At 38.0% G+C, this 138491-nt stretch overlaps 13 protein-coding genes across 28 annotated transcripts in view; 6 read left to right on the forward strand and 7 right to left on the reverse strand.

Annotated features, from left to right (window-relative positions):
* The window catches only part of LOC137953455 (cyclin-D3-1-like), a 1822-nt gene extending 569 nt beyond the window's left edge, over positions 1-1253 (forward strand). Inside the window, exons 1-4 of the mRNA XM_068800874.1 lie at positions 1-114; positions 235-436; positions 551-681; positions 775-1253. The exon at positions 1-114 is cut by the window's left edge and continues 569 nt beyond it. Coding sequence (XP_068656975.1) covers positions 1-114; positions 235-436; positions 551-681; positions 775-1014 — 687 coding nt within the window. The 3' untranslated portion in view covers positions 1015-1253. The remainder of the gene's footprint in view (positions 115-234; positions 437-550; positions 682-774) is intronic.
* An 11642-nt stretch (positions 1254-12895) lies between these two features.
* Positions 12896-14967, reverse strand: LOC137953096 (probable isoaspartyl peptidase/L-asparaginase 2). The gene is made up of 4 exons (XM_068800316.1): positions 14747-14967; positions 14111-14344; positions 13726-13812; positions 12896-13470 (listed from the first exon to the last, which is right to left on the reverse strand). Exons 1-4 carry the CDS (start codon positions 14906-14908, stop codon positions 12985-12987), a joined length of 969 nt encoding a protein of 322 aa, XP_068656417.1. The 5' UTR covers positions 14909-14967; the 3' UTR covers positions 12896-12984.
* Positions 14968-17970: 3003 nt separating this feature from the next.
* LOC137953282 (cyclase-like protein 3) lies at positions 17971-23651 on the reverse strand. The gene is made up of 7 exons (XM_068800606.1): positions 23196-23651; positions 22675-22719; positions 21816-21888; positions 21346-21443; positions 19687-19757; positions 18310-18445; positions 17971-18230 (listed from the first exon to the last, which is right to left on the reverse strand). The coding sequence occupies exons 1-6, from the start codon at positions 23599-23601 to the stop codon at positions 18320-18322; spliced, it is 819 nt and encodes a 272-aa protein (XP_068656707.1). The 5' UTR covers positions 23602-23651; the 3' UTR covers positions 17971-18230; positions 18310-18319.
* A 4244-nt stretch (positions 23652-27895) lies between these two features.
* Positions 27896-33946, forward strand: LOC137953621 (mitotic checkpoint serine/threonine-protein kinase BUB1). 4 transcript variants are annotated; one of them, XM_068801063.1, is made up of 14 exons: positions 27896-28038; positions 28163-28310; positions 28422-28579; positions 28706-28796; positions 29504-29614; positions 29693-29780; positions 30112-30215; positions 30283-30354; positions 30456-30545; positions 30630-30787; positions 32842-32896; positions 33019-33153; positions 33239-33360; positions 33478-33946. In XM_068801063.1, exons 1-14 carry the CDS (start codon positions 27998-28000, stop codon positions 33668-33670), a joined length of 1566 nt encoding a protein of 521 aa, XP_068657164.1. In that variant the 5' UTR covers positions 27896-27997; the 3' UTR covers positions 33671-33946. The 4 variants fall into 4 exon arrangements, with proteins under 4 accessions (XP_068657164.1, XP_068657163.1, XP_068657165.1 ...); XM_068801062.1 differs by having other exon boundaries at positions 28422-28569; positions 28684-28796; XM_068801064.1 differs by having other exon boundaries at positions 28422-28569; positions 28684-28796; positions 33308-33360.
* A 114-nt stretch (positions 33947-34060) lies between these two features.
* Positions 34061-44330, reverse strand: LOC137952766 (eukaryotic translation initiation factor 4G-like). 3 transcript variants are annotated; one of them, XM_068799831.1, is made up of 11 exons: positions 44196-44330; positions 43126-43373; positions 42848-42984; positions 42594-42731; positions 42270-42337; positions 41259-41315; positions 38643-39965; positions 35238-38467; positions 34939-35136; positions 34496-34849; positions 34061-34265 (listed from the first exon to the last, which is right to left on the reverse strand). In XM_068799831.1, the coding sequence occupies exons 2-10, from the start codon at positions 43299-43301 to the stop codon at positions 34519-34521; spliced, it is 5658 nt and encodes a 1885-aa protein (XP_068655932.1). In that variant the 5' UTR covers positions 43302-43373; positions 44196-44330; the 3' UTR covers positions 34061-34265; positions 34496-34518. The 3 variants fall into 3 exon arrangements, with proteins under 3 accessions (XP_068655932.1, XP_068655930.1, XP_068655931.1); XM_068799829.1 differs by lacking the exon at positions 34061-34265 and having other exon boundaries at positions 34384-34849; XM_068799830.1 differs by lacking the exons at positions 34061-34265; positions 44196-44330 and adding an exon at positions 43939-43954 and having other exon boundaries at positions 34384-34849.
* A 136-nt stretch (positions 44331-44466) lies between these two features.
* On the forward strand, positions 44467-59019 carry LOC137953331 (putative DEAD-box ATP-dependent RNA helicase 29). Of its 2 annotated transcripts, XM_068800685.1 has the most exons (12): positions 44467-44627; positions 45293-45688; positions 46353-47514; positions 47625-47682; positions 48245-48349; positions 48580-48625; positions 50660-50736; positions 50862-50914; positions 51777-51858; positions 51989-52045; positions 58432-58564; positions 58641-59019. In XM_068800685.1, exons 1-12 carry the CDS (start codon positions 44615-44617, stop codon positions 58865-58867), a joined length of 2409 nt encoding a protein of 802 aa, XP_068656786.1. In that variant the 5' UTR covers positions 44467-44614; the 3' UTR covers positions 58868-59019. The 2 variants fall into 2 exon arrangements, with proteins under 2 accessions (XP_068656786.1, XP_068656787.1); XM_068800686.1 differs by lacking the exons at positions 51777-51858; positions 51989-52045.
* Positions 59020-59732: 713 nt separating this feature from the next.
* Positions 59733-69217, reverse strand: LOC137952765 (eukaryotic translation initiation factor 4G-like). Of its 3 annotated transcripts, none has more exons than XM_068799826.1 (10): positions 68989-69217; positions 68611-68812; positions 68284-68420; positions 67974-68117; positions 67617-67693; positions 67312-67368; positions 64283-65530; positions 60885-64120; positions 60589-60786; positions 59733-60511 (listed from the first exon to the last, which is right to left on the reverse strand). In XM_068799826.1, the coding sequence occupies exons 2-10, from the start codon at positions 68784-68786 to the stop codon at positions 60181-60183; spliced, it is 5604 nt and encodes a 1867-aa protein (XP_068655927.1). In that variant the 5' UTR covers positions 68787-68812; positions 68989-69217; the 3' UTR covers positions 59733-60180. The 3 variants fall into 3 exon arrangements, with proteins under 3 accessions (XP_068655927.1, XP_068655928.1, XP_068655929.1); XM_068799827.1 differs by having other exon boundaries at positions 68611-68815; XM_068799828.1 differs by lacking the exon at positions 67312-67368.
* Positions 69218-70689: 1472 nt separating this feature from the next.
* LOC137953419 (microtubule-associated protein RP/EB family member 1C-like) lies at positions 70690-73285 on the reverse strand. 2 transcript variants are annotated; one of them, XM_068800820.1, is made up of 7 exons: positions 73134-73285; positions 72865-73020; positions 72639-72745; positions 71759-71993; positions 71564-71677; positions 71332-71475; positions 70690-71012 (listed from the first exon to the last, which is right to left on the reverse strand). In XM_068800820.1, exons 1-7 carry the CDS (start codon positions 73239-73241, stop codon positions 71004-71006), a joined length of 873 nt encoding a protein of 290 aa, XP_068656921.1. In that variant the 5' UTR covers positions 73242-73285; the 3' UTR covers positions 70690-71003. The 2 variants fall into 2 exon arrangements, with proteins under 2 accessions (XP_068656921.1, XP_068656920.1); XM_068800819.1 differs by having other exon boundaries at positions 71149-71475.
* A 1079-nt stretch (positions 73286-74364) lies between these two features.
* Positions 74365-89341, forward strand: LOC137954037 (sodium/proton antiporter 1). Of its 3 annotated transcripts, XM_068801623.1 has the most exons (11): positions 74365-74533; positions 74657-74785; positions 76261-76437; positions 76587-76715; positions 77270-77446; positions 78535-78641; positions 80608-80728; positions 87257-87318; positions 87420-87722; positions 88380-88674; positions 88771-89341. In XM_068801623.1, the coding sequence occupies exons 1-11, from the start codon at positions 74531-74533 to the stop codon at positions 88891-88893; spliced, it is 1626 nt and encodes a 541-aa protein (XP_068657724.1). In that variant the 5' UTR covers positions 74365-74530; the 3' UTR covers positions 88894-89341. The 3 variants fall into 3 exon arrangements, with proteins under 3 accessions (XP_068657724.1, XP_068657722.1, XP_068657723.1); XM_068801621.1 differs by having other exon boundaries at positions 74365-74785; XM_068801622.1 differs by lacking the exon at positions 87257-87318 and having other exon boundaries at positions 74365-74785; positions 87436-87722.
* Positions 89342-89622: 281 nt separating this feature from the next.
* Positions 89623-93343, reverse strand: LOC137954036 (D-3-phosphoglycerate dehydrogenase 3, chloroplastic-like). The gene is made up of 5 exons (XM_068801620.1): positions 92775-93343; positions 91408-91784; positions 91183-91293; positions 90967-91062; positions 89623-90477 (listed from the first exon to the last, which is right to left on the reverse strand). The coding sequence occupies exons 1-5, from the start codon at positions 93292-93294 to the stop codon at positions 89806-89808; spliced, it is 1776 nt and encodes a 591-aa protein (XP_068657721.1). The 5' UTR covers positions 93295-93343; the 3' UTR covers positions 89623-89805.
* LOC137954038 (probable carbohydrate esterase At4g34215) lies at positions 93325-94747 on the reverse strand. Of its 2 annotated transcripts, XM_068801625.1 has the most exons (3): positions 94089-94747; positions 93839-93988; positions 93325-93420 (listed from the first exon to the last, which is right to left on the reverse strand). In XM_068801625.1, exons 1-3 carry the CDS (start codon positions 94668-94670, stop codon positions 93394-93396), a joined length of 759 nt encoding a protein of 252 aa, XP_068657726.1. In that variant the 5' UTR covers positions 94671-94747; the 3' UTR covers positions 93325-93393. The 2 variants fall into 2 exon arrangements, with proteins under 2 accessions (XP_068657726.1, XP_068657725.1); XM_068801624.1 differs by lacking the exon at positions 93325-93420 and having other exon boundaries at positions 93743-93988.
* Positions 94748-101732: 6985 nt separating this feature from the next.
* Positions 101733-121236, forward strand: LOC137953748 (probable cadmium/zinc-transporting ATPase HMA1, chloroplastic). Of its 3 annotated transcripts, none has more exons than XM_068801244.1 (13): positions 101733-102421; positions 105290-105440; positions 105530-105714; positions 106194-106340; positions 108677-108872; positions 112448-112560; positions 113030-113268; positions 113824-113929; positions 115749-115913; positions 116114-116330; positions 118249-118436; positions 119848-119934; positions 120864-121236. In XM_068801244.1, exons 1-13 carry the CDS (start codon positions 101900-101902, stop codon positions 121041-121043), a joined length of 2496 nt encoding a protein of 831 aa, XP_068657345.1. In that variant the 5' UTR covers positions 101733-101899; the 3' UTR covers positions 121044-121236. The 3 variants fall into 3 exon arrangements, with proteins under 3 accessions (XP_068657345.1, XP_068657346.1, XP_068657347.1); XM_068801245.1 differs by having other exon boundaries at positions 105290-105401; XM_068801246.1 differs by lacking the exon at positions 119848-119934.
* A 2361-nt stretch (positions 121237-123597) lies between these two features.
* The window catches only part of LOC137952782 (phenylalanine--tRNA ligase alpha subunit, cytoplasmic), a 16975-nt gene continuing 2081 nt past the window's right edge, over positions 123598-138491 (forward strand). The window contains exons 1-13 of one of the 2 annotated variants that reach the window (XM_068799848.1): positions 123598-123732; positions 125298-125479; positions 126067-126189; positions 127873-127965; positions 128191-128247; positions 128638-128693; positions 128790-128882; positions 129460-129550; positions 136473-136522; positions 136643-136681; positions 137433-137509; positions 137723-137807; positions 137896-137992. In XM_068799848.1, coding sequence (XP_068655949.1) covers positions 125333-125479; positions 126067-126189; positions 127873-127965; positions 128191-128247; positions 128638-128693; positions 128790-128882; positions 129460-129550; positions 136473-136522; positions 136643-136681; positions 137433-137509; positions 137723-137807; positions 137896-137992 — 1008 coding nt within the window. In that variant the 5' untranslated portion in view covers positions 123598-123732; positions 125298-125332. The remainder of the gene's footprint in view (positions 123733-125297; positions 125480-126066; positions 126190-127872; positions 127966-128190; positions 128248-128637; positions 128694-128789; positions 128883-129459; positions 129551-136472; positions 136523-136642; positions 136682-137432; positions 137510-137722; positions 137808-137895; positions 137993-138491) is intronic. The other variant, XM_068799849.1, reaches the window with a different exon arrangement.

The raw sequence follows: 138491 nt of genomic DNA on the forward strand, positions 1-138491 counted from the left end.
AGTCTCCATTTTCAGAGGGATAAGCCATGGATGACCCAGCTCGCTGCTGTGGCTTGTCTCTCATTGGCTGCCAAGGTCGAGGAGACCCAGGTCCCGCTGCTCCTCGATTTGCAAGTAAGTTGATGGGAAAACAGTGAAAACAGAGTGATAAGACGATAAAAGATTGATTCATGATGCTGATTTATTGGAATGAGAAATTTATTTTGGTTTTCTGTTTTGGGGTGGGATGTTCAGGTGGAAGAGACGAAATATGTGTTTGAGGCAAAGACGATTCAGAGGATGGAGCTTTTGGTTCTGTCGACTCTCAACTGGAAGATGAATCCGGTGACACCGTTATCCTTCATTGAGCATATCATCAGGAGGCTTGGATTAAAGTCCCATGTCCACTGGGACTTTTTCAGGAGATGCGAGCGTCTACTCCTCTCTGTTATCGCTGGTACATTTACTTCTCTCTGTATTAAATTCATATACGATCTAAACATCAAAGTAGATCATACCCAGCATTTCTTTACCCTCCATTAATCACTTCCGTTCTGTCCATTTGTTACAGATTCGAGATTCGTCTCCTATCTTCCGTCCGTTGTTGCTGCGGCAGCAATGCTGCACGTAATCAATGAACTGGAGCCATGGAACCCTTTTGAATACGAAAACCAACTCATGGCGGTGCTCAAAATCACGAAGGTTAGAAGTACTTGCTATCGTTTTTATCTTGCTCGTCTACGATTTATTCGTCTTTACATATTCTGATAAAATCTTGTTCTTGTTTTTCAACAGGACAGAGTGGGCGGTTGCCTTCAGCTCATCCATGAACTAACTTCATCAGGAGGGCGAAAACGCAAACATCTGTCCAACGGAGTCATCCTGGATTTCGTCTCCGACAGTTTTAACGATTCGTGGCCATCGGCGGCGCCCTCTTCTCCGGGTCCAGTCTTCAAGAAAAGCCGATCCGATCACGAACAACTGCGATTGGCTTCCCTCAATCGCTTATTCGTCGATGTTATCAGCAGTCCCTGAAGTTCAAAAAACCTATCTGATTCTCTTTTCTTTCTCATGGGTCATGTACTCATCTCTCTCAGTTATGAATCTTCCTCTCGATCTCTTCTCCTAGACTTTGTCATATATATATTTTGAATATAAGAAAATTGCCCTCCATCTCTACTTTTCTCTCCGTGAAACCAGAAGTTCAGTCGAAACAAGAACCAGAGGAAAAAAGAAAAGGTGAGATGGGTGGCAGTTTACGTATTTAAGATGAAGCAACTTTCACTGTTCCATTTATTTCCAGTTGAATCAGTCTTTTTTCTTCAAAGCCTTATCAAGATTTCTCAGATGGATGGCAGCAGAAGCTGTGCTCTAAGTTCTCCTCGTATTTATGTATGTATGCATGCATGCATGCAAGGAACATGGATCTGCTTCTGTCTCTGTTCTCAATTGAACCATCGAGTAAAGAATCTAGAGAAGAAAAGAGGGGGAAGAAAATTCATGGGATTTGTTTGCATGTGAAGGCAAGAACAAGTTGTCGGCCACTGGTGCCTGGTTTATTTGGACTTTGCTGAGTTTGACCTCGTTCACTGCGCCCCCATCAGTGGCCAACTCATAAACCCTGATAATCTTTTTTCTCTAAAACCCAAATACCCAGAACGAAAAAGAAAAAAAAAATTACTTTCAACATACAGTATTCAACATCCGTAAAGACTAGAATCCTCCTGATAATGACATCCATGATTTTCAACTCATTCAGTACAGTATCCTTCCTTACTATCTTATTCAATCCTTCGTCTTTCTGTTTTTTACAGTCTCCTCTGAGATTCATAACCAATTTCCCTCGTTAAAACCTCCATTGATTGAAGAGATGTGGGTTTTTCTCGGAATTAATTTGTTTATCGGAATCAATGAGCTCTTATTTAAGAGATTAAATGTGAATATACCTGTTTGGATTTCGATGTTTGAAAAAAAAGCGGGGATGTTTTGTTTAGAAAGTAGAGGTTCAGAGAAGAAACACTGGCCGACAATTCGGGTGGTGGCGTTTTCGTAAATATGAGGCGTGGTTGATCTCTCTGACGTGGAGTCAATGGAAGCCTTTAATTTCACGCAACCTACTGATTTTTAAAAAGGCGTCGTACCGTATCGGGCTTCGCTCCCCGCGACTTTTCCTTTTCAAGATGAAATTACACTCGCTACCCCTCTCTCGTTCCCTGCTTTTTCCCTACGTAGGGGCATTTTAGTCTGAACAATCCCATCTGAGCCGGACTTACGACTGTCAACTTTGGTGTCCAGCAAGACAAAAGAGAACGGGTCCATTCCAGGGCGGTCCAACCCGGCCCACGAAAGTCTCGCGAGAGAAACAAAAGATGACGATTTATGAAAAAGCGGCACAAGGGTTTTTCAACGCTGGGCCCCGCATGAGCGAGATCTCGGTGGACCCACTTAATTATTGAGGAAGATAGGTTTTGACTCGGTCAATCTCTTCTTCACAAAATTGCGTTTTCTTTTTGTTCTTCTTATAGCTGTAAAGCGAATTGCAATGGAGTCCAGAGACAAGAAAAGGGACCAAGGCTCCTGCGACTTCCCAAATTCCCATTTCTTTAAGCGCTCGATTGGTTTTTAATCCCTTGTTGATTAATTAACCGAGCCCAGTCACTGTTCCTCTCTTCTCGCTCTCTCTCTCTCTCTCTCCTCTCTGCACCAACTGCATCCTGGCTTTGTCGCCTCCGCGCGGGAAAGGTACAGTAGAGGTCTGATATAACCGGACGCATAGCATCTATAGGAGAGATCATTCTAAATATTGGGTACCCAATCTATTCAAACCCATTTTTTTTATTTATATAGTTTCATCAGTGGTGGAGGTTACTTGTAGGTGATTGGTCCAGTATAAGGTACAGTTTGGACCACCTTTAATGGCGGCAAGAATAGGAGGATGGAGCAGAGGGGAGAGAGGGTCCCATGGATGATTAGCCAACACAAACCCATTTGGGATTTCGCACAAGCTAGTGTTTTCTTGTCATCTTTACCAAGGGTGGGGCAATCCAGCGAGGATAATCTCAGACTCATCTGAAAGGTCCGTGTCCATGGGTTTCTGTCACGGAGAGATGTTGGGTGCATTTACTCTGTCGCTGCTGAGTTCTCTACCCTCTTCACCTTCGTATTACTGGGTGACTTGGTGATGTTGTCTTCCATTTAATGAAGTTTGTTCTGTGCGTTTGTATTTATTGTCGTTTGGGGCATTTGGTTGGGGATTGAGATCCATTTATATGTTAGCTTCGTAAATGAAAGGGAAATATCAGCCCCATGGCTTCTTTTTATGTTTTCAATAATCAGATATTGGGAAGGTCCTCTTCCCCTCACTTTTTAGCATAGGGGCGGGAGGGCTACCCTGCAAGGGAGGGAAGAATAAAGCCTCTAGGGTGTGTGATAGTAGCCTCTCTACCTTCACTTTTAAGCATAGGGAGGGGAGGCCTACCCTACAAGGGAGGGAAGAATAAAGCCCCAAGGGTGTGATAGGTAACCTCTACCCTCTCTTTTTATGTATAGAGGGAGGAATATGACCTTAAAAAGTGTTTGATATATTGTATTAGAAGCTCCTTATAATATTATATTTTAAAAAAAATTCAAAATTCTGTACATGCTCTACTACTTTCCACATGAACAAAAAAACTCCAAAAATACTTCAATTTATTTTTATTTAATTTTTTAATTTAAAATATTTTAAACGTCTTACATGAAGCACAGATGAATTACCTGCGCATTACTCCGTTCATTCGATTAAGCCATTAGTGGTGAATAAAGCGTCTCTTCATTTGAATCATGACAGGTAATCTTCTCGGCCAAAAATTGACGAATCGTGTTTCATACCTATTTTGCAAATTATTCACATGTAGCGATCGCGCGGGACGCATCTGTCCATCCCTCGACGAAATTTTTTTCCTCATTTTGCTCTATTCTTCCTCTCTCGACCTTCCTCTCGAAAAAAAATTCTCGCACTCTCTTCTCCCTTCCCCCTTTTTCGTCTGCTTCTCTCCCTCTCGGTTTTCTCTCGGTTTTTCTCCCTTCTCGACCTTCCTCCCCCAATTTTTTTTTCCCTTTATCTTCTCCTTCTTGGCCTCCGTCTCAGAGCCGCCATCGCATAGCATGGGAGGCCAAGCCTCTGTCGCAGAGTCTCTCGACCTCCCTCTCTTATCCCTCTCGACGTACCATCGGAGCACCACCTAAGGGTAGCATCAAGCCGAGCCAAGCTCGAACCTCCCTAAGTTCCAGCAGCGCTTCGAGTCGAACCTCATCTCGAGCCCACCAAGTTCGAGTTGAGCTTCGAGCCGAACTCGAGCCTCAACATACATTTAAAACTTTTCAAAAAATATATATCAAATAAAATATATATAAAATTATGCATACATTTTACATAAAATTGGGCATGACCTCTACGTAAAATTGGGCATAACCTATATATATATAATACATGTATAAGATTGGGCATAACCTCTACTTAAAATTAAGCATAATCTATATATATAATACCTGTATAAAATTTGACATGACCTCTATTCAAAATTGGGCATAATCAACATACATAATACCTGCATAAATACTCCATAAAATTATTTATACATTCCATAAACACTCCAAGAAATTATTTATACACTCCATAATATAGTCTAAATACTCCATACACTGCATAATATTATAAATAAATTTCATACAATAATCAAACGCAACAAAATTAAATGAAATATAACTATCAATTTACAATCACCTAAATAAAAACTATAAATCCATTATAAATTTAAAAACTATAGTTATTTCTCTTCATGCTAGAAAATAATATACGTCCTTGCTTGAGCAAAATCTCCACCTGTGAAAAAAACAAAAAAATAAAATTAGTTATTGTCACATAAAAAAATACTCTTCCACTACTAGTTACTTAATGTAGTTAAAAATATTAAAATTACCACGATGAGAAAAACATGAAAAATCATGTAGCTGGTAGCATTATCTATGCACTCTTCTTCTCAGGTTGTAATCATAAAAACAAATTTTAATAAATAAAACTAAAAAATATACTAAAAACTATCGTAATAAATAATTAATCAAAGAAATTCACCTTTTGATTTTTCTTTATACCTTGAAGAGTCTGAACCTAATCACTGCCACAAATCAAAGTTTGAAATATATTTGGTACCAAGGAAGAGTCTATTACTCTACCACCAGCACTAAATAATGACTCTGAAGCTACAGTGGATATGAGAATTATAAGGGGGGTTAGTTAACAAACTTAAAATTTGAAGTTCATCTTCATCTTCTGCTTCAAATTCATTTAATTCCTCTACATGAAATTCAATTTCAAACTTGGTGTTAGTGTGGACGAGTTCCTATACATTAGAAAATAGTTTCCACTGTTAGTGCCCCAAAATAAGAAAAATATAAAAAAAAAGAAAATGAGTAACTTATAATAGTATACTTAATTAAAACATAATATTTAAACCACAAATTAGGTAAAACAAATATTATTACAACACAAACAAGTAATTTAATGTATAATTAAAATAAATTAATATATTAATTAATTAAATTAGATAGTATATTATTTAATGATTGCAGTTTATTATACATTAATATAATAATTACGTGAACCAATTAATTGTGTACATGATTAATTATAAAAAATAAAAAAATAAACAGGAAAATTTGATCAAATGCTAACTTTAACACACTATATTTTTACGTATTATTGCATTGTCTAGATGAAAAACAGGCTGGGAAAAGGATTTGCAAGTTTTTTTTTTTTTTTTCATAAAAATCACACATGCGAAACTCGCATGTGTGAACTACACGTGCGAGTTCGCACGCTGTGCGGGACGAAGCGTCGAGGGGGGAAAATAATCTCCCCCCCCCCCCCCCCCCCCCTCAATTTAGGTATCCGAACTTTAGGTATCCAGGAGTTCTGTGCCATTCTGGCAAGAGCGGTGGCAGGCTGATTTGACGGTGGCAGCAAGCAGTGATAGGGGGGTGACGACGACGGGAGAGGGTCCAGAGTAGCCGCTTTAGTTGGGGTACGACAAGGCGAGGGCAACGATGAGAGGCAGAGAAGGCGATGAGCGGGGAGAAGGATTAGGTGCGGCGGCGGCAGAAGGGGCACCGGCGGCGAGAGGGAGAAGGGAGATGAAGGCCGAGAGAGGGAATTTCAGAGGAAGAAGAGAGAAGGGAAGGAGGAGAAGAAGAGAGAGAGGACATGAGAGAGACCAAAAAAAAAATTTAGGAGAGAGAATGCGAGACTCCCGAAAATTTGCCCCATTTAACGAGTCGGCTCGTTAACCTAAACAACCCATTTTTGAGTTCGAGTTCGGCTCGAGCTCGATATATAACGAGCCGCTCGCGAGCCGGCTCGGTTCGAAGCCACCCCTAGCGCCACCTTCATCACCATTGCCTGTTGGCCCGTCGTTGTCTCCCACCATTATCGGCACTGTGAGGAATACGATGTTGGTTTAATTTTTCCTAAGTTAGGAAAAATTAAACCAACGTTATAACTTCATTATATTTATTTTGTAAAATAATTCATATTTTTTTATTTATAAAATATTTATTTTTATTTATACAATATATTCATTTTTTAATTACTGTATTAAATTAGTGATTTAATAGTCGTAATTAAAATATTATTAAATTAAATATTTGATAAATTATTTTGGTTTAATTATCCCATTGCTATAATTAATTAAAACAATGGTTTTAAATTTTTTGGCAATACGTTATTAATTAATAATACGTAAAAATACATATTATGTTATTGATAAAATAATTTATTTTGCGTTTTCCTCGTTTGGGGGTTAGTCAACTTCACTCAAGATATGAACTTCAGCCGCATTACTCAGTTCATGTCCTAAGGTCGTTAGGGGAGAGTCAGACTTCAAGTTATATACATGACTAACATGACTCAAGTGATCATGTCCAAAGCGTAAACGACGGAAAGTGCTTTCCACCCAATTTTAGTATTCATGTACATGAAACGAGCGCGCCCCTCTTTCTGCCGCACACCCTCTCATGCCAATCTGCTCATTTCGTTCCTGCACCTCCTCCCTCGTCTCCCTAAACCCCAAGCTCTCTGCTCCCTCTCTTGTCTCCACCGTCCCTCTTTGGTCTCCCTCTCTATGGCCTCTCCCTCTCGATCTCCGTCGCAGAGTATGGGACGTCAAGAGGCTCTGGGACGGAAGTCGAAGGGAGTCGGCCATCTTCCCTCTCCTCTCGCTCTCGACCTCCGTCGCAGAGCACAAGAGGCCGAGCATTTGTTGTAAAGCCTCTCAGCCTCCCAGCTTCTCTTCTCCCTCTTGGCGTACCATCGGAGTACTGTCGTCGCCGTTAAGGGTGGCTTCGAACCAAGCCGGCTCGCAAGCCGCTCGAGTTCGGCTCGGTTCGAAATGTTATATTTCGAGCTCGAGCCGAGCTCGAACTCAGGGATGGGCTCGTTTACATTAACGAGTCGAGCTCGAGTAGAGCCCGGTTCGGCTCGTCGGCTCGCGAGCCGACTCGTTAATATAACGAGCGATTCGGAGATCGGGGATCAGGAGACCTCTTCGATTCGGGAAATTTCCTTGCGAAACCCATACCTCCGTCTGCCATTTCCATGCCGTTTCAGCGTGATTTCTTGCGGAAATCGCTATCCGTCGGCAGGTATTCAGGGGAAATGGGAGATTTGGTCTTCAAATCCCTCGTTCTCCCTCTCCCTCTTCGATTCCTCAATTTATTCCTTTACGATTTCTGTCTTCCTTCCTCAAAGATTTCTTTCTCTTCTTCCTCTTCGATTTCTTCATCCAAGCTTTTCCTCGCCGACGAGACGAAATCGACGGTCCGACGGAAGGAGGTAAGATTTTTATTTAATCTTTCTGTTTTTTTTTTTGTCGCCGAGCTAACCTAAAAAATCTCTAACTCTCTCTTCGTTTCTCAGCTTCGTTTCTCAGCAGTGCTCCTTCATTATTGGAAAGTTTTTTTGGATATCCGAATGGCATACTCTGTTTCTGTAAGCAAACTCAGCTCTGTTATTTTTTTTTCCCGATATTTCCAACTGACAGTTCAAAGTACACTCGGGAAGAAATCATTGTAAGAAAACTGGTATGAATTTTATTTCATGATTTTGAGTGTTGATACTGTTTGATTTTTTGAAACGGTGAGTTCTTGATTTAAGGGTAGAATGTAAGAAGATCATTTTATACAGATTGTATAAGGTTGACCTATTTTATTCTCTTAATTTTTTTTTTTTGCTTGAGTGTGCCCTCAATTGCATTCTAGCTGGCTGAGAGCCAGGAAACTTCATACTGAGCTAACATTCAAGAAGGAAAGGAAGGGTGGGGGAGAAAAATCCCCCACCTTGTCATTTGTTGTGTTTTTGTATATCTCAGAATGACTTACTAAGCTCAATTGCTATAATGTTTGGAAAATAGTTGGTTGGTTGTCAATGATTTTTTTGCTCAAATTCCATTGTTCTTCATAAATGAAGTTATTATTCTAGACTTTCAAATATTTTTATGTTGTGGGATCTTGTTTCTTTTTTGCCTTCTTATTTTTAGGTGTCTGGCCTCTTATAAAATTTTGTAAGTTTATCATATATTTCAACAATCAACAGCAATGGTATTCAAATTGTTACTTGATATATCTTAGCAATGGAATTTTATTTCATGATTTTGAGTGTTAATAACATATTCTGTTCAATAATACTCTATTATAGTTAATGGAATTAGGAGCTTTCTTAATTGCATCCAACTTCTCTTTATTATAAAAAAGAATAAAAAAGTTAGTTTTTGTCCTTCTTTCTTAATTCTCATTGAACTTATATCTACTGCTGTTCTTGGTATAGTGGGGTACTGAGGTTGAATTTCATTTTTTTTTCATTTTTATCATTAATTTCTTGGTATTAAGGTTGAATTTCATCAGAATATTAGAAGAGAATGTTGGTGTGCTTATTTCCTTATCTTAGAAGTTTTTAAATTTATATATAAAAAAAAGGATCGGTATATATGACTGGAAACTATTGGGTGCAGGGCTACTGGCTCAAAGAGACCCCGCTGCATTGAAAGACAAGGGTCGTTCTCGATTGTCACAATGTCACGTACCTTCCTCTAAGAATAAACAAGTATCTTAAATTATGTGTAAGATCTTTGTTGTTCAAATAACTTTCTTTTCTTTATGTTTTTAATTTGTAATTTTTTTTTATGTAGAAGTAAGAATGTCAACACCTCCTCAATTGACATCAATAATTAGCACTAGTTCTAGTGTAACTATAAATAGTGACTCAACTCCACTAGAGTCACTACCCTCTGTCATAGAAGTGGGCCCAGATGAAATTACCATAAATGAGGATGAAGGATATTCTACTCATACTTCAAAAAGACAAAAAAAGTCTCATGTGTGGTTGGAATTCAAAGAAGTATCACTTAATGGTACAAAAAAGGCTCAATGTGTTCATTGTAAAATCAATTTGAGTGTTATTAGTAGTGGAGTGACCACACATATGAATCAACATTTGAAACGTTGCACTAGTAGAAAAGTGGCAATGAGAAAACAAAAAACCTTAAACTTTCAACCAGTGGGAGCGGGGTCTAATGTTGATCAGAGTCCATCTGGACTTCCTTTTATGGATTTTGGAGGAAATTATGATCAAGCTACAATGAGAGTACTCATTGCTCATTGGATTCTTATGCATGAGCATCCATTCATGATAGTAGAAGAGGAGGTATTTAATTTTGTAATGAAGATGGCAAATATGAATTATGAGAAAATATCCCGAAAGACTATTAAGGAGTGTATGGAGGTGTATGAGGCAGAGAAAAAGAAATTTAAAATTTTGTTAAAAGAGATTAACAAGATAAGTTTTACCACGGATCTTTGGAAGTCTTAAAATCAAAAAATTGAATACATGGTTATTACTGGGCATTTTATTGACAGTAATTGGAAGCTACAAAAACGAGTCTTGAGTTTTGTGCATGTTCCTCCTCCTCGTCGTGGCGTTGATATAGCAGATGCTATTTACAAGTGTTTGAAAGAGTGGGAGATTGAAAATAAAGTTTTTAGTATTTCAGTTGATAATGCTGCATATAATGATGTTTGTATCAGAGTTTTGAAACAAGATTTTTCAAGGAAAAAAAATTTGGTGTGTGGTGGAAAGTTGTTTCATGTACGTTGTTGTGCTCATATTTTGAACTTATTAGTCCAAGATGGTCTTGTTCAGATTAAAGATATCATTGATAATGTGCGTGAAAGTGTCAAATTCATAAATCTGTTTGAGGCTAGACTTCGCACTTTTTCTGAAATTGTACAACAATTAGAACTTGGTGAAAAGAGGTTGGTTATTGATTGTCCAACTCGTTGGAACTCTACTTATGACATGTTATCTTCTGCATTAAAATTCAAAGATGCATTCTCTAGATTTAAAGTTAGAGAACCAACATATGATTGTTTGCCAAGTTTTGATGAATAGGAAAAAAATTGACATGGTGTGTGAGATTTTAAAAGTTTTTAATGCAGTTACTAATATAATTTCTAGGAGTGACTACCCTACTTCTAATTTGTATCTTAGTGAGGTATATAGGGTAAAAGAAGTTCTGGATTTTCATTCTACAAATGAAAATGTTTTCATTAGGACAATGGTTAGTAGAATGAAAGAGAAATTTGAGAACTATTGGGGTAAATACAATTTATTGATGGTTGTTGTTTCAGTTTTGGATCCAAGGGTCAAATTAAAGTTGATCGAAATGTGTTTTCCAATGATATATTATATGGAGGAAACTACAATGAATATAAATTTAGTTCGACGCACCTTATATGAGATCTATGATGAATTTGTATCATTATATAATGTGGATATTAGAAATGAAGAGATTGTTTCAAGTACTAGTAGCTCTATGGGTGTTTCCACAAGTCGTAGGCCTTCATCAAGTTCAAGTTGGTCAAAGTTGATGAGTTATATGAAACAAAAGGATGTAGTTAATTTACCAAGGTCAGAATTGGAAATTTATCTTGAAGAAGGTGTATATAGTTGTAAGGAAACTTCACAATATGATTTTGATGTTTTAGAATAGTGGAAAGTGAATCATATGAAATTTCGAGTATTATCTAAGATGACAGCAGACATCCTTGTAATTCCCATATCCACAGTAGCTTCAAAGTCTACATTTAGTGCTGGTGGTAGAGTAATAGACTCATATCGTTCTTCCTTGGCACCAAGTACAGTTCAAGCTTTGATTTGTGGCAGTGATTGGATTCGGGTTTTTCACGGTGTAAAGAAAAATCAAAAGGTGAATTTCTTTGATCAATTCTTTATTATGATATTTTTTAGTATATTTTTTAGTTTTATTTATTAAAATTTTGTTTTATGATTACAGCCTGAGAAGAAGAGTGTAGAGATAATGCTACCAGCTACATGATTTTTCATGTTTCTCTCATCATGGTAATTTTAATATTTTTAACGACATTAAGTAACTAGTAATGGAAGAGTATTTTTTTATCTGACAATAACTAATTTTATTTTTTTGTTTTTGTCGTAGGTGGAGATTTTGCTCATGCAGGGATGTATATTATTTTCTAGCATTAAGAGAAACAATTATAGTTTGTAATTTTATAATGAATTTATAGTTTTTATTTGGGTAATTGTAAATTGATAGTGATATTTTATTTAATTTTGTTGTGTTTTATTATTGTATGAAGTTTATTTATAATATTATGCAGTGTATGAAGTGTTTAGACTATTTTATGGAGTGTTTATGGAATGTATAGATAATTTTATGGAGTGTTTATGGAGTATTTATGGAGTGTTTATGCAGGTATTATGTATATTGATTATGTCCAATTTTAAGTAGAGGTCATGCCGAATTTTATACAGGTATTATATACATAGATTATACTCGATTTTAAGAAGAAGTTATGCCTCAATCTTATACATGTATTATATATAGGTTATGCTTAATTTTTTGTAGAGGTCATGTCCAATTTTATGTAAAATGTATGTATAATTTTATATATAATTAATTTGATATATTTTTTTGAAAATTTTTAAATGTATGTTGAGGCTTGAGTTTGGCTCGAACTCGGTTAAGATTTTTGGGCTCGAGCTCGATAACAATTTTAGGCTCGAGACGAGGCTCGGCTCGAAGCTCGGCTCGAAATATTTAAATCAAGATCGGCTCGAACATAGGCAGGTTCGGGCTCGGATCGGCTCGATGCCACCCCTAGTCGTCGTTGCCCGCTAACTTACCACTGAGGAAGACGACGATTGTTTAAACTATCATAATAAAAATCACTAATTTATATTTTTTATTTATAAAATAATTATTTGATAAATTATTATTAATTAATAATACATAAAATATATTATGTGCAAATATATAGTGTATTAAAATTATGATTAGATCAAATTTTTCTCTTAAATCATTCATTTTTTTGTTAAAGTATATCATTTGATATTAATAAATTAATAACTAAACGTATTACTTTCGTTTTTTTATTTATAATGTTATTTATTTATTACTTGTAATTAATCATATGTATATTTCATTGGCTCATGTAATTACCATATTAATATATAATAAAATATCTACTTCAATTAATAAATATATTAATATATTTAATTACATATTAAATCACTTATTTGTAATAATAATAATTATTTTACCTAATTTGGGGTACAATCGGAAGGCGATTATGAGTGGACATGCCGACCTAGTTGTCGTTTGAAATTACAGTGGGCCGGCGGTCAGAGAGCATATAGGAAGGCGGTTATGAGTGGACATGCCGACCAAACTGAATCCTACGTGTGCAGTTGGACCAGCCGACTCTCTTTTGCTGCTCCAACCCATATTTAGTAAATAGCTAAAAATGAACAATATAGATTGAATTTGAAGCAAATGAAATAATTAACAAATAAATAAAAAGTCGTGCTTTTCCATTTCTCTCGTTATTCAGTTTAAGAGTGAAGGAAGCGGAGCACCGAGTAACAAACGAGAAGATGACCTACTCCCAGATACCGACTTCCATGAATCCGTCCTCCGTCGCGCATCCCCTGAACATCCCAGTCGTGTTGAACCCGTATCCGACTTCCCCGTTGCTGGAGACGGCGATGAGACCCGCCATTCCCTCGTCCAGCCTCTCCTTTATCACGTAATCGATCGCCTTCTGCAGCCTCAATCCCTTGTACTCCATCACCGCCGCCACCTCCCTCGCTAGCGTGGACCGTATGATCGCCTCCCCCTCCCCCGTGCACGACACCGCGCAGACCTCACACGCGTACGTGCCGGACCCGATCAGCGGCGAGTCCCCGATCCGGCCGTTCATCTTGTTCATCAACCCGCCCGTGGAGGTCGCCGCCGCGCACCGCCCTTCCTTGTCCACCACCACGCACCCCACCGTCTCCGGCGCGTAGATGGAGATGGGCAGCCCGTTCATGACCATGGAGCCCGCTCCCGCGCTGCATGTGTCGGCTGGGACTCTGTAATCGAACTGCATTCACAAAACTACCCTCGCATTAACAAAATAAAATATACTTGATTCGAGAGGATTCCCTAACCACAGGCGGAAAGGAGGAGGAGGAAAAGACAAAAAGGACACGAGAATCTTAATTGAGAGTCAGAGAGAGACAGGAGTCCAACAATGCTGGAGAAGTGGGGCCCAGGCTGAACCGCGCTAATCGCTTCCAGAAATAGTAAAATACGGCAATGGAACCAACCAAGGAAATACGTGGAGAGAAATTCGTACCAAGATTGTTTTGGCTTCTTTGGCCAGCTTCAGCATGCCCACGTTTTCCTCGGTAATAAAGTAACTGTTCTCCACCAACTCCATCTCCTGCATCCATCCAGGCCCACGTCATCAGTTCACTCGCTGTTTTTTCTGCTTTTAAAAACGTTTAAAAAAATTCTACTTTCACAAACAGTGGCATTCTGGTAAAATTGAAAGTTAGTTATGCCTGACAGGTGGCGAACCACACGGCGCACCATTCGCAGGCGTGGGTCCGGCGGCCTAAAAACAGAACCGGCACTCTTCATTACGTGAGAGGCCACAATCCAGGTGGGGACCAAAGTATACAAAATCGACGGCCACGAAGTGACAGACGGAAAGGAATTGGTAGGATGTACGATGTTACCTGCTGGCGGGCGAACTCCTCGGCGCCGTCGAAGCCGAGGTAGGAGTGGGGGGACTTCTCCATGACGAGCCGTGCAAGGGAAACCGGGTTCTTGACGGTGGATATGCCGGAAACCGCCCCGCATCTCCGTTTAGGCCCGTCCATGATGCTGGCCTCCATCTCCACCGTTCCTCTCTCCGTCAGTGCGGAGCCGCGGCCGGAGTTGAAAATCGGATCCGTCTCCAATTCCCTTACCTGAAAAACAAACGAAAAACATCACTCTTCAAATCAACACGCCACATTGAGCAGAGCTTTTTAATCGAGCTCAATCGAAACCGATCTGGTTTGCTAAACCGTCCATATTCGCTGCATGCAGATACATTTGCATGGCGGAAGAAATTTCAGTCTTTAAAGAAGACAAAAAGTACAGACGCGACGCTTTAGAATAATTGTCGGTTATCGATACAGATCTGTACTGTATTCATTAAAAAGAATATACTTTTGCTAGTATTAAAATAGGAGCGTGTAATAAAAAAAAATGCCGGAGACATAATAGAACGATTCGATTTGACGGAGACTGAAATTAAGAAAAAACAGTTGAGATTAGGTGCGAACAGAGTTAAACAAAACACTGAGAGGCAAGGAAGAGAAGCGTACAACAAGTTCAACGACATCAAGCGCAGAGAGGTTGGCTTGGAGGGCAGAGACGCCGATATTGAGGCAACGAGTGAGCAGTTTCTTGGCATCTTCTTGCCTTTGAAATGGCAGGTTAGGATCAACGCCGGCACCACCATGAACAGCAATGGCCCAACCACCCATGTCTTTCTCGCTCGCTCGCTCCTCCCCTTCTAATTCTCTGTGATAAGGCCTCTTGGTGGTGAAACCGTCTCTAGAGAGTTCAAGATTTATAGAGCGAGAACGGACTCGAGACGGGAAATTGTGTTGGATTTGATTACTCCTTGGAATCCTCAGGCCACTTGGCTTTCGAAGTTTGCGACGTTGTCCCCACGGAATCCGCGGAATCCGTTTGTCGACCTGGATCCTCTTCAAATGACCGAATGCTCCCCATTCTTGTCCCAAATTTACCGAAATCTCCTACCTCAATCTTTAAAGAAAAGAACCTTTGATGTTAAATCCAGATAAAGGGTAATAATGTCAATCTGTAAAGTTTACGATGAGAGTGTGACAGTCATCGGCGGTTTTCGCGGATGAAGGAAGAGATTAAAAATAAAAAAACTAACCGTACAGAAAGCAGATACTATTCCGCTCTTGGAAAGATTCCACCAGAATCTTAGACCCAGGGACCCTGCGCGAATTGAAAGGACACATACCCGTGGGCTCCACTCCTACCGCCTCCATAACTCCCGTATCGAACCCGACCGGGAATAATTCTGTCCAAAAACTCTAGACCGAACCAGTCAGACACACGCTCTAAGTGGGGCTCACCCGGAGTAGACCAATCAGGTCACGAGAAAAAGACTCCAGCCGCCCACGCGCGCTTCAGGGGAGCGAGGGCGAGGACTGACATTAAGCGACAGGTAAGCCAAAGGCGATCGTCTTCGTGGCAGGAGAGCGGCTCGATAAGCCCGCCAGTTGTTTTTGATTAAATCAGCTAATCAGCGCCACGTGGGGGATGGGCATTGAATCCAGTCCTCGTCGACGTGACCGCGCACATCCACATCCGGGTCCGTGATCGTGGGAGACTCCCGCCTTCAACTTTCAGAACTTTATTTAAATATTCATATTAATTAAATTTTATTTTTTTAATTAGACCGGGCCATTTGGCTCTTTATGTTTATATAGAATTTAGAGTCAGCCAGACTCTTATTGCTTCTTACTTCTATTTTTTTAAATTTGAAATTATTTAATTCATGATTTATTTGTTTAATTTAAAAATAGATAAATAACTAGTATAAGTACTATTATATCAAATTTATCTTTAATTATTAAATCAATTTTTTTTTCAATTTTATCGATAGTGAAAGAATCGGAAACATGTTATACATCGAATGTATCACCATATATGTCTGTCTCATCTGTATTTTGTACCGATAAATAACCAATATGAGTCCAATATGTCTAGGCCATGAGAGATGTGGTTAGAGAAAAGGCACATAGCTTGCTCCATTGTATGAAAACTTTGAACATGGACTTATGGATTATTCTTGTGTAAGATCATTTTGATTAGGATTGAATTGACACTATGAATTCGATTTGTGACAAGTCACCTAACTTTTGGCGTCTAATCTTTGGAGACTGACCATTTTATTCAAAGAAAATTTTCATGTAATTGTCACAATTAGAAAAAGAAAGAACCAAATCTAATTGAACCCTTGTCAATTCTATCTGCCGACTTGGGTCAATTCTATCTCCCTACTCTTTCTAACTCATCTTATTTAAGATAATTTATGAAAAGAAAACTTGTGCTTTGAGTATTTGAAATTTCGGTTATTCAATCTTTTTAATAGTCAAGACGCCCAAATTAGCGTATGATTAATGCCAAAATCGTGGTGCTATCGTTTTATAGAGTTTCTTAATCGTATAGCTATGGCATTGTTGACTACGTCTCTCGTTGTTGATTGAATTGAACCACGATTTTCTATTGAATTAAACTAATTTAGATCTGAATTTTTACAAAGTAAGAGTGGTCGTAAAGCTTATATGCTTGGGCCATGGAAGGAGAGACCAGCCACTTTTTCCCTTTATTTTCTGTCGAAAGTAGACCTGGCTTTCCATCGATTCTGCTTCAACCTTAAACTGATTGAACAGGCCACGAAAAGATAGGAAAAAGCTGGTTTGATGGTCGCTTCAGACTTCAAATCGTTCTTTTCCAGCTCTGCGGCGGAGAACACAGGTGGGGGGGACCGTGGAAGGGGCAAAGGTGAAGGCTTAAGGGTGGGCGTGATTATGTCAGGTGTGATGTTGGAGAAGGAAGCCTGATGTCAACTTCTTCATGCATGGCGCTTGATTTTCAAATGAAGCAGACGATTGAACGGGGGTTCATCTGCACCCAATGCCTTGTCCTGGTCAAATATAAGAAGAAAACTCAGTTAAGAGCTGTAGACATAAAAATTTGATCACTTTATAAAATGAGAAATTGATTTCCGTGGATTTCTCCCATCTGGGTTTGTAACTCACGTCGGTAGAAAGAAACCTGATAGTCCCACATCGACCAAGAGAAAAACAACTTATTGCTTTATATCTCTCGTCTAGGAGGAAAGTGTCGCCGAGTTCATCTGCGCGAACTTGTAACCCGAGTGGGGGCAATGAGGTGGTGTGGATAGATCGTTTGGTGGGTAGGGTTTGGACCAAATCGAATACTGTGACTCGTCCGTTCCAAACCGCATAGTTGAACCTTGTTGTCCGGACGAAGGTCTGGGTGACTCCGTTCTTAAACCGGAGGGCACAGCGTGAGGCTGGATTAACAGAGCAGCGATAACCTCCAGCTGTCGGTAGTTGGGAGGATAACGAGTTGACTCGGCTTGGTCTAGTATCTCCCTGTTCATCGGACTCACCTAAACCGCCACCTTTTTATCCTTTTCCCCCGACGGCAAAGTGAAGAACAGGATTCCAGACCATATATTAAGATGGTCTTTCTTCCTCGGAGTATTTTGGGTTGTCATTACAGGGACAAAAGTGCTCATTGGATCTGTCAATGAACCTTTTGCTGGGTTTTTCCTTTCCCCGACTGCTTTAGTTTTAGTCATCATTTCACTCCTGTTCGGATCTTGTTTCTAGTTTTTGCTTTGCTCTCCATGAGAAGAAGATTTTGGAATCGCAGAATGTTACTGTTTTTTTTGTTTTTAGATGACGAATGGTCTATAAATGAGACAGAAATTGCAAAGAGCAATAAAGAAGGTAACATTTGGCTCTTCTTTCGCTTGCTTCTATTTCAATTTTCTTTATTAATACTATTGCGATTATATTGTACTTCTAGGGAAGGAAACTTGTACAAGAAATAGTTTAGTCTACGGCTGAAGAGGATTACAAACATTGATTTGGGTATAAACCGGCATCATATCTAAAGACTAGACAATCCTCCAGAAATTACCACAACACTTGCAGAAACTTCATCTCGATCAAGACTTTGGACCAGAAACTACTAGTTTGTGTACCCATATATCTGCCATCCTGAAAATAACTGCATTTGAAGCAAATCAAGAATGGGAGGTGATACAAAATTCAAACTTTTCTAACATTAAGAAGTCTCTGAAACTTACTCTAGGGTTCTCATTTGATAAGGATGCATCTAATTGGTGACCCTTCAGCTCCGAGTAACCTAAGAGGCAAGCAATGCAAAGAGTATATTCCTGGCTTTATGTTATCCAGTTTGAGAGCTTCGACCAAGATGATCTCCTGTGGAAATTGAGATTTTATTGTTATTTGCAGAAATTGTATGACAACTTTGATGAGGCAATCATAAGTTCTAGGACTTCTAGAAGCCAGAAAATCTCATCGTTTATATTTTATGAAGGCAAGCAATACCAGATTATTTCATTAGATAGAACAAAGGTATCTTGGAGGAATCAGTAAAAGGGTGATTGAAAAAATTGGAGAAACTCAAAAGAAAAATCCAAATGTAATAGTTAATTGCACTGAAAGGGTACTAATCAGAAATTATGACCATCATAACTGCAGAAAGGTGTCTCAGGATGGTGCTTAAGACAGTAATTTAACATTAGATCCCAAGATAATTCTGGAGGATATTTCTGGGAATCCAGACAGATTGCAAATATTATAAGAAAAAAAACAACAAATGATCATGAAGCCAATTTCATTCTGAACCATAATGGAAAGAATAACGATGCAGAGATAAAATGCTTAGATAATTTCAGTCCGTAGTGATTTTCATTTGACTTAAGACGTGCAAGTCCAAGGAGATTGCAATAGTTATATAATGAGGACAATTGGTGCTCCCCTGTTTCTTCCCCTCCTTGGAGACACTGGCCTATTTATCATTGTGTTTTGGACATTGTTGCCAACCTTTCTTGTACTTGATCACATATTCCCCGTTCCACTAATTCTTTGGCCCATGGGCTTGCTAAACATAAAACCTCCCTTCCCGCAATGGTTGTAACGGGAGGCCCCCTTAGTTTGTAAAATTTTCTCTGTTAATATATTATCACTTCTATCAAAAATAAAAAATAAAGAGGACAATTATGAATAGGAACAGAAATATATACACCCTTTTTATTTGGTTAGCATAATCAAAGAAGGTGAGAACTTTTTTGCTGGCTTCATCAGTGTTCTACCAATAAATTCCTGGTGTAACCACAATTAGAGTTGGAAAATTCTTCCACTGCAGGGAAAACGTTAGAATCTTAAAGTGCAGTGGAAAAAAACATCTGCAAGAGTTATATTACTGATTACTCAAACCTCCTTTAGAATTTCAGTCCCATAAGAACCTCCAGATTGACCTCAGACAGATTCAAAAAATTGAGTTTAGTATGTCAAAAACATTAAAAAAAATTGCGAGGAAACACTAAAAGAATGGTAAGTTCTAGTATAACAATATATGCATATCCTTTCATATTTTGAGTAACAAAATAATAATATCCTAAGTTGTGAAAAGATATTTATAAAGAAAGGCTTCTTACCCTATTCTTCAGAAAAACCAGATGTGCAGGAATCAAATCATCATATGCGGCAACTGATAAGTAATCAACTCCTGCAAATGCCATGACAGAAGACATTGCAATATGGTGCATGGTTAATTAGCAAAGCAAATTAAGCAGAAGATATCATGTATAAGATAAAATAACAAAAAGAAGAATGTTTAGATAAACAACTTCCCCATTGTGAGGACACATGTTATCCAGATATATTTTGTAGTAGTTCCTGTTTGTGCAACTTCTAGTACAGATCCATTTTTTTATAAAGTTTTGTACCCATTCTTCCATGGCTTTTCTTCTGATGCAAATTCTAATTCTACTTTATTTTTAACAAGCTGCTGCATAGCCATCTGGTCAATGTGGTGACCGAAGAAATTGCAACTGTTCCATGACCATGTCAGAATGCAATGCTTATCTTAGGTACACATGGACAATGAATTCCACAAGCTGGACTTCTATGGTATCCACAAGGGAATTCAGACCCTGACAGGAAGGCAGTCAAAAGGAGGAGAAAAAAAAAAGGAATCCTATTCAGGTTCATTAGAATCCACCCACCCACTTCACAAAGGCTGAGTTGAAGACTCCTCTTAGTGGCACAAGAATTTACAAAAAAATTGTCCCAGGACCTCTGATTTTGAAGGTCCTCAGCTATAAGTCATGAGTTAAGCTAAAGTTCTTCATTCTGGTGGAAATTAGAACCTGAATAGATCTATCCTTCTAGACTGATGCCAGAATCCCACCTCAGCAAATTCCATTTCAAAGTCACTAGCAAGAAGTAGAGCTACCCTACAATATCTGGTCATGAATAACTTCCCCACGTTTGTAATATTTTCAGTGGTTTTTATTTCAAAAAAAAATATTTGCAGTGGTTTTTATTTCAAAAAAATATTTGCAGTGGTTTTCTGCTTCCCTACGATATTTCATCAAGCAAAAGAACAAGGATAATAACACTAACAAAAAGAAGGAAGAAAAGAAGACATTGCATGGGGCTTCCCCCACATAAAAATATATTTATCTTACTGTATTCAACCTCATTCACTTGCACTAGTCACAGCAAGTATTTATATAAAATAATCAGAGCTGAAAAATCTAAGCTCTTTTATTGACTGAACCAATGGAATTATTAGATATGCAGATTTTTCAAGAAATGCTGGACATAAAAGACTTCTTATGTCTGTAACGGTATTTGATGAGATGCAGAAAACTGAAGCTCAATAAGGATTTGAGACTTTTATAATCAAATAATATTGTGCAGGAGAAATTAGAGTTAATTTTCTCCATTACTCAAAAAAAAATGATCCACTATTAATATGGAGGTGTTGGAGGTAAGACTCTGACTTGACCCGGCAGTGTAAGATTCTCAATTCAGTAGTCACCATGGTCACTAGAAACTCTAATGGGTTAAGATATCTGTTTAGGAAAAACTTTGTAAATTACAAGAAAGCATGTCTGGAGAACATATTTGGAATCTATACTGAAACTAATTAAAGAAGTTCCTAAAATTTTGTTACTTCATTTGTGAGGAATTCTGCAGTCACTTATTTCAGATCAACAAAATAATTCATACATTGCTAAATGGGGATTATAACAGATGATTTCTCATCTAATAAATGGAACCTCACAAGGTCACAATAAGCAACTTACCGACAAGCTTGACATCCGTGTTATCTACCAGCCATTGAGCACCATCTTTCATAAACCCAACATAGCTTGTATCAAATTCTCTTTTCCACATAAGCTTTCTGAAGGAAAAAGAACAAAGAACTTATTCTCTTTGCATGTTTATTCTGCACAAGCCACACACCAAAACCCCTGTGGGATTTGAACCCAAATACCTTGTGTGCTTGTAGAGCCAATGGCTCAATCCACAACTTATACTCACAACCCTCCCAAACAAACTTAGACCAGAAATGAAACCATATTCTGTGCTTATCAATAATCCATATTGACATTTAACAGCTTCAAGAATGCGTTTTAATATTGAAGACAAACACCATGCAGAAAAAAAATGAATCTCTATACAAGATACAGAATTCAGGAGTCCCAAAAAAAAAAAAAAAAAATCATTTAGTGAGTAAATTTTTAGTTCTCAGAAATTATCCAACAAGTTATACCTGTCTGTATTTAACGTTCTGAATAGAACCCTCCGTATTCCTTTGGGGATATTTAGAGACTTCATAACTTCAGCTGCACGAATTTAACATACTAAATGTTAAGAATATAAGCAAGAGAAAAGAGAAAAACAATTTAAATAAAATTATATTTGTATTGGGCTTCATTTCCAACAAACCCCCTGTTCCCTTCCCGCCCCCACTGCAACTGATTATTGTTATTAGATTGAAAGTAATAACTATAACTATGTCACTTGCCAGGAGAAAACCCTGAAGTTCTTAAATCTGTGACGTTGGTTGTGTAGGTTTTCTTTTTCTGTAAACCCATCTTTCAGCAATGCAACACCATGTCCCTGAGGTCTTTCTGACTGTAATTATAGTGGCAGTCTCTTAAAACTGTCTTGGAGAATCTCATCTCTTTTGCTGACTTTTTTCCTCTTTATATCTTGAGTTCAGGAGTACAATTTTGTAACAAGTATAACTCCAACTGTGGGCACTAGCTGTGTATTTGAACAATTTTTAGATAGTTGTATGTTGAAAACCATTAGGATGACGACTTCTGAAGCACAGAACCTAGCTTTTGAAATTTTCAGTTATAATAGAGGAGCATGTATTGCATTGAGAATAACTAACAGCAACCAACTGTTGCCCTAGGTTTTTCACTTTGGTTCAGCTGTGTCTTAGTCATTGTAATTGGCCAAGTTTTGCCTTATTGAATCACTGTACCTAGGACCATTTTCCTCTGAGTATGGGAGAGATAGAGAATACCTATTACCAGGGTTACCTGCATCGAATTTCCGATATGTATTCAAGATCTCAAGTCATACAAATGAAAGAAAAACAGAGAAAAGTTAGAACTTACCGGTTATGTTCTTATCTTTTGGAACATCCACAAGGAGTGCAGCACCTATTAAGATCAACTAGGTTCAGTAATTAATATTCAGAACACTGAATCAACAGAAAACACAGTACGGTTTGTCCGAGAGAAAAGCACATCTTCCTCTGACACGAATAAGGAGAATCCACAGATAGGGCTACCAGAAGACTGATCTGGCAAACCTATCACCGTTTTCTTATGAGATGATTAGATGATTAGCACCGCATGATTAAACAGTAAAGATCGACTCGATGAGATGAACTGCCCAGAGGCCAGATGAACGAATCATGTTCGATGCCTGAGTTAACAATCAAAAGTGATAAAAGACGAGATGGCAACGATAAATACAAGAAGTAATGGAGCACGGAGAAACAAATCTTCAAGAATCAAATTAAGGGGTGCACGACTTTTTGCTTTAGCTTTTTCAAGTAGAATGAATTAAAGAAAACTGAACGGAGTTTAAAATGAAATAAGAAAAAAAAATGAAGAACAAGCAATTGAAATACCATTCAGGACTTCGAGGTCTAGAGTATCAACATCGAAGCCAGCTTCAAAATAATGCTGGAAGACATGTCCAGGAGAGTCAACGTGCGTGCCAGTGTGTGTAGGCATCTTGAATTCGGAATTGTTGGCAAGGGAACCGTTTTTCATGCTTTGGGGAAGCCAGAGGAACTGGCCGAGACCGTCGGAAGAGCCCCATGTGGGCATGTCCTCTGTGTATCGGTGGGTGATGTCAAGAATCCTCCCACCATCATACTCCTCCCGCCTGACTACAACAGCATCGCTACTGACAGAGACGTCGCAGGAGGCGGCGAAGTCGGCATAGGCTGACGGGTAAGATTCGGAAGCTAGAGCAGACGGAAAGAGGTTATAATGGAGGAGGGAAAGAGCTAGGATGAATGACATCTTCATTTTTGCGACGGAAGTCTGAAATATTGGTGCCGCTTTGAGTCGTATATAGGTCTAACGTCTTCCTCAAAACGCTCGTCGAGGATGGAACTGGACTATATACCCTCTGAATAACTACTTACTGTTACGATACGATTTTAAAAAAGAAGAAATACCATTGTTGATTCCGTCAATCAGCTGTAATTCTAGTCTTGAACTTAACTAGGATTAAGAGCTCTTCTGAAACAAATTTCTTATATTACACTTCATTTTACTTTTATAATAAACAAAGATATCATTGTTTTATCATTCATAAATTGAAATTTTTTATATGTAAGAAGGATATATACCATCTTAAATGTCGATTTTTCAAATGCTAATCCTTATCTGCAGAAAAAATTTAAAATATCCATTTTTACTGTTTTGCGTTGGGATGCTGGTGAGGTACTTGTAAACTTGTCAAATTTCAGAGCCTTCCGATAGATGAGAAAAACCAGACAAACATTTCCAAAGAGAGAGCTCGTGATCAATTTCATAACACAAGAATCAGCCCAACAATCTGAAAAGAAAGAGATACCATATGATCTGCTCCAGTTTATTTATCTGCTTATATCAATTAGCAGATGCGGAGCAGTGAGATAATTACTTCTTGTTGCTCGAGTGCAGCTCGTCAAAGTAATCCTTGGGATTACTCTCGAAGGCGGCTCTATCAATACTTGCACCTCCTCCTCCCGGGGCCTTCATCGTTCCGCCGGAACCACTATCTCCCCCACCACCCGCTTTCCCTCCGTCTCCCTTTCCACGTTCCATTTCTTAGTCGATCACTTGTGTCCGAGACAGAAAGATGTATGGAAGGATTCCATTACAACGCTAGCTCTCTATTTATAGAGGTGAAATGGAAGCCCCTGGTATCGTAGTCTCGATCGTTTGGTGATGAATATAACCACCATTAATTCTTCTTTTCAATTTACCGATATTGCATTACTGTTCTTTGTTTCTAGCTGAATTACTGGGAATGGCAAAACTCTAATTAATGTACACTTTCTATTCAAAGCCCTTTACGATTTTGAGCGGGGTTTGAGGCTGGGAGGCCAGAAATAAAAGCAGTTCGTAGACTCAAGAAAGGAAAAATTTTCTTTCTCGTGATCACGCTTCAGTCATTCATGGCTTTCGTTTGAATCATGGAAGTCCTGACTGTAATACATCGTGGACTGCTGAATCAGGTATATTTGTTATTCATTCTTTAATAGAATTTATGGTACGAGGAACAAACTAATTTGCTTGATCGAAGGAAAGGTGAATAATCCTCAGGCGTTTTAACAGTCACTGAATGTGGAAGAAAATGGAGAACATTTTATCATGTATTCATTTTATTTTATTTTATTCTAATATTTTCATTTTGAATGATAAAAAAACATGAATTTATTATACATATTTGTAGGTAGCATGTCTTAAATTTTTAAATAAAATAGTCCTCAAATTAGGCTACGTAATTAAAATTTTATTTTGTTGTGATTTATTTAATCTTTTTGTTTATGAGAATAAAGGGAGAGTGAAAACTCAAGTTTGGATTTGAAAAAAAATTGAACATCTAAAATGGAAATGCATAAATGCAGAGAGATATAATTCCAAAAAGTATTTATAACAAGCATGGGTCTGAGGGAACCTTCGGCACAAATTGATGGTTCACGTGAAGAGATTGAGGATAAGCTTGCCTAAACCAATTGTAAACTTGTAAAGACCAACTTGCATTAATTGAGGGAAAAAAGTGTTTATGAAGAAATTGAAGAAGGAGACGAAGACGAACTCTTCAAATTTTCATTTTGTTGTACCCCCCCCCCCCCCCCTAAGAAAGCTTTAAGGTAGTCTTTTAACAATGACAAATTTGTCAGAAAAGAAAAAAGAAAAAGATAACGATTTACATGTTTGTGGTGAACTTGTAGTTGATGAATGATTCAACCTTTATAAAATTACTTTGAAAGTGAATTGAGTTACCTAGGTATTTTACTTTCACTAGTCAAAATGCTTTAGGGGGGGTTAGTGCCCCAAATGGATTCTTGAAGATCAAGTTCATGTCCAACATGAAGATCATGTCAGTCATGTACATGAAGATCATCTTCGCACTTGGTGTTAGTGGTGACGACTTCATGTGCACTGGAAAACAGTTTCCAGTGTTAGTGCCCCAACATGAGAAAAACGTAAAAAATAAGAGAATCTTTAAACCTTTACAGTACACTTAATTACAACATAATCCTTAAACCCCAAATTAGGTAAAACAACCATTATTACTACACGAATAAGTTATTTAATGTATAATTAAATATATTAATATATTTATTAATTGAATTAGATATTTTATTGTGTATTAATATGGTAATTATATGAGCCAATGAAATACGTATATGATTAATTACAAATAATAAATAAATAACGTTATAAATAAAAAAACGAAAGTAATACGTTAAGTTATTAATTTATTAATAACATATGATATACTTTAACGTAAAAATGAATATTTTAAGAGAAAAAATTGATCTAATCATAACTTTAACACACAATATATTTGTACATAATATATTTTATGTATTATTAATTAATAATATATTATCGCAAAATTTAAAACCATTGGTTTAATTAACTATAGCAATCGGATAATTATGCCAAAATAATTTATCAATATTTATTTTAACAATATTTTAATTATAAATATTAAATCACTATTTTAATATAGTAATTGTAAAATCAAAATAATTATTTTATAAATAAAAATTATAAATTAATGATTTTTTTATGAAGATAGTTTAATTTTTCCTAACTTAGGAAAAATTAAACATCTTCGTCTTCCTTTGCAGTGAGCCAGCGGGCAACAGCGATGGCGACGGGGACGGGCTAGGCAAAGGCGACGGCCAGCGATGGCGGCAGGCAATGCCGACAGAGGCGGCGCTCCGACGGTACGCCGAGAGGGAGAAGAGAGGGAGGCCGAGAAGCTCTGCAACAGAGCTCGACCTCCCGTGCTCTGCGGGAATGAGAGAGGGCTACGGGAATGGAGACGAGAGAGGGTTGCGGGAATGGAGACGAGAGAGAGAGCAGAAAATGAGAGAGAGCTGCGGGAATGCAATGGTAGAGAGATGTGCGGCAGAGAGAGCCCCGAAAGACAGCCCCGTGTGAGAGTCATGTAGATGATTCTCAAAATCGGGCGGAAAGCGCGTTCCGTCGTTTACTCTTGGGACATGAACTCCTGATTCATGTATATTCATGTACATGACATGAATTTCGGCGCCCCTAACGACACCAGGACATGAACTGCGTAATGCGCATGAAGATCATGTCCTGAGTCATGTGCACTAACCCCCCCTTAGTGCGTGTTTTTCACGGGCAGGTGAAAGTGAATTACCTAGGTAATTTACTTTTCACTCATTCTTAAGAAAAACAAGTAAAAGTTAAATCCTGTCTTGACCTTGTGATTTCACTTTCACTCGTCACTATCTCGGCATGCTTTCTCTCGCCATGTTCCTTTTCACCCCGCGCCCTCTCCCTCTTTGTACATTTCATTGTATATACTAATACAAAAAAATAATTCACTTTCACTTTCACTTTTTACTGTACTTTAAAAAATACATTAACCCTCCATAAGGAATATAAAAAAATAATGATGATAATCATTAGTTCAATTGATTAGTTGGTGAATACAATGTTTCATTATTACAATAAAAGCTATCATATAATAAACATAAAACCTATGATTCTAGATTGAATGAAAGATGATTTCATTTAAAATAACCTTTATATTTGATTTTTTTATTTAATAAATAGGTAAAAAGATAATTAACATATATAATAATATAGAATAAGAATAAATCATTTTATAGATTTATCAAAATGAACTAATAAAATAGTATAATAGGTAATCCGTAATCTAGTAAATTGTTACCAGTTTTTCGATTCATCTAGTTGACTTTAGACTGAGGCGAGTCAGGTTTGATTTTAAATTGGGTGAGTTGACTCGGCTCTTCTTTTCCACGAATGCCGAATCAGAGCTGACTTTAAACTGGTTGAGTCGTCTCGCAAGGAGTGACTTGGCTCTGATATTCGGACCGAATCCGTACTCACTCGGTTTGAGTCAAATCACCGGATCGCTCGATTTCTTAGCCTTTATACAATAACGCTGGCTACCTGCGTAAGTTGAATCACGACTGTCTATTCCTATATACGACCGACGGCCTTGATTCGCCTCAGCAGACGCCGACTGCATTTTTCCGTTTCCCTCTTTCGGTCGTTCCCCCCTGCATTCAAAAATTCAAATTACGAATATCACATCTCTCTGCTCTTCCATGGACAATCGAAGAAGCCTAGAGAAACAGTCGAGAGTCTGAAACTGGATCTGGCAGCTCAATTCTGATCGACAAAGTGAAAGTGCAGAATGGTGGAGGCCGCAGACGATCCCCTGTACCCTTGGTTATGGTGCTTTTCTCTCTCTCTCTCACTCACACACACACACACACACACACACAAGTCATGAATGACGGATTTACTCGGCTTACTAAATGTCGGAACTTCCTTTTTTTGTTTTTTTTGCGAATGTTAGTACTATCATGAGTGCCTACGACGATTACAGAAAGAACCCTGGCAACGGCACTCACCTGGAGACGCTGCTGGAACGGTGCGTCAACTTCTTTCAAAATGATGATCGATACAAAAATGACATTCGATTCCTGAAGATTTGGATAATTCATGTAATTTTCATGGAGCCTAGTCAATGGTTTCGACATTTCTTATTTGTTTCTTCCAGTGAAAACTGTTTCGGCGCTTACTTTCCTGATTCGTTAGATCTTGCCTTTTTGCAGGCTGACATGATTCAAGACTTCGATAAAGTTTTTAAATTAATCGAGGGAAAAAAGATGTTCCTCTGTCATTCCCTACTTTACGAGAGCTATGCCATCTATTTAGAGGCCAAGGGCAGTTTGCTTGAAGCACATCGGATTTACCAGCTAGGTATAACAAGGTTATTTCTTGTCTCTGTCTCTTTACTGGTACCAGTGGTTTCATCTCATTTTCATGTCTTTGGTTCTGTCCAACAGTATGCTTCTGTTTGTCCATTCTAAATAGTCTTGGGGCTATCGTTGAACAGAAAAGCTGAGCCTCTTGAAACATTGAAGAAGATGCACGCGTTGTTTCTAGCCAGATTGACACGGATCACGAAAATTTGCTCAAAACACGAGGTAGATATGCAGAAACTTGACTCTATTTTATACTTCATAGCAAGGTAGCATGATCATAATTGATCACAATGAGAAATTGAAAAATGAATGAAATGAGAAATGCGAAATTGATGTAACAGAATAGTAATAATGAGAAACTGAACCGTAAAAGTTCATGTTGAACACTTGAGATCCTCTTATGAAACACTAATGAAACTAAATAGGGAACTTGCAGGACAAAAAAAGTGTAAATCTTTAAGAAGCACCTACATAAACAGAGAGGGAAATACTGGGGACAGTTGTGACCTTCTAAAAAATGTTTACCTTCAGGGAAATAATAAAGAATTTGTTTCATAGAAAACTATAATAAAAAATGATAGAGTTAAAATGCTGTCTAACAAGTGTTGACCTTTTAAAAATGCTACGAACTCAAATAACTCCAAATGAACTAGTACATTCCCTCCATTATTTTTTCAACAACCTGAGTTGGATGGGATTGTTATTGCTAAGTTTTTATGTTGCCCTTGTCAAAGCTAGCTTTCAAAATCAATTTGTTACTAAAGGCGAACGTCCCCATTCAAAAGATTCACATAGGTCTTCCAATGGACATCACAGAGGATTATTTACCACTTACTTTATAATTAGTAACTCGATTTCATATTAAGATAGAGGTGCTTGAGATCACATTACTTCTCTCTGCATAAAATGCAAGTTGTATATATTTGCAGATTGATATCGATGAGTCTGTTGAGCATGCAGACAGTCTGACAAGACCGTGGTCAGCCTCTGTCATCAAAGATCTATTGGAAAAGATAAAACCACGACTCCTGAAGTACAAAGTGAGATATGGCCAATTTTTTGTTTTTCATTCACTTTCTTCTACTTCGTTTCTTGACTATTATGTACATATATTCCAGGGATACCATGCAACAAACAAAGCCTATATTGGAAAAGTACCCTTGCCTTCTTTGAAAAATGTTTCCAGGAATAAGGTCATTGAGTTAGGTGAGATTTTTGCTTTTATAACAACATTTTTACACAATTTTTTTTCTCAATTCCTCTTTGTTTGTGCTGTATCTAATCCTTCCCTCTCCCTCCATCTGTCTCTTTGAATTCACATACATTCTCATATCCTTCACGTCCCCCCTTTCGTGAAGTTTGTTCAACTTCAACTTTCTAGTCAATTGGACAAATGCCAAATTACAGTCACTTTACAAACTGTCTTCTTTAATATACTCCTGCCTCCTACTATTTGAAAAAAGTGCTGACTTAAGGTATTTTCTTTAGGGTAAATTTTCTTATTGTAATTGTTTTTTTTGTGTCATGATATCTGCAGGTGGCAAGAAGTACCAGATCATAGGTTGCTCTGGTACAGGTGCGTATGCTCAAGTATTCAAAGCTTATGTTGACAGGGATCCTGGTGATGTTGTTGCTTTGAAGGTAAAAGCAGTTCCATTTTCACCTTACTTTCTTAGAAATACTGGTTTTAATGAAGCTACTCTAATAGATACAAAGGCCTGCTTTCCCTTGGGAGTTCTACATGTATCGCCAACTTGATCAGCGCATCTCAGATGTGGAGGTATAATGTGCACATGACTTTTTGCATTTTGCAGTTTGTGTTTAAATATAGAGAGAAGTTTCTATATTTTGCTCACTCTTTGTTTCTGTACTTAAATTTAGAGAGCCAGCTTTGGATTTGCTCATAGAGCACATGTGTATTCTGATTGTAGCGTAATAGTTAGCGACTACTTGGCTCATGGAACCCTTCAGGTATATTCATCATATTCAGATGTCTTACTCAAATTGCAAATGATGTTGCAATTTTGCCCCTCTTCACTAATGCTCCTTTTGCAGGATGCCATAAACTGTTATGTGGTGACTGGCCAAAGCATGGAAGAAGTGCTATGCATGTATTATACTACTGAGATGCTGCGTATGTTGGAGAATTTGCACAGTGTAGAAATCATACATGGTGATTTCAAACCTGATAATCTGCTTGTTCGCTACTCTAGGTAATCTCGACTTTACTATATTTAACAGTTGGTACCAAATTCTAGTGATAAACCATTCTTCGAAAACAAGGTGCTAGTAGGAATAGTCCCACATAGATAAGTTTTAAGAGGAGTTATATGGTTATGAGTTTGCAAAATGATCTCCGAGCTTAGACTAGTCATTTTGAGATAGTTCTGGACTTAACTTTAAAATGGCAGCAGAACAGGACATTTATGGCCTATGTGGCTCAATTTGTGCTCCATTGAGTTTGTATCCCATCTGTTTTGTTTACCTCTCAAATGTGTTGTGTGTAAGCTTGGACGCATGGGAGATTGTTAGTTGGAATAGTACCACATATATAATTTTTAAGAAAATTTATCATTTTATAAAGTAGAACCATGGGCCTCTTAAATAGCTAGTCATTTTGGATTGAAACTGAGCTCAATTTTGACCATGTTAAAGTTAAGTCTAAATCTATCCCAAAATGATTAGTGGAAGTTAGGAGCCTCTTTTCCAACTAGTAAGCACATAATTTTTCTTAACTATTTCCACTTATTCTCTCTCTCATGTCTAGGCCGGTGCTAGACGTGAACAACACAAAGGGAGTACAAACTAAACAGGGCATAAATTGGGCCCAACATAAAGACATTTTGCTTTGACACCTTATTAAGATTGAGCCCTGGTTCCATTTAAAACGACAGTCATTTTGGAGGCCTATTGATCAATCTTATAAACAATAACCTTTTCTTAATACTTATATATGTGGGACTATTCTCACTAAAAATAGAATGGAAGTAATTAACTATATAAATGTGGCCATATGTGGAGTATTCCCATTGTAGCAAAAGACAACAGCTAGTAGGCATAATTTGAGCCATCCATTCACGAGAAGTTTCATTTTTTATAGATGTCAAATTTGGTCTGTTTAAGCCAAAATGATTAGTAAAAGTTAGGAGGTCTTTCCCAACTAAGCACATAAACTTTCTAAGCCCAAACCAATGTCAGACTATTTTCCCTATAGGACTCTCATTCTCTGATATCTAGCATAAGCACATATAATGCCTTAGAATAGTGAGACTTTTTAATCACTAACAGTCCCCTTCTTCTCTAGGCCTAAATAGACATATGAATGCAGATGTCCTATTAAACAAAGGCATACATGTCTTGATTCACTTGAACACCATGTTAAAGTTTGGTCTGTGTTTGCTAAATCAACTATCCAGAGTAGGAGGTATCTTCCCAACTTAGGCATAGGAAGCGCAAACCAAAGTGGCACAATTTTGTTACAGTTTTAGAGTCCCATGTGGTACTTTCTACTACTGCAAAATAACAGAAAGAGGAGAGATCGATTGAGTGTGAGAGAGGAAGGAGAAGAAAGAGAATTTGTCGAGAGAGAGCAAGAGAGAAGAGGAAGACCAGTGAATGAAAAAGAAGGCATTATTGAGGGTAAAGCAGTACATAAATAGATAAATACAGAAATTGAAATAAAAGCTAAGTGTGACAAAACTACTTATAAACTAAACACTCCAAAAATCTCATATGCCAACTTCTCTTACTCTTTAGACAATTAGTTAGAAGGCACATGTGCAGCCCACAAAATCGTGGGATTTTTTGCAATCCATTAGTAGATGTGCTGATTAGAGCAATAACTAGAGTCAAACTTAACACATTATGGATTATCGATACTGAAAATTAGATATGTGACCCTCTAAAAAGTCTACCTTTACTCGTTCTATCTACCTATATTTTCATTTTTTGATGTTTCTATTATAATGGGTTTATGCCCTATTACCCCTAGGCCTAGTGAGGTTTGAATTTTTGACCTCAAAATAGAACTCCGCCACCCCACCATGAATTAAATGCTGTTACTTAGTAGTACTGCATCTATACTATTTCATGAAAATACTCGATCAAAGTTTCAAACCCATTTAGGAAATACCTGTGACAGTTTGACAACAATTTTAACTCCCTGATTTTCGATATTTAAATGAGTGCTTTTGGAATTGTTAGTGTCTAGGACTCTATTTTATGCTTAAGATTCATTACTTTCAAGATGACTATGCTTCTTTTACAGTGACGAACTGACAGAGGATGGGTTTCTGGAACGAGCTGGACCTTGGTCTCATCAGGTTTTGTCATTCATATTCACCTCACTTGCATAATGTATCACCATTTTTATCAACAGATTATTGTTGTTGAGAAACAATAATAATGTTCTTCCTCAATTTGAGTTTTCACGTTACCATCACAGGGACTTTGCCTTGTTGACTGGGGAAGAGGTATAGACCTTAGACTTTTTCCAGACGGTACAAAATTCAAAGGAGACTGTCGTACTTCAGGCTTCCGCTGTGTTGAAATGCAAGAAAATAGACCATGGTCATTTCAAGTCAGTCTTCTATGCTTCCCTAGTCTGAAATTTGCATCAATGAATAGTAGATTTTCATTATATCTCATTAGACTTTTGTGACCAGGCCGACACTTATGGCCTCTGTGTTATTGTGCACATGATGTTGCACGGTTCATATATGACCATCGAGAAGAAAGCACAACCTGATGGAAGCTGTGTATATAAGCCCAGATCTTCTCTTAAAAGGTAAAATAGATTTTTCTTATATAATGCAGACCATTCAAAATCATCTATTTGCTGTGTTAAATCCTTTTAAAATGGTATTCTTTCTTCTGTGTTTTTGTATTTTTTCGACAATTATAGGTATTGGAACATAGATTTGTGGAACGCTCTTTTTATGAAGCTACTCAACATAGGTTCGATTGAGAATGACACTAGTGTATTACAGAGTCTGAGGGAATCCTTTGAGAACTATTTCTGTGGAACTCCAGCATTGATAAAGAAACTAAAGCAGTTATTGGTGAAACAGCGAGCGTCATTATGTTCCGCCAGATGAAAACATTCACCTTTATTTGTAATTTTAATACTTGTTTTTGCTGTACTATTATTGGCCATCTCGGCCATCCACTGTAGTTAATAAATTTCTCATTACAAAAAAGGAAATTGAAGGTTCAGCTTTGATACGAGGGTCATGTTGAAAAATCTGCTTGATTAAATTATGCATTATTGAGAAAGGGATTATGCAAAATATTAACAGAAACAATCCTACCCGCCATTGATGGCATCTGAACAGGATATGTGGGGATTGGCATTTCTTTTTTCATTTTCTTTAACATGTTTGATGCCATGTCTTACCATTTAGAAACAGTGACAACTCTACGAGCATTTTCCATCAATGAGTTTCAAGTAATTTTGAACAAGAAAAAGAAACGAAAGCTCGGGATTGTCTTACCATTTTAATTACAATAGGTATGAGGATTGTATACAAAAATTACCTTTTCAATAATCTTTACGTCTCTCAGTCCCAATCTGAATCAGACGGAAAGATTATCCAGAACACATAAGAGCACCCAATTGCTGTAAACGATAAGTTTCTCTCAAAAGTCAAGCAATGGAATGGTTTTCGAAAGGGATTATAACCCACTAATAAACTGCAAAAAAAACAGAAATGATATGTTAGTACTCTGAATTAGACTGGTTTTCCTAACTCCTTGCAAGGATGCCCGTGGCCATGGAAAGCTACCAAAACTGCTCTAACTGAGACATGTAAACAAAAGGGATGCAATATATTATCAATATATAAGATACTCGAACGTAATAACACTGGAGAAGATTGCTGTAACAAAAAGCAATAGCCGAAAGACTAAACATGCTTTCTTACCCAATACAATGCACCCTCTCCGTCTAAATAAATGCATCTAATTTACATGCTTTTAGGGGATCTGGTGGTCGAAAATCTTCCAGCCGCAGATTGGAACCTGCCCAAATATCCATCAAGCCAGGATCCCTTCTCTCATGTTGTATTATCTCAAGAAGGCTAGCAAGAACATCTGCTGCAAGACCACTTTGAAGAAGGCTTCCTGGCTCCTCACCTCCTTCATGTATTAATCTTCCAATTTCTGTAAGTGGAACCACATTTTCTAAGACCACTTCACCAAGGATGCGGCCAAGGTATTCTGCTGCCTTCGGGGAGTCAGTCACTGTGTCTTCCAAATTAGAGAGAACTGACTCAAAACTGACAAAACATAGAGTGGAACAAATGAGAACAAATGCAAGCTCTCAATGTGAAACAGTAAATCACATAAAAATGTTAATGTCAGTTACCCTTTCATAAGCTGTGCTTGACTCAGCAAGCTATCTCGAGATTTACAGAGATTAACGAGAAGCTTCGCTAAAAGATCTCTATCAGTGTCATTCTTCCTGTCAAAAGAATCTGTTACCCATAGCATGACCATGCTAGGGTAAAATCGTGGCGATTTCAAGTCCTTCATGCATAAACGGACTTCTTCCTCATTCCTGGCACTGAGAATCGGAATACAAACACTTGTTAGCATTATTTTAAAATAAAATATAAAAAAATAATACTGACAGTGTATAACATAACAAAGGAAGGAATTAGGTACCTATAGAATTCTCTAATAGTTGCAATTGACATATCTTGCAACTTATCTACAGAAATTTCGGATTCCAAGGTAGTTTGAGCCCCAGAAAGAGGCTCTTGCACATTACCCATAGCAGGTGAACTATACCTATCAAAGGCATGATCTGAACTCCTCAACCCCCTGTTCCCAAAAGATAAATTTCTATCATGAGAAGTTGACTGATCAAATGCCAATGGGTTCATAAACCTGTCAGGAGAAAATCTCAGCATGGGTTCTTCCCGGCGAACTGATGTTGAAGCATAACCATTTGGACCTGATCCCATCCTTCTGCGATCCCCAGTGCCAGGAGAAAGCTCAGGAGAAGCAATATTGGACGTAATTGGTTGCTGTCCGCGTGTAGACATCCGTCTTCCAAGGCCACCTTGAGGACCAAGAGTTAAAGAGTCACCATCCATGGGCCTTTGAGGCAATGGAACTGAGAGTGTCCTTTCAAAAGGAGGCTTTTCCTCCAAACGGACATCCTGTGCCCCATGTCCACGCAATTGACTTGAAAATCCACGCCCACTATTCTGCTGGGACCCTGGAGAAGGAAATTGGTTGGATCCTCGAGGACCATAATCCATAGGTGGCTGGCCTCTCCGTGCCGATGACCCCATGCTAGGCCCACGAGACAGCCTACTTGTTTGTAATTGGCGTTCTTGGGCAGCATCCCTATGAACTTCCTCAATCTTTTTTGGCCCTTCAACTTTCCGCCGCAGGTGCCATTTATTATTCCTCAACTCAATAGCATCTTTCAGCATAAATCTCACCCTCAATGATAGCAATTGATTGGTCGACAGCTGGGACATCATTTCAAAATAGGCATCCATATGTTCTTTAGCTTTGGGATGATCTATCATCTCACCAATAGTAGTCATCAACTTACAGAGGGCCTCCACATCTTCTTCGTCGGGATTTTGATATTGACCAAGCAACTTCTTAATGCATGAATGCATAATTCTCTCAGTCAACATTGTCTTCTTGTATAGCTCACCAATTAACCGGATATTCCCTAGCATCCTTCTCCTTGCTTGGACTTTCTTTACCTCTCTTTCCTCTTCAGACTGTTTAATCTCTCCCTCTTCCTCAATTCTGTTAGCTTCAGCCTGCTCTCTCTCTCCACGCTCAAATTCCTCCTGACACTTATTCAAAAGCACTCTTTTGAAAGTGATCTTCTCATTATCCTCATTAAAATCAGGTAACTCACCAGCAAGATGGAAACAGAAGTCAGCATACATCTCACAGAAAGTAGGCTCCATTAAAGCTTTATCAAAAATCTGTGAGATGACGCCAGTTAGAGTCACAGCACTATCAATATTGACCGCTTTCACCTGCTCAAAAAGTTTGTCAAAATTCTGTGGTGTAAGCTTATTAAGAATGGCTTTCAGCCGTCTTTGCTTTGCCTCTTCCTCATCAGACACTTTACCAACTTCATACTTCTTTTCTGCTTTGTGCTTCACCTGCAAAGGAGTTAGAGGAGAAGGCATCAAGCCCTTCTGAAACCCAGTAGAACGCTGCCACCAATCAGCATCAGGGCTATTCCGATGCATCCCTCCCTGAGGGGTCAACATTAGTCCTGAAAGTATACCACCAACATATTGACCAGTTGGTTGTCCACGTGGGTTCCTCAAGACCCCATTGTTAACACCTTGTCCAGGTCTGAAGTTTATAGCAGCCCCATGAGTTCCAGGGGATTTGCTCCATTTATCATCATCTGCAATACCTCCACGTCTGTCAACTCGAGATCCTCCACTGGATCGATCAACAATTCTCCCTGAACTAGGATACGAATCTCGGTCAACAAGATGAGACCCACTCACTGGTCCATTCATTAGGCCAACTGCTACAACAGATCCAATATCAAAACCTGCTGGAAGTTCCACACAGTGCTTTGAAATTGTCAAGAGAAAATCTCGAGAATACTTCTTTTTGCCCATCATCCCACTTCCATATTCATCAAGATGCTTCCTAGCACCCAGAGCATGCTCTTCGTTTTCTGAACCTTTGAGTTCCGGTGCAGAGATTGCTGCATCTTCCCAGTCATCGAGTTCATCCTTATTCTGTCCATCTTCCTCACCAAGGATGGGATCCTTCTCAACATTATCATCTGGAAACACCTTATCAGATTCATTGGCGGGTGAATACTCTACGGTTTCTTGGGTAACGGCACTGTTTTGGTGTGATTTCTCCTCTGGACCCTTAAATGCATTGTAAAGATCGAATGTAGTCCCAGCAGCATCAGCTTTCATAAGGAATTCCCTTCTCTTTTTCTTCTTTACTATGGTGACTTTAGATCTGTTGTGCTCCAAAGCTGCCTGATCCTTAGTTCCTGGAGCAGAGAAAGATCTTGGTCCAGCTAGAGTGCTTTTCATTTCAGATGAAACAGGAGGTGGACCACACTGTTCTGCTATGGCATTTTCTTGATCTGGAATTCCTTTTTCATGTACTACCTTAATAACAGCTCCCAAAGAAGTGCTATCAATTTTGTTTTCATGAGCATCTATAGATGAAAGACTAGCAGTTTCATTGTCGGCAATACTTGATGACGTTGGTGTAGACATAACTAAATTATCAAATGTTCTGCTTACTTTGGAACTAAAGTCCACAGACTCAACAACCTTATCACTCTGCTCAGTTTCTTTGATGCTCGACTCATCAGGAACTTCCATTTTGTTGTAATTTTCAATTGGCAGAACCCCAGCTTGTGGTGCAGGTTCTGGTTGTTTTGCATTTTCAAGATATTCAGAAACAGTTGAAGTACTATAAATATCTTTATTAGGGGCACCAGCCAAATTTTCGCATGCATCCATCACAAGACCAGAAGGATTTGATGGTTCACAGGTATCTCCCTCCCCAACCTGGACTTCATTGGTCTCAATTTCGGATGCACAACTGCAAGGGTGTAAATCTTGTGATGTTTCCACAGCTGCGTCAATATTACCACCAGAGGTTTCTGTTCTATAAAGTGTTGGATTAATTTCAGCATTAATCTGCCCTACTTCAGAAGATATGGTATCTTCTGAAGCAAGAGAGCAGGTGCAAGACTCAGCAGTGGATGATTCAACAATCACCAAAGGGCTTTCCACATTCTCATCACTTCTAGAAGTTGCCTTAGAGTGTACATCTGTAATGGTGTTGATACCTTTATCGTCTTCTGAAACCTTCAATGAAGATGATTTCAAACTTTCTCCAGATTCGGGGAGGTCTGCCAGCTACAACACAATAATACAACACCACATTTGTAGTTGTAAAAAATAATAAAAACTCCTCGATTTGCTAAAAAGAAAAAAATACATGCTAATATATCACAAAAAGGTAAATCGAATAAAATTTCATATCACTAGAATCTTAAGTTCTGCATTACACATTATGCACAACATGCTCTACCTGATGCTCCAGCATTAAGTGTTTGGGATCGTTTCTGCTTGTCTTTTTCCGTTGATCCTTTAGGGACTCCGACCTTCTCAGATGTTCTTTTCTTCTGCCTTCCATGTTAGCCTCACTACATGCAGACCCATCAACAAGTCTTAACTGTTGTGTGGATTTTTCTGGATCTAACTCATTGTCCCTTGACTGCTGAGAAAGATTGGGTTCCACCAGTTTATGCTGTGGTTTAAGCAATTCACCCTTGCTAGGAGGTGCACTAATAGTCACGGATGAGGTCACGGTCACCTTATCTGAAAATGAGCCTACAACTGGCTTCATCGCCACCTGCACTGAAGCTGCTGGGGCAGAACCTGATGGTTGGTCACTTTGCAGTTTTGCCGGTTCTGAATTCCCATGCCCCAGAGGCCCAGACCTACTTAAAGGTATGGAATTGAGAGTAGATGCATTCATAAAAGATACTGTCTGTCCACCCTGGCCCACAGGATATGTATATCTTGATGCTGTTGTACTGGGAGTCATCTGAGTGCTTGTCATAGGAAGTGAAGGGGGAGTTTGAAAGAAGATAGGAGAAGAATTATAATTAGGTTGCATAGAACCATAAAAATTTATTTGAGGAGAAGGAGAAAAAGATGGGATTGGCTGAGACTGCGGTGGAACACTTGAGTGAAGCCTTGCCCCGGAAGATCCACTTTCTGAATACGAGTCTGCCCTCTTGTCAAGCCTCAGCTCCTCATGAGTCTCTGGATGCGTTATCTTCACAGTAGTTTTGCGGGTACCAGCAAATTTCCCAGGTTGTTGGGTAGAGAACTGTGTTGACATTGCCATTCCCAAGTTGCTAAGCTGTTGGCCCAGGTGACTGCTCATTTGAGGTGGAAAACCAAGACCTTGGGCCTGGTGCATCATTCCTTGGGTTTGTAGAGGGTGAGATGGGAGACCTGGGACAAAAACTGGTGCTTGAACTTGACTAGTATTTCCAACAGATAATGGCATTGGCATTTGAAGTGAACTGGCTGTCACTCCTGTCACTCCATGATGGTGGACCTGTCCAGTGGGCCCACCAAATTGTACTGCAACTTGCTGTTGTTGGTATGGCATTGCCATGGACATACCAGGAATAGGATGTACAGATGTCTTTTGACTTGTTGGGGCAGAAGGAATATTTCCTGGAATTTGTACATGTGCATCTTTCTTTGCCTGGTCTAGTGGATGAGACTCAGTAGGAGTAGATCGGTTAATGCTGTCCCGATTATTCCTCAGTGGTTGCTGCTTAGGTGTAGCAGGGATTGGTACTGCAGGCCCAGTTCTCAAGGAATCATGTCGAGCCTGCAAAGGAACACAGTTTTCAACATTCATCAAAAGAGTACTATCTAAGTATTACAATCATACATACACACTCAAGACAGCAGATGATAGGTGTAATTACTTGTGGGAAAAGAAGCAGATAACCAGAACAAAGTAAAGCTGAATTCAGAAAAATTATTACTCCCACAAAGTTTAAAATCTTATTTTTATTAGTGCCAGCGCATAACCAAGAAACATATGCAGAGAATAGAACAGGAAAAAGGGTCTAGAAAAAGGACATAAATTTCAATATTTTCTTTTCCTTCAAGAAAATGGGCATTTCATCTTAATATTAAAATATTAAAATTGCTAAATTGAGAAATACAGCATTAGTAATTCACCATTTTTTTTAAATACTTATTCAAAATAAGTATGCATCTTCAAAATAAATAAATAAATAAATAAATAAAAGGCATGCATCATCCGACAAGTTCAGAAGGAAAGTTTAATCATCCCAACCTAACAATTTTTAGAACATTCTGCAGTTATCTCAGCCCAAGAGAGGATAAGTTGACATACTTTTGCACTTGGGGGAACAAGTTATCTGTAAACTTGGATATTGGCTTTCTCTGTGAGAAGAGATTAAAAATTCAGAAGAAAGTTCAATCATCCCAACCTAAAAACTGAACAATTTTTAGAATATTCTGCAGTTATCTCAGTCCATTCTACACTTGAGGATAAGTTGACATACTTTTTGTACTTAAGAGAACAAGTTATCTGTACACTTGATATTGGTTTTCCCTGTAAGAAGAGGTTGATATTCTAAGAAATACCCCATTGACCAGTTTTTTCATATTGGTTAGCCAATTAAAAAATTGAGATGCAAAAAAACTAAGAGAATCTTGACAATCTGCTGTTTGTTTGTCCCTTACAACAAAGCTTGTCATCCATAAAACTTTATATTTTTTAATGTACAATAAATTCTTATAGTTACAAGTTTCTGAGGTAGTTTTGCTTCATATGTTTCAAGCTTATCATGCATGCAGTTATCCGTGACACCATGGCAGTAAGCAGCAAATGGTCATCTCGATGATACTTTGGTCCTTGTTGGTGGAACAAGCTTGTAGCATCCTAAACCTAATTAACATCACTCTATAAATGCCACAGAATGAGAATAGTGTTTACACAGCAGAACAGGCTTGGTAACTGCAGTAAGGAGAAAGAATTGTCAAAGTAAAAATTATTTACAAACAAGTGAGACATTAGATTTCACAAATGAGAGAGTGTGTGTATGAGAGAGAGAGAGAGAGAGAGAGAGAGAGAGAGAGAGAGAACCTGATCACGCTTCTGCTCAACCAGATTAGGCGGGGCAGAGCTAGTCCGGGCAGGTATCTACAATAAATAGAGCATCAAACCTCATCATAGCAAATAAATAAATATGCAAATGTAACAGTGGATCAGCCATGATCAACCGTTGCTAAGAAACCAGAACACTGTAAAAAAACCGAAATTAAATGTAAAAGAAGTAAAATTTAGATGCACAGTCAAACTCTTGTAAGGAAAAGGATTCCAACAGGACAGTAGTAAGAGACCACATAGCACACTCGCATAGGAATCTCTGGCTTCCTATGCACCTAAGATTCAAATGTAACAGACGCATTGTTTGTGTTCCCTGCCCCATCATACAGGATCCCTCCATCAGTACATATAAGCAAGAGGTGCTTAGGGAACTTGGAAAGTGAGCCCCACTCCTAGTCTATATCAAAGGGAAGTGAGAAGTGAATAAGGGAGCCCATTGATTGACTAAAACTGCTATTAATAATATTGAGAACTTTGAACCTTAGTTATAGGCTGGCTTCAGAATAAGGCTACCCCAACCTGGGAACAAACCTTCTTTCTTGAAATACTAGATATTTGTTCCTCCCTTGATGTATCTTTCAGGCACACTCTAAGATCTGCTAACATTGTAACTGATTCACTAGCTAAGGTTGGTGTATCTCGCCATTTTATAATGTCTAGAGGTCCCTTTCCCCTTGGACCTAAGGGTTTGAGGGTCTCCTATCCCTCCCTCTTTGTAAGTCTCTATTATTTCATGTTAAAGTACCATAAGTTTCTTTTTTTACAACTAATAACAATAACAATTATAATAATAGTGAATTGGGCCTTTGGCTTAATAGCTCCATTAAAGATGCGATTTGGGGGGGGGGTTGCCTTTGAAGGTGATATAATGTATCCTTTCCTTTTTTTGCGGTTGTATCATTCCCTTTCTCCTCAACCAAATCATAAGCCAAAAGAGAAAAAAGAAAGGACAGGAGAACTTCAGGGAAAGTTATTGCTAAAGCATACCTGCATTCCATTTACAAAACCAGGACTTATAGTTCCAAACTGAAGAGGAAACCCCTTAGGTTCATCTCCTGGGAAATGTGATAGGAATATTATCAGTACAAGAAGTTCAAAAACCAAAAAAAAGACAACAATAATAACAACAGAAGAAATTAGGTAATAAAGATTCCAACCATGCTGATACCAGATCAGGGACATGAAACAAAAGACAATGATATTAGCAAACAGGAGTAGTCGGTCAAAAAAAGTGGTTCACATACATAATGTGACTGCTCAACCAAACTAATAAGAGAAGCTAAAAGTAGACAAAAGAGAAATTATAATTACCTTTAGATGGTGTCTTACGAAACTGTGAATCATTTAGTCCAGATGTTGCCTGAGCTGCTGTGGCCCTTGGATGCGGCTGGGAACTTTTGAAAGCTGGTGTGCCAATCAGCTTGTCTGCACCAGACGCAGGTTCATGTCCTAGGAACATCCAAAAAAATTAATCAAAATACCTTTGCCAAAATTAAATAAAAAGAACAAACAAATTCTTGTTTAAAAAGCAAAAATGCATTTTTTTTTCAATACCACAATCTTACCCTGCAACGAGGATTGGATATAGAACCCATTTTGCATGGTATCGGTGACAGATGTGACAGTGTTCCGGTCAGTCTTTGTACCAGGCGGGGGCACCTTAAACAGTGCTCCTTGTCCATTGTTACCCGACTTCTTCAAACTGGAAAAATGATAAAACAATATGAGTATGCAAACAATACCAATAGAAGGGGGTAAAAAACCTTTCTCTAAATCTTGATATTCTCCAGATAATAATAACAAATAAATAAAATCAAAGGAAGAAATTTTTTAAAACTAGTACCTTCGATTGGAAGAAAAAGATGAAGAAGAGGAACCAGAAGTTGGAGGGGCGGTTGTGGCACCGCCGCCCTTCCCACCAGCACCAGAGAAACTCCTTTGGTAGGAAGAGTTACTTGGTCGGCTGTGTTTTCTCAACTGTGCGTCACTCCTCTCTGTCCAAAACTGATTGAGGGACATATATTCAAATCCTCGTTAACAGAGCAAAGAGAAGAAGCTTCTCAAGCACTTCTCAGTGTGTTTCATTACCACCTGTCACACCACAGGGCAGTTGAGTCCCTCGAGAAACTAGGAGAAAAACTCACACTACACTCAAAATAAGTATATATATTCTTCGAATTATTTACAGTCAGATATTGTATGTTGATGCACAGAAAAAAAGAAGAAGAAGCAAGATTCAGTGAAACAAGTCATTCAATGATTAATTTAAACAAACAAAAAGTTCACTGAGCTTTGACAAAACCTAGACACTTAACAACCCCAAATATAACTCCAATGTGTAGTAAGTCATTGATTGGAAACTTTCACTAACTCCGTATCCAGAAATCTTTCAGCTTCAATATCCAGAAGTCATGCTTCACTCATGGTCTAAACTCGAGTGAACTTTAAGGTAGGGGGGGGGCGGGAAACAGCAAAATGGCCACATGAGAAGGGCCCTGGTCCTTGCAAAATACACTAACCACGACCAAAGATGGAAAACTTAATAATGGCATGAAGTGCACCCAGCTGCACTTGGCTTCTCCCGTTAGGATATCTAATACTATCCATTCCTAACCCTAACAAAACTATTCAAAACATAAACCACCTTCAGTCCAACCTCAGGCTAAAGGCTTGCTCATTCTCCAGTAAAATCTAGACAATCAAGCGACAACGCATCTGAATTTCGGTTAAGATCTCGGCTCCGATTCAAGGAGACAGTAGCGTCCAGAAATAGACAAATCATAAACATACAAAGAACGGATATAACGAGGCTCAGAATCTAACTCCAACGAGCGTACTTGCCCGATGTTAGGGTTTGAGATGGCACTAAATCTGAATAATAGAGATAAAAACAACTAAGAGCCGTAGAAGTACCAGTAATTGCGAGGTAGTGAAGAATTCCCACGATAGAAGAGCCCATGAAACAAAATAAAAATCGGAGCTTTTGTTCGATTAGGATATCTCAAGTCCCACTTTCGCAACGCAGTGATCTCCCACGGAGTTAGGAACGTCCCTTCTCTTTTATGGGACGAGAAAGCCCTTACAATTTTCGTTTTATTTCTATAGTAGAAGCTCGCACTCTTTTTAAGCCAACAGGGTACGCGAACCGGTTCGTTTACTTAAACGAGTCGGGAGTCGGGAGTCGGGACGTAAGGACGCCGAAGGCTCGAAACCTTTCCTCTCCACTCCAGTCGGGACGAAACCTTCCCTCTCTACTCCAGTCGGGACGAAACCTCTCCCATCTCCAGTCGCACGTCGGGTCGAGCTTTTACTGATCAACACGCAGAGATCTTATGGGCTTTCCTGGTACGTACTCATTTTTCTATTTTTTTGGTAATTTTATCTTTCGTTGGGAACTGGAGGTCGGGGAAGAATGAGAGGTTCGAGCTGTTTTGCTGACGGAAAAACCTGAGAGGTTGGGGAAATTGATGTTTGGGAAAAGTTGAATGATTACTCAAAAGGCGTGGAGAAATTTGTCTTCGTAATCTGGGATGGATTCAGGAAGTTTCAGTGAGTTTTGCTTGCTTCTGTTTGAGATTTCCCTACAAAAATACAGGATCAGAGAAGAACTGGCAGGTTTGAATTTTGAGTTCTTCAGAGGTTGGACGAGACTTAACCTGGTCGAGTGTCGTCGATATAAGACTAAGTGAGACACCGGAGATTCGGATCAGTTAACTAGCCAAGGGAGTTTGGCTCAGAAAAATTTGATATGATTTTCTCTGAGTACACCGATTCAGCAGCGCCTCCCTCCCGTTTTATCTGTTTCATGCCGAGCCACGACCACAATGGTGGCTGGCCACGATCACATCTTTTCACATATGTGCATAATCCTTAATGTTCTTATTTGTTGTAATGATTTTTTTTTTTTTTTGTTTTCTTGTTGTTTCTTGAACTTTTTATTTACCTATTGATTTACTCCTTTTTCCTTAAAAAATTTATATGCTCATTGCTCACTCATTTTTCTTCATTAGTAAGAGGAAAACCTTTGATGGCGGCTGGAATAAAAAATATGGTGGTAAGCTCCAAAGGAGACCTGAAAAGGAAAGAGAAAGAGAAGAAGAAATCAAAATCTGGAGGCTTTGAGTCTATGAATCTCAGCCCTATTGTCTTCAGAGGCATCAAGCGCAAGGGCTACATAGTGCCTACACCAATCCAGCGGAAAACAATGCCTCTCATACTTGCAAGTGCAGATGTTGTTGCTATGGCTCGCACGGGTTCTGGGAAGACTGCCGCCTTTCTGATTCCTATGCTTGAGCGTTTGAAGCAGCATATACCACAGGGGGGTGTGAGGGCTCTCATTCTCTCCCCCACTAGAGATTTGGCACTTCAGACACTCAAATTCACTAAAGAACTGGGGCGATTCACAGGTTTGTTTTGTGGTTTTTTTTCTTTCGAATCTCGATTGTCCCCCCTCCCCTATAGCGAGACTTGAAACTGAGCCCAAGGCTCAATCCACGTTCCAGAAATTGGTTTGATTCTACTTTTCATTTCAAAAATGGTTTCCTCATGTCTAATATATACAAGCGTTTTTTGCTCCAAGTGGCATGCTATCTTAGACCATATTCAACTTTTTCTAAACTCTTACACTGCATTTTACTGAATTCCTCGAATGTTTGTCGAGCTAATTGTAGCTTTTGCATTTGACAAAAAAATGAGGAATATAGAAATTTGTTGAATAAAGTTGAATAGAAGAGGTGTCCAACATTTGGGTCTGTGAAATGTTTAGAAAATGTCTGCTAACAATGCTACTTGGATGGATGTCCAACTTGAGTGAACTAATGGAGGTCATGCTATCTTGAAAGTTGCAGAGAGCACTTGGTATATGATACTCGTTTTGCTCTTGTGAAAATAATTTGTGCCTTTCTGAATTATTGTATTCCAACAATCATAAGGTTGCCTTTTGTCAGAGCTAAAAGATAACTAGTTGTTGATGCTTTCGTACTCTATTGAGGAGAACGTGTGGGCTTCTTTTCTATAAATAATGCTCAGAAATGTTTCATTGTGTATTTTTTTTTTAAATTATATCTGCAGATCTTCGGACTAGCCTACTAGTCGGTGGTGACAGCATGGAGAGTCAGTTTGAAGAATTAGCTCAAAATCCTGACATTATAATTGCAACTCCTGGTCGGCTCATGCACCACTTGGCTGAAATTGAAGAGATGTCACTTCGCACAGTGGAATATATGGTATTTGATGAAGCAGATTGTCTTTTTGGTATGGGTTTTGCTGAACAGTTGCACAAAATCCTCTCTCAGTTGAGTGAGACCAGGCAAACCCTGCTTTTTAGTGCAACTTTACCAAGTGCTCTTGCTGAGTTTGCCAAGGCAGGACTGCGAGATCCACAACTTGTACGCCTTGATTTAGAGACTCGAATCAGCCCTGACCTTAAGCTGACCTTTTTCACCCTACGTCAAGAGGAAAAGAATGCAGCATTACTGTATTTAATCAGGGAACGTATTAGTTCAGATCAACAAACCCTAATATTTGTTTCAACCAAGCATCATGTTGAGTTTCTAAACACTTTGTTTCGAGAAGAGGGTCTTGAGCCTTCTGTTTGTTATGGTGACATGGACCAGGATGCTAGAAAAATTCACATATCTAAATTTAGAGCAAGAAAGTCCATGTTACTAATTGTAACAGATGTGGCTGCAAGAGGCATTGACATACCCTTACTTGATAATGTTGTGAACTGGGATTTCCCTCCTAAACCCAAAATTTTTGTCCATAGAGTGGGACGGGCAGCTCGAGCAGGGCGAACGGGTGCAGCTTATTCATTTCTTACAACAGAGGATATGCCTTACCTGTTGGATCTGCACCTCTTCCTATCCAAGCCTGTTCGACCCGCTCCTAGAGAGAACGAAGTTCTACAAGATATGAATACTGTTTTATCAAAACTGGAGCTATCCATGGAGAACGGGGAGACGATTTATGGTAGATTTCCGCAAAACATCTTAGACCTTGTTTTGGATAGACTTCGTGAAGTTATTGATGGGAGTTCAGACTTAATTTCTCTCCAAAAGTCATGTGCTAATGCATTTCGCATGTACTCGAAGACAAGGCCGCCTCCTTCAAGAGAATCTATTAGAAGAGTGAAAGACTTACCTCCTGAAGGATTGCACCCTATTTTTGTAAATGAGCTAGGGTCCACTGAGTTAACTGCATTGGCTTTCTCTCAGCGTTTGAAGGCTTTTAGGTATTGCGTTGTGTTTTTCTTTTTCAGTCTTAATTGATTGTTGTAAGAGAAGATTAGCTGCTGCTTCAGTTATTGATAAGCTTTCTGTATACTTGTAAAATATGTGCTAGACCGAAGCAAACAATTTTGGAGGCAGAAGGGGAGGCTGCTAAATCAAAACATTTGCAAGTAAGTCTTTCAATATGCTGCTAAATAAAATTGTTCATTGATTGGATGGAAGTATTCTTATATTATGATTATTATTTCATAATCTATACTGTTTCTATTCTCCTTGCAGTATGTGGTTGATAATGTGTTAAATGTACTGGTAAACAGGCCTTTTTGCCTTTTTAGAAATTTAGGGCGTTCTAACTATAAAACTAATAAATGCAACCCTGTGTCTTTTTTCCCTGTTATGGGCTTGTGGAAATGGTCTATCCATGCAATACAATACTTTTTCGAATTTAGAAATTTGTGGTACGTATGTTGCACTGGTGCAGTGACCATAGTTTTCTCTCACTTCTGTGAGGTGTCTTTTGTACTATTCTTCAATCGATATATTCCCATTATCATTTTCAATAAAAAAAAAGTCCCATCGTGATTTTTTTAAAAACATGCTTGTTGTTACCTAAGTATGAATCAAATAAGTAAGCTGATGATGATATTTTTTAAGTTGTGTTATTTGTGAAATAAACTCCTTTTGCATCCCCTTTCTATATTCTGTTCTTGTTAAAAGTCTTTTATATCCCAGGGTCCATCTAGTCAGTGGGTTGATGTCATGAAGAAGAAAAGAGCTGTCCATGAAGATGTAATCAACATGGTGCATCAACGAAAATCTCACGATCAGGGGGCAAAGGTAACTAAATTTTCTAAATATTTATTCATGGTTCGGAGCTGGTGCTCTTTTCAAGTTGTTGCAACAATGAGGATATATGTTTGTCACTAAATATAGTTATTATTAGGTTTTGACTGTCCAAACACCTTGTTTTATGCAAGTTAAAGAATATGAAGAAGTGAGCCACCCATTAAGAAGTCCTCTTCTCCCCCTTGATCTTATTAAATAAACTTAGTTCCTTTTCAATGCAGGAATTTGAGAAAGAAGGCATTTCTCAGACAGAGAAAAAAAGAAAAGGTTTATTTCATTCTCTTGTTAACTTTGTATTCTCTTTGATCTGGCTATGTTGACTGATTGACTGCTTTTTTCTTACCAACTAATTGAAAACAATGCATTCAGACTTCAGAGCTTATTGGGCTGAGCTTGTCTTTAACAAGATTTACTTTGAGAGAGCAAGGAAATACCAAGTTATTGCATGCAATTGACTCTTTATGCTCTAGTTGAAGCTTTTGATGCTGGTATAAGCGCAAACCTAAAATGTACTACCTATTACCGTTTAAATAATGTTATATGTTGTTCTGTCCGTGACAAAATTTATCTGACAGAAAGCTTGCAAAATTTGAACCATTCCCTGTTGATTGTTACTGTGTTTTGTCTTTCTTGAGCTTCTTTCTTCTTGAAGAATGAGCTTGTGGTTCGTCTATGAGAACAGATTACTCAATGTGGTATGCTTAGAACACATCCTTATCATTGTTCGTTTCTATGAAAAGTAGTATTCATGAGATTTGGTGTGGTTGTCTGCATTCAACTTTTCACTTGAATGGAAATTTATTGAGCATCGTTTTTTGGTCCTAGTAATCCTAAAATATGGTCTGGAGATAGTCTGAGGTAATATTTTCATAGAAAATGTGTATTACATACTGGGTAATTTATTGTATAATGTAGCTAGAGTTTGAGAATCATTTGTTTATTTTTCAGAAGTCTGATTCTAGCTTGGTTTTCTGTGCCTATGCAAAAGAGAATAGAAAAAGACTTAGTGATTCATTTTGTTTTTTAAAACTTATGAGTTTATTGAGCAAAGAAGAACAAAACTATGAGGGAGTGATCTTGTTACAATTAGAGATTGCAGGGAAGATCCATTTTTAACAAGCAAGTCAGCCACAAAATTGGCTGATTTCAGTACATGAGTCCAAACACAAGAAACAAGGAAAAAGATATCCTTAATGTCGTAGAAAGTGGCCCAATGCCACCAAGGGGGCTCAAAGAAGGAGGAAGAACACCAACTCATCACCATGTTGGAGTTGCCTTCAACGATGAGGGGGTTAGATAAGTGATCCTGGAAGATGATGTGAACTTGGAGGAGGGCCATGAGCTCAGTAGAGGTGGAGTCTGATGCTCAGTAGAGGTGGAGTCTGATACTCCCATAGGACTAGAGTAAGAGATTAGAGTGGCATCATCAGAGGTTCTGCCATCGAAATTAAGTTTCAGCAAACCAGGAGGCAGGGGTTCCCATTCTTGCATTTAGGGCCACTAGAAGGACCAGACATCTGAGCAATGGTCTGCCAGCTACTGAGAAGGTGGAGTCCACCAAGGCATTGAAATTCCTTTTGCAAGAGGATCCAAGTGGAGATCTGACCAATGATGTAGTTGGAAACATCGTTAGCACAGGAAAATTTGCAATTTAAGTGTTGGTCGTTTCTTTCATTCCAAAGGCCATAGGGAATATACGTAAGGCAGAGCAAGAGGAGAGTCTTATCCATTCTAGGAATGGGGGATCCGAGCAATAGGCGGCAGGTGTATGAAGATCATAGGGGAGATGGCCAATCAGGTTGAAGAGCTGAGTCCACACTTTCCAGGCATAAGGGCAGTAGAGAAGGACATGGGAGACACTTTTTAGTGATTCATTTTACTTGCTTCTATTTAGCTTCTTTCAACTTCTGTTAGAATATTCCCGCTTTTGTTCCTAGTCTTATCGATTTTCTGTTTTTCTAATTTTTTGGTCAATTCTCTCAAAATAAGGAGGAAAAATTGGCTATGTTGGACCTCAGATGAGTCAGAGATTTAGGCATGTTCTGGTTTTTTGGATTTCTCAGGAAGGTGTCTGTTGTCTCACTAGTTGGAATCACTCCCTTTCAGTAGTTTTGGTATCACAAATATTACTTATTCTTTTGCTTGCGATGTCTCTGTTTTCCTTTTTCATTTTCAATTAAATTTGGTATACTATGGAAAGAAGGTGTCATATAATTTCTATGAGAAGAGTGCCTGGTTTGGTGACTTGATGTAGATTAGTTTCATCTGGGTCCCTCAGTGATTTTTTTTAACCCCTGGCAGAAATCCCTGGTTCAAAAAGAAAGGCAGAAAGCTTTAAAGATGAGGAGTACTTCATAAGTTCTATACCAACAAATCAAGTAAGTCTTCTTCTCTATTTCAGTTCCTTACCTTTTCATTGATCTCTTTTACACACTTTTAGTTACCTGCTTATGTAAGACAGAATGTGAGGATTTTTTACTTTGGTTGTTATACCCTTTCCCAGCATCTAGAGGCAGGCCTATCAATGAAAGCAGACAAGGGTTTTGGGTCAAGCAGGTAACTCTGATTCTGTATTTTACTTATTCCCTTGGGTCTGGAATGTTGATAACATATTCTCTTTTTTTTTTTTCTTTTTTCTTTTTTTTGTGGATGGTAGAGTGCAGAAAAGTGTCAGTTTAAATGAATTTTTGTAGAAAGGTAGTTACAAGTACCAGCGATTTCCCTTTAGTGGAAGCACGTACTACAAGATGGGATAAATATCAGATTAACTAATTATATCACCTCAACCAAACTTCTTGCTTCCTTTTGAATGTTTTTGCCTGTGGGCTACTTTGCTGGTAAGACTTTCGTTCTCCATGCTTTTAGTATTGGTGAATGAACGAACTTTGCGAATGCTATTTGGATTACCACAGGTTGAAGTGGCTCACACTTGTGTGTCAAAAGTCTCACTCATATGACTACTCGACAGAGTCCACTCAATGTTACTACCTGAATACAATTGGTTTACCTTGTTTTAATGTTTAAATTTGTTAGCCAGATGTTTGAAGTTTTTCCTGAGGAGTAGTCTATTCATAATAAATCTCTTTCTCATCTTATTTGAGGAAAAGAAAATTCAGATGTTCATAGTTGAAGAAATGGTTGAAATTCTGAATGTTGGCACATCCATTGTGGATCTATTTCACTTAACAAATGGTTGGAATTCTGAATAGTAGAAACAATACTATGCTACTTTTTTTAAGTGCTAATTTAAGTTTTAAGTATGGAGTATCATGAGCGCCCCCCCCCCCCCCCCCCCCCCCCCCGTGTCTTGGTTAGATATTGGTGACTTTTTGTTTTCTTGCCATTTATTCTGCCTTAGCCTTCCTTGGTCTCTCTCTCTCTCTCACACACACACACACGCATACATGCATATCAACAGGTTTGATGCTGCTGTATTGGACCTAGTTGCAGATGATAGTGCAGGCATGCAGAAACAAAAGTCCATGTATCACTGGGACAAGGTTGTTTAAAGTTCAATGCTAAGTGTCTGACTTTGTTTTTAAATCATCTGATATTTTATTTTATTTTATTTTGCTTTTAAAGTTTGTGCGATTCTAAAATTAGGACATCACTGATTTACTTTGCCTACAGAAAAGTAAGAAGTACATAAAGTTAAACAATGGTGAACGTGTGACTGCCTCTGGAAAGGTAACAATTGATATGTCTTTCTTTTGGTTACTATAGGTAGATATAGTTTGTTGCTGTATGTTTGTTAAGTTCATTTAAAAACTACTTTTCATTTGTGTGTGGTGTATGCTATTTCTCATAATTGATTTGTTTTTTTTTTTTTTTGTTTACTATATTGTTTTAAGTACGTTGTTCTCAATTTTTTTTAATGGGGTAGAGTAATACTACCAAGTGCAATTGCCATATAGGGGGGTTTCTAGTATGGGATGTTGGGCTCAAGTTTCACAAATAAATAGGGTTCAACTTTCAAAAAAGAAAAAAGAAAATAATGCTAGCAAGCTGGACTTTCTTGATCTTTCTTTGGTTGGTGAATTAAATTCAGATTTTTCTTGGGGCTTGGTTTGGGGTTTATAGATCTTGGGTTCAAGTCTCACCAGGGGATAAGGAGGATGAGGGTTTGTAATTAACATTCAGAAAATGAATCAGATTTAACAAAGAAGCTTTTTTCTTTATTGAGCCCCTTTATAACTAATCATCTGTTCAGGTTGAGCTTGATTATATCTAGTGTATTTTAGAGCAAAATATTATTTCGTTTATTTTATCTCACCTACTATTTTGTCATTCAAGAAAATAATTATAAACATATCAAGCTGGAACTTTTATGCTTGACATTGTTATCTGTAAGTTGGCTTGTAGCTCAAAAAAGCATGTGTAGCTGAGTTTCTTGTAAACTCTTACACCAAGCATGTCTGCGAAAGCTGATCTCAGTCCTGTCTGGGTGAGCCAGCAGAAGGTAATCATGTGAACATTATGGCAAGTAGTAGCATCACTTCTGCTTAGTTTCTTGGTGATGTGATCATTTATAACCATGAAATTTTTTGATGAGCTGACTGGTTCATCCTGGAGGAGCTATGTTTTGTTTTTTATTATTTGTTTTTTTTTTTTTTTTGGGAAACACTTATCACCATTCCAGGCTTTCAGTGATTTGACCATCACTTGTTATGGGTAAGTATTTATCACTGAAATAAGAATTTTAGTATCCATTTAAAGACCACCAAAAGTGGTGAGTAAAGCATGGATCCAACAATGGAAATTAATAAATTATATAGCACCAATGGAGGAGGATCCATGTGTCTGGCCCCAATATAGGTTGGATGAGGCTCTAAATATGAAAGTAACTGAAACAGTTAGTGGAATTGGTCATTTCCTAATGGTGGCCTCCATGACGTTTTTCCTCCATCTGGTCTAGCAGTTAATGTACTCAGGTGACACCATTAGTTATTGGTGCTGCTATTTTGTCACTAGTGTCACTAATAATGTTCACCATGTTGAGTTGTCAACAATTTTGGCGTAAGTGATGTTCGTCTGATAGATAGTGTGTTTCTTCACTGTTTTGAGCATAATCGCCCATCTCCTTTTTTGTTTTTTTTGTTTTTGTTTTGAGGGGGAGGGGGGCTAAGAAGCTCAGATCAATGTCTCTGTTGATAACCACATGCAACCTTTTGCCTACATTGCATATTTATAAGTGAGTACACCTTATCCTTTGTTGGGGTTCATTAAATGAACACAGAAATGATAAACCTACACCATAGGATTTTAAGCTTATATAACCCTTTACTAAACAGTTTAAACTGTCTAGCTTTGAGAGTGATGACCTGCTGGTAGCATCTTTACCTTGCCTCCACTGCATCTTATCTCCTTTGCTTCCCACATCCTATTTTCGCTTGTCCTTCTTGTGGCCTCCACCAGGCAGCTTCACAGAACAAGAAGTTTTTGAACCTGGTTCTTAAATGCGAGTCTCTATCAATTCATTTTCAATTTTCAAAAAAAAAAAAATCCTGAGGGACAGATTTTTTTATTTGTTCTCAGGACAACTTGGGGTAGTAGATTCCGTAGAGGCAAAATTAAGGTCGGTGCAGCGAGGACTATTGCTTTGTCAAAATCTTTCCTTTTTTCAATTTAAATGGTGATTGGATTTGTTGCTCAAAGGCTTGAAGAATTTAAAAATTACAATGGGAATCACCCTTGAAGAACAATTGGGGAAGAGTTCCCGCCCTCAAGGGAATGGAAAGAAACTCCTTCCTTAGCCTACTTATCCGCAATGCTCTTGGCAGAGCTCAAAGAGTGCTGCCAAAAACTAATTTCTTCAAATACATAAAGAAATCTGGAGGAGAAGATTCTTTCATCCTGCTTATAAAACTTATGAAGGCCCCTTCAATGGGCACCAAATTTGGAGCACAGTATGAACTTCTGCTTTGGCAGAGTCAAATTAGGGCTGCGGACTGGAGAACAGCACTGAGCCTTCATGATTTCTCTTATGCCGGCCCATTAGGCATTTCTGATTCTAACACTTATGAAGGTCCCTTCAATGGGCACCAAATTAGGAGCACAATATGAACTTCTGCTTTGGCAGAGTCAAATTAGGCTGCAGACTGGAGAACAGCACTGAGCCTTCATGATCTCTCTTATGCCAGCATGTTAGGCATTTCTGATTCTACGTCGGCTGAGCTCTATGGCCTACTCAATGTCTTCACATTTTCAGAGACAACTGCAGTGGTCCCATTCACATTGAAGGAGACTCGAAGGTGGTCATTGGATTGTGTGAGCGTGCTTCCCCTCCACCGTGGCGCCATTGAGACATCTTTTGGGAGATTTTAGATATTACCTCACTCCACCCTTGTATTTGGTCTCACATTCCGAGATCTACAAATTCGGCTGCAGATGTGCTAGCCAAATAGGGAGCGTCCTTGCAATCTGGTTGTGAGGGATCTGCTCCCTTTTCCTTTGTAATTTTTTCTTGTTAATATATATAAATACATCTTTATAAAAAAAAATGATTTCTGACCACCCTGCTGATGCCCACTGGCCTCGGGTTCTCCAAAGAACACCCATCAAAGTTTCACATTATATGGCTCTTGAGGCTGTTGAACATGATGTGCTAAATTATGAATGTGGATACTTCTTTCCAATGATTTCTGATAATTGAAAGGAGAGAAGGCTGGTTCTTATAGGTCTTTGCCCAAATGATTGATGTTTGAATTCTTGATAATTCTTTTGATTGATCTTTGTGATCCGTTGAAGGTTCTATGGTTTCTTTCTTTCCAAATTACCCAAGGAGTTGCCGATATAATTGACTTCTAAAGGGTCCTTCTCATTGCTGAAAGTTTCCAGGAGGGGCATTGAGCATTAAAATTGGGAAATGAGCTTGGGAAACAAAGCTGACTGCCTAACTTCTTTTAAGATTTCACTCAAAAAATAAAAAAATAAAAAAATAAAAGAAGAAGAAGAAGAAGAAGAAGAAGAAGAAGAAAAGATTGTACTCCAAATAGAAGAAGAAACCAGGCAATGGAGAAAGAGATGGGCCACTGATTTTTCAACTTGACCACACAGCTTGCATAAAGAGTCAATTGTTGGGCAACCCCTTCTATGAAGCTCATCGCAACTGAGGATTTTTCCTATGAACAGCAGTCTATAGGAAATGGAGAACTTGAGTACCAGTTAAGTTCCAGACATGGGAGATTTTGTTCACCACTTGGCTGTCCAGAGTGCCAAGAAGCTGATTGGATAGCGATGAGGTAGAGAACGGACCTGCTGTTGCTAATGTCCATATTGGCTTGTCATCACTTATCACCCATGATTTTGCTCTCATGTAATTTAGGCTGCTCTGAAACATCAGGTTCCTTAATGCTTCCCTAAAGTGGAGATCCCAAGATAGGCTGTTGTTGGAAATGCTCTGGAAGCTTGAACTGTACTGTCTTTGTTCTGGGCAAGTTTGAAAAGTCGTGCGAAGTGTCTTTTGAGAGCAGTAGTCCCTACCCAAAAATCGGACAAGTAACAAGTATTGGAGCTGGATTTGACATGGAATAAAAAAGATGCTTGCACTTGAAAATTTATTACAATCATTTTATCTGTTCTTTAATTGTCGAGGGGTCTACAAGGGAAATGAGCAAAACTCTTCTGCTCAAATGAATTTGGAATTTCAACAACAAGCATAATAGTTTATGGAGGACTATGGTTAAATTCTACCTTCAATTTTCGGGTGCCTGGTGGAGAGAGGGTGGCGTCGCTCGTCTCCTATCCTCGATATGGAAATCAATTTTCAAGCTCCTTCCAGTATTTAGAGATGCTACCTTGTTTCACACAGGCAATGGAAGGACCCTTCTTTTTTGGTCGGATGAATGGTGTGGCCCCTGATCCCTCTTGGAGGACTTTCTAGAGACCTCTCTTGCTCTGTAGTTGATTCATGGAGTGATCAGTCGTGGAATCTCCCATTCCGGCGTGGACTAAATGATGAGGAATCATTGGCTTTTTGCTCTCCTCACCAAACTCAGTAGTACTATTATCCGGGAGCATTCAGTTGATAAGTTGATTTGGGAGCCCAACACTAATGGCCGATTCACTATTACATCTGCTTACTCTCATATCAGAAAGCAAGACTACAGTATTCATGAACACAAGGCAAATCTGGCTTGGAAACTCTCAACGCCAAGCGAAATCAAATTTTTCGTGTGGTGGGCCATCAGAGAACAAATTCTTACTTCGGACAACCTTCATAGAAGAGGCTTCACCACCCCTGATCTTTCTTATCCCCTTTGTGGTGAGTGCGATGAGGCAGTCCAACATGTCCTCTTACGTTGTGGATTTTTGTGGCTAAGTCTGGATGAAGATTTTTCAGAAGATTGGGCTCCAAGTGGGGTTACATCTGGACCTCTTCGGCACCTTTGAGATGGTTCGAGGGATTCACCTTCCTCGGCTAGGCAAGTTAATTCTTTCGGCATGTCTTGTGCATGTTCCATGGTGCATTTGGCTCGAGCGGAACAACCAGATATTCAACTCCAAAGTTTGCACCCCGGACAACACGGCTTCTCATCCCGTTGGCTTCATCTCGAGCTGACTTCATGAAGGAAGGAATTTGTTGCTCTATCGGGTGTTTCCCTTCGGGAAAATTGGAGTTTGATTGCCCATATGTCTAGCCCTTGCAAAAGAGTATGGCCATCTGGGATCCTCCCCCTTGCAACTACATTAAGCTCAATTTTAATGGTAGTGATATTGGTTGTCCTGGGCCGGCAGAAGCTGGCGGTGTGTTCAGAGGTCACAATGGAGACCCTATTATTTCTTATGCTGGTCCGGAGGGCATTGCCAATTCTGATACTGCTGAAGTTAGTGCTCTGCTATTCAGCTTCCAAATATTCAGGGATCGTCTCCATGGCAAGTTAATCATTGAAGGCGACTCGAAGATTATTATTAGTTGGTATTCCAAAGACAGCTCCCCCCCCCCCCCCCCCCCCCCCTGGCGCCACTGGCCAATCACTGATAGTATTGCTGACATTGTATCTTCTATTCATTGTAATTGGAATCTCATTCCTAGATCAGCCAACTCTTTGGCTGTTAAATTGGTAAAATTCGGAACTTCCCAACAATCTCTCATTGTTTTGATAGGCTTCTCTCCCTTTTAAATTGCTCTTTTGAGCTTTCGTCATAATAAAAATCAGTGTCATTTAAAAAAATAAAAATTGTTGAGGGTGTTTCAGCTGTTGCAATTTCAGGGGAAGGGAAAAAACTATGCCACCTTGGAGGTTTGACAGGATATTTGTTCAAGGTATAGATTGTACTATTGACAAACTGTGCTCATGGGCACATATTTTACAATTGGCAAATTCAGTGGCAGATCAACTGGCGAAAGAAGGCCATATGATTACAACTGATTTTTGTCAATGGGTTCAATTGGTTTTTGCCAGGCCTAAATCAGCTATTTAGTTTGGTCTCCAAATTTGAGGCTACTCAAATAATATGGTGTCTTATATAAGATTCAATTTGGAAAGTATATGGTGGGAAATACTCATATATTACTTCCTGGTCTAGCATTTCCACTAACAAAAGCGTACGTGATTAAACAAATGCTCAAAATCATTTCAATCCATAATCCTCACGTTCAATTTAAACATTTGAAAGGGATTAGTTTTGTAGGATAATTCATTAAAATCACCATAGAGCATTAGTCAACAAATTGTTTCTCTTTAGAATATCTGCTATTGCATGTTTTTATGCTCTGTCTTTGATGGATGTGGAGTAATTGATTTCTGTTCTGTGAGGTTCCTCTTTTGGATACACGTGGTGCATATTTTGTGAAGCCTCTCTTACATAATAGATTTAATATAATTTTCTTACTTTTGTCATTTCCTGTTTGTGGACCTGCATTTAGTATTTACTGTTGCTCATCCCTTGGGTTGTTGCTGCAGAAAATGTGAACTGGTTATTTGGTGTTGGGAATTTTAGGCTGTTCTCATTGAATTTGTTTCTCCGTCGTGCTTTATTAACATAACTTGATTTGATATCTATAGTTTTTTCTCTCATGTTCTTGCGTCACATTAATTAGCTCTTTCTTTTCCCTTTGTCAATGTTGATAGATCAAGACAGAAGGTGGGAAAAAAGTGCAAACTGAGAAGACAGGAATCTACAGAAAGTGGAAAGAGCGGTCACATATCAATATCTCTCATCGTGGAGCTGATGGTCAAGCTGATGGGGAGAAAGAATCAGCTGGTATCTCTCTCTCTCTCTCTCTCTTATTCACGTGGTCCCATCTTGTTTCTTGAATTCCCTGTCTGTTTCTCAATAGTGGATTGGAGGTCAGGAAAGAACAGAAACTTCAGAGGCGGGAAGAAGTACCGTATGGTACATAATGCGAATGTGCCTTCAGAGCTTAAGAATCCTGAGCAGGTGGGAAAGAAGAGGCTACAAAAAGCTGCTCATGTCTCGTACTTGAAGAACAAAGCTACTAAAAATAACAAGCATGGGAAAAGTGGGAGGCCTGGCAAAAACGGGAGAAAGGGTAAGAGGAAGTAAAGAACATGGGTTTAATAACTTTTGCAACTCCCCTTAAGCATTGAAAAGCGGGGTTGTATGTAACCTGTGTTAACCAGTTCAACAGAATTTTGTTCTCCGGCGTTTAGTATGGCGTCTTATCAGTTTGAGGCCATCTTTTTGGCATTTGTTAAGCTTCGTTTCATTTTCATCAACAATAATTTTATGAACAGTTTCTTTCAAATGGTGTTATTGCCATTGCCATTAATACATAGCAAACGATGTGTCTGCAAAGACACATTAGAAAGATGATGAAATGTGAAGCCTTCTCAAGAGTCAGATGAACTATATCATTAGTTAATTCTTAGGTCTTCAACAAGTAGCTTTTTGCCTTTCGTCCATTTCTGATGTTTATGATGTTTGTGTTTTAATATGCTCTCCGCAACATTATCGGTTGTATTTTTTGTGCAATTTTATCTATGTAGTATTTACTTCTTCTAATTGAAGACATTTAAAGCTTTGGTTGGGAGTCGAGGTCTCTCCATATTTTGGTTCTTCAATAACAGGTTTTGACAACATGGATGAAATGCATTCAGAATAGGTCGACTCCGTGGATACAAAAGGAAGCAGCTGGTTTCCAAGTTACTATTATTGGTTGAACTCTCTTATTGACCTAAGGGTAACATCAAATATTTAATTCAAGATTTTCCAAAGCCTGAGAAAGATGGGAGGAGAGGACACAAAGAGATACATTTAAAGTGTTAGATACATAACCAGTATGCCTGAAAAAGGTGACGTCACCAGAAATATGCATTTGTCTGCTCGCTTGACGTGAAAATGTTTTTAACTTTTTCGCAATTGAGAATAATCCAAAAAAAAAAAAAAAACAAGTTTAATAAGTGCTCCAAGCGATAAGCCATCAATTCCTGATTTAAATACACCCAAACATTCAAGGAAAGACAAGAAACATAGGCTTGTCTCGACATAAAAATTTCCACCAGAAACACTAAAAAGAGGAGAAAAATGATTTACGAATAACAAGTTTCCAATTATATCATCTTCATGGATCGGTGAATTCTTAAGTCGAGCTAGATTTGTTGTCTCTCATCGTCAGTCTGATTCAAGGAAAAGCACAAACTGCCAGACCTTTTTTCTACTTTACTCGAGAGATCACGTCCACTAGATACTACTGTGATAACTCAATTGATCTATTAAAAAAAATAAAAAAAATGGTGCGTAACGTAAAAATCGCTATATAATAGCCCAGCACAAGAACATATTTTAGCGGAAAGAAACAAAAAAACGCCCTGGCCAAAATATGCAGCCGTGCCCGCTAAACAGAGCGTCATTGCCTTCTAAATGAATGCATCTAGCCTCCTTGCTTTGCCTGGGTCTGGTGGCCGGAAATCCTCCAACCGTAGATTGGACTTCATTCGAATCTCATTTAAAATCAAATCCCCTTTCTCTCGTCTTATTGCCTCCAGAACGCTAACAAGAACATCGGCTGCAAGCCCACTCTGCACAAGGCTTCCGGGTTCTTCACCTCCTTCATGTATTAATCTTCCAACCTCTCTAAAAGGAACCACATTTTCTAAAATAATTTTCGAAAAAATGAGTCCCAGGTATTCGCTAGCCTTTGGGGAATCAGTAATAGCATCCTCCAATGTAGAGAGAACAGACTCAAACCTGGCAAAGAAAGAGTTTTAGAATAAATACCAAAAGACAACACAAAATGTCGATTGCCCTTGTGCGTGAATGCTTACCCTCTGATTAGCTGTGACTGACTTAACAAGCCATCTTGAGACTTGCTGAGATAAACAAGAAGTTTTGCTAACAGATCTCTATCAACGTCATTTTTCCTGTCAAAAGAATCCACTACCCAGTGCATGACCATGTCGGAATAGAATCCTGGGGATTTCAATTCCTTGATGCATAAACAAACCTCCTCCTCATTCCTAGCACTGAACCAAACACAATTTTTTTAGCACAGAACTCCATAGAGATAGTTATTTGCAATGTATCAAGTGAATAGCATCTAAAACAGGAAAATAGTTTGTACCTATAATATTCCCTTATAGCAGCAATGGACATATCCAGCAACTTATCTTCAGAAAATTCGGAATCAACTGGACGTTGGATCATAGAATTCCCTGGTACCTGATTCATGGCAGGTGAGGTTGGCCTGGATCTATCAAACATACGATCTGAATTCTTCCGATCCCTGTTCACAAAATATTGATTTTGCTCCTGGGGACCTGATTGATCAAAAGCATGTGAGCCAATAGTTCTGTTTGGTGCATATCTAGGCATAGATTCTTCTCGTGAATTATAGGGCCTGTCTGATGCAGCACCATGACCAACAGGACCTGCTCCTGTTCTTCTTTGATCAGCAACACCAGCAGAGAGCTCAGCTTGAAGAACACTTGACAATATAGACTGCTGTCCACAAATTGACATCCCTCTGCCAAGCCCACCTTGAGGCCCAAGTGTTATAGAATCATCATCCATGGGCCGCTGAGGCAATGGAACAGACAGCATCCTATTTTCATATGGGCCTCTGTCCTCTGTCCGAACATCTTGTGCACCATATCCACGTAGCTGACTTTGGAAAGTATGCCCACCCATCTGCTGGTGACCTGGAGAAGACAGCAGCGATGGCCCCCGAGGGCCATAATCCATTGGTTGTTGGCCCCTTCTGGCTGATGAACCCGTGCTCCCTCCACGAGAGAGTCTACTTGATTGTAGTTGTCGTTCTTGAGCAGCATCTCTATGAACTTCCTCAATTTTCTTAGGTCCATCAACTTTCCTCCTCTGCTGCCATCCATTCTTCCTCAGATCAATGGCATCTTTCAGCATGAATCTCACCCTAGAAGACAGCGCCTGATTTGTTGATAACTTGGACATTCTGTCAAAATATGTATCCAAGTATACCTTGGCTTTTGGATGATCTATTATCTCCCCAATTGTACTCATCAACTTGCAGAGAGCCTCTACATCTTCTTCATCAGGGTTTTGATACTGACCCAGCAACTTCTTAATGCATTCATGCATGATTCTCTCTGTTAGCATTTTTTTCTTATACAATTCCCCAATTAACCGGATGTTCCCCAACATCCTGCGCCTTGCCTTGATTCTCTTCTCCTCTCTTTGCCCCTCAGACTGCTTATTATCTCCCTCCTCAACTCTGTCAGCCTCGGCCTGCTCTCTTTCCCCTCTCTCAAATTCCTCCTGGCATTTGTTTAAAAGCACTCTTTTGAAAGTGATCTTTTCATTGTCCTCGTTGAAGTCAGGCAACTCGCCAGCAAGATGGCAACAGAAATTAGCATACATTTCACAGAAAGTGGGCTCCATCAAAGCTTTATCAAAAATCTGTGAGATGACGCCTGTTAGGGTTGCAGCATTATCAATGTTGACTGCTTTGACCTGCTCAAAAAGTTTGTCAAAGTTTTGTGGTGTAAGTCTATTCAAAATAGACTTCAGTTGTCTTTGCTTGGACTGTTCCTCATCAGAAACTTTACCAACTTCATACTTCCGTTCTGCCTTGTGCATCATTTGCAAAGGAGATTGAGGAGAAGGTATCAAGCCTTTTTGCACAACACTAGCCCGCTGCCACCTGTTTGCATCAGGGCTATTTCGCAACATTCCTCCCTGGGGGTACAATGCTGGACCTGAGCTAATAGTACTAACATGATGACCAGAAGGTTGCCCACGTGGGTGCCTCAAAACCCCACTATTGCCTTGTCCAGGTCGGAAGTTTGCAACTCCCCCCCCATGAACATCATTGCGTGGATCCCTACCAGGTGATTTGCTCCATTTCTCGTCATCCATACTACCATGGCGGTCAACTCTAGACCCTCCACCCGAACGATCAATGATCCTACCACTATTTGGATATGAATCACGGTCCACAAGATGAGCATGTCCAACTGGTCCACTCATCAAGGCATCAGCTATATCAAATGGTATCTTAAAATCTGCTGGAAGTTCAGTCCATTGTTTCGATAAGGTCAGGAGAAAATCTCGTGAGTACTTTTCACCCATTGCCCCACTTCCATATTCATCAAGATTCTTCTGGGTACCCTGAATAAGTTGCCCATTTTCCAATGTCCTAAGTTCTGGAGTAGAGATTTCTGCATCTTCCCAATCATCCAGCTCACTCTTATTCTGTCCATCTTCCCCACCAGTTACAAGATCCCTCTCATCTTCATCATTGAGAAGTACCTGCTTCGACTCAATGGTTGCAGATTTGTCTGCACTTTGAACACTAGCAGCAGCAGCCTCAGGCTGCTTCTCCTCCGGACCCTTAAATGCATTATAAAGATCAAAAGTAGTCCCAGCAGCATCAGCTTTCATTAAAAGTTCCTTTTTCTTTTTCTTTTTCCCAGCAGTAGTCTTTGCCTTATTCTGTTCCAAAGGCACCCAGTCCTTAGATCCTGGAAAAGAAGTAGAATTTGCACTACTAATGCAGCTTTTCATTTCAGATGAAACTGAAGCTAGAACAGGAGATTCCACTACTGCGGTTTCTTGATAAACTGTTCCTTTTTCACTTTGGATCTTAGAGGCATCAGAGATTGTCATTGAATCAGGTTTCTCTTCGTGAAGATTGGTGGACGAATTACTGGACAGAGCAGTTCCAGAGCTGTTGGTATGTGAAACTATACCAGTAGATATCCCATCAACTTCAGATCTACATTCAATTGATAGCACTCCGTTATTACTCTTCTGCTCCATTTCTGTGTTACTTAACTCTTCAGAAACATCTATTTCCTCATCAAAATTGTCAACAGGTGGAATTTCTGAAACCTTAACTCCAACTACAGAATACTTTTCAACAATTGAACTACTATAATTGTCTTTCTTAGGGGCACTACCCACACATTCAGATGCTGCCACCTCACCAGCAGGACCAGAAGGGTTTGATAGTTCACAGGAACCTCCCTCAACAACTGGACTTCGATTGATCTTTTCTTTAGATATACAACTGTTTTGAAAAGAATCTTGTGCTACTTCCATGACATCAATTGCAACTCCAGATTTTTCTGCAACAATAGGAGTTGCTTTACCGTCTCCTGTTTTAGTTGGTTCAACTAAAGAAGAAACAGTATCCTCTGAATCAGGAGAATGCTCTAAGTGTTCAGCGGAGGTTGATCCTGCTTCCTTTGGAGTTTCCAAGCTTTCAGGACTTCTGCAGGCTCCCGTCTGGTTTACAACAATCATGGTATTACTCCTGTTACTGTCCCTTGAAACCTTATGCAAAGATGAACTCAAGCCATCTCCGTTCTCAGAGAGATCTGCCTGCAGCATGACAGATAAATTACCAAAAATTACTAAAAGCACAAAAGAACTGATCTAATAAGAAAAATGAAATATAATACAATAAAATCAAGTAATTAAATCACCAGATCACCAGAAGCCCAATGTCTGCAGTGATTACCCAATTTTCACATCACGTAATACCTGATGCTCATGCTGCAAGTGCCGGGGCTCCCTTTTGCTTGACTTTTTCTGCTGATCCTTAAAGGAGTCGGACCTTTTGAAAGTTTCTTTCCTCCTGCTCTCAGGGGACCTTACAACATACGCAGACCCCTCACTAACATATTTGGACTGCTGACTCAAACCTTCTGAGTCTAAATCACATTTCCTGGACTGCACCGAAAGATTGGGTTCCACCAGTTTATTTTGAATTTTAGGTAACTCAGCCTTGCTTGAAGGTGCACTTATCGTCACCATTGGGGTTCCACTAACCTGCTCCAGGAATGAACCAACAGCAGGCTTCACTGTCAATGGGACCGAAACTGGTGGAAGCGAAACTGGAATTTGAGCAGAGTCCATGTGCACATGCTCAGTGATCCCATGTCCAGATTTATTAACTGGTAAAGGATTCACAGTGGATGGATTCATAAATGGTACAGACTGCCCCCCCTGTCCAACAGTAAAATTATATCTCGTAGCTGAGGAACTGGGAGTCACTTGAGTGCCTGTGAGAGGAAGAGAAGAGGGAGTTTGAAAGAAGATAGAGGCTGGGTTGTAAGAATTTGGCTGCATGGATGCATAGTAATTGATTGGACGAGCAGGAGAAAAAGATGGAATGGGCTGAGATTGAGGTGGTATATTTGGGTGAGACCTTGTCCCAGTATCTGAATATGAATCAGTCCTTTTATCAAGCCTCAGTTCTTCATGAGTGTCTGGGTGTGTTATCTTCACAGTAGTTTTGCGGGGACCCGAGAATTTTCCAGCCTGCTGAGGAGGGAACTGTGGAGCCATACCCATACCCATACCCAAGTTATTCAGCTGTGGTGCAAATCCTAGTGCTTGGCTCTGGTGCATCATTCCTTGTGGTCGCAAAGGGTGAGACTGGAGACCTGGAACAAACACAGGTGCTTGTACCTGAGCAGCATTTCCCACTGATAGTGGCATCTGCATTTGAAGTGAACTGGCCATCGCACTTTGCGATTGGATCTGCGCACTGGAACCACCAAATTGTGAAGGGCCTTGTGGCTGCTGATATGGCATGCCCATGGACCTAGGACGAATGGAAGACTTTTGATTTGTAGTAGCTTCAGGAAGTTGTACATGTTCATCTCTCTTGACCTGGCTTGGAGGATAAAGCCCAACAGCATTGGACTTACTGGCAACAGTCATATCCTTTCTTGACTGTTGCTGCTTAGGAACGACAGGCACAGCTGTAAAGGAATCTTGAGGAGCCTGCAGAACAGAACAAAGGCATTATAATGGATAGCATGATGAAGATGATGAATCCTATTATTAGGCAGCATATAAATCAACATAAAAAAAAAATAAAAAAAAAATTCTCCACCAAGGTTTATAAGAATTCTTTGACATTTGGAAGCAGCAGAAGCTAGGTGAAAAGAGCATTCATGTACAGAGTATTTGTTTCTTTTTTCAAACACTGAATTGGTCATAAATTGCAGGCAAATAAAAAAGAAAGTAGACACTCCAAATTCCCCATCAAGATTTATAAGAATTCTTTACAATCTAAAAAAAAAAGAAGGGAGTGTGAAAAAAGCAAGCATTTTGTTAACATTGGGTCAAGATTCATCCCCAATTGAAAAGACAATTTAGGAGGTCTCTTCCCAACTAAAAAGCAAGATCTTTCGACTCTTTTTATCCATGAAGCATTGGTAATAAATAGTAGGCAAACAAACTTATCCATATGAATATTCAGATGTAAAGAAATGATAATTGATTATTTCCATGAATTTAATCATCAACCCGTGCATACACACAATTGTAAAAAATGTAATAACTGACTATTTAAGATATTCAAAATATGCAACACAAGATTGTGCAAATTTCATTTTGTTAAAATCTATGCTCGCACTGCTTCAAAAAAGAAAAGATATTCACCATCAATTTGAAGCACATAGATGCCAATCAAAGAACTAACTACATTATGAAATTGTTTTTTCATTAATTTTTCAGCCCCCAAAATAACACAAGAAACACCATAAGCAACATTTATTAAGCTGAAACAAGCCAAGTGTAGTCTCAATTGGCTTCACGCCACCATCATCATCATCAAAGCACAACTCCAATGATTCACAGTTCCTGTATGAATCCCTTTCCTCCGTTTTAATCTATTATATAGCAAGTTTATTGTAAAAGTGCCATTCTTAGACTTTCTTCACAATCTTCATTAATACCACTCTCGGTCCTCTAATTGTTCCCAGTAAATCAGCTGAGATAGCTAAAACCCTCCAGGCAGATGCATAATTATGTCAAAAGAAATTACGTTGAAATGATCTTGAATGGTCTTTGTCTTGTACATTGGCCTCACTCCAAAATATTATCATAAGCTCATTCCTAGATATCTAATCCATAATTTTCTTGTAATAAATTTTATGAGATTGCCAAAATCAAATTTGACAATTGTCAATTGGTCTAACATCGAAGCTATATATTGAAAAGATCTTGAATGGTCCTTGTCTTGTACATTGGCATCACTCCAAAATATTATCTTAAGATCATTCCTAGATATCTAATCCATAATTTTCAAGTAATAAATTTGATGAGATTTTCAAAATCATATTTGGCAATGGTCAATAGGTCTAACATCTTCTTGTTGGAAGCTAAATTTTTCACTAAAACAGGGTGCAACTAATAACTTGCTACACACAAATCTAAATACTGTTGTCTAAAACACTCAAATACCACACTTATTTTCATCTCATATGTTCCGTGTATTTCACATGGCATTAGAGATTCATAAAGTGATTCTTAGTTATATAATCATGGCTTTGCTACTCATTACAACAATTGCAGGCATGGACTGTGACCTCCTGCCTTGTAAAATAGAATGAATAGTACTCCTGTATGTGACAAGCTGTAATGTGCAAATGTAGAGAGTTGAGTAGTTACTCATGAAAAAAATCTCATAAATCATCATTATCACCATCATCACAAGACCGAGAGAGAAAAAGAGGAAGAGAGAGAGAGAAGAGAAGAGAACAATAAGGCCAAAAAACCTGGTTGTGCTTTTGCTCATCCAAATTAGGTGGAGCTGAGCTGGTCCGGGCAGGTATCTACAGTAACATAAAATCACGGGAAAATCCTCAACTTGGACTAAGTATAAAATAACAAAAAATAATGAGCCATCCAAAATCAATGGGCAATGAGGAAAGAACCCACAAACAACTTTAACAAGAAAAAGTTCGTTTAGATGATATACTTTACACAGGTTAGCTAAGCATTAATAAGAGGCATTTTCATTAATATTATTAGCCAAAATGGGTGAAATATGAGAAGTACAAGGTCATTGCAAAAAAATTACCTGCATTCCATTCATGAAGCCAGGACTTAAGCTTCCAAATTGAAGAGGAAATGCTCTTGAAACATCTCCTGTGTAAACTGTTATTGTAAAAACTATTAGGATAAGATGGTCATTAGTTGAAGCGTCTGAAGGAAACAACAGTGTAATTTTACATAATAGAAACACTTAAAATAGGAGAAGAACAAATGACAGAAACAGAAAATGAGTTGACCGTAATAAAAGACACGAGGAAAGGAGAACAATGATATTAGCATAAACCATCATTCAAAAAAAAAAAGTGCTAATGGATATTTCTTAAGCAACAACAACAAAAAAATAAAGTGAAACCAATACAAGAAATGAAAAAGTTGAAATTACCTTTGGATGGTGTAGCAGGAGAAGAAGAATCAGATACTCCAGAAGCAAATTTAGACACTGGTGCTTTAGGAGGTACCCGGGAAATTTTGTTAGCTGAACTATCAATTGGCTTGTTAGCAAGCAAAACTGGTGCATCCGATTGCCCTGTACAAATCCAATTAAGGTATCCAGTAAAATTGTAAGCCAAGATTAACAAATATAATCGCTGTTGTTTCTTTTAAATAAAATTATGCACTCAGCATACTCTTCGTGAAAGGAGCGGCAAAGAAAAGGTTCATGTTTCTGTCATTAGTTGAATGAAATTTCATACCATGCACAGAGGGTTGGGCATGTCCGCCATTCAGCACAGGACCGGCAACAGAAACGGCAGTGTTCAGTTCGAGATTTCCTCTCAGTGGACCTGGCTTAGAATTCCCTCCTTGTCCATTAATACTAGACTTCTTAAGACTGAAAGGTCAACATGACAAATTGCATGTTAACCATCGCACAATACCAAAAAAAAATTAAAAAACAAATCTCCAAGTAAAACCCGGACATTCGTCATATTCTACAAAAGAAACAGAGAGGCGATCCCCATTCTCAACTACCCCGGAAAAAATTAAAAGAACCAAACGAAAACGAAATAAAAGTAAAGCACCTGAGGTTGGAAGACAGAGACGCAGATGAAGAGGCAGGGAGTTGAGGGGCGGTCGCGGAGCCGCCACCCTTCCCGCCGGCGCCGGAGAAGCTCCTTTGGTAGGAGAAATTACCGGATCGGCCGGGTTTCCTCAGCTGCGCCTCACTCTTATCCGCCCGAGATTGATTGACGGACATAAATCTGACCCTCGTTCCTCCTTCTTCTGCTAACCACCGAAGACCAATAACCACAAGAAAACCCAGATCAATCAATCCCACGTCCAAAGCATAAATCACAAATTCCAGAAATTGCACCGTATTCCGTCATCCAAACTCAACTTCACAACCGAACAGACAATAATACAATAAACACCCAAAATTAAGTGTTTACTCATCTTACCGCGTAGTTTTCGAATATGGCTGCTTCACAGAACCAACAGAAAGAACCTAGGGTTTTCCCTCAAATTGTAGTGATATGTGAAAGATTGGCGGCAATCGTAACGAGAGAAATAAAAATTGATGCATATAAAGAAAGACAAAAAACCACTCGAATCGAGAACTCTCACAAGCAGAGCAAAAAACCACGATAAGAAAACCAGAGAAATGGAGAGAGAGAGAGAGAGAGAGAGTTTGTTGCTTTTTAAGTTTTAACAAACGAACCGCACAAAAGTAGGTTTTTAAGGGGAAGTAAGAAGCTGGACTGTCGCACCCTCCGATCTTGCTTAATCCGATTTTTCAGTCTAATTGTAAATCATAAATTACCAGAAACATTTAATTTATTATTTTAGTCGTAAACAATTTTGTCACGTGCTCTCTTATACAGTTTAGACCCGCATCGGATCCGGATCTTTGTCCCGATTAATCAAAATAACTTATCGGGTTCACCACTCCGACCGGTTTTTGGATCCCAAACAAACAGCCCAAAGGAAGCCTCTATTGGAATTGATAAGGAAGTCAATTTTGTCACCCTGCCTAACCACAAATTAGTGGTTCTATTGGAATTGTTCAGGATGTCAATTTTGTCACCCTTTATTTATTTATTTCAAGTAAAAAAAATTACATTTTTTAAACTTTATTAATAGTCATTTTATAACTCTTCCTTAATTAATGCTTAACTTAAATTATTTATTTTTTATACTTTATTAATAGTTATTTATAATTCTCCGACATCAATAAGGCACAATAGAACAAACTAGGAACACTTACATTGGAGGCGAAAATTAGTACCAAGTGAGGGAAGAGACCCTATAAATCTAGTTCATTAAAAGTAGGACCGATTTGTTGCAAATTTATCTTTTCGTATGATAGATATTGGATTCAACCCTAGTAAATTTCTTTAACTATTATAATATTTTTCTAAGAACCCATTTTTGTGTCATTTTACTAGTTTTTTACATTGTAATGTGGTGTTATATATTAAAAAATATTTTATTATAAACATTTTACCTATTTTATTATTCTAACATGAGTTGTTGAACAAGAATCTCACTTTATCAACTTTATATGGTAGTTGCAATTGAATATCACTTACTATTATCCTCTATCAATCCAACTATACTCTCAAATTTTGTTAAAACTAGTTGCGCTAAAACCTTGAGGCATTAATAAAAGGCGCAACAGAACTTTATACAAGGACCGGCCCGGTCAATATCTCAACACTCCCCCGCACGGGGACAACCCGTGTAAATTCGGCGGGGGGAGCGGGATTCAAACTCATCACTGACCTGCTCTAATACCATGTTGAAACCAATTGCGCTAAAACCTCGAGACTTTAGTAAGAGGCGCAATAGAACCTTATACAAAGACCAGCCCGGTTGATATCTCAACAAATTTTAACTATACCTTTGACAATAACTTTCTAAAATAAGGGAAGGGAGAGGAGGGAGGGGGCCCCTTGTCCCTCACACCACCACACCTCATAATATAGCTATACCCTTGTGATTACCCTTGTAAGCTGTTCCATTAAGGAAGGCTTCATTGCATAACTAAACTATCCAGAAGCCTCTGCAGACCAGAATCATTTCCTGTAACTAGAAATAACTTTGTGAAAATTCAAAAGAACTACATAAAAGTTTCATTACATGAATGGAAGTATATCGTTTGATGCAGTAGTAGATAAAAAAAGACTAAAAGAGAAGCACTGTAATTTCAATGAAAAGAAACATAACATGAAAAATAATTGAAGGGTCTGCAACAAAATATACTGTGATTCTTCCAGTATTTTTAAAAATATACTGTGGATGGATACAAATGTACCATTGAAGGACATGGCACTTCCTTATGAGATCAGAAAGACTGCAGTATAACTTTATACAACTGGATGACTCCTGTTATCAACGAGTTGATGAATCCTAAGATTACAGCGTCAAGCAAGTAGCAAACAGGACCCCAAGCCCAGCCATCGACCCAGTTGTATCATTCCTCCTGAAGTAAATAGGAGAGCAACTTATGATTAGGTACTCAAAACGGAAATCAACATGAAAGGAATCAAGAACCCTAGAACTATAGGAAAAAAAAATTCTAAAATGTCGGGCCAAAGGTTAAAAATCAGATGAAGTACACATGATATGGTGGGATAATATCCTTTAGCATGCTCAAAAAGGGAGGATCAGCAAGTCGTCAGTGGCGAGCCATTATGATGAACATCCGAGACATCAGAAAGCCTCTGCCTCGGGGACAATGTAGAGATAGCTGCTACATCAACCTCAAAAGTTTGGATATTTTTTCTCTTCTGAGTTTCCACCTTCGGTTTGTCCTCAACTATTTCGGAAACAGGACTAAGGTGCTCCTCTTGCTTTGCCTGCTGAGTGATCATCGCCTGGGCTTCGGCTAACACTGCTGGGTTATCATCTGTGACATATAGTATCCTCTGGATAGCAGCAACTACCTGTGAAAGAGGGGGCAAAATTAACAAAATGGGATCCAATCATAGCCAACTGAATGGAGAAGACAAAGTAAGTCCGCACAGTCCTTACAGGTAAACCTTCGAGCTCGGGTGACTGACACAAGATCTCGACATCCCTCAACTTGGCGAAGTAAAAATCTCTTTCCTTTTCAAGGCTATCTACGTAAAGTTTCAGCTGGGTGATCTGTACTTCACAAGAAACAACTCAGATGTCTGATTTACGAAATGTTTATGCGTGTTTTATGTATCTTGTTTTTCGTATCACCTGTTCATCATAAGCAGGCCCACCATTGACAGCAGGTTTTAAGCTCTTAACTGATGGGTTCGGGGGATTGCTAGAAATCGAATCAGTTTTTCTTGAGGTATTCGATGAATGGGTTCTGCTGCTGCTGCTGCTGGTGATGGTAGCAGAAGACCTTGATGACGCTTGAGTAGGCGCAGTTTTCTTGCTTGCTTCTTTTCCTCCTTTACAAGCTTCCCTTCTTTCCAAGGGGTTGTAGCTGAATGCACAATATTAAACTGTCAACATTCTGCGACTCATACTGAAAATCTCTACTCTATTAAGTTGATAAATGCAATTGAAAATTCAATCAATTCACATAAAAAGAACATGTAATAATAGTGCTATAATTGCATCAGAAAATAACATTTCTGCTGCCTCAAAAATGACCAGTGAATGGAAAAAAAGATACAATATTTAAGAATTCCTTCATCAAATCTGAGTGATTTAAGAAACAAGAGTTATGTACTTTTCAACGCTATACCACTTTCTTGAGAAATACATGAAGAAGGTACTAAGTTTTTTTATTTTTTATGAAGAAGGTACTAAGTTCTGCTAACAAACTACGCTCCAAATTCCCCCACCTTAGAGTTCGAATAAGGTGATAAAAAATCACATCTTTTTTTACTCAAGTCAGGGTGACAGACTGACATCAATATTTGTTAATCTCTAATGTCTAAATGCGCTTATCTCTATTTCAACCTGACTGATGAAAAAAGGAAGAAAACACTTCCAAGAATTTCAGGACAAGAAAATTACAAAATGAAAGAAAAAATAAAGAGGAATTAGTTCAAGCTGAAAAGTCTTGAAAAGAAAAGAAAAACAGAGATAACAAAACCGCAAGTCAATGATTTATAGAGTTTACCAATGCATTTGCCCACCATTGACTGAATCACAGTACCGCTTCATCCACTGCATGAATTCCAAGTTATCAAGGGGCCTTCCTTTTACAAGCTTGTTCACCTCAATATGCTGAATCCCGAACGCAAAGAAGACATCCAAAGAAACAATCAGTATTTAAACCAAAAACCCGGATCTATACACCCTAGTCTAGAGAATCAAAGTAAAAAAAAAAAAAGATGTAAACTGACCTTGGTGATTTTGAGTTTATTGAAGACATCTTGGAGGACTTTATAGTTCTGGATCATCTCATACTCGCTCTTGGCGTCAAAATTGACTTTGTGCATCGGAACAATCCCTGGGTGGACCGCATCCATCAACTGACACTGGATCGCACCAGAAGCCGCCTGCATTAAACCAAATACCCTTTTCATTAATCCATCAATGATCAACGAAGAGAAAAAAGGAACATGGCAGATCTCTCCTCCAGAGAATGGGGAAAACTTTTAACAGAGCTTACCTCTTCAACTTTTGAGATATTTAGTTGGAGAGTGGAGTTGATCCACGCGAGGATCTCCGTCCGACCTACGAAATAAGCAGAATCCATCATGCCGATGTTGGTCGCCATCTCAGAGACTGGTGGAAGAGAGGAAGAATTCTGAAAAGGGGACAGAGGGCTGAGGGCGATTTCAAATGCGGAAGCGGGACGCTAGGTTCCTGTTTAAACTTTCAAAAATGGCCTATGTCAGAGAAACAGAGAAAAAAGGGGCCCGCAAAGGAATTAAATTACACTGCGCCCATTATCATTTATAGAATCACAAAAATGCCCCTAATTTAGAGAATGTCTCATAAATATATTTCATGTAAATTATTTAAATTTTATAAAATTAATTATTAATTTAATTATCATTTAATTGGTATTTATTGTTAATTATATTGAAGAATAATAAATAAATTATTGTAAATATAATATAGGGTAAATATTAAATTAATAAATATGATAATTATTAAGCTTCAATAGTTAAAATTACATTGAAACCAATTTGGATATTATTTATATATTTAATTAATAAAATTAAATTATTTAAGTATATTTATTGTAAAATGTATTTCACATTATTTTAAATAGAAAAATCATTTAAATTATTTTAAATAATGATAAATTACAAAATATTTCAAAATATTCAAGGACATGAAAAATAATTATAAAAATATATTAATTAATTTTTTATTAACTATATTAGTTAAAAATTTAAGATAAATATATAAGTTATTGTATTAATTTATTTAAATATATTAGACTATAATTAAGGCTATAAGTTTATTAGACAATAATCAAAGCTGTAAATATATTAGACTATAATAAAGGCCAATTTTTATTTCACTTATTTGAATTAACACAATTATTAATTTAATATAATAAATAATATATTATTATGTTTAAATTAGTGCAATTTACATAGTTATTTTCACATAAATGACTAAATATGATATTTTAATTTCAATTAAAAGACAATTAATAACAATTAATAATTTTTAAAATTATTATAGTAGCACTTTAAAACTTGTATTTTTTTAAAAAAATTAAAAAAAAATAGGTTCGGCTTTCAAGGATCGAGGGTCGGTTCAGGTTTCGGTAAAACCCAGCCCGTGCTCACGCTATCCCCCGGCGTTTCTCTGCCCGCTGGCAGCGACACTTAATCCTTAATATCCAGAAAACAGAAACATTTCTGTAGTGATCCGTATTTTCTTAATATCCAGTGGATAGTGATCGGTATTTTCTTGATTTTGTCCTGCAATTTTCTTGTGAAACCCCTCTGAGCTCCGACTTAAATCCATATTCCAGTATCCGGTACGGATATCTCTTTGCCCCCCTGCACAAGAAAAACCACAGGCACTTTTTTTTCCAGACAAAAAATGGTGACAACTTCATTCCCTTATCGCATCTCCAATTTCCAATGTCGCCTTGGTTGCAGACACTGGTCTTCTTCATTTTCTGCTTCTCCATCTTTAAGCGTCACATGTCCTCCCTCTTCGCAACAGCTGGCGTCGTCCTACAATCTCCACAAATGGCGGCGAAAGTTGGTGCTTGCGAGAGCCGAAGAGAAAGCCAAGAGCTCTGCGTCCATGCAACCCAGTTCCGATGTAAATGATACCGTTAAGTTCAACGAGGTTGTTCTCGCTTGGACATTTCTCTCTTTGCTGTGGTTGAATTGATTCCTATTTGCTTATGTATAAATTTATATGAATCGGAATGAATTCTGAAGTCCCAGGGTTCCTCGTCATTGAGTTATAGGCTCAAGCCCTTCGTCAAGAAATAGTGAAACAACAGCAGCGCCCTGGGAGAGTGAAGTGGCTTGTTTGTCTGATAAATCACACTCTTTAGTTAATCAGTTTTTACTCTCTTACCCTATTTTTACTGCCTTGCCACTTGATGGAGAAACTCCAATTCTCTGGAATCGGGAAAGACTTATTCCAGTCCCTTATCTTCAAGTTGGAGGTTGGCATTTACGGTTTAGTATGATCAGAGAATATCCTTCAAAGTCCATTTACGCTCGGCAATTTTTAACCTTTTCATGAAAAAGATGGCTCTGAGCTCAACCAAAGAGTGATTTCCTTTGAAGTGGCTTAGTCATTAATGCGGTTGATTTGAGATTGTGAGAGTTGTACTCATCAGAGCGGTGGAGTGATCAAAAGAGATCAAAGCATAGCAGGAGTACATCATGATCTCTGGAAACTAAGGACATTAACTGTCAATAGATTCAATCAGACATTGGGTGTTAACCTCACCGTTCACATAGATATACTCCCTATTAGGTGGACACCATCTTGTTCTACTACAAAAAATGACGGAGGTGGATGTTGGTGCTCATTAAAATACCTGGCTGTTTTTTTCAAAAGTGCTCATATAAATGAGAAGAAAAGGAAGGATATGGGAAGAAGCAGCATGTCCTGTACCAGAAAAAGTAGGTTAGGCAGCAATGATGTTACAATACTTGACCCCAGGATTAAAAGTTTGGTGTTAGAGTCAGTAGAACACAGGAGAGGGCAAAGAGTAAAGTCATTGGAGAAGAAGACATACAATTGAAACATAGAGGATTAGCGAGCAACCATGCCTGTCCAGCCCTTCCATTCTCTTTAAATAATCCTCTGACAAAGTTAATTGGAATCTACTTTACACTAAATAAAATAACTCATACTCAAAATTACTAATCCAAATCAAACTAAATAATTAATCTCAAAGAGGGAACTCCTACCCGAATGTTCTTACTTCATCATTAAAAGGACATCGAAACTAGGAAGCTCCCAAGCAAGAGGGTACAGCCTCTTTTTACTGTTTTGACTCCCACTCAAATCCCTACTAAAAGACATGGGAAGAAGCAGCATGTCCTGTATCAAAAAAGTAGCAGCACTGATCACATTGCTAAAGTTGTTGTGTTATGTAAACAGCTGCCTGTCTGTCATCCAGTGGCATTGTTGCATGCTTTACTAAGTCATGTCCTACACTTTTCTTTTGGTTTATAAGCTTGTTTTAATTTGGAACCGGTTACAGAATTCATAAGTTGAATTTTATATATTATGAATAATTTTTGGTGGTTGACCATTTCATACTCACTGTGTACTTGTTACTGTTGGCATTGCATTAGGAACTGATATCAAGACCTGGTACATGTGATCCCTTATGTTCAGTTGATGAAATGAGCTCACAGGATTTTGAAGCTAACTACCAGCCCAAAACTGATTTATTAAAGGTTCTCACTATCCTTGCTGCAACTACCATGGGAGCTGTGGCCATTAATCATTCTTGGGTAGCTGCCAATCAGGTGGGCAAGGCTTTCCTTCATAGATTATTTTAATACCAAACTATTTATCGACTATATATTCTCTGAGTGGACCTATTTGTTACCCTCATCCATATGCAGATATGCAACAAACATTAAAGTCGTTTGATTGGAAGTATCTTCTGGTACAGGATATTGCAATGGCTTTGGTTTTCGCTTTAGGATATGCTGGAATAATTTTTGAAGAATCGTTGGCATTCAACAAAAGTGGAGTTGGACTGTTGATGGCTGTTTCTTTGTGGGTCATTCGAAGTATTGGAGTATGATTCATCTATTTTTTTTATTTTTATGTTCATCTATGAATAAATAAGGAAACACGATCTGTTAGAAGTGTTGGGTCTCAAGGTTTTTTAGTTCTTATTAAATAATGAAAAACATAAAATTTACCAGTATTCACATTCAGTTTGTAAATCTGACAAGCAAGACTTGTGAAAAAAGTTTTAACACTTTTAACTTTCTGCCTCTAAAGAATTTTCCCAAGTCATGTGTCTCTGAGTTCATCATTCTCAATCTTTTAAATAAGTGTGGTCATTGAGGGCAATGCTTAAACTATAATTACACACAAGTATGTCCAGACTCGGGCATTTTATATTATATTATATTTTTATTTTTAAACCATGTTAAAATGCCTGTTAAAGGCAATGCTGATTCTTGACATACATAGATTTCTTTGTAAATATCTGAACAATACCTTTTTCTGTTGTTTTCTTTTCCAACATTTTCTCTCATCTGTTATTTATTACATCTTGTTATTTTGCTCTTAGCTTGCTGATAACATTTTCTAACATTTTTTTATGTTGTTCATCTGTGCCAGGCTCCTTCAACTGATATAGCCGTGAGTGAATTAACTCATGCTTCTGCTGAGGTTAGCGAAATAGTGTTTTTCTTGCTTGGTGCTATGACCATAGTAGAGATAGTTGATGCTCACCAAGGTTTTAAGCTGGTCACTGACAACATAAGAACTCGGAATCCACAGACTCTACTGTGGGTGGTGGGTAATCTATTTCTTAATTATTTTTCAGTTTTAGTCAGACAAATAAAAATCATGTTTTTTCTGCTCTGTTACATTCATATTGTCTATACCTGTTTATAAACCCTTTTGCTTCATAGAATGTAAGTGGATTATATTATAAACAAAGAGAAAAGAGAGAGTTATATGGAGAAATTCAGCAGACCTCTAATTTAAATTGCAACAAGACCAGCAACAATTGATTGTTATTCAACAAAAATTTTAGATTCATCATGTCTCTTGGATAAGGATCTGCTTACTATTTTAGCTATATGGGCCATTTGAACTTCAACTTGGCAGATTGGGGTTTTATTGATCCTCCCAACAAACAGTTAGTACTCTAATGTTACTCTGGTCTCTCTCTTCCTCTTTTATTTACAAGCATTTCCTTCTCTTTCCTTTTCTTTTCTTTTTCTTTTTCCCCTCATGTTTTCACTCTTGTTATTCTTTTGCTTCGTCTTCATACATTAATTTGCATTGCTCTTGTGTTTTTTCTTATGTTTCTTTATGTCAGGAAGTGTTATTGAAATAGTTCTGTGGAAACAGGAATAGTCTAAGTCTATGGAACAGGATAGTGGTGCAAAAAGGGATCTGAAACCCTTCTCTGTTAACTGCTCTAGATGCTTAATACCAATTAGATCTTTCTGCCACTATTTTTTTGGAAAAATATTTTACTTATTTCCTCTCCATTCATGCTTTATGTCAAATTCAGCTGATTTTCTTTCATTTACAAATATTGATAGCTGAATCAATCAATTAAATTCCGTTTCTGTAACTATTCAAGTTCCTCAAACAGTGAAAGAATTGGGGTACCCACTCGTAATTCAGGTGTGTGTCCAAGTACTAAATAGTTAAAAGAAGAATTTTTTTATCAATCATAAGATGATATCACCCATCTCTTCTTAATTTTCGGGAGGAAGCTTATCCTATCTTGGATTACTTGCTGTATCTTGGATCCTTGCTTCATGACTTGTCTGCTGTTTTCTGCTTGTTCTCAGTAATTAGTTTCTTCTTTGCACATATTTTAGAAATTGCATATGGTTTGACCCATGGAGTTGGATAATTCACAGGTTGGTTTTGTGACCTTCTTCCTCAGTTCTATCCTGGACAACTTAACATCCACAATTGTCATGGTGTCTTTGCTGCGGAAGCTAGTACGTCCCTCTGAATACAGGAAGTATGTTTCTCATTAATTCTTTTCATTTTTCCTTTTTCTTGTTAATGGATTTAAAAAATTATTAATTTTCTATAAAAACAATCTATTAAAAAAATATTTAAAATATTCTTAATTTCAAATGTATTTTGTATTTTCTTTTCTCATACCTTGATAGCCATAATTCAAGTATCAGTTTATCAGTTTACTGACATTTCCATACTTCATTCTGGTTTGAGGAGTCTATTTTGTGATGTAATCAATCATCGAAATCTTCGGAGCCCCACCCAGCTATCTTAGGTCTATGTCATCACAGAAGGGAAGGTGATTAGAAGATGGCTGAAAGTCCTAGGAACTTGTAGAGTTCCATTTTGTACAAAGAAGTGAACATAATGATCACTGGTTGGTCAGCCGGACTCAGCCCTTGGTACGATGGTTTTTCAATGTATGTTGATGCAAGGTCTTGGATTCATATCTCACTGTAAGCAGAATCAACAGATCTAAACAAAAAGTAGGAATGTAAAAGAAGAAAAAAATTGAGGAATACCTAAAATCTTGTAGCCTAGTGGTGGCTCCAATTAGGGATGTTCAAAATATTTAATTTATTCATAATTTTTAAGAATCTCTTAAAAACCAATTTTTAAAGATAATAGAGACTTACAAATGCGTTCAGAGACCAAAATGACTTGTACATTTCTCCGTATTGCAACTTTTCTATATCTCTAATATAGGAACATTACTTGCTCCAGAATTCCTTGCAGTTGATGGTTTCTCCATATTTGTGGACTGCCATATTGCAGTTGTCTCACATATATTTTCGGATGACCTGGCTTCTTCTTCTCTCTCTCTCTCTTCTTTCTGTGTGTATTTATCACATAATTTTACATAGTTCTTTCTGTGCCTCTTTGGGCCTGACTAATTACTTATTCTATAATCATAGTTTTGTTTCCATTGTTTCTTTGCAATCTATGTATTCTTCGTTTCTTTACTTATCTCGTCTTTTGTGTTTTTGTTTGTTGTGGGCTCTTCCCTCTCTTTGGCTTTTTGGCTTCTTTTAGTAAACTCTTTGCCATTAAAAAAAAAAAATACATTTATACATATATTTTTCCTAATTGCACTTCTAGAGTGGTCGATCCTTAATTAAAAGAGCACTTTCAGGTGATAGCTGAATAGATGCATCTATTATAAAGGAGAAGATTGGATGCGAGAACAATATTTTGTTACCCTCAGTAGTTCATAATGAATTGAAAAGTAAACAGAAATACCAAGGAAAATTTAATGAGAAATTTCTTCTTGTCCCAACATTAGTTTGGCATTTTTCAATTGGATTTTTTAGTGCAAAGAATCGTTTCTCAAAGTCTATAACTTTAGATTTGATTTCAGCTCCAAACTTGGCTGCTTTAGCTTACAACTACACACTAATACTTTGGATAAAAAAAATATTTAAAATTGTTAAACTAATGTCTGAGTAATCCAAATCAACAATAGATTTCATTAGGCAGTAACGCCTGAGTGCTTTGGCTACTTATGCTTTGGATTAAAAATATCTAAAATTGTTAAACTAATGTGTGAGTAATCCAAATCAACAATAGATTTCATTAGGCAGTAACGCCTGAGTGCTTTGGCTACTTATGCTTTGGATTAAAAATATCTAAAATTGTTAAGCTATTGTATGAGTAATCCGACACAACAACAGAGTTTTTTTATGAAAGGCCCAAGTGCTTTGGCTACTTATCAGCCTTTCCGTTTTCATTTTCAGAACTAGAACTTTGGTTTGATGAGTGCAAAATATGCAGCATAAATGTGTTGAATTGGTGAACAGAAATTTAAGAACTCAGACTTGATGCATGTATGGTTGTTACACAAAGTGCTGAATTTTTTTTGTGCCTTTCTTAGCTTGTTTCATCAATACATGTGACGGATGCATAAAAGATTATCTGGTGTGATTGCATATTGGTGCTCACTTCAGCCTGTGATTTAATTTCCATAGATTTCTGGGAGCAGTTGTCGTGATAGCAGCGAATGCTGGTGGTGCATGGACCCCAATTGGTGATGTTACCACAACAATGTTGTGGATACACGGACAGATCACCACATTGAATATAATAAAGGTTCTCTGCTTTCTCTACTCAAACTGATTTTCGAGTCATAATGTTTGGTACTGCTACTCATTATGTTCACTTTATTTGCTGATGTGCTCATCTGTTTACTTTTTCCAGAACTGATCAAAGATATGTCTAATTATGTCATCCTCTAATAGAAACTCAGAATGCAAAATATCCTTAAATTTTCAGTATTATGTGGCTATAACCAGTGAAGGATGCTCAGTTTTAATATTATCTTCACATCACAATAGCAAAAAATGTCCTATTTTAACTAGAACTTCCATATCAAATTGAAAGTGTTTGACTGTTCAGTTGTTTAGTAATCTTGTTTAGAGTTTTGTCAAGAGTTACTCTTGAAATTTTTATTTGTATATATAATCTGTAGCTTGTAATCATTAATTGTCTTCATTTTCAACAGTAATGATTATTTGTTTGTTCAACTGTAGCTTTGGTTGAAGGGAAGAGAAAAGGCTGAAAATATGATAATAAAAGCATCGCTCGTCTTAGAAAAGAAAAACAAGATATAAGCATTTTAGAAAAGAATAACAAGATATAAGCATAAGCATTGCTAAAATGTGCCAAAGAGAAGGAAAATCTTGAATTGCCAACAAATGTCTGCTGATAACTTTAAAGTTTTGAGCAGTACTTGAACTTTGTTTGTATGGGAATATAAAACTTCCTGCTTTAGTCTAAGGTTGCAAATTTGTCTACAACTACTCATTAGTCATATGATATGACCGTCAAACTTAACATGAGCACTTAAAAAAACACTTCTTTTCTAAACATATTCATCTCTGCTATGGGGATGGCTGCTTTGCTTTTTTTTGCTTAATAAAGTTTACAGATCTTTCAACCCCCCTCCACCCATCCACCAAAAAAATATTCACACATTAGCACCCCCTCTCAAGTCCGTGCTCAATAGTATAGGCTGGGAAAATGGGTCCTTTTTCATATCAGGCCCCATAAAACAAACAGATAAACATGCAGTGATGCAGAAAAAAGATACATGCAACAAATCATAAACAAAATTAGGCATGAATGAGCATTGATACTGATGCAGTACATCATAATATAGAAGATCTAGCTAAAAAATATCCAAGGACAAGATATCACCCGAAAATCACCCATGTTTATGAAAGAAGAAGTAGAAAGATGCTTAATTTAAAGAGGCTTGAATTTCTTATTTTGGGTTCAAGTTCCAAGAATAGAAAGTCCTAAATTAGAAAGTCTCTTGTGAGTTCCAATTCTTTTTTTAGATTTCTTCCTCCACATTTTATCATAATTTTCTTCTTTCTCCATATCATCAACAGTAAAGAATGTTACCCTTTTTGAACTTCCATAATCATGTACTAACAATTGCTTTTTGTTGGATTGAATTTGGTTCCATCCCAAAATGATTAGCCACTTAAGAGGCATATTGCTCAACTTTATAACCTATTAATTTTTCTCAAACTCTGTGTCAAGCAATATACTTATGAAAATTTTCAGTATATTCGTAAATAGAATTGTTACCTTGAGTGAGTTTGTTAAACCTCTCAATCATGGTTCGTCGATAAGTGAAAGAAAAAATTTGTCATTCATAAGCTCCTTCATGTGTTCCTATGTTTGAACTTCATCTTGGAAAATTTATTTTCAATTTATAGTTAGAACTTGCCACCAAGCGACTGTTTTTTCCCATAATTTTTGCTTGCAATCATGAGAACTTTGACTTCAGACCAAATTTTTTTGATTTTGAACACATTGTCAATGACATTTGTCCGATCTAGATAATCATTCTTGTCCACCATTGGATTTGGGAATCTCCACTTTAAACCAGAATCCTATTTGGTACTTTATCTTGGGACTCATTTTCAGTAAAATTATCATCATGACTTTGCTCATAAAACAACTTGATGTGAGCACTTCATTGATGATGGGTAACTTGGATAGTTGAGGACTTACTCTACTGATTCAATCTCCCACTTGAGAATTTTCAACTTTGTAAAGCTTTGAAAGTCATTGAAGTATTATGAGAAATTGCAAGAATTAGGAAAGAGAAGGAACTGAGAAAGAAAGAGAGGAAATCTATGAGAAATTGCAAGAATTAGGAAAGAGAGGGAACCGAGAAAGAAAGAGAGGAAATCATGTGAGATAGAAATGGTGCATCGAGTGGGAGAAAAAAGAAAGAATACCTCTCCCCTCGTGTAACTCTTTATTTATAATAAAATGAGTTATAAAAAAAAAAGTAATCTCCTCTGCACAAGTTGAGACCAAAACAATCTATGTATCTAGCCTTAACCACCTAGGAAAGCTAATAAGGTAGGAAATTAAACTAGGAAATAAAAAAATACACAACCTTCTAGAATTATACTTAACTGCCCTTACCATGTCACTTTTCATTCTCTCCCTCGAGTTGGAGTTTACTACTTCAGCTTGTTATATAGTTTATCAAAATAATTTTTTGTTTTGAAAAAGCTGATAAAACTCAAAATAACATAAAAAAAAATTCTGAAAAGGATGAGTTTATCAAAATAATATATATATATATATATATATATATATATATATTCATATTTAGGTCTTCAATGAAGCAATCAACTTACAAATCTTTAGTTTCCACTTGATCTTGCACGTGGCCATTTCACAAATTCTTCTTTATGCATTCTCCCCTTATTTAGATGTTTAGAAAAAGCTTGACTATGACAACAATTCTGATAAACATATCACCTCCATTCTTGGCAAATTTTAAAGGCTTTGGTTGAGTGGGAATAACTCCCACATTGAAAAGTGTAAAGAAAATAGTATTGAGTTATAAGGTTGAGCTAGTCTTAAAAGTGTTAGTCATTTTGGGGTGAAACTCGGTCCAACTCAAAAGTAGTAGCAAAGTAGGATGTGTGCATGGGCTGAGGATCAATTTGTGCTCCCCAAGTTTTGTATGTTGTGGGCTCCATTAGGTAAGTCGGAGTCTATGTGTTATATGCTCCGTTGTGAGTTTGCGCGGACTGGTATGTGTAAAAGTAAATGTGAGGGGGAATGTGGAGTAGGATTGTTTGGGAAAAAGTCCCGTAATGAAAAGTGTTAAGAAATAGTATTTGGTTATAATGTTGAATAATGAGCCTCTTAAGTGGCTAGTCATTTTGGAATGAAACTGGGCTCAATCTAATAGCTTCACTAGAAGCCAACTCCAGACATCACTATAGGCTTCACCACAATTGTAGTGTTCTGTGCTCCACAATTGTAGCTAGATGAACCTTCTTTTGGAATTTAGACAAAGAATAAAAAAGAACTCATTCCTCATTCCACGATCTTCTTTTTAATTTTTCTCAAGATTTTGGTACAATATTTAGAGAAGAGAGTAGAAACAGCAACAAGAAGAAGGGACAACCATGTTCAAGAAAAAGAAGACTGAAGACTCCCAAAAAAAACTTGCAATTATCTTCTAATATCAACGCTAGAAAGTAGCACCTTCATGCACCAATTGTAACAAAAGACTTGCAGTGTTTAGCAAACTTATACTTGCACAAACGTTATGAACAACAAACTTGACACACTCTAATGGAGAAGGAGACTCAACAACAAGCTTAAGAAGAAAATCATTAACTTAGGGAGGACCTTTAACATATGAAGAAACCAAGGACATCGCAATAGAACATGAACTTGAAACTAATAAACGAGAGACTGAGACTGACTTAAAGATTAAAAGCAGAGAAATAACTTAAACTTTTTTTTTAAGCTTTATGTTTTTCTTCCCTTTCTTCTTCTCCATCATCTTCTCTTTCTTCCTGTCAAGACACCTCCTACTTACATACCATGTGAAAAATTGCAAGAATAAAAGAGAAAAGAGAGGGAACCAAGAGAGAAAGAGAGAAATCATGTGAGAGAAAATAGGCTCAACGAGTGGGAGAATAAAAACAAGTTACAAAAAGTAGACAGGAGTCTCCTCAACAGATGTGGAGACCAAGACAACCTAATTTTCTAGCCTTGACCACTAGGTAAAGCTTGTAACATAGGAAATTAGAACTATGAAATAAAATTAGACACAACCTCCTAGAATATTACCTAACTACCCTTTAATGTCTCTTTTTACCAGTATCAAGTCAGGCTTGCTGGGCGTTTTCACTGATAACTTCTTTTGAGCTTTTTTGGAGTTTTTTACGAGTGATTGTGCCTTGATTTGCCTCAATATTTTCAGTGCAGGAACGAGAACAACAATTTCCTTGACTTAAGCACAAACTTTGATACCAATTGATGCAGCACAATGGTTTAGATTCAAAGAAAAATACAGTTGATTGCTTCCTCTAGAGTTTGGGTAACCTAGATTTCAGTTACAACTAAAAAACCACAATCTGAATTCAAGTTTGGTGGGTAAAATTTGAAAGGTAGAAAGTAGCATTTTGTGGCTATTGAGAACAAACGGATAAGAAGACACAGAGGATAAGTGCATCCAAAAGAGGACAAAAACCAGAACTTTATTCAATAAAAAAATATTGATTTGTGTTACATATGGAGGCCTTTTTTTTTGCATACAAATCAACAAAGTAGGAAACTCCTAGTTGTCCATTCTTCTCAAAAAAAAATTAAGACTAAATCTAGTTCTGCTTGCTGGAGAAAAAAAACTCAAAATAGAAACTAGTACTTGAAGAAACTTTCTAATTGAAGCTCTTGACCAGAATTATAAGTTGCTACCAAGCGATGATTCCCAAAGAAACAAGAAGTTACCTGTCATTACCTGTCCAATAAAACTTCTAATTTCAGCAAGCTTGAAACAAGAAATTGCATCTTAGAGAGGCTTTCTAATTTAGGACTTTCTATTCTTGAAACTTGAGCCCAAATATGAATTTCAGGCCTCTTTATATGGAGTTTCCCTCTTCCTTCCTTCCTTTTTAGTAATATGGGTCATTTTGGGGTAACCTCTTTTCCTTAGATATTCTTCAGCTAGATCTTTTACCTTATGACCTACTGCATCAGATAACTTGATAAATTGCTGGTTCTACTTGCTGATGTTAAGATGCCTTCAATCCTGCAGCTACTATGGGACTACTAACAAGTCTATTTGCAATTTGACTAACAGTGAGCAATCCCTGTTGTCGCATATGAAAGTGTTTTAATGGTAGTTTGTCTTATTACTTATAGAGCATTTGTTTGTTTATTTGCCAAAGGGGCATTTGTGTGACTCAATTAAGTTAATCAAACAGAAGTAGAGAGATATGTTGAACCACAATATTGAGATTTATTGTCCTCTTTCTCATTTACAGCTCTCATCTCTTTCTTCAATATTTTTTCTCCTTGTCTTTCTTCTTTTTCTGGTTCTCCTAGGGTGTGTTTGTACCAATTGGAAAGCATACATAAAAGCTGCAAATCGAAGATTTTCTGGCTGACCAAAAATTTTATTGTGTTCGTGCCAGTTTAAGAGGATAGTTAAGTTTTTTCCTCAATTCCTCTTGTCCCACGACCTATTAAAACGTTTAATAAAATCAGTTTCCTATTGCTCCAATAGGAAACAATGGAAAAAATAAACTGAGAAGGCACAAACGCAAGAGAGCCAGTCTAAGAGTACTTTTTTCGTTAGGAAAGATGGTCACAATGAAAATGATTTTCCCTATGGTGGCACGAGTAGTCCACATCTCAATCCATTTATGCTGATAAAATTAGTGTGACTATTTTTTAGTTGAAAATGAAATGGAATGGCATTCTGGTAGGAGTTATTTATTACTCGTCAATTTTTTATTTTTCATTTCCCAAACTATCTGATTGCACGTTCTTCTGAAGTGGTGGAGAATGCTGTTCTGTGTTTATAATTTAGTATACTGCTAGGCTTCATTATAGACCTCCTTGTTACTCCTGTTTTTATTTTATTATTCTGAAAAATTCAACTATTAACTGCAGATGGCATATTTTCATCTTTTTGTGAGATTTTCTTTATAAATTTGTCTTTTTTCTTTACTTCGGGTTACCTATTGCCCTGTTCTCTCTTCCAACAAGGTGGTGCTAAACTTTGGCCTTGTTATATACTTTCAATGCTAAGGAACAGTGGTAGAACCTCAAACTTTCTGGTTAGTGTCTCTTCTTAGCTATTCTATAAAGAGAGCACAAAGTGGATCTTGCTTACTAGATCTTAGCTTCACTTAATCAGGACTATCCATCTCTTTTGAGCCGGTGAAAACACAGTTGCAGCTGTTCATTTCATGAACTAAAGGTCCATAACCTGTGCCATCAAAAGAATAGGCTTCCATTCCTTTGTTGATTTTGTTGCATCTTGACAAATTAATGTAAGAATATTTCCAAGTGAATGCAATAGTGGCCTCTAACTTGTAGCTCTTCTGTAACCCGTGATGATGGTGAAGTCGTGTCATTTCACGTGTCTTGAATGTTGAGTATTCCTTTTTTTGGATTTTAATCTATTTCATTTTCTAGCATAGTGCATATTGGTACCTCTTGAAGCTCCTTAGCTTACTTTTTTGTGAATTTTGCTGCTTTTCTGGGGGTAAAATAGCTGTTGCCATTGTATGGAATGAAATGTGGAGCTTCATACATGTATCATGCTTGTCTTTGCAGGCCTTATTTATTCCTTGTGTTCTTTCTCTGGCAGTCCCATTGGCCCTCATGTCTCTTACTAGGTATCACCAATATGAATATTTACTTATTTTTGGACTCTCAAAGGTTTATACTGTACTGCAACATGACCCATTTCCAATTTTATATTTTTGTTTACATGCAGTGAAGTAAATGGGAAGGCGCAGGAATCCTCCGACGTGTTGGCTTCTGAGCAAATGGCACCACGAGGACAGCTAGTTTTTGCTGTAGGCATTGGTGCTCTGATATTTGTTCCGGTATTTAAGGCTGTAACAGGCCTTCCTCCTTTTATGGGTATGCTGCTTGGACTAGGAGTTCTTTGGATCTTGACTGATGCAATCCACTATGGGGAATCTGAGAGGCAAAGGTTGAAAGTACCGCAAGCTTTGTCTCGGATTGATACACAAGGAGCCCTTTTTTTCCTTGGGATTTTGTTGTCTGTGAGTAGGTACGTTTAGCTTTCTGCATAATTGTCCCTAGAATTTCTCTTTCTGTTTCTGTGTAAAGTTTTGATCTACAATGGATCTTTTCATCAAGAATGTTATATTTTGATTTTGATCTTAAAATTACCAGAGGCTAAGCAACAGTGGTGCATTTGTTTTTACTTGACTATGTATCAATGGCCTTATAGTATCTGCAATTTGTTTCATCTTCCTGGCCTCGGTATCCTTCTTCTGTTTCCTGTATGTGAGGGGACAAACCATTTCTGGCCTCACTTCTCTTCCTTCTTAGGGTGCTTGGCCTACATCTCCTATTAATGAAACACTCATACCAACTTCTTCTACTTTTGCCTAAACTATAAATAGTCCCCATATTTCATGACCACCTGGCCTGCGAATTGGAGGCTTTCACAAAAACTCAGTCCTACCTGCCCATGATCTTGTTCATATAAAATCAACTCCGAATCAGCTTTCCTTCTGCCTGCCAGTTTAGGAGCTTGAATGCCATATGTCAATATTAGTTTGGCTTTGACTTGTCTAATATGGTGGTTTATGTTTGCATTCAAGAAGGGCGACCTTGTCACCAAACTGAAAATGACATCAACTTTACTAATAGAACTATTTTCTTCTTTCTCAACTTGCTGAAACAATTTTTTTGTTTTTAGCCTCGAGGCTGCTGGGATTTTGAGGGAACTGGCAAATTACCTGGATGCACATATCCCAAATCCTGATTTGATTGCAAGTGCAATAGGTGTTGTATCAGCCGTTATAGACAATGTTCCATTGGTTGCAGCAGCAATTGGTATGTATGATTTAACCTCGTTCCCACCAGATTCTGAGTTTTGGCAACTGGTTTCATTTTGCGCTGGGACTGGAGGCTCTATGCTTGTTATTGGCTCTGCTGCTGGAGTTGCATTTATGGGTATGGAGAAAATTAACTTCTTTTGGTACTTTCGGAAGGTAATTCTTGTAATGCTTTCAAAATTTTGCGACAATGTTACAATCCGTAATTCTTTCTATATATTCTTGACTAGAAAATATTTTGCTGTTGTACAGGTGAGTGGATTTGCCTTTGCGGGTTATGCTGCTGGTATTGTTGCATATTTAGCAGAAAAAAATTTCCACCTGCTAGACTCACTCCCTACTTTAGCTCAGGTTCCTTTCCTTTCTGGTTCTTAGATAGTCATTTTTGCTTACATTTGCGCCTAAACTGATGGTGGCTGCTGGCTCATGTGACTATCTGTGGATTTTCATCCTCTGCAATTTTTTGGGAAGAACCATCAGTTGTTTAGATAGAAAGGTGGGTCAACGAGGTAAAACTCTACCCTGAATAGATTGTGCTACTACTGTCTCTGATAAATGAGCTTTAGGGGCTATTTGAGACATCTCCTTGATAGATGGTAGCTTCAAGGATAGAGGAACTACAGGAACAGTAGCTGTCTGGGTAAAGGATCTTTTAATAAACACTCCATAGCAATTATTCTGATGGATGTTATTCATTTGCTAGGACGGTTTCTTGGGTACGTCCATGGCTCTCTTTTTTTTTTTTTTTTTTGTTTCTCAATATTGTGCTTTCTTTTGTTAACTTGGTGTACGTTTACTGGAGAAGGAAACAGTAAAAGGGTATTTTCAATTAGTCTTCTTAGATGTTACCTTTTTTTCAAACATGGCAGGTTAGATGTTGTAATTCTCGATCAAATTTCAGGTATGATTGGACTTTAGAAATTTAGGGGTAAAAAAGGTGCTCAATTTCTCCTAGGGGCAGCTGACAACACGAAAGGACTACCAAATGGACTAAATTACTATTTCCATTATAAAAGCCGCTACTTCAAGGGAACAATCCCCAAATTCAGACATCACCTCAATCTATAGTTTTCCGTTACTGGATGGATAGAAGGGATACTCATGTAACAAAACCATCAAATAACTATTATTCACTCAACTTCATTGAAGACCAACCTCCAAAATCTTGTCTGTTACTAACTACTGCCTGCCTCAAGCCTATGGTATCAAAGAACAATACTGGGTTCTTCCCTGATGAGAGAAAAAAAGTGCAGAAAACTACAAAAATAGATGGGAGTAAAGACCACACTATAAGTTTAGGTAAACAAACTCTTCAATGGCAGGAATATCGCCAATTTTCTTGAGGGCTTCCTTACTAGGTTCGTCATCAACACCGATAGCCATTACTGCATGCTTTCGAGGGGCTATTCTCCCCACACTCATGAAGCTCACATTAACATTCTCCTCACCCAAAATACTACCTACTGTGCCAATCATACCTGGCTGGTCGACCTGTCTGCACAGGATAATACTGCCTTCTAAGCTCACGTCCACTTCAAAGGTTCCCACCTTCGTCAGGTGGGGTATTCCATCCTTCACTCTTCCCTCCACTGTGATTTCCCCTGCCTCTGAGATAGCACTAGCAAATTTAGACTCCACATTTGCAATCTGGACTTGGATGTATTCCAGTGGGTTTTCAGGGGAACCATCCAAAACTATTCGTTCCTCAGCTATTCGAAGACCTCTCTGCTTGGCAGTAAAATCAGCATTCACCAAATTAACAAACACGCTGGAGATAGGTTCAATCAAACCCTTGGTGATCATGGCTCGTAGCAGTCTTGTGTCAAGATCATCTGGGCCACGTGCAGATGCATAGGTGACTTTTACAGACTTGACGCCGCTGCCACCAGCTACCAATTGGACGGCCAATCTGCCAAGTTTCTCTGAGAGTTCAACAAAAGGTGCAAGCTCTGCTAAGACCTGCATGTATAACAAGCATACGAGATACAGAAGTTGAAAAACACACACCATGACTTCAGAAGCTAGTCAGTTAAACAGTTCAGAAGTGTTGAATTACATGGCACAAGAGGTTTGATAGGTGAAACTAACAAGGATCCTATCCTACAGAATATCCAATTTTTCTGAACCTGAAAAAGTCGGAACTGCAGCCAGGAAGACTACACTGCCCCACTAAATTCAGATGCCAACACAGTTGAAAGGATCCAAAGATGCTACTAAATATAGATATCAAGTGGTAAAAGACTTCATACTCTTTGATATAAAAAGCAGTCCAGAGCCCAAATAACACAAATTTTATGAATTATGTGCTGCTTCAGAGAGGATGAGGTAGTGAACCATGTCGACCGTTGGGTTAATGGTTTTCATCACTCGCTTGTGCGCCCCCAATTACTATACCACATCATGTTTTCAGGACCAATGCAGAAGAAACTAAATCAATTTGAAAAATACCTCTGCAGGAACCATAGGTGCATTTACTGCAGTGGCTGCAAGTTCTCCTTTCAGGGCCCCCACAACAGCTTCAGCAATTTCTATTGCCACTCCTTCCTGGAAAACAGTAAAGTGCATTACTATATTATTAGACAAAGTTTAAGCATTCTACCATTGCTAAAAACACACAGGGAAATCTATAAACCAGAACAAGAAAAAAAGAAAGATATAAAAGACCTGAGCTTCAATTGTACTGGCCCCAAGATGAGGTGTCACAGTTACGTTTTCATGCAGCACCAGTTTACTGTCTTTAGCTGGTGGTTCTTCTGTGAAGACATCAAGTGCTGCCTGCTCAACCAAATGACAAATTAGCCAATGTTTTTCCACATTTTTAATCAAGCAAAAATTGCTAAACAGAAGCATCATGAAATGATGTGTGAGGAAAAAAACTAGAGAAGAAACCTGAGCAACAATTCCTGAGTCAAGGGCTCTCACTAGAGCTTCTTCATCAATCACCCCACCTCGAGCCACATTCACAATTCTTACTCCTTTCTTCATCTTTGCAAAAGCTTCATCATTGAAAATCTTAGAGGTAGCAGCGGTGAGGGGCATATGCAAGGAGATGAAGTCAGCACGTGATATGGCTTCATCAAAGGATACAAGCTCTGCACCTATTGCACGAGCTCGCTCTGCAGGGGCATAAGGATCATGTGAAATCACATGCATGCCCAGGCCCTTGGCTCTCCGAGCAACTTCTGTTCCAACCTTTCCAAATCCCATGATAGAAACTGTTTTCCCAACCAGAGATACTCCAACATACTTGGTTCTCAGCCATTTACCTGTAATAACAACAAAGTCATGAAACTGGCAAATTGTTCTCACCATAACAGAAATATTACTTGTACCTACCAAAGCACACCAGGAGAAATAGAAAGAAAAACAAAGTTCAAGGAGAACTAAGTTCGTGTCTTCGGAGTTCTAATTCACGAAAAAGCTGCAACAAACACTAAATATCTATTAAATGAAAGCGACAACTCAAAAAAAAAAAAAACTCAAATTTTAACAGAATCAAATGGACACAGGATATCAATTACATGGCAAAACAAGACATCAGAATTACACAACTAAAAAAAAAAAAAAACTCAAATTTTAACAGAATCAAATGGACAGAGGATATCAATTACATGGAAAAACAAGACATAAGAATTACACAACCTCCTTCTCAGGTTCACATAAATCAGAAAGCGTGTTTTAGTGCCTTCAACCACAGTATGTCAGTAACCTGAGCCACAATTTTTTGCTCACTTACTGGTCCTCAAAGCAACAGAAAAATAGAGAAGAAGGACGGGAATGAAAGAGAGATAAAGGAGAAAACTCTTGAACATCTGCAATTCAATTCATGCATCAGCCAAAACCCGCCAAGTCCCCCCCAAATGTGTATTCAGAATAAGCAATAGCAGAGCATATGGAAGAAAGAAGCACGGAAATGAATTTAGAGCACAGTCAATGATCAATCTCAAACTCCTTCAGCAACACTGAAGTAGCTCTAACTTTTTGCCCTTTTTAGCATCATAAGCAAAATTAGAAAAGGAAACATCTCCTAGGAACCCTTTTTTTTTTTTTGCAACCAGAAAGCACTTCAGCATAAGTTAGGAGAAAAACAACAAAACAAGTAATCATATAAAGAAAAACCGAGGGAATAAGAATGAGAGGTTGAACATGACAACGTACAAAAAAGAAAGAAAAAAATGAACTTTTTCATATATATCGCTGAATCTAAGAGATATTTCAAAAAAAGAAAAAGCCAAACGAACCAGATCGGGACTCACCAGCTTTAAGCGACGCATCCGCCTGCGCTATGTTGCGCGCCAAGGCAGTAACAAGCGCAATGGCATGCTCGGCGGCAGCTACAGTGTTCGCAGTGGGGGCATTGACAACGAGACACCCGTGTTCGGTGGCCGCCGAGAGATCCACGTTATCGATCCCAACTCCAGCCCTACCCACGACCTTAAGCCGACCACCGGACGACTCAAACACCTCCTTCCCAACCTTGGTCCCACTACGGACGACCAGCGCATCACAGAGGGAGATCTTGGTGCACAGCTCTTCCTGGGTAAGATTATAGGAGCAATCAACATTGGCGAACTCCTTGAGCAGCTCGACCCCGGCTTGTCCGAGCTTCTCCGTCACTAGAATGGTGGGCTTAGCACCGACGGCGAGGACAACGAAAGAGGGCGAGGTGTGGGCCCGACGAGGTACAGCAAAAAAGCGGCGCGGGAGCGAGAGGCGGAGAGATTGTGTTTTCAGCGAAGCGGCCGAAAAGAGATTCGAAGGAGTAGACGCCGCCATGAGCGCGGAGAGCTGGAAAGTCGAGGTAGAGGAGACACAATACGACCTCGAGCGCAAGATTTTATATTTTATAGGAGAGAGATGATATTTCCACTCTCACTACGCCCTTTGCTGACTTGGCGCCCACTTTACGACGTCCGTACAATAAAAGAAAACCACCATTATAAATTAATAAATTAATATTTAATATTTATTTTTATAATTTAAATAAATTTGATAGGTTGCATATTTCTTATTATAAATATAAATAATATTTTGACAAAATAAAAAATAAAAGGCCTAAGGGTTTGGTGGGTGGGCCCGTTTGGAGGGTGGAGTGACTTTTATTATACGGCACAAAATTGAGAAGGCGGCTAGTGCAGAGAGGATGAAGCGGGGTGGCCGCCGGGCGGTCACCGGTGGGTGAGAAGAAAAGGCTTTCGTACAGCAAATGAAAACCCAACTTTATTATACTTTAAAATGGATCCTTTTAACCTACCCTAATAAATCAAACTACTCAAACTGCAAAATTTCCGAGGAAGGCATCAGCGATCATCTTCCCCACCTGCACTTGAGCAGAAGTCGTTAAATGCAAGTGATCTTGACCCAGCGATAGCCCTTTGGCATCAACTGTCACGACTCCGGGAAGACTGATTCCCAGTTGAGCTGCTCTCACTTTCTCCACATAGGACCCCTCTCCCGACGCAAGAGCTACCTGTGAATTTTGAATACGATAATGAATAGTAATTTATTATTTAAAAGGACCGTCAATTGATTAGGAAACTGGAAAAAGAGTCCGGGGACTACGTTCCCACCTGGATAACCGGAAGATCCTGCAAGCCGAGATCACTTCGGACGTTCCGTATGAGATCCTCCATGTGCCCCCGGTACGAATCGGCATCACCGAGCACAACCGTGTCGCTCTCCCCCTGGTACCAAAGAAGCGCCCTGATGGTCCCACCTTCTCCGAGCGCCGCCTTCGCCCTCCCCACCATACGATTATACAGATCACTCCCCCGGGCCCACCTCGCGATCTTCGTCCCTCCCACCGCGCACGGCACCAGACCCACCGAGCCTATACGTGAACCTCCGCTAAGGGTCGCGTTCGCGAATGACATTCCCGGACCCACGCCGCACGTCTTCCCGACGTCGATGTCGGCGTGGAGCGGCTCGTGGGCGGGCTCCCATTGCTGCTGGGCGCTGAACCGGAGGATGGCCGGGTTGGGTTGACATTCCGGGGGCACACTGCCGTCCCACTTCCCTCCGGCGACGCCTCCTCGTCCGGCCATGTTGCTCTGTCCGGCCAAGATGAATATGTCTTTGCCCGCGGACCCCGTCTGGGCGCGGCTGCCGACCGCCGCGAGCAGCAACGGAAGAATGACGAGAGGGATGATCATGGCTTCCGCTGCTTCACCGATAGGAGATACGACTCAATGACAAGGTTTCTTCGCTTAATGGTCATAAACTTGACGAAGAAAAGGAAAGAAGGGAGAGTTCTGCATGGAAGGTTTTCGTTCAGGGAATAAATTTAATTGGATTTGCTGGATTAACAGGTCCTGAGATTCCCACCCTCGAAGGCATCAACGAGCAACCACTGATGAGGGAGTGTGGGCGCGCTTGATTTTCGGAGAAAGGAAAACGGCAAGTTAATCTTTTGGCTTTATCGTGCAGATTAATGAAACTCTGTTAGGGCTTTCTGGGACATTATTCATCATCTTCATAATTTCAAACTTTTAAAAACTCTTTACGTGGATTTTAGTACTTATCACACTGCTTTTCCTTCGTCTTTTGGCAGTTCTTACAATTCTTGAGGTCTTCTAATCAGAAACAACCGTAAGAACCATTCTATTTTCTCCCTGGAAATTTCGGGAGTTTAAAAATAGTTAGAACCCATTCCTCACGGTAAGGGGTCTGAACAAGGAAAATATAGGAAGGATATGTTTGAAATTTATTGGGCTTCAGTCAAATCTTGACTTAAGATTCCAAGGTAAAAACAAGTATAGGGCCTTGCTATTTCCATTTTCAATTATCTCTCAAGAAATTTCTTTCCAAAAATTAATTGTTTTATATTTACACTAAAAATAAATTAACTTTTATAAAAAATTAAAATTAAGGTTAAAAATAAAAAGTAAGAGATCAAAAGAGTTTTCTTGATTTATTTTTAAAGGTAAGAGGAATAAAAATGAATTGAGAGGAAATTTTCTTGTCCTAAAAAAGGCACAAATACTAAAAAAAATTGATCAATCAAAAATTTCCCTATTACATATGTTCCTTACTGGCACATGAGTGCCAAGGAAAATTTTGGAGTTTCTTACAATCTTATGTTAAAACCCGATTGAAGCTTGAGGTTCCAACCGGACTTGATCCAAGAACCCCAGGTTCAGGTTTTGGGTTTTCACCCTGTGGGTTACTAACAAGATGGAAAAAAAACCACTGAGTTTCAAGTTGGGGACAAGACATGGATATAAAACGAGGTAGGGGTGGGTTGGGGATGGGTCAGGTTTACAGGAACAAGGTGGTAATCGATTAGGAGTAGGCACAAGTCAGGTCGAGGTTGGGTTTTCCAAAACCCGAACCTGACTCCAAACCCAAATCCTGATTAATCTTTTTATTCAAATTAAAACTTGATATTATCTCACATACCCTAAATAAAATATAGATATCCAATACAAAACCATTTGAATTGATCCTTCTTTAAAACTGTAGCTACTTAGCCCTCATGTACCTTTGGGCTTGGGTTTCATTCACCTGGTCGTGTTTGTATAGATGTTGTTGCGCCCATGTCTGTATTGCCTTGCCCCACAAAGTTGTTTTCAAATTACCATCGACTTGGGGCTACCAAAGGACTTTGGAAAAACCCACTTTGGCCATCTTATGTCGGTCTTCAACTATGTTAGTTGTGCCACATTCAATTGTGTATCACTTATGTATTCTTCTCCGTTTAGGAGGCTATTTATAATATATTACATGCTGATTTTATGTCCAATTTAGATCCTAAAATCAAGGAACAGAATCATGGAAACAATTAGTTTCTTACAATTATGTTAATCTGATTTACATACATTCCATTACAGTGCTTCACACACTCTCCCTCAAGTTGGTGGATAGATATCGATAATGCCCAACTTGTCAATTAGACCATGAAATGTTTTCCCTGATACTGCCTTCATGAGCATATCAACTAGCTGACTCTCACATTGAATAAAAGGGAATTGTATAATCTTTACATCAAGGTTCTCCTTGATGAAATGACGATTAACTTCAACATGTTTAGTACGATCATGTTGAACCGAATTTTGTGCAATTGCGATGGCTGCCTTGTTATCACAGTGGAGATTCATAGGTTTGGCGTATTCAATCCCTCTAAGTCCCTCAATATATTTCTTATCTATAACAACTCGCATACACCATGAACCATACCTCAAAATTCAACTTCATCTCTTGATCTTGATACTACCTTATGTTTTTTGCTTTTCCAAGTGACAAGATTCACTTCCACAAAAGTAAAGTAACCTGATGTAAATCTTCTGGTTGTCTGATCACCTGCACAATCCGAATTTGTATATCCTTCAATATTAGAGATACCATTTTTTTAGAATAACAAAACCTTTTCCTAGAGCACACTTTTAAGTATCTCAAGATCCGATAGACTGTTTCCATATGTTATTCACTTGGTGCACGCATGAACTGACTCACAATGCTCACTGCATATGCTACATCGGGTCTTGTGTTTGATAGGTAGATTAATCTTCCAACTAATCGCTGATAACGCCCTTTGTCTACTGGGATTTGATCTGGAAGAAATCCGAGCTTATGATTCATTTCCATGGGCGTCTCTATTAGTTTACAGTCAAGCATTCCGGTTTAGGCTAGAAGATCCAACACATATTTTCGTTGTGAAAGAAAAACTCAATGTTTCAATCTTGCAACCTCAATTCGCAAAAAAATATTTAAGTTGTTCAAGATCCTTTATTTCGAATTTAGTGGCTAAATACTCTTGTACAGCTTGTATTTCACATAGGTCATCTCCCGTCATGACCATATCATCAACATACACAATTAAAGTTGTTACTTTTCCTTATTTGTGTTTTATAAATAAAGTATGATCCGAGTTACTTTGCTTATAGCCAAACTCCTTCATTGTAACCAAGAATCTTCCAAACCATGCTCTAGGTGACTATTTCAACCCGTACAATGACTTCTTGAATTTATAGACTTCACCTTGACACAAAGAACCACTTTTAGCTCCGAGTGGTAGCTCCATGTAGACTTCTTCTTCTAAGTCTCCATTGAGGAAAATATTTTTAACATCAAATTGTTGTAGAGGCTAGTTTCGATTTGCTGTTATAGATATAAGAATGTGAATTGTATTGATCTTCGCTACTGGTGCAAAAGTATCCTGATAGTCTATCCCATACCTTTGTGTATATCTCTTTGCAACTAGTCGAACTTTATATCTATCAATACTTCCATCCGGTTTGAGTTTCACTATGAATTGTTTTTTACTCCTTTAGGTTGGGGAATAAGTTCCCAAGTGGCATTCTTTTGTAGAGCCTCCATCACTTCGTTCATCGCCTTTTTCCATTTTGGATAAGCTAATGCATCCTACACATTACTACGAATAGAAACCCTAGATAATTGATCAACAGTAAATGCATACTATTTAGTCAACCTATGGGAGGACACATAGTTGTTGATTGAGTATTTGGTCTTGGCTTCAGGATCAGGTTCATACTGTTTTTTTGGAACTCCCCTATTCAATCTTTGTGGATATCTAGGGGGTATATTTTCTGTAAGAAAACATATTTCATTATACTCATCAAACATGTGATTCGTATTTACTTGAGGAGGAACATTATGGGTTGATTCTTCAGTTGTTGATGTAGACGAGGGCAACACTGAGGGTTCTTCAAGAGAAATTAATGAATAACAGTCTTGTTGCACATCATGACATTTGAAAAATTCATTCACCGCTTCTAACTCAATAAACTTAGCACCTCCGCTATTTTCTTGTTAAACATTCTCTTTACTTGAACTCTCCCCCTGAAGAGATTTCCAAGAGACTCTCCCTGAATAATAAGGCGCTGATTCATGGAAGGAGACATCTAGAGTCATATGGAGCTTTTGGGTGTGTGGATCATAACACCTATATCCTTTTTGAAATTCAGAGTAGCCAATAAATACACATCGTTTGGCACATGGATCAAGTTTATTTCGCAATATTTTTGGGATATGAACATATGCGATACACCCAAAATCCGGGGTTCAAGGTTCGAAAGATGGGGAATTGAAATCAGGGATTACAGATTGCGTTGAGGAGTTTGAAAATCTATTACTCGAGAAGGTGTTCAATTGAAGAGGTAGGCAGCAGATTTAACAGCTTCGCCCCAATAAAACTGAGGCATGTTCATGCCAAAGAGAGAGACACGCACTACTTCCAAAAGTTGTCTATTCTTCATTTATGTCAATCCATTTTGTTGGGGGGTATAGGTGCAAGAGGTCTGATGACGAATTCCATGATTGGTTAGAAAATTCTCGAGAGAAGCATTGACAAATTTAGTACCATTGTCAGATTGCAAAATACGAATTTGCTTTTGGTACTATGTATGTATCATTTTGTGGAATTTCTGAAATATTAGACACACATCACTTTTTTTTATAAGCAGAGATACCCAAGTCATTCTAGTGCATTAATCAATAAATGTCACAAAGTAATGAGCTCTAGAAATAGAAGAAACCATGGCTAGACCCCAAACATCAGAACGAATAACTTGAAAAGGTTCAAAACTTTTATTCAAACTCGGTAAATAAGAGATATGGTGGCTCTTAGCCAGTTCACAGGTGTCACAATAAAAATCTAAATAATTCAAACTTGAAAAAAGTTGTGGTTGCAATTTCTTAAGATAACCAATGGAAAGATGGCCTAATCGTCGGTGTCATAACCATATAGTTATCTAAGCATTATCTTCACTGCTAGCTTGATTTGTCTGACTAATTTTTGATCCCCCATTCTTTGTCAACTCCAAATAGTAGAGTTTGCCCGGTCTAACACCATAACAAATAATCTTCGGGTTAGAAGGTCCTAAAAGACACAAAATGAGGGTCAGAAGTTAGAATACAAACAAGAGTGAAAGTAATTTGGCTAACAGACAAAAGATTATATTTAAGAGATGGAACCATAAGGACAGTTTCTAATGTAAGATTATTAGATAATATAACAGATTATTCCCCAGTAATAGTAGAGTTACTACTATTGGCTGTTGAAATAACAGATTGCGGAGAAGGTAGGGTAACTTATAACTGACTGGGATCCCTTATCGTGTGATCGGATGCACCTGTATCAATAATCCAAGTTTTATTCTTATAATTTATAGAAAATACTAATCACGGTTTTTTTTTTTGAGAAATCCCACCACTTCTGATAACCAATACTCATAACAACGTTGTTGCAAATGTCCTTTTTCTTCGAAGTGAGTGCATACCCGGTTGTTACCTTTTCCAGAGAATTGAGTGTTCTGACTGCTTGATGATCCTTGTCGATTTTGGTTGACCAACATAGCCGAGTTCTCTGAGATTGGACATAACTCCCCGTTGTTTGTCTCTATTGATATTCTCGTCTGACATATGCATATGTGCTCTCCAAATCAAGTTTTCTCCACGAACTTGATCAAACTCAGAGTCAAGCCCACTGAGAAAAATATGAACTCGAAGCCTAGCCATTGCATAGTGCAATTGGATTAACCCTTCGAATGTTCCTTCCTGAGATGTAGTTCTATGATCAATCTCTTGAAAAATAACAACCAATTCCGTGTAGTACGTGGATAATGGTCTACCATTTTGTTTGGTGGAAAAAGATCTCTGGTTCAACTCAAATATACAGGTTTCATATGATCCATTATAGAACGTTTTTTATACTGATTCCCATATCTCCTTGGCAGTGGAGAGGCGAATAAATCGTTGCATTAGCAATGGTCTCATTGAGTCAATAAACCAACTTTTTACTCTTTGATTTTCAGTAATCCATGCTCCAAGATTGGGATCTCCAAATGCTGGTTTTCTTGTTTCGTCGGTGAGATATCCAGCTTTGTTGCGAGCGCTAATTCACATCTCCATGAGTTGGGACCATAATGAATAATTGGTCTCATAGAAGATGATTCTAGTTGGAAATGCAGAATTGTCTTAGTGGACGATAATCTATGGTGATGGGATAAGTTCGATTGATGCACCTGTAGTGGTGGCCATCAATTTCTGTCACTGGATTAACTAGAATAATCCCAATTACAACTTCGTCTGGTTTGGAAATTTGGTTCGGTCTAGTCTGATCTGGTCCAATCTTAGTCCGGTTCGGGTCTAATCCGCTTTGTGGTCCGGATCAAATTCGGATCCACTGAGTTGACCTGCCGGTCTGGGTTGGTTCGAACGATAGATAAATAAAGGAACAATAGTTCCTAAGTTAAATTATTTTTTCACCTTTCTCCTTCGTTGACGATGGTGGTCGGCAGCGATAACAGGGCCGGTGGTGCGGTCGTCAGCGATGAGATTTTGGCTACGGGATCGTCTAGCTGCTGAGTCGCAAAAAAATAGAGTTCGTCGACAGCAGTGATCGACGGCGATAATGTGCTGTTGGTGCGGTCGTCGGTGATCGTTGTCGGCGATGAGATTTCAACTACGGGATTGCTGGGCTACTGAGTTGCAAAAAATAGAGTTCTGCAACTTCCTTCGACGGTGATTTTTTTTTCAGCTACCTCCTTTGGTGACGTCTACGACTACGGGAGCACTTAACTCTAATCTTCGGCGATGGGAAGGAGAAGATAATATCCCCGCTCTGATACCATGTGAAACCAAGACACAAACAATTGTTTCAAAGAATATTTTTCGATGATGTATTCTTATCCGTTTAGGAGGCTATTTATAATACATTATATGCTGATTTTAGGTCCAATTTAGATCCTAAAATCAAAGAACAAAATCATGGATTGATTTTTGAATCATGGAAATAATTAGCTTCATACAATTATGCTAATCTAATTTACATACATTCCATTACAGCTCTACACAGTTATAAATTAAAACCATATTATTATGAGGATTTTATATATATTAATGTGATTTTCATATTTTTATGAATTATAAAATTTAAAGTAATTTTTATTTATTTACTTATTTTATCATTCGACAAATAAATAAATAAATAATTTATAAAACAAATTATTGGTAATACTATAAATAAATAAAAAGATATATAGAATAAATTATTTTATTATTCTATTTATACAGTTTACGCTCTGATGAGGAATCGAATGGAAAGCTATAGGTTTTATCCCACAGGTTAAATCCATGGATGCTATCATCTCCTTTATCGACAAAATGTTACAGTGAAGAAAAAAAAAGAAGGATATCAAACATCATCCACGTGCATGTTGACCTCTCGACGGGAGTCCTATGGAGGGCTTCTTCTCCTTGGTAAAACTGTCTGTCATGACAAATGGTGACCATGGAAACTGGAAATCCAAAAGCAGCTCCTCGAAATTACACCACAATGAGCTCATGGTGTGGATGATATAGCAACACTCCTAATTTACGAGATCGACAGCCATCTGCAAAGCAATCTCCTTCCTCGTCTCAGATGGTCTCCTCACTCTGTAGTCCCTCGCATCAGAGGATCCCGATTATGGACGCGGTTCCAAACTCTCTGAGGAGCACCGGGCTTCTCATGCTTACATCTAGGAAGAGAAAAGTCGCCTCATTCACTCCCCTCTACACCATCCCTTCGCCTTTCGTTCCGCGCAGATGCATCTCGCGTTTTCTCAAATCTCGTCCTCTGGTCAGTTGTGGGGCTAAGCATAATCATGACTCCCATGGAGACCACGATCACCATCATACTCATCAACACAATCACCATCACCAGCACCATCACCACGACTCTCATCGTGGGTTGAAGCTGAATGGGTGTCAGGAAGCTGTTCTTCGTTTCGCTAAAGCAACTAGATGGGCTGAATTGTCAGATTTTCTGCGGGAGAATCTGCATCTATGCTGCGGTTCAACGGCTCTGCTTCTCTTGGCGGCGGCTTCCCCGTTTATTCTACCCAAATTGATCGTGAGGCCGTTTCAGAACGCACTAATTTTTTTCGCCTTCCCGCTTGTTGGGGTATGTGCATAATTTACTTCCAGATTTATTGATATTTGCCCTTCTTCCCTCCTATAATGGATATGTACAGTACCTGTGGTACTCTAGCTTATGTGTTTGGAAAAACAAATTCTGTCTCATGTACGTGGTTGATGGCATCGGTCCTAATAGTTGGTATGGGTTTCTCTGTATGAGTTCATTGAGGTTTATGGTATCGGGTATAAGATGCTGTTGGGTTTACGTCTAAAAGTGTTTAAGCCTTTAAGGACTAAACAAATCGGCTACTGGGTCTAAAATTGTTGAACTAGTATGGAGGGGGAAGCCATGTGTATGGTTCTCTAATGGTACCCGAAGCTAAAATTGTTTCTCTTTGTTTAAGTTGAAGGAAATAGTAGATACTCAGGAAGTGCTGCTTTTAGGTTCAGTGGATTAAGCAAACTGTAATCTTGTAAGCCATTTGAGTGGTATATTTGACATGGACTGAATTTGTGGTTGAGATGCAGTGGAAATAAGTTTGGGAAAATTGGCAATTGGCATTAGAGTTCCTAGTAGAGATTTCCAATTTTTCGGAGTGGGCAGTCAGCATCTCGAAAATGACTAAACTTGAGAAGAAACACAGGCAAAGAAAAGCCGACCCGTCACAAAAGTATAGGATGGAATATTTCGTAAAACATGGTTTAGTGCATTTTCTGAGATTTTTGTATTTGAAAAAACCCACTCAAATCACAGTAGAAAAGGTGGAAATAATCCAAATAAACAATAAGATGGAAGCAGAATGAAAGAGAAGAGAAGAAAGAGAAGAGAAGAAAGAGAAGAGAAGAAAGAGAAAAAGAAGGAGCATAAGAGTGTGGCGAAACATAGGCTGGTTGTCGATCTAATTGAAATTGACACTCCACTTTCTCTTTATTGAAAGATCTCTAAATTACAAGAGAAAGACAAAATACCGCATCGTCAAGTAGTTAAATAAATTCAATGTTAAAGCACAAAAATGCCCTTGAGCCACTATTATTCATAAATGTATGAGAGTAGGTATCGATAATGTTATTTTGAGTTAAATGATAGATATTTATTATCATCCATGAAAAATATAAATTTCTTGTAATTCTCATGAGTCAGAATACTATTTTACTTGTGAGGTGCAACACAAACATATCTATTTAGAAGTATAAATATTATATTCCCCCCTCCAAAGATACACTATAAAAATTCAATATCAGCAAATGTTAAGTTTCAAAGATATAGTTTGAAAGATAGCATTATTTAAAAAAAGAACAAGATATAGTTTGAAAGCTGAGAGAGGAGAGATCATTGGAAACATATGTTGCAGGTAGACTTATCAGTGGAAGAAGTACCCCAGAGCACACGTGTTCTGTTAGTGCCTAGCCAAGTGTTCCCAGCAAACCGGTCTAAAAAAACCGGCCCGGTAGGAACTTCTCGAAAAGCCAGCGCACCAGTGCCTAGCCCGAAGCCAGCGCACACCCGAAATTTGTCACCATCAGTTCACGTTCCTAATCCCTGCTGGCACGGGGATTCGAACACTGAACCTAGCGCCCAGCTCTGATACCATTTGTTAGTGCCTAGCCAAGTGTTCCCAACAGACCGATCTTTTATTCATTACAATACTGTTGTATTTCATTTTTAGTAATTTGATGCACGTCATGTGTTTGCTTTTAATCTTAGGTTGTCATAGAGAGCTTCTTTTGAAGGACTGATAATCGATTCTAAAAGATTGACCAAAGAGTTTAATTTCTTCATTTCCTTGAATTATTTGCAAGTGTCCGAAAAATCAAATGACAAAGTGAGCAGATGTTTTCCACCAACCCAATATGTCAGGTTATGTTGGCCTTAGTGGAAAAGAAGGTAATGCCTCAGGGTTTTACTTCACTTTCTTAGAGATAGGCCGGATATTATTAATCTTAAAATCATATGACTTGTCTTGCAAATTTATTTTATTTGTAATTATTATTTAAGAATGATGAGAAGTTCATTAAGAGGAAAAATCAATTATGAACATCCAAGGGAAGGTTGTCATTTGCATAATGTCTTTCATAGAAACACCATAACATGCTAAAGTGTATGCCATAGAGATTGCAGCACAAGTTGTATGAGCCCACTATTTGAAACTGCAACAAAGGATGTTAAGTATTTCTTTGTAAAATTCAGGCAACTTGGGTAGTCTATCTTAAAAGTTGAGTGTCATTATAATTTGTGAAATTTCAAAATACATATTTTTTGACAATACTTTTTTAATAGCTTTACTGTATCTATCATTTAAAGTTATGCTTGCAAGGTGACCTCTTTGGATCAATAAAAAGTAGGGAAATCATGATTAGATGGTTTATATAATCATAGTTAAGTCGAAGATCACTGAACTGTAAATTGAATCAACTTTTGTCATAATATTTCATTGCTATATTCTTTCAAATAAATTATTTCTGTTTTTCTTTTTGAACTTGTGAAATTTTACCATTATTAGGCTACAACAACAGGGGAGAAGGATCAGTCCCCTAGGGGAAGGAACTTCCAAATACAAGATTGGGACGTGAAGCCCCTTCTTTGGCTAATTTATCTGCGATGCTATTGGCATACCAGAATGTGTGCTGCCAAACAATTTGAATAGCTCTACATTGTTCTTTGAACTCACCCAAGATATATCTTATCTTCCATCATGGAGGAATGTTCTTTAGAAACCAATTTATGACCAAGGTCGGTGGAGGAATTAAAAATGTTTCATTGATATCATTACTATGATTAGCTGTCTAAAATGCAGCTAATCTCTTGATTTTTCAAATTGATTTGAAGAGTAGTCCTCTTCACCATCTCTGAATAAATCTGTATATGGCTTTTGTTTTGGTAATTCTCTAAGATAATTGCTTCTTATATATTCAGGTGTCCGCTGCACTTGATGCTTCTATGGATATTGCTGGAGCAAAAGTGAATATCCATGTGCTCATGGCCCTTGCAGCCTTTGCATCTGTTGTGATGGGAAACTCTCTGGAAGGTGGTCTGCTACTTGCAATGTTTAATCTAGCTCATATTGGTAAATTTCCATGAGTATTGAGTCTCGCTTTTTGGTTTCAACTTTGTTTTTCCATGTAGCTTAAGTACATTGCTTTAATCTCTATTCAGCTGAAGAATATTTCACGAGGCGATCAATGGGTGATGTGAAAGAACTGAAGGAGAACCATCCAGACTTTGCCCTTGTACTGGAAGTTCCTGGAGATAGACCTCCTCATTTTTCTTCACTAACCTACAAAAAGGTCCCTGTGCATGGCTTGGAAGTGGGTTCTTATATTTTGGTCAAAGCTGGTGAGGTTTGTGCCTAAGAACTTTTTCTTCCTTTATATCTTACTAAGATACTTGCATGTGTGTACTTTTTGTCTCCGGAAACTCTTTCTCCAGGATGGAAACCTCTTTCTTCAAATATATTTTTGAAATTGTGATGTGCTTTTACTACACTTAGGAAGTGTTCTTGATGCTTCAAGGAAACTTTCTTGAAGGTTGTTTCTCGGATATGTTTGTTTTCTTCTCTCTGTCTCTCCCTTTTATTTTATCATATTTTATTTTTTTCGCTGGAGTCTTGTTTATAATCTTGTTTACTTTGGTTATTCTTGTAACTATTTTTTTTTGAGAAACGCTATTCTTGTAACTATTGTTTATCCAACCGCACTCTGATTATCAGTGGAGTAATGTGAAGGTGGCCCTATCTGCGATACATGGTTTGAAAATGTCAATACTTCTCTTGTGGCTTTAAGCCGTTTGTTACTTTCACCAATGATACTGTTATAAACAGGCTGTTCCAGTAGATGGGGAGGTTTATCAAGGTCGATCTACAGTTACAATTGAGCATCTAACTGGGGAAGCCAAACCATTGGAGAGTATGGTAGGAGACAGAATTCCAGGTGGAGCTAGGAACTTGGATGGAATGTTAATAGTTAAAGTATGCTTACTCTGTTTCTTGTTCTACTGCTTATGCTATTTGATACTTCTTTTGAAGTCTGCTTAAGAGTAATTTATTAGTGCAGTACTCTGGCTCATGTTTCTCTTTTAGACTGTCCTTGTCTGTGACTGATGCAGTGTAAAACTGGAGTAGGATTATGAATAAATACAGCAGAAGAAAATGAAACTAATAGAATCAGTGGTGAAGAAGATAGAAATTTTAATTGTAGGTGCTTGTACTTTTATTAGTATCTTCTTTTAGTAGTGTACTTTTATCTAATAAGTTCGTAAAACTTATTTTTAAGCTCCTAAAACTGAGTTTTCTTATGAAACTTTCCATAGGCTTGCTAGACTAAGTAAGTTTACCATGGGTATGGTAAACTTTCTTAGGATGTGACTATCTCATGGCAACATTGTTAATTGAAGCATTATAAAAGAATTCTGATAGCTTATTAAGATAATTTTCTAATAATAAAGTTATCAAACCTTTTATAAAAAAAAAAAATGAAGTTATCAAACCTAGTGTCTCTGAAAACATAGAGCTATCACTAAAAAGAAGACACGTGACTTACTAACTAAAGATTTATCAAAATGAAACCCTCCTAAAATACGACTTTTGAGTGACTCTACTAAGAGTAACTCTTAAGAATGAAAAGTCTACTAAAAGAGGATAATTGGTAACTTTCTGAAAGCAGAAAATATTCTTTTTTGAAAAAAGTGAAATTATTTTTTTCTAAAGAATATAAGAGCTTCAAGAAGAAAAAGGGCAAAAGAAAAAAAAGAAAATAATAGAAACTAGAACAGCCCAACCAAGAAACAACTTAGGACAAAACTAGTTGCCCATCCTGCAGCACAATTTGCAATAGAGTTGGCCGTACTTGGGCCATGGACCAAAGAGATAGAAAGCTGATCAGATTGGGTGGAGGCCTTCAAGTGGTAAGGCAGACCTCCAAGGATCAGAGCAAAATTGCCTTCACAATAGCTGGATTAGAAAATGCTTTTATATAAAGATTAAGGCGTTGGAGGAGGCTCTATTAAGTTTAGCTTCGATTGAACCTGTTTCACTGAGTGGGCAGGAAGACACAATCATCATGACCAACCACAGATGGACCTGGGTTGCCTCTTAAGCCCTCACCAAAATTGAGTTTAAGGTGGCAAAGTTGTGGGGGGAAGGAGATCCAAGGAGAGAGATGCTCAATAAAATAAAGATACAGCTCAGTTTTCTCCAAAATTTGTACATTGGGTATTCATATAAATGTTATACAAGGCTTGTTCAGGAATGACCGTAGCTTATTGTCTTTTCAAAGTGCAAACTTTGATGGTGAAAGCCCTCTTTTTGGTTTTTTGATAACTATAAGAAAATGAGTAGGATGGATTGGCCAACTCTCACTGAGCCAATCATCTTACTAATAGCTTGGCTAACTCAGGTGTTTCAGGATGTTTTATTGCTGTTGGGGATTCTCTTCCCCTTAGGGCTTGAGGGCTTTCCACTCCCTAGTTCAATGCTTTAATTTTTTTCATTTTTTTCTTTAAATTAAATCTTCTCCATTGAAAAAAAAAACCTATATGGAAATGAGGTAGTCCTCTCAAGTATCTCCAGTTAAGGACATCATGGCATGATGGTTATAGTAAGTCCCTAGAGAACTTACTGAGCCTTGAAATGGGAGGGGAGAAGGTTTCTTTAAAGAATCCAACAAGTATAGCTGGCAAAAAAAAAAAGTTTCCCAATCTTCTAAGGAATAAATTCTATACCAAGAAAAAAAAAGAGGAAAAGTATGATCAATGATTTTATTATGCTCATTACAGAATTTACCTAAAGGTTTTGGTGGATAAAATCCCTTCACATAACCAAAGAAAAAAAAGGTCGAAAATACCCTTCTTGCAAGTTGGTTGGTGTTGAAAATTTTACCCTTTGGGGATGCACCAAATGAACATATTAACTTTTACTAGCCCAATGAGCTTCCAAGCAAGAGAGGAAAGAGAGTGGATATTGTCAGGAACTGTATGATGGGAGCTGTAGGAGGTAACAGAGGAAAGTTCCAAGGGGTCACCATCCCAAATAATTTTGTTTTCCCAATTCCAGTGATAGTGAAACTAGAGAAGTTTTTCAAAAATCTGGTAGAAAACTTCAATTGGGTCTGGACCAGTGTTCAGATAAGTACTCAATCCTTGAGACTTCTATTTGTACTTGCTAGGGAGTAGGATATATAAATCCTTGGGTGCTTGACATATCTCAATCCTTCAATTTATTTATGTCGGTATTGCTGTATTAATAGGTGTAGATCTTCATGTCATATTGGGAGCTTACAGTTTCGTGCTTATTTTTTATTATTTTAGGCTACCAAGACTTGGGAAGAATCCACACTAAATAGAATAGTTCAGCTGACTGAAGAAGCTCAACTGAATAAGCCAAAGCTTCAGCGGTGGCTGGATGAATTTGGGGAGCGCTACAGCCAGGTTGTTGTAGCTCTATCTCTGGCAGTTGCTTGCCTAGGACCTTTTCTTTTTAGATGGCCGGTTGTTGGAACTTCAGGTACTTAATTGGATCCTTTCTCATATGATTTATTCATTGTCTTTTCAACCAACTGATAAACATAATAGTGTTTTACATAGACTGTAATGACTGGTAGATCTTCTTGTTCTGGAGCACTTCTGTGCCCTTTCTCTTCATCATTGTTACTAATGCATATAATTTTTTTAGAAGGAATTTTCATGATTAATGGATTACCATCCTTATATTTTAAAGTTCTGATTTAAATGCTTTGTATATTTTGAGGTAGCTCCACCAGATACAAGAAAATATACGTTCCTATGGCAGCTATGTATATCACGCTCCTTTATCTGTGCATCTGTTGTCACCTTATATTTAAAAGTTCTGTTTCAAATGCTTTGTATATTTTGTGGTAGCTCTACCAGATACAAGCAAATATACGTTATGGCAGCTATTTATATCACGCTTCTTGATCTGTGCATCTGTTGTCACCTATATTTGGCCAGTTCTTTGTTATCTTGCCTTTTGTTCTCTTGATGAATTTCTGTAAATTGAAGTTACCTATTTATTTTTACCTTATTTATCTTCTTTCCTAAAATGGATTGATGATCTAATGGGACATTATACAGTTGAATTTTTTTTCCAGGGATCACCTTAGTATTGGTTGCTTTTACAACAATGAACTGCTTTCTGAAAGCAATAAATTGGGAATTTGACTTGGAGAGATTTTAACACACTTAAACATTCAGAGGCATGGGATATGGACCTAAACTCAGCTAAATGTGGCTGCACCAGTTGTATTTTGAACAGACAGTTGCATAAAAAACCTCATTTTCCCTGCTACTTATGAAAGTACCACTCTGGATTCTTTTCCATACTGACATTTCCAAAGCCCAAAAGATTGGATGAGAGTTCATTTCCCTTCGCTTCTCTCCTCACGCCTTAGTTCTAGATGGCCATCTGCTAGGTTTCTATGTTGGCACTTGCGGAACGTATGAATCGCTACTGAAGGTGGCTAGGACAATGATGATACATATGCATGTGCCCAAGTCTTATTGGGGTGATACTGCTTTTATTGCTTGTTTCTTGGTTAATAGAGTGCCTACGTTTGTGTTAGAAGGAAAAATTCTTATGAGGTTCTTTTACCGTCTGCGCCATTATTTTCTATTTCTCCTCGAGTGTTTGGATGTATCTGCTTTGCTCATGTATTTGGGTCTTCCAGGGATAAGTTGTCTCCCCGAGCTATTAAATGTGTATCTTTGGGGTACTCTCGCACACAGAAGGGGTATAAATGTTTTTACACGTCCACTTGAAAAACATTTGTATCTGCTAATGTTACTTTCTTTGAGGATGTATCGTTCTTTTCCTCTGCCTTTACCATCTGATCTTGTTGTCTCACCTGAACCGGCACCAGTTATTCATGTACCAGTTCATCCGTCACAAGCTATCATTTTCGAGAAAACATTATAGGTATATAAATGCAGGAAAGAAGTATCACCACCGAGTCTCTCATCGGACCATGACTCTAACTTGTCTCAAGATCCTGGAGGTAATGATCTACATCTTCCTATTGCACTCAAGAAGGGTGTCAGGAAAGGTCAAGTTACGCGGTATCCGTTATCTTAGTTTGTGCCTTTTTGTTCCTTATATGACTCCAATAAAATTTTTGTTTTGTCCATTTCTATCTGCACTATCCCTTCTTTAGTGCAGGAGGCTCTCTCGTCTCCTCATTGGATGCAAGCTATGGATGTTGAAATGGATGCTTTGATAGATCGAGGCATTTGGCAATTGTGTGATCTACCATTAGGGATTAAAGTTGTTGGCTCCCGCTAGGTTTATAATATCAAGTATAATGTAAACAGTTCTATTGAGTTGTATAAAGCTCGGTTGGTTGCGAAAGGGTATACTCAAACCTTTGGTATTGATGTGTTTGAAACCCTTTTGCTTGTTGCTCGTTTATCATCTTTTTGTATTTTGATCTTAGTTGTACTAATCAAGAGTGGTCTACGTCAACTGGACATAAAAAATGCCTTCTTATATGGTGATTTGGAAGAAGAGGTATATATGGAGCAACCTCCAGGATATGTTGCTCAGGGGGAGAGTATGCAGACTTAAGAAGACAATTTATGGGTTGAAGCAGAGTCCACATGATTGGTTTGAAAAATTCAGCCAAGTTGTGGTATCTATGGGATTCTCGAGGAGTCATTGTGATTACTCCTTGTTTGTGATGAAGATGTCCTCTAGAATTATAATGCTTTTGGTTTATGTAGATGATATTATATTATCTGGGAGTGATATTTCTGGTATAGAGGATACTAAGTCTCGTTTGTTTGCACATTTTCAAACTAAAGACTTGGGACCGTTGAAATATTTTCTGTGCATTGAAGTGGCAAAAAGTAAATAAGGTGTTGTGATGACATAACGTAAGTATGTAACAAATATGCTTCAAGAGTGTAGTTTGTTGGGAGCCAAGCCAGCTGATACCACAATGGAAGTGGGACATGATCTCCATGATGAGCAGAGTGCTGAATTAAATGATAGAACATAGTATCGGAGGTTAGTGGGAAAGTTAATTTATGCAACAGTTTCTAGACCTGACATTTCTTTTGCAGTAAGTATAGTGAGCTAGTTTATGGAACATCCTTGAAAAATACACTTAGAAGCTGCATAAAGAATTTTGAGGTATTTGAAAGGTGCACCAGAAAAGGTCTTTTCTTTAGACCTAACAATCATATGAAGATAAATGTTTTTTTTTTATGCAGATTATGCAAGGTTCATACTAGACAGGTAGTCAACTTCTGGATATTGTGTCTTCCTAGGAGGAAATTTGGTTTGTTGGAGAAGTAAAAAGTAAAACGTTGTAGCTTGGTCTAGCGCAAAAGCTGAATACAGGGCGATGGCTCACAAAGTGAGTGAGTTGATGGGGGTTAGGTCAGTCTCATGGGAGCTGGACATCAATCAGGATGAGCCAATGGATATGTTTTGTAATAATCAAGCTGCAATCTTTATTGCAAGTAACCCGGTTTTCCATGAGAAGAATAAACATATAGAAGTGGATTGCCACTTCATTCGAGATGTGGTGATGAAAAAGGAGGTAGTAACTCTGTTTGTTCAGTTTGGAGGTTAGTTAGAAAATGTCTTCACCAAGGCCCTTGGCAAGCGAGAGTTAATATCATTCTGCAACAAGCTGGGACTCTTGGATATATGCATTCCAGCTTGAGGGGGAGTGTTAGAAAATACATTCAGAGATATTTTGGTCATTTTAATACATATGTGGTTAATTTTCTTTATGTAATATTATTCTACATGTTAAATTATGTCAGTGGTTAAATTTTCATGTAAATAGGATCTGTAACTAGGGAGATATAAGGCGTTTGATGTTTTATCAAGTGTATAGGGGTATTTTTGTAATTTGTAACTCAAAACAGTTATTTAAGATGTCTGGGAATTCGTGCACAATTCCATACGAAGCCTTTTCAGGCTCTTCAGAAAATTCTTCTTCTCCTTTCTCTTTTTCTCTTAATTTTCTCCTCTTCCTTTACCCAAATCTTGATTTTTACAATCTTCTACTGTTCTGATTTGTTATTTATATCACTCTTACCGTGCAAATCATATAGCTTGCAGAGGATCAGTTTATCGTGCACTGGGACTTATGGTGGCTGCCTCACCTTGCGCACTAGCTGTTGCTCCTTTGGCATATGCAACTGCAATAAGTTCTTGTGCTAGTAAGGTATGAGCCGTTGAAGTATCCTGATTAATTTCAATATGTTTTGGGTGGAACTGCTTGTTATTGTAGAAATCCTTGCTCTATTTATTGATTTGTCTACAACTCTGCACTGCTTCAAATCATGCTTTCCTCTCTCCTCCATGGCTTTGACAGCATTGTTATAGCACTAGTCTTTTGGCCCATAATGCCTTGAGGTAGGGGGCTGAGCAAGTGCACTGTGTCAAGCACTTGAAATTTGTCCAGTTGATGTTTTTACCCTGCGAATAATTCCTATTTGCTTGAATAAGTAACATCTTCTGCAATAGTTTGTTAATAAATTGCTTCGTGAGAAAAGGAATCCTAAAATTTTATCCGAGGATTTGCCAGAAATTTGGAGATTTGGATGATATTTCTCAACTTCTGTATGTTATATTGATGATTTGTGTTTCTTTTTCTTTGTAAGTTTTCTAGGTAATGTTTGTTTGTCTTTTAGGGGATTTTGCTGAAGGGTGGACATGTCTTGGATTCTTTGGCTGTTTGTCACACCATTGCATTTGATAAAACTGGTACTTTGACAACTGGTGAGCTTATGTGCAAAGCAATTGAGCCAATTCATGGACATGCTGAAGGTTCAGATAGAATAGTTGCATCTTGTTGTATACCTAGTTGTGAGAAGGAAGCTCTTGCTGTTGCTGCTGCAATGGAAAAGGGGACTACACATCCTATTGGAAGGTGACTGTTCTTGCAAATAGAATTCTACTGGTTTTATCTATTCTTCTTTTCAGCTTGAGATGTTATTTTTATTGCCATTATTGACTTTCATAATGAAATGGTGCAAAAACTTCTTAAATGATTAGTAGTTTGTTGGAGTGATTATGGGATATGCTGGGTGTACTACCAAAATTTTCATAATTTTGAGCATGCTTTTCATTGTCCATGTTGCCTAGTGGTGCTAGGTAGACATTTTAATAGTGCTAGAGATTAAAAACGTTTAACTATTTAAGGGTTAACAACTGACAATTAGAAACTCTTTCTTTTGTTTTTTATACTCTCTATCCTTGGAAATACTTTCCTCAAAATTAGTGTAACATGGAGAAAGATTTAAAGTTTCTTCATATTTTTTCATTTTCTTTAGTTTGTGTAGCTTGAGATTAGTGAATCTTGCACAAGACATTCTGCATAACAAAGGTTTAGTAAAATTATTTTATTTTCCTTGGCAATCTTTTGTTGTTAGTAAATTTTATCATAGAGCTATTTCTTATCTATTTCTTTTTCCAAGAATTTCAGAGCTGTTGTAGATCACAGTCAGGGGAAAGAGCTTCCTTATGTTTCTGTTGAAAGCTTCGAGTCTCTACCGGGTAGAGGTCTTTGTGCAACTTTGACTGGTCTCAAGGTATTATAAATTTATTTATTTATTTTTTATGAAATGTGATTTTATTAAGAGAGCAAAAAACGAGGAGCTAACTCCCGACAACAAGAGATTGCAAGGAGGATCCTTGCTTGGCTAAAGCATTAGCCACAAAATTTGCTGATCTCGGAATGAGAGACCAAAAACAATAAAAAAGATTGACAATATCCAAAATCTCAAAAAAGGTATCCCAATGGCGCCACAGAGGTGAAGAGACATTCTCGCACCAGCCGATCACCACCTTAGAGTCTCCTTCGATCAGGATTGGCCCGGATCAATGATCACGAAAAACACAAAGTCCATTAAGAAGACTTTGAAGCTTGGCCGTCGTGGAGTCCGCAATACCGAGAGGGCCGGAGAAGGAGACGATCTGGTTCCCAAGAGAATCACGAATCACGCAACCCGCTAAGCCAGGGTTACCGAGAGAAGATCTGTCAAAATTCAACTTAAGGACACTAGCCGGTGGCGGGGTCCAATCACAGATGATAAGGGGCTTCGAAGAAGTGTGGAACTGGGCAAGGCACCTCCAATTATTTCTGATGGATGATCCCGAGAAGGGGGAAAAGGCTTTTCGAGAGTGAAGCCAAGTAGCAATATTGCCTGAGATGGTTTCAATTACTCTATCTTGAGTGATGAATTTGACATTGAATCTTCTTTGATTGCGCTCTAGCCAAAGACCCCAAGGGATGAATGCAGATAAAACAAAGATCATCGATTTTCCAAGACAGGGGATAGGAGTCCCTGCAAGCATTCGGCAGGTTATTTATATCTACTGCTGCTGTAATTGTCCTGCTCATTACCATATTTTATTGATGGAAGAGCTCTTTGGGGTGGGGTGGGGGTGGTTTGTTCTTCCCTCAATCATGGTTGGTGTTGTTGTTGGACCAGACTTGCTTAAAATGGCAAACATTGGAACATACTAACAATAGCTGGATTATTGATCCAAAGCCTGATCCAGTTAATTGGTTCATCAGGGTGACAGGTTCACAGGGCAACCCTTTCAAGAATATTCTCTTCGTATTCATCTCACTCGTAATCTTCAAAACATTGCTTACAATGAAACTATTATCTGGAAGCAGCGTGCCAGATTCCGCTGGCTGGCCGAGGGTGATTGAAAAATTCTTTCACTCCATTGCCTCAGTCCGGAGGAGGGCTAACCGAATCACTTGTCTCAACATTGAGGGATAGGTGAATTCGGACAGACCCTCCATTACTAATGCGATGGTGAGGTTCTTTGCAGGCCTCTACATTGAGGACCGATTTGACAGGCCAATCTTCCAGCGTATTAGCCCCAACTTGGCCACTCTTTTGGAGCTTCCTTTTTCCAATGCGGAGATTGACGTTGCGGCTCTTGGTCTGCCTACCGACCGTGCCCCCGGGCCCGATGGGTTCAATGGAGAATTCTATAGACACTGCTGGATGGAAATCCTTGATGACGTCTACGCCTTTACCAACAATTTCTACAACTGTGGTATTACATATTGGGTGCTTGGATCCTCCTTCATAGCTTTGGTCCCCAAGAAAATCAATACCGAGATCCCTTCCAACTTCAGACTCATCAGTCACACCACCAGCTCCTACAAATTAATTGCGTGGCTGTTGGCTAGTCAGCCCCTTAGTGACCTAATTTAATATGCATTAAAACCCTAGAACCTAAAATCCTTGCTGTCACTTTTCCTGTTGTTAGTCTTTTATTCCTCAAATCAGGGTGTAGAATGCTATTAGATGTGCCATTAACAAAATATTAATAGAAATGGTTTATAAGGAGGATCATTCCTTTATAATTTTACATTGTTGGTTATAGTCAGGAGGTCAACCTGGTGAACTGTTGAAGGCATCGCTTGGTTCTGTGGACTACATTGCTTCCCAGTGTAATTCTGAGGCTGAATCAGAGAAAATAAAGGAAGCAGTCGGTACATCCACTTATGGCAGAGACTTTGTTCATGCAGCATTATCTGTTAACAGAAAGGTTCGTCTCCTCCAAAAATAGCTAAAGGCTTAAATGGGCTTCTTTGGCAGCTTATTTCCAATATATTGTTCTATCATTTGCCTTGCGTTGGTGGTTCATCATTGATGCTTGACATAGTTTTATGAAGGCTATCCTTTCTTCTACTGGCTTTTAAATTATGCTTATTTTATCCTACTGACAGTTTCTTATGGATGATGAAGGTAACACTTTTCCATTTTGAGGATAAGCCTCGTCCTGGTGTTTCTGAGGTTATAGCCACATTGAGAGATCAGGCAAAGCTACGAATAATGATGCTAACAGGCGATCATGAGTCCAATGCATGGAGAGTTGCAAAGGCTGTGGGAATAAAGGAAGTCTACTGCAGCTTGAAGCCGGAGGATAAACTCAATCAAGTGAAGAACATTTCAAGGGAAACAGGTGAGTCTTTAATACTTTACTATTTTATCTAGTAGACTTGGCTGTTTCTTACTGCTGGTATTTTTTTTTTTTTTGGTAATCTGTTGTGGTATTTTCAGATACTTTGTTTTTTGAATTAGTGCATAATAGGTGCTGATGAAATACATTTGAAAACAGCTGTAAGTTTTTATTTTTTTTAAATGGTAGTTATCCTCTACTAGTATTAAATGCATGGGCTCAAAATTTAAATTTGAAAGCATATTTAAACTTTTTATCAATTCAATATTGTGATGATGGGGAAGAAGCAGCACATTTTATCTGCTTTTCTGAGATCTAAAGGCCAATTCTTTGAAATTTAGGAACAGATACTTTTTTTTTTTTTTGAAATGTTGATAATTTTATTTCAAAGAAAGAGAAGATACATAAAGGGAGACCTCCCCTAACAAATTTAGGATCAGATACTGTCTCCACTCTTCCTTTATAGTCTGTTTTCTCAATTGATCAATTGCCTTTTACCTAAATCCAGATGCTTTTTTTGTCATTTGTTAATTGATGCTGTCATCTGGAGCATTTGGGAAGAAAAAAAAAAAAGAATTTAAAATCTTAGGATCCAAAACCAACTGGTATTGTTATAAAAACTATCCACAATGCCATCATTTGGGTTGACAAATTTCCCCAAGTCCATCAGTTTTGTTGGTACTTTTTATTCAGGACACTTGGAGAGTTGCTGCTTCCTCCAATTTTGAGAAAAGCTGCCGCTTCCTCTGATGTGTAAATTTTGGAGGTCCTTGAGTGAACTTCTCCAAGCCATTGATGGTGGAGGGTGTCTCTGCTGTCATCATTAGTTGCAATACTATGCATAGGGGTTGCAATGTTTCTTGATGTCATATTCTAACATTCTACCATCCACTTAAAAGTTGAATATAGATTGAAAATATTTATCCACGTAAGGATTTACCAACTTACCATTTTGCCTCCGATTTGCTGAATAAAAATAGGGAAAACTTTACAATTTTTAACCCCAATACTTCATTTGTAAGTACAAGAAAAAAGTGCTCTGTAAATAGAAGATGCTTTCATTTTACTCAAATTTTAGTTAAAGATAACTAAATTATATGTTTAACTAATAGTTTTACATGCTTTATATATTTTTATATTCTTCTGCAAGTTTTGTTATGATTTTGTCATGATTTATGCATTATATTTAAAAGTTGTGTTCACCAATTTATTAACCGATTACCCATTTATCTGCAGTTAATCAAGTGAATAATTTGCTAATGAAATACCCCCTTATCCAATTTTGAATAAAATGGGTGCTGGAATAGGTTTTGGATTAAGGGATATTTTATTTTTCTTTGCCATCCCTAACTATACATGGTCCTGCTGAGGCTGCTTCTTTGGTTCGTTGACAAGATCTTGGATATTTCTGTGAACTAGTACTTGTTTGCATTGTTGAAGAAGCCTATGACGTGACTGACTCTCTTGTAAGAGATGAGTTCTTCAGCAAGGTCTTTTTGTTCAAAGTTTCATCCTTCTTGGATTGAACTTTTTTTAGTTAGTCATTTCAGTTTTTGTCAGTACTTTTCTTTATTTTCTTAGCGTTGTTTTTCCCCTTGGAATCTATTTTTTGCTTTACAAAGCTTCTTGCTCTTACTCATAAAAGAAATTAGGCTTTAAATGGGATATTGCCATGCATGTATTTCTTCCATACCTTGCTAAATCTAATTGTTTGGTGCATCACTGGTTCTTCCTTCCTCTTATCCCATGGAAAAGTGTCCTGGAACCTGGCAAATGGTTTTTACACTATCTCGTATTAGATTCTGATAATTACATCTAAAAGATCCTTCGTTGTCTACTTGAATTTTCCCGTGCAATGTGACTTGGTTAATCATTAGCTGTTCTTTATGATCCATGATTAAAGAAATCTGTACTTTGACAGGTGGAGGTTTGATAATGGTGGGTGATGGTATAAATGATGCACCAGCACTTGCTGCATCCACTGTGGGTGTTGTTCTTGCTCAACGTGCCAGTGCTACTGCCACAGCAGTCGCAGATGTGCTTTTATTGCAAGATAATATTTCTGGTGTACCTTTTTGCATTGCTAAAGCTCGTCAAACAATCTCATTGGTATGTTACCTGTTTGCTAGTTGTCTTATTATTGTGTAAGAGTTCTTTCCATTGTTCATTTGCCAACAGTGCTAATCATGGTTTTCCAACCCGGTGGATTGACCCCCAACTGGGCTGGTTCAACCTGGATTTTCATGGGGTCGGGTCTGGGGATTGTACTTACCTATTCTATTTCGGGCGAGTCAGTGTTGAATTCAGCTCTTGACTCGAGGTCACCCGACTTGACTTGGGTGACCTGACCCAGATTTTGAAGAACCAAAGTTGGGTTGCTATCCCATGGCGGAAAACTCTGGTGCTAATAAGGGTTTTTGGTTGGCCTGCCCACTATATACATCGGCTAGTGTGTATACTTCCTGTCCATCTGGAAACTATTCTCCCAACTGAACATATAGTTTCACATGTTGTAATATGGTCTGAATCACATTAACTATGAGGATTTGAATCATCCAATTTCTACAGATTACTTTGAGGCTTGTTCAGGGAAAAAGAAATAAAAGAAAAAGTGGTCCATATTGTAGAGTTATGGAGAAAAGAGGTTTTGGAGAAGAAAGAGAAAGTGATTGAACAGAGAAAGAAAGACAAAACTGCATTAATAGCACTTCTCTAGGAGTGAAAAGTCAACTCCTAACCCTTATATTAATCATTCTAGTAGAATATTACATAAGATGACCGAACTGCCTCTCTAATCCAATATACATGATGAAATATCTGTAAAGAAGGTATTTTTGTCATTTTCCATGTTCATTTGCCCCTCGTAGAATAGCTGTTAGCTTATCTTTATGCTAGAACTATATGATTAACTTTTTGTTTCATTCTGAGGTGTAATTAGGGAGATATGAGTGTTTATAGATTGGGGGGCATATATCTAAACCCTAATCTTAAGTGAGTTTATAAGAAGGTTTGGGGTCATTCTCCAGAACCCACGGCTGCTACTCTATTCAATGCAGCCTTCTAAAGTTTTTCTTATTCTCTTTTTCCTTCTCTTCCCTCCTCTATTTCTGCTTATTTCTGATATTTTACAATACATGTATATGCAGATAACAGAAAAAAATAAAGAAATAATAAAGGACACTTACACCGTACTCGTCCATGACACTTATGTAACACAGAGGGACAACATTACATGTGTAAAATGACTGAAATACCCTTAACTTCAACACATATTATGGTAATTTGCTTAGTTACTGGCCAATTGCAGCTCACTGGTTGTGTTTCATTTGTTTCGCTACATAGTTGAAGAGTATGAAACCTGGAAATCTGTTTTGGCTGTTTTTCCATTTAAAGCCGCTAGAAAAGAGTGTCAATGCTGAAATATTAGGCCATACAGAAAAGCACTGAAAGATGCCCTTTTTTTCTGGCATGGTGCTGCATATGAGCTTTATGATATAAATGATATGTATACTCTTTTCAGGTCAAGCAAAGCGTGGCACTGGCTCTGTCGTGCATTATTTTTGCCTCTCTTCCTTCTGTTTTGGGTTTCCTGCCACTGTGGCTAACGGTACAAAGATTTTCTTGCTTCTGCTCTTTGTCTATAATGTCCCACATGATCCGTTGGTATCATATAACATTTACCTCTCTTCAATGTTGTTTATATTTGAGGAAGGAGGTTCATTTTCAAATTTTCTCCTGGTATTTTGGACATCACCTTTATTTTACTTGTCTAAAGAAACCATGTGAATGGGTGGCAATGGCTGCTAAGGTTACTAACTAGCAAGAGGTTTAAGAAAAGAGTAGTTCAAATTATGCAATTACAGGCAAAGAATAATTTGGTTCGCTTGCTTGACTAAATGGTAGCTAAGGTTTTCATGCATATACTGATCAAAGAAGTGTTACAAATGTTTTCTCTTGTGTTCTGCTGGCCAAGTTCAAATTATTCTACACCACTCACAGATCATTACATTGTCTATGTGCTACCTAACTTCTTTGCTTTAATAACGTACCTAAATCAACCTAAAGATTTGACAATGTTCTGTTTCTAGCACCTAACCAGTTTTCACTCGGACTCTTGTCCAAGTTTGGGCTGTTATCCACAACCCAGAATCAAAATCTAGTTTATACCATGCCTGATCAATCCAAAGCATTGCGATCGTGGTACTCTGACCTAGCAAGTCAATTCAAAAGCAAAAATTCTTTTAAATTAGCTAAATTTTAGCTCATGTTGGCATTGGTGATAGATTTAAGTTTGACATGTCATTTCCCTCAAAGCACCACTAGGGTCTGTTATCATTTTTTCCATTGAAATGATTATGCACCTCTTTTAGTTGTCAGTGGCTGACAACCAGTGCCTTACATGATGAGGAAGCTTCTGCATGAGCAGAAGTGCCTTAAATTCCTTCATTGCAGTTAGTTATTATTTCTGCAATATGTAAATCAATTCTCTCTTTCCTGAACTGATGTAATTGTCATGCATTTTTTTTGTTAATGCAGGTTCTTTTGCATGAAGGTGGTACCCTTATTGTTTGCCTAAACTCTGTTCGGGCTCTGAATGATCCGACATGGTCGTGGAAAGAGGATCTCCGGCGTATGGCAGACAGTTTGAAGGCATTCCTAGCTGTTACTCTCAACAGATTCCCTCCATTAAACACTGTCCAAGCGGCACCCTTGTAAATTACTGTATAGGTTTTGTGTTACCCACCAAGCAGTTTAGTTCTATCAAGGTTGATATAAAAGATTCAACTCATGATTTCCACTGTAAAAAAGCATGTATTATATTTGATTATACTTCTATTGTTCTTGGGAACGCGAGATTGGAAGATGGATTAGATTGGAGAGGGGAGGAATTTCAAATTGTCAATGTTTTGTTAAGGGATTCTCCTACAAAAGACCTTGAAAACCTAATCTTTTTTGCTTTGGATGGCAAGAGGGTGGCTTAACAAAACCTCTCCAACTTGACCTGCTTGAAGTGGAGATAGGTTTCTCTTTTTACTCGATAGAGTTTGAACAAAATTTCCTTGAAAATCCCATGTAGAAGCAGGTTTTGGATGGGATTAACCCTAAAAATATGACCCAACCTAATCTGAGAATTATTTAAGTATATATCTTACCTTATATAAATATACCTCGTCTTACTGCAAATGTAGTTTAAGAGGAACAAGATATTTTTTTTTGTCAATCTACTCTAGGACCGATTATTTATCTCTGACCAAGAATACACTTTAACCCTGGTGGACCCGGGTGGGTTTGGTATTTATTATGAAATTTGTAATATAATTTCTAATCTAAATCGTACATGGAAAAATACTCCCAAATCTGGCAATTACTTGGCGGACTTCCAAGCAAAACGAGGTTCTTCCCTCTAATACCTTGTTGTGAAGGATGACCCATCTTGTTAGGTTGTATTCTTCTCTCTTTTAATAAATATTTACACATTTTTCTAAAAAAAAAGGCAAGGTTAAGATTACTTGAGTGTATAACAAAGGGCAAGATTTCAGCCTCATTACTCAATTCATGTCTTGAGGTCGCTAGTGGAGCGCCGGAGTTCAAGTCATGTACAGGACTAATATGACTCAAGAGATCATATCCAAAGCATAAACGAGGGAAATCGCTTTCCGCCCAATTTTGAGAATATGTACATGAAACGAGCACGCCCCTCTCTTTGCCGCATACCCTCTCCGGTCTCCGTCTCTTTGGTCTCCCTCTCTACCTCCGTTGTAGAGTACAGGAGACCGAGAGGCTCTGCGACGAAGGTCGAGAGGGAGAGGAGAGGGAGGGAGGCATTCCTCCCTCGGTGATGACTTCTCTTCTCTCTCGACGTCCCTCTCCCCTCCTCCCCCCTCCCCCCTGTCGGTCATCCTCCCTCTCCTCTCCCTCTCGACCTTCGTCGCAGAGCACGGGAGGTCGAGCATCTGTTGCAGAGCTTCTCGGCGTACTGTCGGAGCGCCGCCTCTGTCGGCGTTGCCCGCTGGCTCGTCGCTGAGGAAGACGACGATGGTTTAATTTTTCCTAGGAAAAATTAAACTATCATCATAAAAATCATTAATTTATAATTTTTATTTATAAATAATTATTTTTATTTAGTTAATATATTTATTTTATAATTACTATATTAAAATAGTGATTTAATAATCATAATTAAAAATATTGTTAAAATAAATATTTGATAAATTATTTTGGTTTAATTATCCAATTTCTATAATTAATTAAACCAATGGTTTTAAATTTTGTGAAAATATATTATTAATTAATAATACATAAAAATATATTATGTACAAATATATAGTGTGTTAAAGTTATGATTAGATCAGTTTTTTTCTCTTAAATCATTCATTTTTAGGTTAAAGTATATCATATGTTATTAATAAGTTAATAACTCAACGTATTACTTTTGTTTTTGTTATTTATAACTTATTTATTTATTATTTGTAATTAATCATGTGCGTATTTCATTGGTTCATGTAATTACCATATGAATGCACAATAAAATATCTAATTCAATTAATAAATATATTAATATATTTAATTATACATTAAATAACTTATTAGTGTAGCAATAATAGTTGTTTTACCTAATTTGGGGTTTAAGGATTATGTTGTAATTAAGTGTACTGTAAGGGTTTAGGGATTCTCTTGTTTTTTACGTTTTTCTCATGTTGGGATACTAACACTGGAAACTGTTTTTCAATGTATATGAAGTCGTCAACACTAACACCAAGTGTGAAGTTGAAGTTCATGTACATGACTGACATGATCTTCATGTTGGAGATGAACATGAATTTCAAAAATCTATTTTGTTGACTTACTCCCTAACCGAACCCTAACTTTTAATTTTCACCTGTTTCTTGCCTTTCAATTCCTCCTTGTAATCATGTTCCCACTACAACTTGAAATGAACTTATTTTTAACCCTATTTTACTTGTAATTCTACTCAATTCTTTCTTTTCTCAGTTTATCACATGATATTTTAGGAAAAAATCAGTGTTATTAGTGGATTATTTTTTATAATTAATCTAATGTCATACATAATTACTGTATTTATGCACAATAAATATTAATTAATATAATATTTTAATTAATTAATTAAAATATTCTAATTCTACATTAAATTACTTATCAGTGTAATAATTATATTTATTTTGGTTAATTTGGTGGTTAGATATATATGTTATATTTAAATATATTATTTCGGGTACTAACACTGTTTTTCGCTACACTTTGAACTCGTCCATTGAAGTTGAAGTACCAATCAACGAGTGAATTCGTTCGATCCTCTCTTTCTCTCGCCGTCCCCAACGATTCTTGACACGGACTTCCGCGAGCAGCACTGTCTCCTGCTCGCGCTCGATTCGTCAGATATTAGGTAAACCCTTCTTCCTGGAAATCGAAGGTATGAGGCTGAAATCGTTCTTCTTGGTTCGGAATTAGTTTCCTCTGCCTCTCATTTTATTTTTCGTTTCCATTTTCGTAGAAGGCAGTGCTTCCCTTTTCTGGTTCGGGAATTTGTTTCCCTTTTCCTGGTTCGGGAATTTGTTTCCCATTTCCTCTTTCGTTCGATTTTGTGTTGTTGTGATGTGGTTTGTTTTTACTTTTTTTTTTTTTAATGAACTAGGATGCGTAGATTTAGATTCTGACCTTGCACCTACTGGTATTTGGATTTGAATGATCTCTTTCTTCTGTATTATCGGCAGATTTTATTCCACCGAGTGTTCTATCCTTCATTGGATTTGTACAGAATTGCCTGTTCAACATCTATTCGAATCTGTAGATTTTTGTTGATTCTGCTCTTTCTCTGAATTTCCTCCGACAATCTTATAATCTGTTTTTTAGGCCTCAACTTGATTTCTGCTGTTTTTTTGCCTTGTGTACTTCGCTCGTGGTTTTCCCCGTATAAAACACTGCTGCTCAGGGGGGGGGGGGGGGGGGGGTGGTGAAGAGACATTTTCTCCTCGGTGGAATCTAGTTACAGTGGAGAAAAGAATGTGAAATAAAATCATGAAGTCCCATTGCTGCTTCCAAAATCACTCTTTCTTTCATGAATGAGCTTTGTTCCTTGCTGATGATATTAGGCATGACAGATTATCACCTATTGGCTAGTACCCCAACTGGTACCCCGAGAGATAATTTTATAAGCACCCGATATTAAGCTAATTGGTCTAAGATTGGATACCTTCTGAATAGAGGCCTTCTTTGGCAGCAAAGCAATGAACGAAGCACTCATATTTCTATAAGAAATTCCTTATAGTAGAAATCAACCATCTTTGTAGATATATCTTCAGCCATAGAACCATGACGCTCTGAATTTTTTTTTCCATTAAAGCCATCTGGACCAAGAGCTTTATCCTAAGGCATTTCAACATTGCATCCAATCTCTTTCATTGTGAATGGCTTTTCTAACCATTGACTTTGACCATCAGAAATCATATTTAAAGGAAGAGAATCAATGAATGGACAATTATGACATTCTTCTTTGTATAATTCCGTGAAAAAAATGAAGAATTTCACTTGTGATAGACTGCCGATCAGAAGTTAATTCCTCATCAATTTGAAGAGACTTAATTCTGTTAGATCTTCTACAAGCAGAAGCAATGGATTGAAAGAAGTGTGTATTAACATCCTCTTCAAATAATAGCATTTGTTAAATGGGGTTAAATGAGAATCTATCTTTTAGTTTATTAATAAAAAAAAAAAGTTTAAGTAAAAGTTATAAAAGTCAGATCTATCAAAATATTTTATTAGTAAAAAATCTCTCTGCACTTTACACCACACTTTCCATTGTACACACTAATACAAACAATTATTTTACACTGTACTTTCCATAGTACACACTAACACACAAACAAGTACTTTACATTGCGCACACTAACACAAATAAGTGATTCACTTTCACTTTTCACAAAACTTACAAAAAGCACTAACCCCCCTTAGGTGGTAGCAAATTTGGCAACAGTCTGTGAGTGAGGATGGCGGAGCAGGCTGTTCTAGGGTTTTTGCAGACGAACGAGGAAATCTCTGATTCTGGCGAGTTTGCGGCCTCTGTTGGAATCGAGCATAATGACCTTGTTAATGTCATCAAAAGTCTTCATGGTTTCAGACTCGTTGACGCCCAGGTATTTTCATCTTTCTGCATTGTCCTAAACAGCCTTTCTTATGATTTTATTTTTGCAATTGAATGAAGTAAAATAAATTCAGTAATTTGTTGTTAACCTTCAGAAAAAAAAGTTGTTGGTTTATTACGGTTGCAATTCTTTTGGGAACTTGAGCTTGCTTGGTCAATGGGGATTATTATTTTGTAATAGAAGGCTTAGCATTTCTCAACAAGTTGCTAGATTATCTGGTCTTCAAGGGAGGATTTTCCATGTGGAAGGGGATTCTAGACCAGTTATCAGTTGGGTTCAGGCAAAAAGGCTCCCCATTGCTGTCATCTTTTATGTTTTTACGAAATTCAAGATTTGTCTAAAGATGTTGTTTGTTCCTGGACTGTTATTCCTAGATCAGCAAATAGTATGGTTGAGTCTCTTGCTAAAGTGAGGGTTATCCTTCAATCCCTCATTGTAAGGTCCTCCCCTCTGATTGTATGTTCTTTGTCACTGTTTTCCTTTGGACTAAATGAAATTGCTCCCTTCCAAAAAAAAAAAAAAAAGAACGATTATTAGGTCTGCAAGAACAAATCCTGATCATCTCCTAATCTTTACAGGACATTAAGAGGGAGAAGTGGGTGCTCACTGATGAGGGCAAATCATATACTGTTGCAGGTTCTCCTGAGGTCCAATTCTTCTTAGCTGTACCACCAGAAGGAATCTCCAGGGAACTCTTGCAGGTTAGTTTCAAAAAAGGTTTCGTATTTTCTTTCACCAAGTTGTTTGGATCAAAATATATTTGCTAATAAATGGGAATTTTGTATTAATTTGCTTGTGGCTCATAACAATGGACTTTTATATGTTTGGATGGTAATACATGGTATGTATTACACATTTTTCTATGGCTTAGTAAGCTTTCTAATTTTAGTTTGGAAGCTTGTTACTACTTTGACCCCCTGCTTTGGCAAGTGTGTTGAGTGGCCTCGGCTTGAGCAAGACATGCACAAGTTAAACTTTGATGGAAGCTTGAGGGGAAACCTTGACCCAGTTGGGGGAAGGAGTGTCCCTCATGATCATCTTGGGAAGATCATCCTTGTTTTCTTTGTGCTGTAGGAGCTAGTGATTCAACTGAGGCTGAGATACAAAGTCTAATGATGCAATGCTTAGTAATCAGTTTCCCAGGAAATGGGGCACATAATGTGGATAGTCTGCTGCACCTTTGAGCCTTTGGATCATTTGGAGTGAATGAAACAGACAAGTCTTCATGGGTAAAAGGCTTTCAACTGTGGCTATTGACCCAAGGTTTGCTTCAAGAAGTCATCCCCTGGCTCTGCCTAATGAAGGAGGGCTTCCCTGCTTTGCTGTTGAAATTGAAATTTGATGGAAGTTTGTGCTATTTGCTACAACAACAAAGAAATCCCGACCGTGTATTCTGGTCCTCTTGGGAATAATGGATCCAAATGAGGCCGAGCTGAGATCTCTCTTAGTTAGGCTAAAACTATGGAAGTAATGATTTCAGGACAGGAAGATAGTCATTCTGCTTCAGTCATTGTAATGATCTTGATGTCTTTTGGTCTCATGTTCAAAGATCAGCTAATAGCTTGTTCGATAAACTTTCTAATTGACCCACCTTAGCTTTCTTTGTTCTTTTTAATTTTTGTTTTAATAAATGCTTCATTCTTTCAAGAAGAAAACTGAGGCGAGATGCGTGGCCCACTTCAAGGGTTGAGACTATTAGAGTCTCTTTGCTACCCCTTTAATTGTAGAGGGTGCTTAGCTGTGGTGATCGATTGTCCTGTGGGCCGCTCTTCCTCTCTGTCTCAATACTGTTTTTTATCAGATCAGAGATATTTCTTCTCAGCTTAAGATCACTTGTATACATGTGCCTTGTGAGGCCAACTGCTTGTGGATTCACTTACTTGATCTGGGATTCTCCTACAGCACCTTGTTGGAGAGTTACCTTCCCTTGATGTTAGAGGGGGCTGTTTAGTGTTTTTATGGTTTTTATGGTTTCTATGTTTGCTTCATATTGTTTTGTTGGCCATGCTTTTTCTCTCTTTTACTTGTTTTTTTCTTTTTCGATTGTATCCCCTAGTGAGCCCTCTTGTTCTTCTTATTCCTAGTGGAATGTAATCTCATTTTTCGCTTACCTAGCAGGTTGTTGTTGTTGTTGTTATTATTATTATTATTATCATTATTTTGGTAACTGCTATTATTGTTATTATTATTCTTTTTATTGTTATAGAAATTTATTTTTTTGTGTGATAGGTTGAAGAAATCTTTTTCATTCATTGATATTATTGCACATTTTTAGCAAAGGAACTTTCTGTAGTAGTTATCGTTTGGTACCATAAGTAGACAATTCTTTTTTATGCTGCATGTAGATGAATCTAGAAAATAATATTGTTTCTCTTTTGTTGCAGAAAAAAGTCGATTCTTCTGTGTACAAGATAGGATGCTCTCAGGCAATAAAAAATAAATGGGTAGAAATGGGGAAACAGCATGTCTTGAGAAAGGTAATCTGTTTACATATAATGTTTTCATATTGTCAAATTTTCATTTTTCTGACATATAGGTTTTTTTTATCTGGAATGTATGAAAGAGTGCAACTAGGAACCTCTGTTAGTATCTGCCAGAACTGAACCTCCTGATTAGCAAGATGTGCAGACACCCTTGTATGTTTGTGGACAGTTTGTTGGTGATGATATTTTTCTGAGTCTCAACTTTCACCAATCTTACAGGTTCAGCATGTTGAGGATCGCGTAAAAGATTTGCTTACAAGGATACATAATGAAGAGGTGTGTTCACATCATTATAAATTATTATTAAAAAATACAACTTGTACATGAACTGAAAATTAGTCTTTGCTGTTCATGTACTATATTTGATCTACTTTTAAAATATGAGTGTCCTGTCCAAGCTAAATGCAACTTTAGGTTATCTAAAAATCTATGCTGGTTACTCTTTTCTCATCATTTGTGCCTTTTCAATTCTCGTTTGTTGTTGAAAGAACTTAAGTTAGAGTTGAACAAATGTGTATAACATGTACATGAAATGACTTTGTTATGTAGACTGCTCTCGAAACTGAACCATTTTTTCAGCCTCCAAGTGTATTTTCTTAACTTGTCACAGTGTTGCTTTTGTTTTTCTCTTTTGATCTATAGTAATAATGACAATTGGCATTTCAGGCTGTTGTGCAAAAAGACATAGAAGATCTCAAAAGAAGAAAGATGATTGCTTTACAGTAATGCCAACCTTACTAAAATCAGTCAGCTTGTTTTTTATGCCCTAGATTTTAGATCTGCAGATTTCCCGAAGTTCTTCTCACTGTATCATGCAGGACCTGGAAAGGCTACTCATTAAAAAAGGGACCAAACTATACCTTAAAAAGGACTAAAGCAGCCACAGATTTAACTCGGGAACAACTTCTGAGGTCTCTCATACCTATCTTGTTATTTAATTATTGAGTTTATGTTTGTTTTGATAATACACTTTGGTTATCCTTGTCATTTGTCATGTCAAAGTGGTTTATCCTACAAAATTCCCCCACAACCAAAACAGGAAAACTGGAAATATAACCCGCCTCTGCTTTTTGCATGTGGACTCACTGGTTACGAATGAGTGGGGTTTACCTAGAAGCCAGGGTCTTGGGTCGCCATATTTAGGGGCTGTCTCTTGGAAATATCTGAAAATTCATACTTATTGCAGCAACTTTTTTATTTTTATTTAATTACTATTGTACCATGTTCACACGGTTATTTAACCTGATAAAACCAGTTTGATCTGGATGCAGTAATTTGCTGTACTCAAAGGCTGCATCGGGTTTTAGTACTTTGATTGCATGCTTTTTGTATTCTAGCACCAAGCACCTGCATAAATAGAAAAATACTTATTTTGTAATGTGTACCTTCTTGGTGCTGGGTTTCTATCCATTTGTTCTTCACATTTCAGATGTTTCATGTGATTGAATGTAAATAGCTTGAATTACTGACTTACTTTTGTGATTCCAGGGGTGACTGGAAAGACCTAGAGTTCAAAGAGTATAATTTCAGTGCTCAAGGCCAGCCTACAGAAGGTGGCCATCTTCATCCTTTGCTCAAGGCATGGATTTCAGACTGTTCTCTTATTCTCTTGATGTTTTAGCTGCTTTATTATATTTTAGATTAGTAGAATGTATGAGCAGAACTGCTTTATTTACACCTTTACTCAAAAAAAAAAAAAAAGAATGTATGAGCAGAACTTACAAGATCATTTTGCACGAGGGGTATTTAACTTTTGAATCGGGAAAATTGTGTACCTGAAAGCTAAACGACCTAAAAATGGACCTCACTAGAAGATCAAAATGGAGGGAAAGGATTCATGCATCTCGATTTAGTTGAAGGAATGCTCTGTTAAGAGTTACATCATCAAATTATTCAATTAGTTGAAGGAAGAATCATTGTTGAAAATGAGTAAGTGAACTGAAGAAGATGAAGATGAGTTTAGGGTAAGTCGGACAGGTGCAAACTCATGCGACTCATCCTAGTCAGCGGTGAGTTGTTTGAGTGAGCTAATATGACTTGTCCTCTCTTAGATATTCACTTGGACCTTTCTGTTTGCATTAGGACAGCTGGTGATAATGAAAATATAAATTCAAATCTGTCATGTTCATGAGAACATATTTCAGGCCTGCTGCAAGTTGATGACAGAAAGGATTTTATTTCCCATGTCCTTTCACCTGGATGACAAACCTCACCATCTGAATATTATGATCAAACTTATTGAAAATGCTACCCCAGCATACCCATCTCTAAGCTGGTACTTTTGCAACCCCACACTTTGTCCCTATCCCCTTGTATAGAGAGATTCTGCTCCACTAAATGATGTCCAAGCAGGCACTAATGCTTCATCTCCTGACATAAACAATCACAAACGAATGGAAGCTGAATTTTAGCACTTCAAATGATCAGCTAAACTATACCGACCAGCGCCAAAATTGGATTTCTCCAACCCCACAACTTAATGCTAGCATCCCTTCACTCTACAACTTCTCCCCCTCAACAGCTTCATAGAATATGGTTCCACAAAACAGAAAATGCCTGACACCAGTGTTTTTACCAACATTCTCTTGTTTCTCAAGAGACCACCTTCTGAGAGGTTTGCAATTCTACCATAGTGTCAATTACCATGGGGGCAGTATGATGGAGAGAACTACTCAGTAATTGTTAGAGGTTGATCCTCCCACTACTTTCAAAAAATCGTGAGGAAGACCATAGAAAGGTGAAAAGTTCAAGAGTTGTTATCATTGTCTAGAGTGCCTTATCTAAAATCCAATGGTGAAAGACTTGCGTGTGAAAATTTATGAACTTGAAATGAAGGAAAGAGGCAATGCGGGAGAGAGGGCTGGAGAAGAAACTTTACTCAACGTTGTATTGTTGAAGAGAATAAATTAGGGTTCCCTCTTCTCACCTATTTATAACATAAAACAATGATAGAAGACACTAATGCCTTTGCAAACCTTACATCCTGGGAAATAAGATTCTATACGAAAATAATTTCCTAGAAACCTAAGTAAATAGAAATTACTATTCTAATACTCCCCCTAAAGTTGGTGTTTGTGCTTCAACTTGTTACATAGCATATCAAAATAAAAAGAATCATAAAATTTTCTATACTTAGGTCTTCAATATCTTCAATAAAGCAATGGGCTCTCAAATTTTCAGCTTCAACTTGATATTTCACTTTATGTTGTACTTGGCCACTAATCAAAATCTGCATCTTCCATTCCCTTTGGATGTCTTGAGAAAACTTGGCTCTGGTCACCAACTTTGGTAAAAAAATTCACCACCTCTGGGAAAACTTCGTTGTTGGCTCTTCCAAACACCTCCTTCCTCTGTACTTTTCCTTCTACATTCCCCCCTCAGGCTGCGGATCCATGACACAAAGAGACTGAGCTTGCCTAAAACATATGTTAGAGGAAAAACATCACTCATGGCCAAACAACAAATTCCAGACCCCAAGAAACAAGTGGATTGACATCTATCCAGCACTGACAAGAACTTAAACCCTTGCTGATTTCTTAACTTGCCACAGCTTCTTGTGGTGACAAAAAACTGAAGCTAAGGAAGAAGGTTATGCTCATTGACTCTGGTTATACGTATTCCTTTTACAGTAACAAAAACATGTGTGCACCCTTCAATTCTTCAGAGAAGGTATGTCACAAAAGGCTGCCATGGGTAATGGGTGTGTGAGGGCATTGCTTTAAAATGATTAACAAAAAACATAACCAACTGAAGAAGTAGTACTAGATATGATAGCCTACCCTTGAACAAAAACTCGGATACTGCTCTTCCATGAGACAGATCCTAATTTAGATCAGCCATAATAGCCATGTTATAACTTCTTTCACACAACGGCAACCAATCATAAACAAAGACATAGAAGCCAAATTAATCCAGGCTAGACCAAAAACAAGCAGCACCGGACCGAAGATCCTTGACTTCAAATTGGTAGCACTACAACAGCACTACCTCCAGGAAGGAAGTCATTGACACCAACAAAGATCAAATAACCCTGGTGATAAGGCATGAAAATCATACTTAACTCAAAAATAACCAGAAAGCTTGCTGAATTCAGAATCACGTGAACAAGCAGTCAGCAAGTGTATGAGGAAGCCAAGGAGGGTGTTCAGAGCAGGCCCAAGTTATTAGTGCAATCAAATCTGGAATAGAAATGTAATATTATAGTATCTGTCCTGCCAAAATTTCTGATTCCCTCTCTGTCTTCAACAACAATTAGTCGAAGCAGACATCTGATGCAACAAGTATCATATGAAAAACATGCTAGACGACCTGCTCCTTTTCTTCTTTTTTCAGCAACACCAGCAAAGAGTGAGGTCAGTCAGAGAATGACACCAAAGACTGGGCATACTGCTGTTGTAATTAACGGCATAAATTAGAATCCTCTACAAAACCAGTAACAGTGCATATATAGTTGATATTCCAGACTCTTATGGATATTTCCAAAACATTCAACGTTGTTGAACTATTTGAGTATCATCCTTCAAAGCCTCCAAATTTGAACTCGAGGTTGAGTTCTCTCCGAGTAGAAGGGACTGTTATAGAGAAGCAAGCCGAAGAGTACTAGAATGCACTTGATAAATCCATGCCTATTAAGAAGAAGAAGAAATGAGGGCAAATCCTTATTGCTTTGAGTTTTTTTTTTCCATTGATTTTTCTGTTATTTTCGTATTTAAGGGTTTAAGACATTTTAATTCTTTGTAAGTTATAACCAATTGGGTTATGTTGGTCTCTTTGAAGATGTTTTGTCTTAAGCATGAATTTAGGGTTGTAATGGAGATCAATTGGTGATAGAAATAGAATTCCAGCAGCCGTATTAGCTCTTGCCTCTTTTATCGTTGTGCCCTTAGGGTTTCAGAAGGAAACCCTCAACTTCTTGACTATTTACTGCATTAGAATGGGTCCATATGTAGATACTTCAGACTTGGGGTATCTGCCAAGAGAATTTCTTTTTGTCCCTCTTCAACGTCATTGGTGACAGTTTATTTGCTTTTTTTTCTATTTGACAAAGCTCTCTTGGTGATTGGTTCTCATCTTTTTTGACCCAGATCTTGAAATTCTCCTCCTTTAATTCGCAGACAACATAGGACCTAGATCAAATTCTAAACCTTAAAGTCCTCTTTGGACCCTTTGAATTAGCTTTTGGTCAACAGGCAACTTGGTAAAACACTAATGCATTTAGGTTTAATTTGGAATATTTTACTGGACATCATGGCCTTTACTCTTGGATGCATTTCCTTGACACTCCCTTTAAACTACCTTGGTCTTCCTCTCCTCTTGTTGACCTTGTAAAACACTTTGGACTCTCATTTTTTAAAAAACTTGGCAATTGTTTTTGTTCTTTGTAAGGGAGGTTTTTTACAGGCTGGAAGACTTACCCTCCTTAACCCTCCTTAACTCTTGCATTGCTGGCCTCCCTTACTATATTTTTTTCCTGCCCGGCAAGTTGGCAATAGAGAATTGAGGCGATCAAGTATCAGTTTCTTTGGAGGGGGTCCTATGAGGGTTCAAACACCATTTAGCTTAGTGGGTCGTTGATTGTATGCCAAAGAAATTGGGAGGACTTGGTGCTAGAGGTGTGAGGGATATAACTCACGCACTTCTCCTCAAATGATTTTGGCATTTCAGCATGAATAGAATCTAATTTAGAGGAAGTTTATTGTTACTATAGTTGGTTTAGGGGATGTGAGATGCAGTCTGCATGATGGACATCAGCATCATCTTTTTCCACCTTGGTGAGCCATAGCGGGCCTTCTCTCCATGTTTGCTGCTGGAACAAGATTTTATGTAGGAGATAGTTCCTCAATCAGATTTTGGCATGATTGTTGAACAGAGTCTAGGTCCCTGATGACGATCGACCCCATTCCTGCACATGCTTTTTGATCTTGCTGCTGCACTGACTATTCTAATTGCTGATGCCTTATCTTTGGACGAGGGAGACTTTGTCTGGGGCCTCCATTTAGAAAGCTCAATGATTCTGAAGCTTCTCTTTGGAGCTTGTACATTCACATGTCAGTGCATGTTAGGTTTATCTGGGATAGCTCTTCATATGGAATTTACAGTTTTTCATGTTATGCTGCTCTTAAAGGACCCCATTCCTGCACATGATGCCACTCTTGCATGGACACTTTCTACTCCAAAAATCAAAATTTTCTTTGCTGCACCCTTCACGGTAAGTATCACACCTTTGATAATGTGCAGAAGTTTGATATGGTGGCGATCAGCAATTTCTGCAAATTTTGTGGAGCCAATGCGGAGATCATTTTTTTAAATGGTGAAGGCTTTTATTAACTTGAGAGAAAGAACAAAATATTTCAGAAGGCACATTGGCCTACTAAGGGAGAGATGCTCCATATACAAGAAACTGGTGATTGACATCCACTTTAGCTAATGAATCAGCAATGGGATTTGCAGCCCTTAATGTGTGCTTCCACGAAACTATATAAGGTCTACAAATATCCAGAATTTTCTCGTAGATATATCTGAATCTCTAGGGAGGCTTTGAACTTCTTTTCCTTCGGCTGATCACCATGGAAGTATCTCCTTCGACAACTAGCAGAGCATAGAAATGCTCAAAGTATAGCTCACAGCCCTGCTTAAGTGCAATGATTTCTGCTCCTACAGAGTTCTTCCAGCCAATGAGGCCCAAGAAAGCAACCCTCGTGATCCACCAATGCTAGCATGACCTGGATTTCCGAGTAAGCTTCTATTGAAATTCAGCTTTAGAGAACCGGGGGAGGAATCCAGGGGATTGCAACTGGAGGCTGATGATTCACAAATATTTGCGACTAATCTGCCATTCCTTTTTCTTATGGAGAAGGACAGAGAAGGGAAGCCTTTGTACGTTTAAGCCCATGTCATATTGTATGGGAGAGGTTTGAAATTAAACTTCCCATAGAAGAAGCTGATCTGTTAAAGACTGGGAATTCCTTTAATTCCAGAGAAGCCATGGAACAGCCGCAATGGAGGCTCCCCAGAGAATTGTTCCTGTATAAGGGAGACCAGCATAGAAATTCTGAGCACTAAGACCTGTGAATGATGACGGAAAGCAGCACTGTAGCCCAAAATTACTGAGATATGAATTCCAAATCTGAGAGCTAATGTGACAGTGGATAAATAGATGATCAACTCTCTCTTCTTTTGAGTGGAGAATTTGCACAAGGAGTTTATGACAGGGCATCCTCTCTTTTGCAGCTCATCACAAAGAGAAATGCTCAATGAGGAGACCATCCCCCTTTTTTCTCCAATATAACATAACACACCATATGAGTTTTGTGATTCAATGCAGAAACAGCAGATGATATCCTCAACACTGTTTCTTATCCTGTTGCTTCTTGGAATGCCATTGTTGGAAAGTTTGGGATATAAATGTTCTCACCAGCCACATTTCCATAATTTTAATCTCAATGCTACACTTTGACCTCCCCAAAACAGATCATTTAGTGTGGGGAATGTCTATGGGTGCTGTTCCATGGGCCCTTTGGGAAGAACAAAACAGAAAAACAATCACAAGGACCTCCTGAATAGTGAGCAGCATAATCGGAAGTCTACAGCATGCTATATTATTTTAGCCCAGATTTTACAAAGGGTTCCCACTCCTTCCTAGCTCAATGAATAAGCAGCACTTGAAACTTCTTTCTACATTCAAAGCCACTTCTCCAAAAAATACTCCTCTTCGGTCCCTCCATCTATAGGCTGATGAAAATCAACTTTGATTGGAGCTCCTGAATCAACCTGGGTCCAGCTACTATAAGAGAGTTATCTGCAATCATGAGGGGAGAATCCTTGTTTTGAGGCCCCTAAGCACTTGTCATATGGCTAAAGCTGAAATGAGAGCTCTTTGGAATGGATTTAAAAAATTTCTCGGGCATTGTATTTATTGAAGGTGATTCTGCAAAATTCATCAGCCGGATGCAAGGAAACTTACTGCCAGGAAGGATGCTTGGTTATATATCTGAGGAAATCTCAGATCTTTGTGATTGTTGAGAATTGGTTCAGCAGCACACCCCTGGGGAAGCTAATAATATTTCTGACACTCTTGCAAAAGTTGGGTCTCCTTCTATAAAAGTTGGGTCTCCTTCTATGAGTGTTGGAGACTGCCTTCCTCAGCTGTTTAAGCATGACAATTCTTATTGTGTCAATTCTTTTATTAAAAATAAATGCTAACTTGTGGATTGGGTCTTTGGCTCAATGGTTCTCGTGTAAAATCTTGTGTTCAAGTTTCCTTGGGGAAAAAGGATGTCTCTTGTGTTTGTTATCAATGTTCAAAAGAAAAAAAATTAAAATTAAAAAACTAAAAGCCAACTTTTAAAAAAAAAAAGAGATCATTTAACTTGATCCTTTCTTGTTGCTACTGTTTCTGAGGTTGACTTTTTTCTGTTTGTGGTGGCTCTTAATTCCATGTCATTTCATTTTTTTTTAATATTTTTCTACTAAAAGTGAGTTGCTATTCTGGTATCTATAAGTTATTTGTTCAGGTCCGGGAGCAGTTTCGGAAGATTTTCCTTGAGATGGGGTAAGGCAGGAATAATCTAAGCTGAAATACTTTGATGCTGATTTTCCTGATAGTAGGGCAAAGTCAAAATCCTTATAGTTGTCATGTGCTGAATGCTGGTAACTGTTTCTTTTTTACCAGTTTTGAAGAGATGCCTACAACTAACTTTGTAGAAAGCAGGTATGAGATCTACTATCCATCTTAAGGAGATGCCTACCTTCCCTGGACTTGCATGGTTATTGAAATAACTTATGGGCACCTTGTGTTATTACATCAAATTTGATTCTCTCTCTCTCTCTCTCTCTCTCTCTCTTTCTCTCTCTCTTTCTTCTTGCATGAATGCTTCAGGTTTACATGGTTATGGATGGGTGAGTTCATGTCATTTTTTTATCCTATTTAATTGTAGAATGAGCTTCTATGAATGAAGCATTGAGGTTGAAGGTTCAGGTTGGCCTGGAAATGACCAATCTTGGGCAAGGGGTACATGCTTTTAAATCTCATATCAAGTAGATGCTATGGTTTTTGTTAGGCTTTTGATCTCAAATATAAGTCATGATATCTATGCAAAAGATGGACCATGCCCACATCTCTGTTTTTACCAGTGTAGGAAATTGAGCTCAGACCTGTTTTGGTAGGGTTTAGAAAATTGAGCTACCAAGTTTTTCCATTTTTGTCATCCTGGGTTTGAATGACCTTATTGGTTGTATACAGCAGTCTGTTTCATCTACTTGCACCTTTGGTACATGAAGTATTATTGTGAAATATTTTTTCCCTAGATGTGACTGTCTCCGGCTATGATTGAAATCCATGTGCTTAAGCCAGTTTATTGGAAACCATTGGTTCTTTATTGGTTTTCATGTTTTCTTCTTGTCTAAGAGGATTTTTCATCTGTTGCTTTTGTATCATTGATTTGATCATCTTGATGTTGTAGCTTTTGGAATTTTGACGCTTTGTTCCAGCCCCAGCAGCATCCAGCTCGTGATTCCCATGATACCTTCTTTTTACAAGGTTCGTTTTAACCTTCAATATGTTTTTTTTTTTTTTTTTTGAAGAATTTTAACCTTACTAACACAAAAATTGTCTAGGGCTTCAGTCATGTTCACACCTGCCCCTTTTAGGTTTATAACCATGGTTTTAAACTACCCACCCAATTAAGTGAAGGACAATACCAAATCATTTAAGTTAAGAAATACATTGCTAAGTCAATTATGGTATTTGCAGTTCCTTCTACTACAAAAAAGTTGCCTGAAGATTATGTTGAGAGAGTCAAGCGTGTGCATGAAGTTGGTGGCTATGGGTCTAAAGGGTATGCATAGCATATTCTGATGTATCATTGTACTTCAGGGTCATTGCTCTACTGTTATGTGTTTAAAACTTAAATGCTTTTGTTGTAGGTATGGTTATGACTGGAAAAGGGATGATGCAGAGAAGAACTTGCTAAGGACCCACACAACAGCAGTTTCCTCAAGAATGCTGTACTTGCTTGCGCAGGTACTTGTCAGCTTGCCACTCTATTATGATTGGTTTTCTAGATATTTTTATTAATGGGTAATAATTCCTTCTTGCTGTTGTAAATATGTCTCATGTGTTAGAGTCTTATGCATGTCATGAAAATTGAAGTTTAATTCTTATCGAGTATGCTTTTTTTGTGAAAATTAAAATTGACTTTTTTGGTCAGTGTTGCTGGGTACTTGTGATTGAAAAGTTCATGATGTACTGTGACTTGGCTTGTTCAGCGCAATTGACAAATAGCTTGAATGCATGAAGAGATCCATAGACCAAGTTCAGAATCAGTTGGGCTGAACTTTTTTTTTTTTTTTTTTTTTTAAATACTGGTAAGCTTTTCATTAGTAAGTAAATAATCTTGCAAAGGAGTGACGGGAAACTCAGCCTAAAGAGTTTTTTTTTTTGAAAAAGGTGTGAATATATTACTCTGAGAGAGAAAAAATACAAACCATGCTAAACAGGACCTTCCTCCACAAAGATTACA

Source organism: Aristolochia californica, unplaced genomic scaffold (assembly GCF_029961685.1).
Source record: "Aristolochia californica isolate CCGP_79_NKW_82.1479 unplaced genomic scaffold, dmAriCali1.0.hap1 SCAF_16, whole genome shotgun sequence".
In the NCBI taxonomy this organism is placed as follows: domain Eukaryota; kingdom Viridiplantae; phylum Streptophyta; class Magnoliopsida; order Piperales; family Aristolochiaceae; genus Aristolochia; species Aristolochia californica.

What these genes read in the sequence shown, in the direction of transcription:
- LOC137953096 (XM_068800316.1), bottom strand. Translation starts at nt 14,908, where the DNA reads ATGGGTGGTTGGGCCATTGCTGTTCATGGTGGTGCCGGCGTTGATCCT. An exon ending in TTGATGTCGTTGAACTTGTT is followed by an intron (nt 14,345 to 14,746) that starts GTACGCTTCTCT and finishes TTTGTTTTTCAG; the next exon opens with GTAAGGGAATTGGAGACGGA. An exon ending in AAGAAGCCAAAACAATCTTG is followed by an intron (nt 13,471 to 13,725) that starts GTACGAATTTCT and finishes TTGTGAATGCAG; the next exon opens with TTCGATTACAGAGTCCCAGC.
- LOC137953282 (XM_068800606.1), bottom strand. Translation starts at nt 23,601, where the DNA reads ATGAAGATGTCATTCATCCTAGCTCTTTCCCTCCTCCATTATAACCTC. An exon ending in AGAACGTTAAATACAGACAG is followed by an intron (nt 21,444 to 21,815) that starts GTATAACTTGTT and finishes TTTTTCCTTCAG; the next exon opens with AAAGCTTATGTGGAAAAGAG. An exon ending in TGGTTTTTCTGAAGAATAGG is followed by an intron (nt 18,446 to 19,686) that starts GTAAGAAGCCTT and finishes CAATTTCCACAG; the next exon opens with GAGATCATCTTGGTCGAAGC.
- LOC137953621 (XM_068801062.1), top strand. Translation starts at nt 27,998, where the DNA reads ATGGTGGAGGCCGCAGACGATCCCCTGTACCCTTGGTTATG. An exon ending in AGCGCATCTCAGATGTGGAG is followed by an intron (nt 30,355 to 30,455) that starts GTATAATGTGCA and finishes ACTTAAATTTAG; the next exon opens with AGAGCCAGCTTTGGATTTGC. An exon ending in CTGCTTGTTCGCTACTCTAG is followed by an intron (nt 30,788 to 32,841) that starts GTAATCTCGACT and finishes CTTCTTTTACAG; the next exon opens with TGACGAACTGACAGAGGATG.
- LOC137952766 (XM_068799831.1), bottom strand. Translation starts at nt 43,301, where the DNA reads ATGTCCCTCAATCAGTTTTGGACAGAGAGGAGTGACGCACAGTTGAGA. An exon ending in TATCCAATCCTCGTTGCAGG is followed by an intron (nt 42,732 to 42,847) that starts GTAAGATTGTGG and finishes GGATGTTCCTAG; the next exon opens with GACATGAACCTGCGTCTGGT. An exon ending in CAAGCACAGCTTATGAAAGG is followed by an intron (nt 34,850 to 34,938) that starts GTAACTGACATT and finishes ATGTTTTGTCAG; the next exon opens with TTTTGAGTCAGTTCTCTCTA.
- LOC137953331 (XM_068800685.1), top strand. An exon ending in CCATGTATCACTGGGACAAG is followed by an intron (nt 51,859 to 51,988) that starts GTTGTTTAAAGT and finishes CTTTGCCTACAG; the next exon opens with AAAAGTAAGAAGTACATAAA. An exon ending in TGGGGAGAAAGAATCAGCTG is followed by an intron (nt 58,565 to 58,640) that starts GTATCTCTCTCT and finishes GTTTCTCAATAG; the next exon opens with TGGATTGGAGGTCAGGAAAG.
- LOC137952765 (XM_068799826.1), bottom strand. Translation starts at nt 68,786, where the DNA reads ATGTCCGTCAATCAATCTCGGGCGGATAAGAGTGAGGCGCAGCTGAGG. An exon ending in GCTATAAGGGAATATTATAG is followed by an intron (nt 60,787 to 60,884) that starts GTACAAACTATT and finishes TGTTTGGTTCAG; the next exon opens with TGCTAGGAATGAGGAGGAGG. An exon ending in CAGTCACAGCTAATCAGAGG is followed by an intron (nt 60,512 to 60,588) that starts GTAAGCATTCAC and finishes TTTCTTTGCCAG; the next exon opens with GTTTGAGTCTGTTCTCTCTA.
- LOC137953419 (XM_068800819.1), bottom strand. Translation starts at nt 73,241, where the DNA reads ATGGCGACCAACATCGGCATGATGGATTCTGCTTATTTCGTAGGTCGG. An exon ending in AATGGTGGGCAAATGCATTG is followed by an intron (nt 71,994 to 72,638) that starts GTAAACTCTATA and finishes TTGTGCATTCAG; the next exon opens with CTACAACCCCTTGGAAAGAA. An exon ending in CCGAGCTCGAAGGTTTACCT is followed by an intron (nt 71,476 to 71,563) that starts GTAAGGACTGTG and finishes CCTCTTTCACAG; the next exon opens with GTAGTTGCTGCTATCCAGAG.
- LOC137954037 (XM_068801621.1), top strand. Translation starts at nt 74,531, where the DNA reads ATGGTGACAACTTCATTCCCTTATCGCATCTCCAATTTCCAATGTCGC. An exon ending in CACAGACTCTACTGTGGGTG is followed by an intron (nt 77,447 to 78,534) that starts GTGGGTAATCTA and finishes GATAATTCACAG; the next exon opens with GTTGGTTTTGTGACCTTCTT. An exon ending in GCCCTCATGTCTCTTACTAG is followed by an intron (nt 87,319 to 87,419) that starts GTATCACCAATA and finishes GTTTACATGCAG; the next exon opens with TGAAGTAAATGGGAAGGCGC.
- LOC137954036 (XM_068801620.1), bottom strand. Translation starts at nt 93,294, where the DNA reads ATGGCGGCGTCTACTCCTTCGAATCTCTTTTCGGCCGCTTCGCTGAAA. An exon ending in CCAGTACAATTGAAGCTCAG is followed by an intron (nt 91,063 to 91,182) that starts GTCTTTTATATC and finishes ACTGTTTTCCAG; the next exon opens with GAAGGAGTGGCAATAGAAAT. An exon ending in CACCTATGGTTCCTGCAGAG is followed by an intron (nt 90,478 to 90,966) that starts GTATTTTTCAAA and finishes TTATACATGCAG; the next exon opens with GTCTTAGCAGAGCTTGCACC.
- LOC137954038 (XM_068801624.1), bottom strand. Translation starts at nt 94,670, where the DNA reads ATGATCATCCCTCTCGTCATTCTTCCGTTGCTGCTCGCGGCGGTCGGC. An exon ending in AGGATCTTCCGGTTATCCAG is followed by an intron (nt 93,989 to 94,088) that starts GTGGGAACGTAG and finishes CAAAATTCACAG; the next exon opens with GTAGCTCTTGCGTCGGGAGA.
- LOC137953748 (XM_068801244.1), top strand. Translation starts at nt 101,900, where the DNA reads ATGGTCTCCTCACTCTGTAGTCCCTCGCATCAGAGGATCCCGATTATG. An exon ending in ACTACACATCCTATTGGAAG is followed by an intron (nt 113,269 to 113,823) that starts GTGACTGTTCTT and finishes CAAGAATTTCAG; the next exon opens with AGCTGTTGTAGATCACAGTC. An exon ending in CAACTTTGACTGGTCTCAAG is followed by an intron (nt 113,930 to 115,748) that starts GTATTATAAATT and finishes TGTTGGTTATAG; the next exon opens with TCAGGAGGTCAACCTGGTGA.